General features: G+C 44.4%; 2 protein-coding genes across 5 annotated transcripts; both read left to right on the top strand.

Moving 5' to 3' along the window:
• Nucleotides 1-14,832: 14,832 nt before the first annotated feature.
• LOC130839716 (pleckstrin homology domain-containing family M member 1-like) lies at nucleotides 14,833-66,017 on the top strand. Of its 4 annotated transcripts, XM_057714016.1 has the most exons (12): nucleotides 14,833-14,969; nucleotides 17,674-17,817; nucleotides 21,809-22,055; nucleotides 23,631-24,257; nucleotides 29,492-29,897; nucleotides 35,494-35,755; nucleotides 42,739-42,884; nucleotides 46,249-46,442; nucleotides 54,304-54,375; nucleotides 61,616-61,687; nucleotides 63,375-63,499; nucleotides 65,941-66,017. In XM_057714016.1, exons 2-11 carry the CDS (start codon nucleotides 17,772-17,774, stop codon nucleotides 63,478-63,480), a joined length of 2,178 nt encoding a protein of 725 aa, XP_057569999.1. In that variant the 5' UTR covers nucleotides 14,833-14,969; nucleotides 17,674-17,771; the 3' UTR covers nucleotides 63,481-63,499; nucleotides 65,941-66,017. The 4 variants fall into 4 exon arrangements, with proteins under 4 accessions (XP_057569999.1, XP_057570000.1, XP_057570002.1 ...); XM_057714017.1 differs by lacking the exons at nucleotides 61,616-61,687; nucleotides 63,375-63,499; nucleotides 65,941-66,017 and adding an exon at nucleotides 57,861-58,763; XM_057714019.1 differs by lacking the exons at nucleotides 54,304-54,375; nucleotides 61,616-61,687; nucleotides 63,375-63,499; nucleotides 65,941-66,017 and adding an exon at nucleotides 48,734-49,190.
• Nucleotides 66,018-70,615: 4,598 nt separating this feature from the next.
• On the top strand, nucleotides 70,616-136,758 carry LOC130839591 (leucine-rich repeat-containing protein 37B-like). Its single transcript, XM_057713830.1, has 16 exons — nucleotides 70,616-70,984; nucleotides 85,522-86,144; nucleotides 87,699-88,561; nucleotides 90,928-90,999; nucleotides 100,190-100,261; nucleotides 104,030-104,101; nucleotides 104,724-104,804; nucleotides 114,356-114,427; nucleotides 114,941-115,015; nucleotides 125,657-125,775; nucleotides 127,853-129,654; nucleotides 130,031-130,135; nucleotides 135,822-135,901; nucleotides 136,157-136,211; nucleotides 136,292-136,434; nucleotides 136,544-136,758. Exons 1-16 carry the CDS (start codon nucleotides 70,915-70,917, stop codon nucleotides 136,575-136,577), a joined length of 4,338 nt encoding a protein of 1,445 aa, XP_057569813.1. The 5' UTR covers nucleotides 70,616-70,914; the 3' UTR covers nucleotides 136,578-136,758.
• Nucleotides 136,759-143,742: the final 6,984 nt, after the last annotated feature.

Here is a 143,742-nt window from a genome sequence, read left to right as displayed (position 1 = left end):
CTAGTTCCCTGACCAGGGATCGAACCTGGGCTCCCTGTGTTGGGAGCACAGAGTCTTAGCCACTGGATCACCTGGGAAGTCCCCGAATTAGGGATTCTTACCTGGGGATGTGCTCCAGCAAAGAGAGAATAAGGAAAGCAAGAAGAGAAGGGAGCCAGGAAATAGTCCAGCCCAGGAAGCAGGGAGGGGAAGTTGCAGGATAGCAGCTGTGTATCCAGCACTCACTGGAGGACAGAGCCTGGAAGAGAGGGCGCTGCAGGAGGTGGGCACCTACTGCTAAGCCAGAGCCTGGAGGAGAACAGTGGAGGTGAGAATGGCCGACGGAACAGGGAGAGCCCGAGAGGAAATTAAACCCCTGGGGTCACAGGAGGGGAAGCGAATGTAATGAGTACATGATTAAGCTCTACGGTGAATAATATTTACAGTCACAATTCTGTAAACAGTAATTTTTTTTGGCCATGCTGCGCAGCTGGCAGGATCTTTGTTCCCTTACCAGGGATTGAACCGGGGCTTGGCAGTGAAAGCGCTAAGTCCTAACCACTGGACCACCAGGGAATTCCGTGTAAACGCTATGAATTTTCTGGAAACAGTGACATAACTAAACCTCAAGAATGGACTGGGGGTAGTGGTGTAAGAGAACTAACTCCTCACTGATGTTACTAGGAATTCAATAGCCAGGGTCTAAAATGGATAAATCAAGAACTAGATGTGCAAAGAGATGTGGAGAAAAGCGCCAGAAGATTCAGCTACAACCTGCTCTGTAGAAGTAACCAGGCCCAGTGAGCTGGCTCAGGAAGGTGGGCAAGGAAGTGGCCTGGGGCAGGGAACTGCTGTGGGTCATTGTGTTTCATCACCATTTCATTTCACTTAGTACCATCTGAACTGTAAACTATGCATATGATACAATTTTATTGTTGTTTTTTAGTTCAGTATTTTGTGATTTTTTTTTTTTAAATTTATTTATTTATTATTTTACTAGCTGTGTTAGGTCTTCATTCTGCGTGCGGGCTTTCTCTAGTTTCAGCGAGTGGGGGCTACTCTTCGTTGCAGAGCACGGGCTCTAGGCACATGGGCTTCAGTAGTTGTGGCTCTCGGGCTCTAGAGCACAGGATCAGTAGTCGTGGCACATGGGCTTTGTTGCTCCGCAGCATGTGGGATCTTCCCTGACCAGGGCTCGAACCTGTGTCCCCTGCATTGGCAGGCGGGTTCTTAACCACTGAGCCACCAGGGAAGCCCTTTTGTGATTTTTTTTCCCAATAAGAGGTATAATTGACAAATAATTTAAAAATTTAAATCCATTTTTGTCGGGAGCCGTCTGGACAAGCCAATGCTGTGACAAGGTCACCAGGCTCCACGGAGGACCGCAAAGCGAGAACTCCTTGGAAGGGCATTTCGTGGCAGGTGGATCTCAAGGCGACCTCTCCCCAAGGACAGGCCCCAGACCATCTCCACCCATTTTACATTCTGCTCTTTGTTTCTTTGTAACACTATGCTTACCACCCACTTCCCCTCCCTGTTTCTCTGTCCCCAGGAAAGAGCCAGGGTTTGACACATTCTTTCTCTGTGTCTGCCCCACCAAGTCCCCTCCCACCACTCCCTGGTGGAAAAGGGAGGCACCTCAGGCTACTAAATGCTGGAGAAAAGGGAGGGGTGGCTCTTTTTGTAATGCTTATGATTGCAGCAGGCATAAGTATAGACATAGACATCAGGCCTAGGTATGGGTGCTAAGGGCTATAGTTTGCTTACATATAAGATTAAGAAGCTATTTACATATGCTTACCTCAGAGTCACAAGGTTTGCAAGCCAAACCTGAGGAAAGAAAGAAACTGGTAGATGCTGAGGGAAGATATGCTTTGCCACAAAAGATTTTTTCTGAGATATGTTTACTGTATAAACACACAAAGCTCTGACAATAGAGATCCTGCATCGCTGACACAGGCCTCCCCGTCTCCTCCTTGGGCCCACGCCACTCATCCCTTGGGTACTCCTGGACCCGCTGGAGCTGGACTTCAGCAGGTGGTGCCCGAACAGGGACCCAAAGGGTAAGTATTCTCTTGCAATTGTTGGGGTGGCTAGGACTCCACCTGGGTGCTGCAGACCCCCCTGCAGAGATACGCAGGGTAAGTGAAGGGTGGATAGTTTAAAGTATCAGAACTTGAGACGTTAAAAAGGACCCTATAAGGGAAACATATAAGGCATAATGGGAAAATCAGAATCTAAAGAGAGACAGCTCTTTGTAGATATTATGAAACATATGTTATCAAAAAGAGGAGTTAACGTCTCCAAATCTACTCTTTTATCCTTCTTTTCTTTCGTACAAGAGCAATGCCCCTGGTTTCAGGAAGAGGGCACTGCTAATTCGGAAACCTGGGCTAAGGTGGGAGAGCAACTGACAACTTATTATAAGTTTCATGGGCCGGAAAAGATCCCTGCTGAAACTTTTTCTTTATGGGGATTGATAAGAGACTCTTTCGATCCCATCCCAGGGCGGGAAGGTACCCACCAGTTAGAGGCCTTCCCAGAGCGGGGAGGCACTGTGACAAACTCTGGTGTGAATGTGTGTGTGAGGGAGCGCCCTGCTTCGTCCTCGTTCCAGGGCGATTGTGTGGCTCCATGGCCTTCGTGGCTACGGAGTCCGAGTGGGCCCTAACCTGCGGTTCCGTGGTGACCTCATATGGCTCAGGGCGGCATCTGTCTCTGGGGGACCCAGTCCCTCTCTACGAGTCAGGTTCAAGTGGGACTCTATAGCACCCGCCAAAGCTAAGAGGCACCTAAGCTCCCCACAGGGACACGGCCCGGTGGGCACCTGAGTGGCCTTCTCTTCGGAGGGGACACCCACCCTTGTTTGTCTTTGCATCACCGACACGGGGGGAATTGGTTACTGATTTGATTTAGCAATTGTGCAAGTCCAAACGGCCCCTTTGCCCTAGGGCCCTCCGCCAAAGTTTTCTTAAAATTTTAAGGCTCACTCTCCCCTTCCGTCAGCTCACTCTTTGAGCCGACTGATTGAGAAATTAGGTTTTTCCCAAAAGACTTGCCCCTTTTGCCAGACAGATCTGCACCTCTCTCTCTAGGTCCCCTGGGCCGGTCCGTGTGGAGCGGTACACTCTGACATATTCTTGTGTACTTTTGGATTCTCATTATGAGACTGCCTTCCTGTCAGCTTTCCTTCATAATCCCCTGATTCTCCAAGGATTTCAGGCTCTTCCCTTAGGCGAGGAGTACGCATACTGCTCCTCTGCCTGCTCAGTGCCCTCGAGAGGGTCCGTCACCCCAGACCCCCCTGGAGCCCCGCCTGAAGTTATTCCTCTGCGAACCCCATTACAAGGGATCGCCTCCTTGCAGCTCCATCTCCCTGAGACATTTAATGATCAGGGCCATCTTCAGGGAGGCACGTAATCCTGCTGTCTGGGAATACTGGGCTTTCTAGGCATGGCGACATCAGCGCTACCTAGGTTATAAGGCCCTAAGACAAGGTCCTTTACGTGTGCATCCCTCTCCTTCCTGGTCAAACAAATAAATTACCCTTGTCAACAAAGGGGAGACAAAGTCATCTTAGGAGGAACTTGCTTGTACCTTTGAGAGGTGAATGAATGTCTTATCTGGTCATCTAAAGAATACTTCTCTCTGCTATCCTTTTAAATGCAAATTAAAAAATTAAAATTAAAATAATTTAAAACGACTTGTCAAAGATAAATAGAAATGCTAAGTGTCTTTTCTGCAAATAGTAAAAGGGTTTATCCATCTAGATAGGTGACCTCGATTTCTTCCATCTGCTAGAAGCCAATTTAAATCCAACCCTTTGTGACTGATGGCTTTCATGTTGTACCTGACTCAGTACTGAAATTTTAGAATGAGAATTATGAGGCCTCTGTGTTTGTGTGTGTGTTCGTGTGTATCTATGTGTTTGTTGTAGGTGTATGGTATTGCCAAAAGAATTCATAAAAGAGCTCTAAATTGGCTTTAAGAAAAATTAAGTGCTTATGAATACTCAGAAATAGAAAATAGTCTGGCCAGAATGAATTTCAGGTTCATGACACCTGGAAATTTCAGTACTAAACTGATATATGATATTAAAGATGGCTTAAGCTAATTGGTTTGATTACTATAGACATGTTTTAGAGTCATCAACATTAAGCATAATTTTTATATACATTTTAATTGTGCCTAGTTGTAATATAGGCTAAATAAGGTCTTGTGTCTGTTACAAATTTGTCAGTGTGGAAAGTAGCCTGATGGAAAGAAACTTCTAAGGAAAGAAAATGTAAATGAGATAAGAGCTTTTAATAAACTCTGTCAAGAAGAGTTATGCTTTAGGAATATCTACCTAAAATAGTCTCTCCAGATCCTGGTAACTTGAAATTCTGGAATTGCCCTAAATTAAGTGATGAAAGCTTATTGACCAGCTTGATCATTCCCAAATAAAATAAGATACTGAAACATATATTACTGAACATCGGCTTCCTTTTACAGAGAGACAAAAAGATATTTAGGACTATTGATAAATATGCCTGGTGCCACGTTCTGTAAAGAAAGCCAATGTGTTTAGAAAATATCACTGGTATTTCTATTCACCAATGTACAGAATGCTGTCACAAGGGACAGTTCATGGTGGCTTAAGGAAAGCAGGATGTGTGTTTTCAGTAAAGAAAGCCTGAGGAATGGAATTACCTTTTATTAAGGGAAAAGAAAGTAGGTCTGACTTACAGGTGACTGAATGGGAAATAAAGTAATGATACGGAAAGTGATAAGAAGGTTTGTGGAAAGTGGACCCTGAGAAAAGAGTTTTGTTCATGATCAGGATTGACTAAGTTTAGACAAATTTAGTTGAGTAAATTAATTTGGAAAGTAAGCTGGTGCAAAACTTGAATTTGGTTTTTCTCTCTGTTACGAGGACAAGTTTTCTTAAAATGTTGAATTGCCCTTTGATAAAAGATTTTATGTTTCCTTACCTTTTAAGTAATCTGTTCTTGCTACTTTGGCTAAGTGACTGACTATTGTTTCACAGTTACCTGTGAGCCTATCCGATAGAGTGTTCTAAACTTTTTTTTCCGGTATTTTGGACAAAACTTCCTAAAACAAATTCTGATGAAATCCTTTTGACCTCTAGCTAACTTTGGGATGCTTCAAAGGGCCCCTGAAACATCCCAAAGAGAGATATGAACTAGGTTCATTTGGTACATTAAGTTACATAGGAAGTATTGTCAAATGAATAAATGTTAGATTTTAGTGCATGGTAACTGTTATTAATATAGATATTCTGGAAAGTATATGGAGTTCCTAAAATTCTGATATGTCCCGGTAAAATGTTATCAGTCATAATTCTAGTTATTTTCTTAAAATGTTGTATGACACAACAATAACCAAATTGATTGCCCTTGCAATCAGATTTTAAACACGCCTTCTTAAGCCTTATGTCTTAAGACGCTTCTGGTTTTATTCTGATGCCTTTGCAAAATGCTTCCTCTTCAAGAAGATTTATAAAAAGGACTTTTGGATAAATACAAGTTTCTGACTTTCAGACCATAATGCTGAACGGGGTTTTAAAAAAAAAAAAAATTGAAGAATCCTAATGAGAAACGTGATGGCTTCATAAGCTGTTAACAAAAGGATGTTACATAGGACTGAGTAAACTGGTGAATATGGTTATAAATTTTATGGTTTCTATCTAAAAATTACTGGTTGAAATCTGTTTTCCAGGTATAAGGAAAACCTTCCCTTCAAACTAATGATTTACAATAATTTGATAGTTTGTACATTTGTAAGCAGGATTGAAACATTTATCTTTTCTCTCTCTGTTCCCTCCAGACATTGAAAACTCTTAGGTTCCCAGCAGCTTTATCAGATAAATTAGAAAGGCTACCTCACTAACAGGTATAGAAAACTCAAGGTATTTTGGGAACCTTGAAAAGGGAGGAATTTACCTACATTTGTTAGGCAAAAATCTGTGATAAGCCCAAGCCCCTGGCATGGCTTTCTTAGCCCTGAAAGGTCTTTTAAAAGTCCAGCCTGAGGCTCCTTATAAAAGTTTCAACAAAGCCAAAAGCCTATATGATCAATTATAGTTGCATAAACTAAATGATGAGGCCAAGTTTCTTTTGAAACCAGACTTATTTTGCAAACAAATTAGCCTTAATCTGGTTATATCAGGTAAAAATGAGGGTAATTTTAGAGAGAAGAAGATTATGTTTCAATAAATATTAAAAGCCAGTTTTGCTGATGGAGGTCTGTATTTACTAAGATTCACTCCCTGGAAAGTTCCTTGCTGTTGCGCTATAGTAATGTAAAATCCAAGAAAGCTTTTAAAAGGACACTCTAAGTTTGTTTCTGAAGCTTATCTCAGTAATCTATCTTTGGGTGATTATGGATACTAAAAGGACATAATTTAAAGGACTAGCTGCAGCTTAGACGGAAGGACACTTATCTAAGGAGAAACTGCACTCACACTAGGACGAGAAGAAGCCGACATCAGAAGTAGACAGCTAGCCCAAGATGCTGGACCTGACTTGTATGAAAATTTATAATATTTTCTTGACTTCTTGGACCTTTCAAATGTTTTTCTATCGTGGGCACAATCCTATGCTAATTTTGAAAATCAACCCAGTTGTTGGGTTTGCGGCCAATTACCTATGACTAGTACTTTTGTGTTGCAAGGCTCTAATTGGATGCCCCTTAGGAAGTTTGCTCTAAAAAAAGAAAAAAGAGAGAAAGAAAAAATTATAGTCCTGTTCGGGGATCCCCTCGCCTGGCCAATTAGTAATACCTGTTCAGATTTCTGCGATTTTCACCCACTGTGAAGCCTTGACCTCTTCAAAACTGGTTTGGCGTGGGAAACTCGTGGCTTAAGTATTTACTTGTAACGCTATTGACGCTACTAGCTATATTATTTGTATTTTGCCTGCTTTTCAAGATTATTGCTTCTCGTATTACCGAATGTGTGACTGACTGCCAACAAAAATGATGATGACTAGGCTACTTGAAGCAGTTGATCAAATATATAGTTCTGTATGTGATCAATGATTGTAATAGTGTACCTCTGGATATGGGAAGATGCAATAAGAGGGAATTTTTCCTGGACCATAACAGATTAGGAATACTGGTGGTCCAGAGAGCTTTGACTTTTGTTACAAAGACCTAGCCCAGTACTGACACATTGCGTGGCCTATTGGCGAGATCTTCATCAGATCTAGGAATGAGCCTTCCTAGCACCGTGGGACAAAATGGTCATGAAATGCCTCCCAAAGCGTGGTCAAATTGATGACCATGAGGGGCCCCTGTCAACTACAAATTGGAACTTGCCATCTGCCTGTACAAGGACTAAATCACTTTGTGCTGCTGCAGCTACTGACCTTCCACATCCCCTGAAGGGAATTCAGGGTGGAGACCAGAAATGAGGCACTCTGTGCTCTGGAGGATGGGTGGAACAGGTCTTGAGATAGATGTTTTCAGGAGCTGATGTTATGAGCCCAACCCTTGCCTCTCCCCAGATCTAGAAAAGCACTAAATCCCTACTTGCTGACATCGGGTTGGGCAAAAGATGGGTCCTGGGGCTCCGAACCCCAGTTTCCATGCTTAGCAGAATTATTCGACTTATCTCACTCTCAACAAGTACATACAGCTGAACATGTTAATCAGTTATCAAAAAATGTATCTCTTGCCTTAGCTACTCAAGAAATTATTGATAGAAAGTTAAGAGGAAAAAGTTGCTGCGCTAGAAGAAGCTGTTCTGCATCTAGGTACTGAACTTACAGCCTTAAAAGTTAGATTGGCTTTGAGGTGTCATATCGAATATAGATGGATCTGTGTGACTCCCTTAAAAGTTAATGAATCGTCTTATGCTTGGGACTGGATTCAAAATCATATTCTAGGCATTTGGAATCAATCTGATATTAGTCTAGATTTGACCAGGCTTCATCAAGAAATCCAACATATAGGTAAGGCCCACTTAGATTATTCAACTGCAGAGGCTGCTAAGTCAGTTTTTGATAGTTTATCCGATTTTGTGTCTCATAAGGGATTCCTCTCCACAATTCTAGGCATAACAGTTGCAATTGTTGTAGTTGCCCTAATCTTGATTAACTCCACAAGGTTTTGTATGGGTGTTAAGGGCAATAGTGTGCTTAAAAGATTAAGAAGTTATTTACATATGTTTACCTTAGAGTCACAAGGTTTGCAAGCCAAACCTGACAAAAGAAAGAAACTGGTAGATGCTGAGGGAAGATATGCTCTGCCACAAAAGATTTTTTCTGAGCTATGTTTACTATATAAACACACAAAGTTCTGACAATAAAGAGAGATCCTGCATAGCTGACACAGGCCTCCCAGTCTCCTCCTTGCGCCCAGGCAACTCATCCCTTGGGTACTCCTGGACCTGCCGGAGCTGGACTTCGGCAGGTTTTTAAAGAGAGAGTGGGAAGGGGACTTCCCTGGCAGTCCAGGGGTTAGGACTGTACACTTCCACTGCGGGGGGCAAGGGCTTGATCCCTGATTCGGGATCTAAGATCCTATATGCCGCATGGTATAGCCAAAAAGAAAAGAGAGGGAGGGAGGAAGAGAGCGAGAGGAGAACCAGCTTCCTACTACAGAACCCAGGAGAACACTAGCTATTCCCATGTCGAGAGAGACGGTTGCATTAATACTAGTTTCACGATTTCAATCAAATGCCAAATAAGGATTTATCTGGAGTCCAAACAAGAAAATATTTCACTCCCGTGCTCAGAAGAGCAGTGAAAGGCAGGGACCTGACTGGATTGGAAAGGCGAGAGTTAGTCAGATCTATAATAATAATAGCTGGCCATCTTCCAGTACCTACTACAGACCAGAAACTCTTAATGATATCATCTTATTTAATCTGATGTTTTCCCCAATTTACAGATGAGGAACTGAGGCTGAGCGAGTCTGGGGAACTTCCCTGAAGTCAAACACTCTGGAGCCCTCTGCCTGAGGCCAAGAGGCCTCAGGATGTTGTGACTTCTCTTTTCTGAACATCAATAAAATTCAATTTAGAAGTTTCTATCTTCAACGCTGTCTTAAGGGACCAATGAAAAATAATGACACTGTGGCAGCTGTCCTCACTCCACACTTGCTGGGTTGTCCTGGACCCTGCACTGTTTTAGGGAAAGCCCAGCGAAGAGGATGGGATTCAGATCTAAGCATTCCTGGCTCCAAAGCTCACTTGCTCTGCCACTGAACTACGCTTCCTCTCCAACTGGAATGAGAAAGAGCTGGGTGAGAATCCTGCTTCTGCTGTTTATTAGTTGTGTGGCCTTGGGCCCCCAAGTCACTTAACCTCGCTTAAGCCTGTTTTCTTGTTTGTACAGCTGTTAGGGAACCCACTGACCGACACTGCCCACTGTGGCCAGGCCTGATGGTAACCACGTGCATGAGTTCTCTTAGGACAGGAGGTGCTGGTAAGGAACGTGGAACTAACAAGCTACCGCCACTGGGAAGAATTCGGGAAAGGTCAAAAGGAGAGAGGAGTCTCCGGTCCATGTGTCCTACCAACCTCCCAGAATCCTTCTCGCTGGAATCCATCTTGGCTGAGCGATGCGTGCGCCACCAGGAAGGACCCTGAGTCAGAATGATTGGCCAGAGACAACCTGGAAACCAATCCCATTATCATAAAACCCAAGACTGCGAGCCACGTGGCAGCGCAGTCCTCCTGGGTTCCCTTCCCCTGCTGCTCTCTGCCCGGGCGCCCCTTCCCAGTAAAGTCTCTTGCTTTGTCAGCAGGTGTGTCTCCTCGGACAATTCATTTCCGAGTGTTAGACAAGAGCCCGCTCTTGGACCCTGGAAGGGGCCTCCTTCCTCCAACACTATGGGGCTAGCAAGGGCACCTATCTTCCAGGTGCTTAGGAAGGGCAGATCACAGTTCCAACCTGGCATACAGTAGGAGCTTCTATTTTCCACAAATGTCAAACCCTTACCCCTCGTCTCCTAGGCTGGGGCAGAGATTCTCACATGTTATTATCTTCAGACCCTTCTGTGGCGAGGACAGGGGACAGGAGGGATGATAGGACCCCATCCTACGGGGACTCTTTAGGGTCGATGCGGGGTTCTGTATGTTGGACCTGTCCAGGGAATTCGGATGCCTGCAGTTCTTCTAGCTGGCTTCAAATAACTCTGGGTAGTTGTTAGATCCAGTGCTAGAAATGTAAGCTTTTCAGACCAGTAGGATGTGAATGGCCTTTACAAATGTTTTGAGCCTTCCCTGCCCTGGCCTCCAACTGTGTCTGTGTATCCTCCCTTTCTCTCCAGCCTAATCTATTTTTATCTTCCCTTTCATCCTGATACCCTCCCCTGACTCTTCCCTTTTCTTGCTTCCTGGCTTCCTCCCCACCTCTTGGTGCACCCTCCCGCGAGCTCAGCCTGCATTCCTAGCTGCCAGCCATTTCTCTGCCAGTCCTTTCCTCTGCAATGCCGTTTCCTCTACTTGACAGGAAGGCTCCGATCAAAAGTCACCTCCTCCAGGATGCCTGTCAAGCTCTCTTGTCTATTTCTTTTGTCTAGCACTTTGCAGGCGCCTTTCTTATTGTTCGAATTATGTAGTCATGTGAGATGCTTTTCCTGGCTGGAGTCTACCTGGTAGACTCATGGTCCATGTGTCAAATCTTTTGAGGAAATGCGCACTCTCCTTCACTCTCCAACCCTCCCATCCCCCCACCTCCCACCAGGATCCAAGGCTTTATTCAGCTTCGCAAAGGGTTGTAGAGCAAGATGAAGAGAGGAAGACAATCTCACAGACTTTGCACAGAGGCCGAGAAGCCTGTGAAGAGAAGATCAGGAGATGGGGGCACTCCTGAAAAGTCAGCCAATAGACTATTCTGAGGTTGGCGGGGGGTGGGGGGTGGGGTGGGGTGGATGGTTCCTACAGCTTTTGCAGACAGCAGCCCTGCAAAAACTCATTGGAAAGGAAACTGCTAGGTGGTGTTTTGGGGGGTCCTGAAGAGCTCCAGTTCTTTATGTCTCAGCACAGAAAGAATTCAGTGAGAGGCAAAGTGATAGATAAGAAGTGCTTTATTAGAATAGGACGCTTGTGAGGCTTACAAACGGGTGGGCAAGAGGGTGCCGTGCCCGGAGAACTTAGTGGGCTACATTTTTATAATCAAAGAAAAAGTAGGGAGGGGGAAAAGACCACCTTCTTCCTCATTCTTGAGTAGAGGTCACGCTTCCATCATTAGTTCCTCTTCTATGTCAGGTGGGGGAGTTTTCTTGTCCCTACGTGGTAAAGCCTGCACTGTCATGGCACTATGGAAAAATTATTTCAGGTCTCAGTACAATGAGGGTCTTTCACTTTGAAAAGTCATCTTTCCATAAAGTATTGTTTTTATGTGTGCAGAGAGCATGTCCTAGGAGTTATTAGCTTACTGAGCTCACTGGGCACAGTGTGGGTCTCATGCCACCATTGTTTTATTGTTTGGGGCATGCCATACTTCTGTGGCATGGTTTTGTTGCTAAGCAAGCCTGCTCGGTTATGTGGTTAAGCAAACCTGCTTTCTTGGGTAATTGTTAACCTTACAGGGGTCTCCCATACTTGTTTTTCTGCTTCTAATCCCTTAGTGGGATTAACTGTTTAATCAGCTACTTTGTCCCTTCACCCTGTCCCTATCAGAATAACTGAGGGATGTTACAAGCTGCATTAGCAGGGAGGGTGTGTTTGTGCCAAGCCGGTGAGGCTCTTGCTGTACCAATTATGACCAGAAACACTGTCCTTTTGCCAAGATAACTGGATTTCCCTAGTAGATCTCTTACTTTCCACTTTGTTTAAATTAAGTTTAACACTGAGAACACTTTGCCTCTATGTCATTAGTTCTAAATCTTCCTGCTCAACCATGAACCCTAGTGAAAGCATTCAGCAGTCAGACTCATCCAGCATAAAGCTGAAGATGGGGTGGTTCTTGTGGGGCCCTATTGAGGCAGGTCAATAACAAACACAGGAAAGGACAAGGCAAACATAGGAAAATGAAGCCCCAGGGAATAAATAACTTATGGCCTCTTTCACAAGATCCCGCCATGGGCAGCGCAAACATCTGGGTCAAAGAGATAAGGAAAAACTAAGGTATGCACTCTGGCTTCTGTACATTGCTTCTGCATAGATAAACATAGCTACAGGCTCCCAAAAGTGCGGGAACTGGTCTATAAAAGGAGAAGCTTTCCTTTGGTTTTGGGCTCAGTCTTTGGATGTGAATCCACTGGGCATGTACTGGTACAATAAACATTGCGTCCTGCATTATAAGCCTCGATGTCCTGCCTACCTCTACCGGTTCCTCCAACACTATACCAAAGTCACAAGACAAAATGCCGGAGTTATCTTGACCCCCCCCCCATAGCAATATGTGATTCACGACTTGGGCTAGCCAATAACCCAACCCCATATTAGAGAAGGTCTTCACCACGTAGGACCCTAGCCTGTCACCTAATGACACCTTTTGCCTTATGGTGCACTGACCAATTGATTAATGCCCTTTTCTTCGCAGGCATGTTCCTTGTCTTGGGCTTATAAAAGTTGGCTGTGAGACCATCAGAAGCGTGGCTCTCCCTGGTCTGCCAGGAAGTCGTCCTGCTGTCTTTACAGCGCCCCTCACTAAACCCTGCTCTCTGTTCTCGATAAACGCACTCTCTTGTGAAATGCTTCATGTCTGAAAATTCTTTTCCCAACCCCTGATGGGACCACAACAGTTCTCCCTCCTGGAGAATTACAGAAGGGGCAGACCACAACACCAACAGCCACTTCTATAAGTGGAAAGAGTCATTGGTGTTACCTGGGTTCGCCTCTTCTTTGGTGTGGAGCCAAAAGACAGCTATTACCAAGGTTGCTCCAGAATCATACATCTGCCCCTCCCTCAAATGGAAACAAATTGCTCTTATCTAAGTTTCAGGACGAAGCTGCAAAGAGAAAAAGAAGAACTGATTAGAACCACCTAGGTTCAAGAAGATTTGACTTTCAGTAGACCTTGAGCCTCATTGTATGCTCTTTGTAATGAATTATCATGCTAAATGACACACCCACCAGCGCCAGGACAGCTGACAATTGCCACGACAACTGGGTAACCCCATATAAGGAATGAAAACGAGTATTGCATCAGTTCTGGGTCCAAACCACACCCCTGTTCTTGGATAACTCATGAATATTCCTCCCTCTCTTTCCAATTCACGCCCTTTTACCTCGAGCCTCTTATATATATGGTGTCTCCACCTGAATTGGGTTGAGAATTTGATTTGAGAACTACCTTCCACTTCTGCATTTAGAAACCTTCCTGGTGGAGTCCAGGGGTCTCCGGTGGCTAGGACCCCAGAGCAGGTCCAGTCGACCAATTCAGTAACGCAACCAAGTCAAAGACCAAAAGCAAGGATTTATTACTTGCAGCAACTACAGAGAACACCGAGGATCTTTCCCAAAACGGCATCTCCCCAAACAGCAAAGTTGGGGCAGTTTTCAACTAAGGGTACATGCATATTTCGTGAAGGGGTTTGGGTGGTGTATGCCCCTTCATGAAGGGGCTTCAGCAGAGGGGAACCCAACATAGAATAGGGGCAGAGGTTGACAGAGTCCAGGCTTTAGTTGACGGAAGTCACGAGGGTCAGAAAAGGTCAACATCATCATTCCTTAATTTTCCACCAGTCTGCGGTCTGAGCATGTAGTTACAGCCCTCCGCCTGGGTGGGGGCCCTTAGCTCCTGTAGTACAACTCAAAGACATGTATCAGAGTATTATCTCTCTCCCTTAAGGAGGAACCAGGACTCCTGTTTTTATTGCCCAATTATTGTTTCTTGATTGCTTTTCCTGCATTCCTTTGTTGCTTTAAGGTCATCAATTACTGAGACTTGTTCAAGGGCAAGTATTGTGGCCAGGCTTAGGTCAGAAAATGGCTTCTGTATGTCAGAAAACTAGATAGGGTTCTCTTCCTCCTGGGACCCTTTCCCACCCCCCACCCCTCCAATCTGCTTACACTGGGACTTCAACCTTCCAGAGATAGGAGGGACACCTTCCCTGGAGAGGCAGACGGAGCACACAACCCCAGCAGAGATCATTGGAGCTTTTTCCCAAGAACGGGCCTGCCTTCCCCCCAGCCCTGTAAGCCACCCCAAGGTCTCCTGGACCAGCATGTAGGGGTACCTCTCTGCCCCTGGCCCACGCTCAGACCCCAGGCTGTGTGGATCAAAGCCTGCATGTGTTAAAAGTCTGAAGTATGGCAGGACACCCCTGCTACTTTTGACCTTTTGCTCTGATTCCATTTGAAAGAGAAATAGCACTTCTACGGTGGAAAGCAAACTACAAGCCGCTATGAGAATAACTGTTTGAGTATATGCTGCCCCGGAATGATGGCGCATTACAGGAGAATGCCCAGGGGACCTCAAGGCACTCCCTTGGCATAAGCTGTGCGCAAAACATGTACGTTTTTCCTCAGAGCCACCAGGCAGGAGGGAGGCTCTAAGCTGGGCCTGGGCTCTGCCCACCAGGATACGCTGATGCCCTGGGGGAAGCAAACACAGGGTAGGCGTTGGTCGCATCTTACAAGTGGGCAACCTTCAGCGAATTGGCAACCTTCAACCATCTTCTACGCAGATGGTGCTGAGGCCAGATAAGGTCAGGACCCCAAAAGCCAGGATCTCGTCTGACACAGACCCTGCGGAGGGCAGGCAGTGAGAACGCATTCCGTCTGGCGTCAGTGCCTCTGCCTCGCTGTGCCCGACCGGGCTGCGCGGATCGCGAGCCCCCTGGCCCAAGTCTCTGCTCCCGGGCTGGGAACCCTTGGGCTTGCCAGAGCGCTGGCCCCGCCCCGCGGCTCCTCCGCGGCTCGCGATTGGCTCCGCGCGGCAGGGCGGGGCCGGCCCCCGAGCGGCCGTGATGGCGTCGGGCGCCCCAGGAGTCGCTTCCTGTTGTCCGTGGCCGGGAGGCCGCAGCTTACCGTCGGAGGCTTAGGGGCTGCGGCGCGCGGCAGTGCCCCCACTCCCTCCCCGCTCCCTTTGGTGAGTTAGGGGTTGGGGGCGAGGCGGGCAGCAGCGGGGCGGCGAGGCCGGGACGCGAACGGCGAGGGGGCGGCAGCCCTCTCCGTGATCTCAAACCCCTGGGTGCCTTGAGCCTGTCCCGCTTCAGAGCCTTCACCCTTCCCAGCCCGAGCCCCGCGCCCCACTCCGACCCTAGCCTTCCGCCCGCACTGCCACTGCTGGCCTGTGCCCTCCATTTACCACTCGTGACCGGACCTCGGCTCTTCCTTACCCCCACCCCCTCACCACCGGTCTTGCGTAAGTGCAGCCTCCCCCTTGACCTCTCTGCAGCCCAGTTCCAGCCCCGACCTTGGCCACGTCCCTCCGCCTCCCTCTCACGTATCTCATCTTCCCTTCTCAGCCCCTTTGGCAATCCTCGTGCTGCACACAGGCCTCCTCGAGACCCCACATTCTGGTTTGCCCTTTTCGGGATCAGCTTTCTTATGGGAATCTCCCACACCCCCCTGGTCAGCTCCCCAAGGTCTGCCCATCCTGCACACCCCACTTCTGTCCCACTCTCATTTAAGACCTACCGCAAGAGCAGATGCCCTGCTGAGCACACCCTTTTCTTTTGATAACTCTGATCTCAGCCCTAGTCCCAGTTTAGGTGTATTTTGTCCTCACAGGCTCAGCCTCTAACTTCCTGGCCCACATGTACTTCCTTTCCATCTCCAACCATCAGAGGACACCCCCATCCCTAAGTCTTTGCTAAACTGCCCCCAACTCTTGGTGCCCCAGTTCCTACCACCCTCACCCAATGGTATAAAAACTGAGGTCTCCTGCCCCTTCACCTCCGCTGTCCCCCCCTCAACTCTGTACCCATTTCCCCCTTGGCCCCATCCCCATTCAGTGTGAGAGTTTCGTGCAGAATCCCCTGCTAACCCCACCGGCTGCCCCTCAACAACCAAATTTAGGTGCTTGCTGGGAGCCCAGCAATTAGAGACTGAGCCGAGCCTAAGGTGGTAATTAAGTGTGGAGAAGTAGAGACCCCGCCTTGGGTCAGGGTCAGGGGTTTTTCCATGGGTGTCTGGTCCCCTGTACCTTCTCCCAGGGACTGTGTGTCTCACATTCGTATGAAATGAGTTGTGCTGGCTTCTGGAATGTTAGGTATCACCCAGATACCGGAAGGTAAGGAATAGCCACTCACCTAGCTCACTCATAGCCTGGGCCATTGGAATCCATCACTTCCTTTTGGCTGGTTTTCTGGCGGGAGAGAAACTCAGCAGCACTGTGTGGCTGCGGCCACAGAACCGTGTCTACGTGTGTTGTCCTGGCACTTGTGAAGGACCCTCACCCGGTGTTCCTCCCAGCTAGAGCTGATAGCAGACCTGTCCCAACACTGAACACAGGGAGCCCAGCGGTCGCCAGAGATGATGGTCCACGTTGTGGAGAGTGTAGGGGAGAGGGTGCCCAGGAGGCTAAGGCTTCGGCGGGTGCAGAGGCTGTTGAATTGCTTCCTCTTTTTGCAGGGGCTGGATCTTTGGGTTTTGGCCATTTGGTTACCCGTGAACCTGGGGAGCCAAGATATCTGAGTCGCTGAGGCAGAGGGACATCCCTGAGGCACTCGGGCCCCATGCTCAGCATTTATCATCTCCTGGGCTTCTGGGCAACACCGTCTCTCCAAATTCCGGTGACCTGGCTTCCGAGGATTGGCCATTTGGCAGCAATTTTAAAGGGCCCCAAACAGGACCCGTTGCGTTTGCTTGCCATCTATAGTCTTGTTCCTCTGAAAGTTGATTGCCCTTCTCCTTCAGTATCCCCCCCATTAAGGTGCAATATATCGGAATGGTTTCAGCCTGCTGGCATTGTGGTTTAATGGAAGGAGTTGCATCATGGCTAAGAATTGTATACCTCAGAATTGTATCCCTGCCCTGAGCCTTGTGTTTGTTTTATTCTTCTGCTCATGCAGCAGGTGTTTTTTGAGCACCACTGTGTGCTCTGCGTTGTTCTAGGCACTAGACATGCAGTGGGGAATGTGTCGGGCACAGTTCCTGTTTTCAGTCATTCAGAGTTTGGTCCCTGCTGGAATCCTAAGGATGGGACAAGAGTATGGGGGTGATGGGTGTTATTGAATGGAAGGAAGGAGGGAGGAAAGAAAGATGCCCAGTGTTCACTGACTTTACCTTTGTGGCCTCACTAGCCTTTGGTTTGGGAGTCACAGGGTAGACGTTTCCCGCCCTCCCGCTGGTATCCAATTGCTTCCAAAGCCCAGTTCCCACAGCACAGTGTCTCCATCGCACCAACCCCCCCCCCACCCCGCCCCCAATCCAGGACAGTTGTCCAGAAACCCAGCTTTCTTCAGGAGGAAGGAGGTGCAGTTTACTCACTTAGCACTCACATGTCTGAAAGATCAGCTGCCTTTCTGAATCAGAAGATAACTTGGCCATTCTTTACCCACTGATAAGTTTGTCATTCTTTTCCAACTGAAAACCATGACTCATCAATTGGTACAGCAGCTGGATGGCTTAAACATCAGGCTGTTTGTTCTGAACAGCCCAGTACAGGATTGGATTCAGACCCTAGAGAGGAGGCTGTTGGGAATGGCTGAGAAGTCTCTAAGGAGAAGAGGTTTCTGTTTACTGGTGGCTGGAGCGTTTCAGAAGCAGGGAAGCCAAGCCATCCATTTCTTCTTTTAACGTCAGTGTCATATAAGCCATTCTTTTGTTTTCTTTCTTGATCTCTGAAGGAAGTGAAATTGGACGTATATAGAAGGCGAGCAACCAGAACAATTCCTTCTTGTGTGTTGGAACATTTAAGAAAGGACATCTGTGAAACCTGGGGACCATGGAAAGGACCTGGCCTCAGCTGGTTGGCACTGCAGACTTGATGGGTGAGATTGTTTCTTGTTGATTTTAGCCTTATTTGTTAAAAATGGAGCTTTTGAGGGTGAAGTTAATTATTACTGAGTCTATAAGTAATCAGTTTTGCCTGAAACTCTTGGAACCAAAGACCTGAGATTGTTTGAGCTGGTGAAAGACACAAGACTTAGAATAAGGAAACCAGAGAGTTCTGTCTCCTGAGCCTCAGTTTTCTTTGTGAAACCGGGATGATCAACCTTCTGTCACAGGATTGGTTTAAGAAGTAAATGAGATTAGAGAAGCTAGGAGAGCTGTGTCAGGATGAATCAGTACTTACGGGGAAGAGGTAGACTTCTCGGGGTTAGGAGTTGCCTAAAGGGCAGGCAGAAGTCACCTTTTCTTCTGAACTCCACTGGGGATGTTTGAAGAACCCTTTGGTAATGTTGCCCATGTTCTCTCCTTACTCTTTTTAGCCTAGGTCTCCTTGCAGCCCCCGCTCTCTTTGGTTTGGTTTGGTTTTTGGTGTCCGTGCAGAGTGTTCTGAGGACAGGAAGCAAAAGTAGTCCCATCGGAAGGTAGACGGGGGGTCTGGAGAGTGATGGAGTGCTGACCCAGCAGTCAGGAGGCCCAGAGCCCCAGTGTGGTTCCATCAGCAAGTTCTCGTGTCACAGACTGTCAGGCTTCTGCCTGTGAGCCGGGTTCCTGCCCCGTGAGGCATGATGGAGCAGACCCACGTAGGTGAGGTGCTTTGGCTTCTTGCAAAGAAAGGTGTGCCCTGAATTGTGGCCCAAACCCCAAAGCCTCAGTCCTCTTTGGTGAATTGTCACATGGCCGTTCTCCTCTGTGCTGTCGTCAGCCACGTTGTGGCTTTTCTGACACTTGGTTTTAGGGGACAGTTACGTATCTCACCCTGCTCTGACCTCAGCGTCAGCTTGCTTTGGGTTTTTTTTTTTTTTAATTTTTTAAATGTATTTATTTAATTTATTTATTGGCTGTGTTGGGTCTTCGTTGCTGCACACGGGCTTTCTCCAGTTGCTGCAAGCGGGCGCTATTCTTCATTGCGGTGCGCAGGCTCCCCATCACAGCAGCTTCTCTTGTTGTGGAGCACGGGCCCTAGGCGCGTGGGCTTCAGTAGCTGTGGCACCATGGGCTCAGTAGCTGTGGCTCACGGGCTCCAGAGCACAGGCTCAATAGTTGTGGCGCATGGGCCCAGCTGCTTCGCGGCATGTGGAATCCTCCCAGAGCAGGGCTCGAACTCAGAGCAGGAAACCCTGCATTGGCAGGCGGATTCTTCACCACTGCGCCACCTAGGAAGTCCCTGCTTTGGGTTTTTAGCAGACCTTTACTGGGCTGGAGTGCCCACTCACTGACAGGCCTCCCTCCCTCCCGTGAATGTGATTTTCAGTTAATTAGTTAGTGAGGCCTTCATGGACCCAGGCTGTTATTGAGATTGTTGAGACCTAAGCCCTTCCTGGCCTGGCCTGTGGCTGGCTGGGGGAAGAGCAGCTTTGGAGCTTGAGGCCTGTCTAGAAGAGGCAGGCCTGAGGGGAGGCCTTTGGCCTCTGGGATTGCTGAAGGGGATTGGAGGCCAGGGTCTTGGAGCCAGAGAACCTGGATTTGGTCTCCTGGGCTGCACAAGGTGGCCTGGAAGGAGCATTGTCCGGAGGGACTGTCTGCAGCACGTGTCCCCTTGCCTGGGGCGCTGGTGGCCGGAGTGTGGAGGAGGGCCCTGAGAGTCCCTGGCAGGTGGGAGGGGGAATGAGGTGAGGGTGAGGCAGTGAGACAGGGCCTGCGGCCAGGGGCCCATGTTCTGGGGTGTGTCACGCCATGACCACAGTTGGCTCTGCAGGGGCCACCCTCCACACCCCTCCCTCCCTCTGCATGTCCTTACTTCGGGAGGTTGGCTCTGGATCCTGGTCACCCTCTGCCCACTCCAGAGGCCAGGGATTGAATCAGAGCATCTCCCACCGTTGAGGGCCACGCTGCCCCTCTCATTTCCAAATGTCACGCTCACATCCTCCTGTAAACCTTTCCTGCCAGACTGGCCTCCGTGTTCCACTGCCACCTCTCACCTGGGCGCCCACCTGCAAAGCCCTCCTCCCAGGCCGCCCCTGCCCCCTTGCCCCTCCCTGCCTTCGTCCTAACCCACCCCCCCCTCTTCGGGAAGGGGGGGTGATCACACTCCTTCTGGAGTCTGGGGCGTTCCTTTGAGCTGGGGTTGCCGCTGTGCTGGCAACAGGTGGTGGAGTCGGCCACTGAACAGCCCTGGGATCTTGGGAATTTCATTGACCTGGGTCAGCTTCTGTTTCTTATCTGTCAGACAGAGATCATGAAACACTCCCAGGGTGGTTATGAGGAATGAATGAGGCAATCCTGTGAAGGGCACGGAACTCATTTCGTGTCTTGGTTTTATTAACTTCTTTGGGCCATGAGTGTTTGAGAGCAGTAACTTTTTGTTTTTGGTGTTTGGTGTCCGCTCATGCTTCGCTATGTGGCCACTAGAGATCTGTTTCGGTGTGAGTGTGCCTGTCCAGTCCTGGTCTACACAGGGGCTGGGGTGGGGCCAGACCAGGCCGCAGCCCTCCCAGGCTCAGGCCCACCCCCACCCGCTCTGCGCCTCAGCCACCCCAGGAGAAGGGCAGCTGCCCCGAGAGCTTTCTCCGTGTGCTGACGTCAGCTGCGGGCGCACCCTCATTTAGGCAGTGGCATTCTTTGTCTGTAGATGTGGGTGGCCACATCCACGAGGGCTAGAGAGACCATTTATCCGTGGGAAATATCAGGCTCTGTGCTCAGCGTTTTGTACGGTCATAGTCTCCATTTGAGATGTCCGACACGTGCTCCAGTGCGCCTCGCTGGTTCGTGGCAAATGGAGATCAGAACCCATGTTGTTCCCCTTTAGAGATGACCCTGTGCTGCTCAAGCTAGACCCTTGCAGCCCAAAGGAGAAGCAGCTGTGTGGCAAGAGAGCCCTTCCTTTTGAAGGCGTTTCAGTTGTACGTTTTCCCACTGAGCGGGCCGACCCTGGGCTGGGACAGGAGTCAGGGGACAGTTGCAGGGCCCAGGCCCTGAATGTGAATTGTGAGCCCCTGCTTCCCGGCCCCTGTGGGTTCTTGGCAGCTTCAGCTGCAGCATCCCCCTGGCAGCCTCAGCTCTGTATCTAAAGTAGCGTTTCATTCCCTGCTTTTCGTGCCAGCGTTTGGTGTGGAGTCAGGAGCCCTTTCTACCCACCCTTTGGGACAGACCCGCGCCTGCCCTCAAAGAGTAATCCCCCCAGTGCTGTAAATCACGAAGTATTATTTCCATTTAACAGATGAGGAAATTGAGGCTCAGAGAGATTAAGTGAAATATCTCAAGTGACCCAGCTGGTGACTGACAGCTGAGACGAAACCCAGGCTCTGACTGCCAGGTCTGGGATCTTTCTTCATGTGGATCAGGCTCCTGTTTCTGGGGGGTTTTTATTGCTCTAAAGCAGCACTTTTGACTCGTCACTTATTGACTCTCTGTGGAATGTTGGTCATGTGATTAAGGTGGACTGCCTTACCCCTGCCTTAGGTGGATTACCCAAGCTCGAATAGCTGTAACTGATGGAGCCAGTATTGAAACACAGGTTTATATGGCTATCCGTTCACTGAAGTTTGGTTTAAAAAACAAACACACAGGGAATTCCCTGGCGGTCCAGTGGTTAGGACTCCATGCTTTCACTGCCAGGGCCCGCGTTCAGTCCCTGGTTGGGGAACTAAGATCCCGCAAGCTGCACGGCCAATAAATAAATAAACAAATAAACAAACAAACACTTAAAAAACACAAGTATCTTTGCAAAAAATAACACTTCTCGGTGCAGTTTTCCTCCTCTTCTCTCTACTTTCTCTTTATCTTCTACCGTTAGCCTGTAGTAGTTTTGCTGCATAGATACGTAGACATGTGCACGCATGTGAACCCTTGTGTTTGGCGACAAGCAGAGTTACATTGCAGGGGTCGCCACAGGAGCCTCTAAAGGCCTGTGTTGTGTCTGGCGCCACCCAGGTCATCAAGAAGAAGCTAGTGGGCTCCGTGAAGGCGCTGCAGAAGCAGTACGTGTCCTTGGACACGGTGGTCACGAGCGAAGACGGAGATGCCAACAGCACGTGCAGCGCCCTGGAGGCCGTCTTCCTCCACGGCCTGCACGCCAAGCACATCCGAGCCGAGGCCGGAGGGAAAGGAAGAAAAGCGCCCACCAGAAGCCTCTGCCTCAGCCTGTCTTCTGGCCCCTCCTGAAAGCCATCACCCGCAAGTGAGAGCCGCTTGAGCGGGGGATGGGCAGGGGGTTCACATCAGGGAGGAGCTTCAGAGTGTGGGACGCTGAACGGGAGCCTTCTTTTTACCCCCCTCTGGCAAATTCAGCAGTTGCAGCAGAGGTTGTGTGGCCTGCAAAGCCTAAAATCTTTACTGTCTGGGCCTTTGCAGAAGTCTGTTGCCCCTGCCTTAGGATGCTTGCACATCTGTGTGCTAAGTATCATACTTGTAACAAGGTAGGGTTTGGGGGGTTTTTTTGTTTTTGTTTTTTTTTAAGAAGAGTGGCATCCAGCTGGAGCATCTGAATATGCGCCCTGACACACTTGTCTTGCCAGCCCTGCCCTGAACCGCCTGGGCTTTGGAGCGAGCAGCTGGCACTGTGCTTCTCGAGGCTATTAAATGCCACCTCCTGCCCAAAGGTGCCTTGTCAGTCTCTGATCTTCCTTCCCATTCCTACTGCCACTGCCCTGTCTCAGGCTCTTACCTCATTCCGGGGTGGCAGTGCCTTTCTAATTGTCCCCCTTATCTCATTCCATCTTCCTTTGGTGAGTCAGCCAACGTTTACTGAGCTTCCGCTGACCGGAGCTCCATCACTGGGTTCTGCAAGAGTCCAGTCCGCACTCCCGTGGAGGAGAGGTGCACAGGGATGGTGGTAGTGAGACGAGGGGCACTTACATCAGAGCAAGGCATTCGGGGGCTGAGTTTTGTACAGGTGGGGTCGGCTTGGGTTGGAGCACCCCACCCTGAAGTCCGTGTGGATGCGGGCACGTCGATTTCCTGAGCAAAGCCCTGTAGCCCACAGGCTCCCACATGCCAGCCTGGGGTCTGATTCACTTGGCTGGAGCCCCAGAACCTGTATCCTGGCCTAGTTCCCCAGGTGATCCCGATGCACAGCCAGGTGTGGGGGCCATCACCCCACTTTGCCTCCCCTGTTTGATACTCAAGACCCTGCGTCACCTGGCTTTGCAACCCAGTCGCCCACTCTTCCTCCGCGTGCTGTAATTGGAGCACTCCCCACTCCGGTTACAGTCTGTTGCTTTCCTACCCTTTATGCTTTTTTCTCCATCAGTCCCTTGTGCCTCGAAGGCTCTCCTTCCATCTTTGCCTCTTCCAATCCCTCAAGGCCCAGCTCAGATACTACCCTTTCTATGGCATTTTTCTTACTCCAACCCAGAGGTGATTGCCTGGTCCCCACCCCAGCTCTGCTACAACAGGGCTCACCTCAGCATGTCCTTGAAAGGCGGTTTCCTGGACCAAGGGTGGGGACCATGTCTTTACCCTGTGTCTTCACAGCTCCGAGGACCTTGCCCTCAGGGGCTCAGCAGACATGTCCTGGATGAGCAGATGATGTCAGGGGCCCGATGGGTAGTTGTCATGAAAATAGCAACCATCCTTCAGGACACTCACCTACAAAAGTTGGGGGTTAGAGCTGAATCTTTCTAAATTCCCCTTGGAACACAAGAATTTTTCATGCCGGTGTATATTTTCAGTCACCATTATTGGCTCTTGCTAACCAGTGGATAAAATGACCTCTCAGTGACTTGCAGACATTTTTTGTTCTCCACCTTCCCAGACACATCATCTCGGAATTGGAGCACCTGATCTTCGTGAGCACGGATGTGGGCCGCTGCCGGGCCTGGCTGCGGCTGGCCCTCAACGACGGCCTGATGGAGTGCTACCTGAAGCTGCTGTTGCAGGAGCAGGCCCGCCTGTGCGAGTACTACCAGCCCACGGCCCTGCTCCGTGACGCCGAGGAGAGCGAGTTCCTCCTGAGCTTCCTGCAGGGCCTGACATCCCTGTCCTTCGAGCTCTCCTACAAGTCTGCCATCCTAAATGAGTGGACCCTGACCCCGCTGGCCCTCTCTGGGCTCTGCCCGCTCTTGGAGCTCGATGTCCTCACTACCTCTGGCACAGGACTACAGCGGAAGGGGTCTCTGGATTCCATCTCCCATTCCTCAGGCTCGGAGGACATCGAGGTGCAGCACTCGGGCCATAAGATCCGGCGGAACAGGCAGCTCACGGCCTCCTCCCTCAGCCTGGACACGGCCCGTTCATCCCAGCTCTCCTGCAGCCTCAACTCTGACAGCTGCCTCCTCCAAGAGAATGGCTCCAAGAGTCCAGACCGTTCCGAGGAGCCCATGTCCTGCGACTCAGACCTGGGGACAGCAAATGCCGAAGATTCGGACCTGTCTCTGCAAGAGTGAGTGCCCCTCCCCCACCCCTTCCCGCTCGCTCCTTCCTTCCTTCTTCTCTTCCTCTTGCCCTCTCTCCCTGGAGCTCAGTGTGATTGCCTGTCACTGAGCACAGAACTCTGTTAGGGCATAAGTCAGACCAAGGGGCCAGGGGCTGGAGTTTCTGGGAGCTGTACCTGGAGGCCAACGGGGGCCAGTGGGGAGAAGGTATAAAATGTGTTTAGACTGGGCTCAGTGGTGGTTCCAGTCCCAGCTCTGTTCTGAGTGTGCCGTGTGACAAGTTATTTAATCTGTCTGAGATTTAGTGTCAAATATTATTCTTGTCTTCGTCTAGAGAGAAGGAAGCTTATAGCTCAGAGCTCTACGTGCAGCTTCCAAAAAGCACAGTGCAGCAGAGTGCAGAAGGGCGCTCTTCTGGGGACACAGAACCTGAGTGATGCCCGGATAGGGCAGGCAAGTGGGGACACAGAGTGTATGGAGGAGGAGGACATGCAGTGACGAACTTGACTGGAGAAGGGAGCCTGGGTAGAGCCTTCCTTCCTTCAGGCTTTTTAACGTTAATTTTTGAATAATCTATTTTTATGGTTGAAAAAATCTAAAATGTATACAGTGAAAAGTCTTTCCCACCCCTGTAACCGTAATTATTAATTTCTTGCATATTTTCCCAGGGTTTCTAAATGCATCTGTAACAAATGTAAATATGCAGATTTAAATTTTTCTCTTATTTCTTTGTTTTTAATCAACGTATAGTTGATTTACAGTGTTGTGTTAATTTCAGGTGTATAGCACGGTGATTCAATTATTTATATATATATAATATGTTATATATATAATATATATAGATGAGTATATATAACATATATATAAAATGTTTTCAGAATCTTTTCCCTTAGAGGTTTTTATCTTTCTTATTTCTTAGTCTCCCACTTCTTTCCACAAAAGCTAGCGTAAATTATAAATACACCATTCTATACCTTGTTTAGGAGATCTTTTCATATCAGAGCTTCCTCTTTTTTTTTTTTTCTATTACAGGTTTTTCCATTGTATAAATGTACCTTAGTTTATTGAATCAGCCCTGAGTTTAATGGACACTGGAGTTCAGGGTTTCCATAAATAACCTATGTATGTGGTCCTTTAGGTCCACACAAGCTATCCCTGTTCAGTAAATTCCCAGAAGCAAAATTGCTGAGCCAAGGGATCAATTAATTTGTGATTTCCACAGATATTGCCTATTTTCACTCCATTAGGGGTGTGCCTGTGTCCTCTCAGCCTCATCGACAGAAGGTATTATCAAACTTTTGGATATGTGTTCATCTCATAGGTAAAAAATGGTAGCCGTTTAGGAAGCATCTCCTCCAGGAGGACCCGTGTTCCATCAGCTGTGTTTAGGACCTTCTTTCCTCTCCTGCTGTTTCCCGCCCTTCCCCCCACCTTGGTTCAGGTCTTTATAGGGCTCCCGCCTCGTGTGGGAGTCACACCAGGATTGGGTGTCATGGACGGGCCCTGGAGCAGATCTGGTTTCCAGCCCCATTCCGCCACCTGCAAGCCCAGTAATGTCCTGTACATTGCTAACTCTTTTTGAGGTTCTGTTTCTTCATCTTTTTTTTTTTTAATTTTTATTGAAGTATAGCTGGTTTCCAATGTTGTTTTAGTTTCTGCTAAGTGATTCAGTTATACATATACATATAGCCACTGAATTTTACATTCTTTTCTCGTATAGGTCATTGCAGAGTATTGAGTAGAGTTCCCTGTGCCTACAGTAGGCCCTTATTAGTTATCTATTTTTTTGTTTCTTCGTCTTTACGATGGAAATCCCCTTGTAGGGCTATTTGAGAATCAAATGAGATGCCCATGAGTGAGCTGCACACATAAGCATGTCTGGTAGGCCCCAGAAACGGCTTCTGAACATCGAGCACATCAGGTAGAATTTTCACATGTCAAATGGAAAGATTAGATATAACGTGCTGGGAAGGAGCAGCCCTTCCCCAGAGATGGCTGGGCCCGTGGCGTGACTGAGGCTCAGTCACCTGTCTTAGCCCTTGGTTGTCTCTCCCTCCTCCTGCAGACCAGCCAGCCTTCTCTTTGTCATGTGCCTTGCCTTTATCTTTCCTGCGTCTTGTGATTGGAAAATCCCAGCTTAAGGTGGTTGCATCAGTGACCATCCACCCTGTGTGGGAAGTGTTGTCCTGGGTGTTCCAGGGGAACTCAAGGGAAGAGATCAGGATGTACAAACCAATACTGGACAGTGACATGAGGAATCAGCAGACACCACACCACACCACACACACACACACACACGCACACACACACACACAAGCACACAGCCAGCACTATCATTCTTAGAGCTGGGCTGGAAGTTCATCTTCGTCTTAGAGCATCCACAGAGACCAGCGTTTCTTAGACTGTCTTAAATACTCTACCCTTAAGGTAAAGATTCTCAAACACTTGAGTTCGCTTAAGTTATTATGTTACTTAAATGTATATAACTTAAAATTAGGCATAAACACGTTGTGCTTAAAGTTCTTGATTGTGAAATCAAAACATCTGCCAATTGGGAGTTCCCGGGCCATCCAGTGGTTAGGACTTGGCTCTTTCACTGCCAGGGCCCAGGTTCAATCCCCGGTCTGGGAACTGAGATTCCGCAAGCGGTGTGGTGCAGCCCAAAAATAAAAAGCTACAAATCAGATATGAAGTGCAAAACCCATAACATTCCAAATGAAACTTATTCATGTTTTGCAGAAACCAAATTACAGTTTTGCCTTGTGAAGAGAGGATTAACTGCCCCGCACAGCTTCTTCTGTGTTCGTTGGGTCTGAATTACACTGATCACTGGGAAGCATAGGTACAGTCTAGTGGTAGAGAGTGTGGACTCAGGAGCCAGACTGCCTGAGTCCTCCATCAACCAGCTTTGCCATCTCGGGCAAGTCACTCAACCTTTCTGACCTTGATGTGCTCATCTGTAAAGTGGGGATAAAATGCTTCCAAGGAGGGCGTTTCAGAGGAAGGCCAGGGGGATGAAATGAGCTTAGACCTGTCAGGTGCTTAGAGCAGCGTCTGACACAGCATGCACGTTCACCAGGCGGTGGTGTCATTTTACTGCTGGGTACCTGTGTCACCTGTTCTCCTACTGCTTGTCCCCCTGTGCACTGCTGCAAAACCTTGCTTAGTAATATTTGTCGGAGGTCATTGTCGTGAGGCCTTCCCTCGGGGGAAAGGATTCTTAGCACGTGCAGCCCACCTCTGTGCTTGTATTCGTGGCTGTTGCTGGCGAATAGTCCTGTGTCTCACCAGCACAATAGTCCACGTGTTCAGGAGAACCCCAGGCTCAGGCTCACTTGTCGGGAGGACTTTATAAGGCGGCCATTCAGATTCTCCAGGCCATGCTTTTTATTTACTTACACATAAATATTTATAATACATGTATTTTCCCCGTTGTTCTCTAAATGAAAGCACAGGTTTGTTTTTGTAATTAATTCATTAATTTTATTTATTGGCTGTGCTGGGTCTCTGTTGCTGTGCGTGGGCTTTTCTCTAGTTGCAGCAAGTGGAGGCTACTCTTTGTTGTGGTGCACAGGCTTCTCATTGCGGTGGCTTCGCTTGCTGTGGAGCACGGGTTCTAGGCGTGCGAGCTTCAGTAGTTGTGGCACGTGGGCTCAATAGTTGTGGCTCGCAGGCTCAAGAGCACAGGCTCAGTAGTTGCCGCACACGGGCTTAGTAGCTCCAAGGCATGTGGGATCTTACTGGACCAGGGCTTGAACCTGTGTCCCCTGTATTGGCAGGTGGATTCTTAACCACTGAGCCACCAGGGAAGTTCTTGTATATCTTCTTTGGAGTCATGTCTATTCAAATCCTTTGCCTATTTTTAAATTGGGTTATTTATTTATTATTGCATTGTAAGAGCTCTGTATATTCTGGGTACTAGACTCTTATCAGATATATGATAATATTTGTATATTTTATATGCAAATATTTTTATTAGTTATATTTTTTATTAGTGGCTTATACATTAGATGTCATATCTAAGAAATGATTGCCTGATCCAAAGACATGAAGCTTTACACCTGTTTCCTTCTAAGAGTTTTATAGTTTTAGCTCTTACCTTTAGGTCTCTGATCCATTTGGGGTTAATTTTTTTCTATGATGTGAGATAGGAGTCCAACTTCATTCTTTTGCATGAAACTATTCACTGATCCCAGCACCATCTGTTGAAAAGACTATTCTTTCCCCATTGAAATGTCTCGGCACCTGTGTTGAAAATCAGTTGCCCAGAAATGCATGGGTTGGTCACCTCTTCTTGTCTAGAATGTCTTAAAATGTTGTTTGAGGTTATGATGGTGTAAATAAGAGCACCTAGAAGATGAAAACTTGAGTTCTAAAATCCTTGTTTCCATTCAACCACATTAAGGGGAGTTTGGTGTGTCTTCTACACCCAGTCTAAGCCATTAGGGCAGATGTGTGTGATCTCTTGGGCTCCAGACAGCTTTCTTGCCACCAGAACCTGCATTTGTCCCTGACGTCCTCACTGGATTCATAAGCAGAGGTGGAGGCAGCAGATAGGTTTAATTCAGAAGCACAACTTGGAAGCCTCGGGAGAGGGAGGGAGGAGCAGCCACTAGCCAGTGCACATTCCAGAAGACCCAGAAGTATGTTTGTGTGTGTGTGTAAGAGTGTGTGTGTGTGTGTGTGTGTGTGTGTGTGTGTACAAAGGCAGTGACACTGGCTCCCTGGGCCCAGACGCACCACTGAGGGGCAGGAAGTGCCAGTCCCGTCAGGAACACATCCTGTTCTGGGAACAAAGCGGGTCCTCCCTTCGCCCAAGCCTGTGTCCCAAGGAGCGGAGTCTTGGAGCCCAGCTCTGAGACATGCGTTCACCAAGGCGCTGCCGAGGTCGGCTTGGGGCAGGGACGGGTTTGTTTGGCTGCGCAGACTCCCCAGGCCCGGCGAGCCTGTTCAGAGGGTAAAAGGCAATCCGTTCGAGTCCTTTCCTCTGCTTTGTGAGCTTAGTCACCTGAGATCCTGGGCTGCACAACTCACCTGTCCACCCAGCCTGCCCGAGTCCCCGCTGGGGAGCCACGTTGGTGGGCGTGTGTGTGCGTGGGAGCTGGGAGCGCAGTGATGATTAAGGGGGTGGGGGTTGTTTTGTTTTGTTTTATTCAATCATAAAACAGCAGTTTTCCACTTAGCCTTGGGCACTCCAGCTGACAACCCTGTCACACAGGTTTCTTTGTTTAAAAACGTCCAGGGTGTTGTCGGAATTCAGCAAAGCCCAGGTGAACTCTGTGCCCACCGAGGGACTGAGCCCAGAAACGGAGGTTCCCGTGCTGCAGGCCTCACTCACCCTCCACGGCCTGGACACCAGCACACCCCCGCCCTTTGAGGTACCTGCGGAGCCCCACCCTGCCCAAGCATCCCCTGGGACCCGAGATGGGGCCCACACGGGGGAGCCTCTTTCCCAGGCACCTGGCCCTGGGGGCTGGCTGAAGCTGGGCATGGCCCAGGCTGTCCTTTCGGGGAGCACTTCAGGCCAGCAGCCTCCTAGTCCTGTGAGAGAGGCAACCAGAGCAGTTGGCCAAGGAAGTGGCCAGCGGAAGCCCCTGGAGGATGACAAACCTCGGCTGAGCCTTGTGGTTCCCTCACCCACCAGTCCGGTGAGTGGTCCAAGCTGGGTTGTTTTGGCGGCGGATGGTGGTGGTGGGGGCGGAGTGTTGGTGAATGTCTCAGAGCCAGTGCAGGGTTTCCCCAGCTAGTGACCCCGAGTGGTCCCTGCCTTCTCCCACTGAGCCCCGCGCCCTGCAGCGTTTGGTATTAATAGCATCGTGGTGAGGGAGCTAATGTTCCTTGGGGTGTGAGTGGTGGATGTGAGCCAGGCTCTACGCCCTCACTTCCCACGGGTGTCTCCTTTTATTTGCACATCGACCCCTGTTATTTGCACATCGACCCTGTGGTGAAGATAATTCTCACCCAACCTCAGAGTCTCTGCTCTTAACCACTGCCACTTACCAGCTTACGCCCGTGGGCGAGGCACTTCACCTCACTGAGCTTTGGTTTCCTCCTCAGTACTTGTTATTATTAAATAAACGTTGTCCTAAAACACCAGGCTTTGAAAATACTCATTCTGCAACACGAACAAGATTTCGAACCGCACCGTCCACTTGGGCAGCCACTAGCCACACGTGGCTCTTGAGCACTTAAAACGTGGCTCGTCCAAATTGAGATAAGCTGTGTAAAATAAACACTGGATTTTGAAGACTTAGTAGGAAAAACAGAATGTAAAATGTCTCATTCATAATTTGTTTATTTATTTATTTTTTCTATTTATTTATTTATTTATTTTTTTTTTTGGGGGGGGTACACCAGGTTCAATCATCTGTTTTTACACACATATCCCCGTATTCCCTCCCTTCCTTGACTCCCCCCCCTTCGAGTCCCCCCCACCCTCCCCGCCCCAGTCCTCTAAGGTATCTTCCATCCTCGAGTTGGACTCCCTTTATTATACAACTTCCCACTGACTCATAATTTGTTTATTGATCACATTAAAATGAAAACATTTTAAATATGTATTTTATTTATTTTTTACAAAAAATATTTATTTATTTGGTTGCGCCAGGTCTTAGTTGCGGCAGGTGGGCTCCTTAGTTGCGACTCCAGGGCTCCTTATTTGTGGCATGCAAACTCTTAGCTGTGTATGCACGTGGGATCTAGTTCCCTGACCAGGGATCGAGTCCAGGCCCCCTGCATTGGGAGCACAGAGACTTATCCACTGCACCACCAAAGAAGTCCCTAAATAGGTATTTTAAATAAAAATATACTATTAAAATTAATATCACCTGTTTTTGAAACTTTTTTTAATGTGGCTACTAGAACATTTAAGATGACCTGTGAGGCCCGCATTGTATTTCTGTGGGACAGTGCTGTTCTAGAATAAGCCAGTCCAGTGTGTTGATGACCCAAGAAAGCCAGCCCTGGGACTGTCCTGGAGAGAGACCCCGAGGGTAGAGGCTGGAACTGTGGGCCCAGGGAAGCAGTAGTCAAGCTGTGAACGCAAGCTCTTGTGCCATTTCACAGTTGTTGGTGGATCTCGAAAAGCAGAAGTAGGAATTGGAGTGCATGTGCACACAGGACACGCAAAACCCAGAGTTCATCCCAGCTACTGTCTGGGGCTTGTGTTGGGGATGTAGTCTTGCTCTTTCAGCTCCATCCACACGTGTCTATCCTTCCAGATCCTGTAACTCAGGATGGGCCAGACTAGAAGAGGCACACCCACCCACTCTCTTAACAGCTTTATTGTGGATTCACATAGCATACTATCCACCTAATTAAAGTGTATAATTCGGTTTTTTTAGTATGTGTTCATAGAGTTGTGCAACCATCACCACAGTCTGATTTGAAAACATTTTCATCTCCCATGAAAGAAACTCCCCACCCATTAGCAACCACTCCTGTCCCTTTCCCCTCCTGCCTCACCCCCCTCAACCCCTAGCAACCACTAATCTACTTTGTCTATAGATTTGCCTGCTCTGGACATTGTACATAAATGGAATCGTATAATATGTGACATTTGTGATAGGCTTCTTTCAATTAGCAAAATGTTTTTAAGGTTCATCCATGTTGTGGCCCCTATCAGTACTTCATTCATTCTTTTTTTTTTTTGCTGAGTATATGGATGTATCACAATTTATTTATCCATTCATGAGTGAATGAACATTGGCATTTTTCCTGCTTTTTGACTGTTACGAATAATGCTACTGTGAACATTCATGTGTAATTTTTTGCTTGGACATATGTTTTAACTTCTTCAGATGCATACCTTGAAGTAGAATTTTGGGATCATATGGTTAACTCTGTATTTAACCTTTTGAGGAACTGCCAAACTGTTTTCCAAAAGCAGCTGCCTTGTTTTATATTTCAGCCAGCAGCGTATTCCTCTGTATCCTTGCCAGCAGTTCTTACTGTCTGTTTTGTTTTTGTTTTTATTGTAGCCATCCTAGTGGGGGACAAGAGGTATCTCATTATGGTTTTGATTTGCATTTCCCTGGTGACTAATAACGTTGAGCATCTTTTCGTGTGCTTATTGCCATTTGTGTATTTTCTTTGGAGAAATGTCTATTCAAAACATTTCCCCATTCTTAAATTGGGTTATTTAATAAGTTGAGTTATAGGGGCATGCGCAGATGTATGGCAGGAGGGAGCCTGTAGGTGGAGGGAGGAGGCGGAGCCATGGGGGCGTTGCCGTGGAAACCGGAGGAGGCTGGGGGCTCCCGGCCCTCAGCGGCCAGGGGGCGAGGAGGAGGGGCCCGGGCCAGAGTTCTACGCCAGTGAGGGCCTGCGGGGTGCGTCTCCTTGACAACGGGTCGCGTTTCACCCCTTCCCCCAACCGGGCAGCAGCCGTGATGTGGGAGGTTGATGCGGGATCCGGACGTGAGCTGGCCTCCGGCCTCAGGGGAGCGTGCTCCCGGGGCCGACCCAGGCGCCCTCCTCTGCCGTGTGAGCCTGGCACGCGGATTCTGGCCTCAGTTTACCCCACTTTGAGTCAGGGACGGAGCTGCCTGTATGTCCTTGACGTGCCCCTGTCAGACGGGACCTCAGTCTCCCCACCTCAGCAAAGGAAGAGGATGAGTTAGAGCTCCGTGCACAGACGGTTCCAGGCCCGAGGACGGCCCAGGAGCCGCGTGGACCCAGGGCTAGTCACTGCCCGCTCTACACCTCGTTTCCTCGGTGCAGTAAGGGTGAGAAGGCCACTCCCCCCATCCCCACCTCCACCTTCCTGACCGGTGGGCAGACAGGGTGTGACAGTGGCTGGCACGTAGCCAGCATTCATTAGATGGACAATCACTTTTCCCTGGTTTCACAAGCGGTCAGTGGCTGAGTCAGAACCTCCTGTCAGAGACTGGATGAAAACCAACCTCGTCATTGTGGCCTAACCTGCCCTGGCCCACCTCTCTGCCCACCTCTCCCCTCTTGCCCAATGTGTTCCAGCCACAGCAGAATCTTCTTCTGCTCCAGGAACACACTGATCTTTGTTCCCACTCACTTCCGATGGCCCACTTGACTTCTCCACTTGGATTTTTTAACGGTATCTTCAACCTGATGGTGGGCCCTCCCCCAGCAAAGAAACTTGCTTTCCCCCCAGTTTTCTACCGTTACACAAAATGAATCCATGGCACTTCCCTGGTGGTGCAGTTGTTAAGACTCCACGCTTCCACTGCAGGGGACCCGGGTTTGATCCTTGGTCAGGGAACTGAGATCCCACAAACTGCACTGCACAGCCGAAAAAACAAAAAGGAATAAAGGACTACATGGCATTTGGTAAAAAAAAAAAAAAAAAAAGTTGAGTTATAGTTCTGTATATATTCTGGACACTAGACCCTTATTAGAGAAATGATTTGCCGATTTTTCTCCCATTCTGTGGGTTGTCTTTTCACTTTCTTGATGGCATCATTTGAAACATAAAAGTTTTAAAATTTGAGGTAGTCTGTTTTTTCTGTTGTTGCTTGTACCTTTGGTGTCAAATCTAAGTACTCATTCCTAACCTAAGGTCTTGAAGATTTACTCCCATGTGTTCTAAAAAGTTTATAGTTTCATCCCTTACATTTAAATCTATGATCCAACTTCCCTTTTTTGCATGTGGTTATACAGTCAGACGAGCACCATTTGTTGGAAAGACTATTATTTCCCCACTGAATTGTCCCACTTTCTCCTTTAACATTTTTTTTGAGGAATGATGTGTTTAAAGTACCCAGGTCCTCGGTGTATACCTCAGTGAGTAATTGTATATCACATACACTCCGTAACCACCATCCAGATCAAGATATAGAACATCTCCAGCCACCAGAAGGCTCCCTCGTGCCTTCTCCCACTCACTGCCTCCCTCCAGAGGAAACCACTAATCTGACTTCCAGTCCTTAAAGTTTTTCCTGTTGTTGAACTTCATATAGATGGAATCATAGAGTGTGTACTCTTTTACTTCTTTCACTGACCATTATGTCTGTGAGATAGCCTGAGGCTCTAGTTTGTTGTTTTCCATTGTTCTGTAGTATTCCAGTGTAAGAAGATATCACAGCGTAATTATCCATTCTCCTGTAAACAGACATTTGGGTTGTTTTCCGGTTTGGGCTGTTATGTAGAAAGCAGCTATGAGCATTCTTGTACTTGCCTTTCGGTGAACCTGTGTACTCCTCTCTGGGTGTACATCTAAGAATGGAATTGCTAGGTCACTGAGTCGGCGCACGTTTAGCTCTAGTAGATACTGCCAAAGGGCTTGTGCTGCCTTATACTCACAGTAGCAGTATATGAGCATTTCCATCGCTCTTCTGGGATGAAGAATACCATTGTCAATGGTATTGTCAATCTTTTACATTTTGGCCACTCTAGTAGGTGTGTAGTGCTATCTCACTGTGGTTTTCATTTGCATTTCTCTGATGACTAATGATATTGATACCTTTGCATTTGCTTTTTGGAAGCATCCTTTAAAGTCACTGTCTCATTCTTAAATTGAGTGGTATGTGTTTTCCTTGTTGATTTGCTAGGGGCTCTTTGTATACTGTACATGTGTCTTTTATTGGAGAAAAATATATGCATATAGCAAATATATTCTTACAGGCCATGCTGGCCTTTTAAATCTCTTAATGGTATCTTTTGTTGAACAGAAGTTCTTAATTTTAAAAAAATAGTTATTTATTTATTTACTTAGGCTGCGCCAGGTCTTAGTTGCAGCATGCGGGATCTTCATTGTGGCACACAGGATTTTTAGTTGCAGCATGCGGGCATCTTAGTTGTGGCATGTGGGCTTGGGTGTCCACTGATGAATGGGTATACAAAAGGCGGTACATCCGCGGTACATCCACACATTGGCATATCATTTGGTAATAAAAAGGAACAAAGTACTGATACTTACCACAACCTCGAAAACATTATGCTAAGGGAAAGTAGCCCGTTTCAAAAGACCACATAAGCCTTCATTTATACGTGTCCAAAATAGGCAAATCTGTAGAAACAGAAAGTAGATTATTGGTTGCCTAGACCTGGGGCGGCTGAGGGGAAACAGGGAGTGACTGCTGATGGGTACGAGGTTTCCTTATGGAACAATGAAAATGTTCTAAACCATGTGGTGGTGGTCATACAGGTCTGTAAATATGCGGAAACGATTGAATTACACACTTTAAATGAGTTGGTTTTATGGTATGTGAATCATGTCTCAATAAAGATGTTTTTAAAAACAACCTGCCCTTACTTCTTTCCCAATAGATAAACACAAACTGGATCTCAGAAGATGACTTCTACCAGCCTCCCCGGGAACAGCCCGTGGAGAGTCCTTCCGATGCCTCTGTAGGTTCTCCCAGAGGGACTCCAGAGTCAAGGCCTGGTCTCCTCACGCAAGGACCAAGAAGAAGCTGTTCCTTGGAGGCCTTGGACAAAGCTTGCGTGCCTTCCCCAGGAAGCAGGAGAGGCGAGGCCACCCCGGCACCAGAGCATAATGACTTCAGGGTGGTGCATCGCAGGCAGATGGGTAGGTGACTGCGGGCTTCCGGGTGCCACAGTACCTGTGGGCAGTGCCTTTCAGAAAGCAGTTCAGAAGTCCTCTTTATCATTACCAGTTGGGCGGTGTCTTCTCCCAAGAAAAACCTCATCCCCTAAATGTAATAAGGAGCACCCTTGCTGAGTAATTCAGGAAAGCATTTTAGGAAAAGTAGTATATTTTCTCGTAAAAAAAAATTTTTTTTCTAATTATTTATTTAGGCTGGGCTGGGTCTTAGTTGCAGCACGTGAACTCTTAGTTGCGGCATGTGAACTCTTAGTTGCAGCAGGCAAGCAGGATCTAGTTCCCCAACGAGGGATGGGACCTGGGCGCCCTGCATTGGGAGCGTGGCGTCGTACCCACTGGACCACCAGGGAAGTCCCTCTCATAAAAATCTTAATAAAGTACTGGTCAAAACTCCCTACAGAGTACACAAATGCTGTTTCATATATTGAAATGGAAACTCTCTTCCCTGAAACTCTCCTATAAATCTTGTGGTTATACATGAGATTATATATAAGATACATAAGATAACCTTATAAGTGTACAGACATCTTGATTCTGTCCGTCTGTAGCCCAGGGCACACCCCCTGCCTCTTGAAGACCCAGGTGTTTCAACTGCTCCCTCCCAAGGACTCTCTCTTAGATGGTTTATTTAACAGCTCTGGTGGGGTTTATCAGATCTGCTATTTGTTCAGTGTCCTTTGTGTGCAGTTTACAATGAGGCCAGGTTGATCTCCGCACCCTGTGAAATTCCAGACAGCATTAAATAACCATAACCTAATTTTTCTGTAACCCTCAGAAACAAACAAACAAAGTGTGCCGTAGAATCAGTCTCTTTCTCTCCTCATTTTCCATTTGCAATGACCCAGCAGAGAACTCTGGCCAGGTTGCTGGGGCCCTGGCTCGGGGAGTCTGGGCAGAGCCCTGGTCTCCATGCTGCCTCCTTTTAGGTTTTTCTTTCAGCCCATGTGCTGACTGCAGCCATGGCAGAGAAGGTGTGTTTTATGCCCCTACATCATCATGCCCCGAAGAGTAGGAAGACCCTACACAGTGATTTGAAATCTCTAAGCTTAGTCCAGGCTGGGAGAGAGAAGTGTGTGTCCTTTGGACCGCAGGGAGCAGGAAGCATTGGGCTGTGTGTGGTACATAGGCACTCACTCACTCACTCCACAGATGCTTATTGAGATCTGTGATGAGCCAGGCACTGTTTTCGGTGCTGGGGACACTGCAGGAAACAAGGCGAAGTCCTTATCTTCATGGGAAGTATATTCTAGTGTAAGAGGCAGGAAATACGCATATAAACAAGTAAACATGCAGTGTGGACAAGTGATAATAATTTCTGTGGGGAGTAGTAAATCAGGGAGGTGGGCAGGGTACTATTTCATGAAGGATGGCCAAGGAAGCCCTCACAAATATGGTGATATTTGAGGAGAAGTGGAGGGAGGGAGGAAGGCACGACGTGATCTTTGTGCTTCAAGCAGGGAGAATACGTGTAAAGGCCCTGCGACAGGAACACACTTGACATGTGCAGGAAATGACAGAGACCTGAGTAGCTGGAGCAGAGGAGATGGGGAGGGAGTGGTTAGAGATGAGGTCAGAGTGACGGAGGGTCTCATGGGCCACAGAAAGGACATTGGCTTTTGCTCTGAGGGAGATGGCAGCCTTGCAGGGTTTGGGGCGGAGAGATGTAATCTTTTAAAAGGGGGAGTCATCGTGGCTCATTTGCTGAAGGGCTAAAGAGACCAGTTAGGAGACCGCGGCCATAAGCCAGGCCGGGAATGGTGGTGGATAGTGGTGGAGGCGGTGAGAAGTGGAGGAAGATTCTGGACATGCCAAGAGGGTTTGCTAATGGCTTAGATGTGGGGTGTGAAAGAAAGTCAAGGATAACTGTGAGATTTTTAGTCCAAGCAGCTGGAAGGATGAAGTTTGCCATTTAATGAGAGGAGGAACATCCGGAGAGAAGCAGGTTTGGAGTGGGAGAATCAGGAATTCATTTTTGGACATGTCGACTCTGAGAAGCCTATTAGACATACATGGAGCAGATGGAGATGGGAATCGAAAGTTGAAGGGCGAGGCCCAGGCTGGAGATAAAAACTAGGGAGTCGTTGGCATAAAGCTCCGAGACCAGGGAAATTCAGCTAGGAAGCTGGTGTCTGTAGAGAAGAGAATCCAGGGCTGAGCCCAGGGCCTCCAGCACTGAGAGGCCAGCGAGAGGAGGGGGAGCCTGGGAGACAGGAGGGGGGCCAGTGACAGCAGAGAAGAACCAAGGAAAGGGGGCTCAGCTGTATCCAGGGATGCTGATGGGCCAGGGCAGATGGGGACCAATGATTGGCCTTTGGACTTGGCAGCAAGGAGGTCCTGGTAGCCTTCCCAAGGGCAGCTTCTGTGGAATGAGGGGACAGAAGGCTGCTTGGAGCAGGTTCAAGAAGGAATGGGAGCAGGGGGAGTAAAGACAGTTCCCACACCTCCTCAGGGGGGTTTCTGTAAAGGGAACAGAGACACGGGGTGGTAATTAGAGATGCGAGTGGAGTCAAGAGATATTTTTAAAGCTGGGAGAAATAACAGCGTGTTGGTGGGCTGGTGGGAATGAGCCAGTAGAGAAGGGAGAAAAGGGCGACACAGGCAAGGGAGGATTCCAGGAGGACGTCCTTGTCCTTGAGCACACATGGGAGGGTTGGCCTCAGACAGAAGCACAGCCAGCTCTTCCCCGGCCACGGGGGGCAGTCAGAGTGTGGGTGCAGATGCTGGAAGTGGGGGGTCCGTGAGGGGCATGTAGAGGTGATCGTTTGAGTGCTTTTATTCTCTCAGTGAAATTCAGGAACAAGGTTAACAGCTGGGATGAGGATGGGATGGAGGCTCTCAAAAAACGCTCCCATCCAACCAGTGGCGGGCGCGTGTTCTCCTAGTGGTCTCATCCACACCCGGGACAGGACTCTGGCCCCGGAGGTTATCCAGGCTGTTGAAGGGTCAGGCCCGTCATCTAGAGCACCTCTTTCTGCCTCCAGGGCTGTCCAACCCATTCCGGGGGCTCCTGAAGCTGGGCACGGTGGAGCGGCAGGGGGCCATGGGCATCTGGAAAGAGCTCTTCTGCGAGCTCTCCCCGCTGGAGCTGCGCCTCTGCCTGAGCGGCGAGGAGGGCACCTGCGTGGAGAACTGCTCGCTGCTGCGCTGCAAATCTGTGGGGCCGGCCCACAGCGACGGCCGCTTCGAGCTGGTCTTCTCGGGCAAGAAGCTGACCCTGCGTGCCTCGTGCCGGGATGAAGCCGAGGACTGGCTGGACCGGGTGCGGGAGGCGCTGCAGAAGTGCCGGCCCCAGCAGGAAGAGGAGTGGGTGACCATCCAGTACCCGGACCAACCCGAGGACCCCCCAGAGGCCCCCCAGGGTGGCCACCCCTCCCATTCGGACCTGCTCTCAGAGCCTGAAACCCCCCAGGGCCTGCAGTTGGACTGGTCCTCTTCCCAAGTTCCCGAGCCCGATGCTATTAAAGAATCCCTTCTGTACCTGTACACGGACCGCACCTGGATGCCCTATATCTTCTCCCTGTCCTTGGAGTCTCTGAGGTGCTTCTGCATGAGAAACAACGAGACGATGTTAAGTGACAGCCATGGAGTCGAGACCATCTGAGACATCCTGCCGGACACAAGCCTCAGGGGCCCATCCTTCTTCAAAATCATCACAGCCAACGCCGTCCTGAAGCTGCAGGCCGGGAATGCCGAGGAGGCTGCCCTGTGGAGGGACCTGGTGCACAGGGTCCTGGCGTCCTACCTGGAGACGGCCGAGGAGGCAGTGACGCTCGGCGGGAGTCTGGATGAAAACTGTCAGGAGGTGCTGAGGTTCACTACGTGGGAGAATGGCTACCTGCTGCAGTATCTGGTGGCCATCCCCACGGAGAAAGGCCTCGACTCCCAGGGCTGCTTCTGTGCAGGTGCCAACTCTCTGTCCCGCCGCCCCCAGCCTCCCTGCCAGCCTCGCTCTGCCCGCAGTGGGGTTCCTGCTCTAGGCTCTGCACCCCTTCCTGGTCCCCACCAGTGCCCCATCCTGCCCCAGGGGAAGTTGCAGCAACTGAGGCTGTTTGATGATCAGATTATATCCTTTTGGAGCAGGGGCATGGTACCCTTCCAAATATTTTGGCATGCTTTTGTGAGTGTACAAGATCTGTTTTTATTTTTACTTTTTAAATTATTTTTTTATAAATTTATTTTATTTTTATTTATCAGCTGCATTGGGTCTTGGTTACTGCGCATGGGCTTTCTCTACTTGCGGCGAGCAGGGGCTGCTCTTCATTGTGGTGCACGGGCTCCTCATTGTGGTGGCTTCTCTTGTTGTGGAGCACGGGCTCTAGGCGCACGGGCTTCAGTAGTTGCAGCACGTGGGCTCAGTAGGTGTGGCTTGCAGGCTCTAGAGCGTAGGCTTGGTAGTTGTGGTGCTCAGGCTTAGTTGCTCCACCGCATGCGGGATCTTCCCAGACCAGGGCTTGAACCCGTGTCCCCTGCATTGGCCGGCGGATTCTTAACCACTGTGCCACCAGGGAAGCCCCCACAATTTGTTTTTAATTACAAAAATGGGCTCGTACTACTCAGAGCTGTCCACCAAAACTCTGTGGTAATGAGAATGTTCTAGATCTGTGCTGTCCAGGACGATCGCCGCAAGCCACATGTGCCTACCAAGTACTTAAAATGTGACTTCCTAGCGTGAGAGGAACTGGATCTTTAGTTTCCTTTAATGTAAATATATTGAAATGTAAATGAGCACTTGTGGCGCATTGCCGCTGTTTTAGTCGGCACAGCTATACCTCTTGTTCCGCAACTTGGGCTTTTCCTCCTTAGGGGGGTATATTATACATATTCTTCTAGGTCAGCGCATCTGCTCTGTGGTTAGCATCGTCCAATCCTGTGCTGGGCCCTGGGCCAGATGCTTTCGTTGGACTGTCTGCTTTAATCCTCATGACAGCCCTGTAGGGGTTTGTCTCTATTTATGGCTGAGGAAACTGAGTCCCAGGGCTGGTAAGTACCTGTCCCAGGTTCACACAGCGCATGATGGCAGAGCCGGAAGAGGACTTGATGGTCCCAGAACCTGTTCTCTTAGCCGGGCCCCCACAGGGCCTCTCCACTCCCTTGCTTTCAAGGCTGCATGACATTCCGCTGCTCACATTCCCTTCCTAGCTCTCCTCGCCAACCCAGACACCTGTTTCCATCACCCTGGGCCCTCCGGGAGGAGGAGGCGGCCTTGCTGCAGAGCGTGCCGCAGGGAGACGGGTGGCTGCACGCGGTCTAGGAGCTGTCCTGTCGGGGAGGAGCCTGTGGGACTAGAGGGGAAAGCCTGCTTCAGGCATCTGGAAGGAAGTGGTCTGCGGTCGATGCCCCCTGAGGATGGAGAAGCTAAGCAGAGCAGAGCTTCCTGCAGAAGATATTTTCAAGCCCCTGTTCACCCGTCGTCCCCCACCTGCCAGCCGCTAACGCTGACATTTTGCCCATCAACCCCATGGGTGCCAGGCTCAGGGAGGAGGCCAGGCCCCCGGGGCTGGCAGGAGGGCTCCCCCGCTGGGGATATGGATGCTGGCAGGCGGCTCTGTTTGCCACCCGCCAGCCTGCCAGCCACACTGAAACTGGAAAGCTCAGGCCTCCTTTCTGCCTGTGGGCACAGCTTGTTGACCAGGCAGACACCAATCTCTGACATCTGGCTTGTATTTCATAGTCTACGGGGCACTTTCAAAACCTCTTTTAAACTTCGTGATAACAAGTAGTAGCTGAATTGGAACCTTGCAAAAATTTGGTGATGGTCAGGATGAGACAGCTGGTACATCAAAGAGCCAGCCTTTCTAGTCCCCAGGAGGCAGAGGGGACCCTTCCGGTACTGTAGGAGGCAGGGCCCGTGCTGGGGATTTGAGCCAGGGCTTGGTGTTGCCCTGGGCACACCCCACGCCCGTGCCCCCACCCTCCCCCTGCCCTGCTGTGGAGGGGCCCCCAGCAGAGGGTCTGAAGCTGGCCCTGAACCGCTGTCTCGAGGCGTCAGGCAGGTCTGGCTTCAGGCTGGCACCAGGCCATGTCCAGACGGCCCTGCCTCTGGCTGGCTTCCCCACCCACTCCCCGCGGCCAGCCCCATGTGCCCAGCCTTTGCCCTGCTTGCCGAGACCCTGACTCTGTGGCTTCCGTTTCTGGGCCCCCGTGGAGGGGTGGACCCAGAGGAGGCTGGCATTGGTGTGCAAACAGTGGGAACATTGAGCAGAGGCAGCAAGGGAAAAGAGAATGTGGGCTCTACACCAACCCAACCCAAATCTGGCTCCAGCTGTGCCACTCAATCAGTGCGCGACTGGGCAGGTTTCCAAACCTCACTGTGTATCCGTTTCTTCAGCTGTGAAATGCTGATGATAATTCTTACGGTGTTTTGCCATAAAGATTAGTCAGTAGGGTTGATTCCGAGTGGTGGGAATATGAATGGTGGTTGTTTTTATCTTTGTACTCCTTTTTTTTTTAAAGATGTATTTCATTATTTCTTTATTTATTTCTGGCTGCGTTGGGTCTTTGTTGCTGGGCACGGGCTTTCTCTAGCTGCAGAGAGTAGGGGCTCCTCTTCATTGCAGCGCGTGGGCTTCTCATTGTGGTGGCTTCTCTTGTGGAGCACAGGCTCCAGGCGTGCGGGCTTCAGTAGTTGCAGCACGCAGGCTCAGTAGTTGGGACACATGGGCTCAGTAGTTGTGGTGCACGGGCTCAGTAGTTGTGGCACATGGGCTTAGTTGCTCCACTGCCTGTGGGATCTTCCCGGACCAGGGGTCGAACCCGAGTCCCCTGCATTGGCTGGAGGATTCTTAACCACTGCGCCACCAGGGAATTCCTTCGTACTCTTCCTTTTTAAACTTTCTATTGATTCTTTCCGTCGATAGTGGGCCCTTTCTGCCTTGGCAGTTTCTGTGTTGCTCAGAAGCTGACTCTGGCCCCACCGCTGCTCACCCCCCCACTGTTCTTCTCCCCAGGCTGCTCCCGGCAGATTGGCTTCTCATTTGTACGACCCAAGCTCTGTGCCTTCTCTGGCCTCTATTACTGTGACATCTGCCATCAAGACGATGCCTCAGTGATCCCAGCCAGGGTCATCCACAACTGGGACCTCTCCAAGCGCCCGGTAAGCCTCGAGCCCAGCCTTCTGTGGCCTCCCGGGGCCTCTGAGTGACAGAGGAGGGCTTGCTCCTCTTTGTGGCTTCTGTTCATATGTGTGGGGGAGTTTGGCTCTAGGGAAGCCCGGGTCACTAGTTCAGGCCCCATGATGTGGGGGAGCTGACCAGGAAAGTAATTGGGTGCTGGTCTCCAGCCCCTAGGCAGAGTTCTTTCAGTGCCTGCCTTGGTCCTCAGGTGGCAATCTAAGGATGGTTCACTGCAGCCCCCCATGGATACAGATAAAACTATTTAAAGTACCAGCAACTAGATATGTAGATAAAAATGATGGGATAGATTATATAGATGGATGGGTGGATGGGTTAGGTGGGTAGGTGCATGCATGGGTGGATGGGTAGATAGGTGGATAGATGCGGATGGAAGGATGAGTGGGTGGATGAGCAGGTGGATGGGTGGGTGGGTAGGTGGATGAGTATCGACGGATGGATGGGTGGATGGTGGGGTGGGTGGGTGGATGGATGGATGGATGGATGGGTTAGTTGGGTAGATGCATACATGGGTGAATGGGTGGGTTGGTGGCTGGATGTCTGGATGGATGGGCAGATGGATGGGTGGACTGGCCAGCTGGCTGCACTTCTGCTGGGAGCAGTCAGCCTTTTCTGTGCATTTTTTTTGCTTTTTTACATAGGCATCTACTTTTTTTTCTTTTCACTGTTCAAAATCATCTTTATTCAGTTGTTTAGCCTTTCTTCCCACCCCCAAGAATACAAACTCCTGCATGTACTTTTTTGTAAAGTTTGGGATCATACTGGACTCATACTGCTTTATAACATGCTCTGTTCAGTTCGTATTACATCTTGGGCACTTTTTTAAGTTCGCCAAATGCTTCTGCCTCAGATGTATTCTGCAGTCTTTCAGATTTTCCTCCTCTTCAACTTGAGCTTACCCCCTTACATAGCTGTGTTACCATGAGCAAACTGTTGAACTTCAGTTTCCTCATCTGTAAAGGAAATTAACAACAGTGTCTTTCCCCGGGCTGTGTGAGGACTAAAGGAGACAGTACCCACCAGTCACTTAGATGGTGCCTTTTCTCTATCCTGAGGCCTCCCCTTCTGCCCCTAATTCACTTGGTCAGAGTCTGCCTCAAGGGGCACAAACTTGGCTTTCTCCCAAAGGCACAGATTTCTGCTACAGCAAGACAGAGCACCAGGAAGACGCTGTTTGCTTCTCCTGAGACCCAGGCCTCCGGCAGTGCTGTCTCTCCACGTGGAGGTGTCCGCACGTGTCCCCATCAGAGTCCAGGGAACGAGATTCTCAGAGCCTGCACCACCCCGCCCTCCCCCCCACCGCCCCCGGGGATGGGAACCCCCAGAGACATTAGCTTCACTTTGGCTCTTTTATTGGTTCCCTCATCCCCAGCCCTGCCCTCAGTGTTAGCTATTTAACTAACTACACGGAGAAAATGAAACCTCAAGATGACCACAAATGCAAAGAGCCCTCCGGCCATAAAACACCCTCACTGTTTACAACTTCCGGGTGCGTCTGTTGAGCCGTCTCCTTATTCACTGCTGTAATTTTGTGCCGCTTCCTTTTTCCAACTAGAAGATTATACCATTCCCCTCAGCATGCCTGAAGTCAGGAAATATCCAGCTCTCTCAAAGATGCCAGACCTGGGGAAGCCAGCAAAATTCAAACGAGGAAGTGGCTGGCTGGCAGGTTAGGGGCCCTTTGTCCACTGTTACCACTCTGGCTGACCCACTCCTGCGAGGCCTGGCTGGCACTTGGCAGAAGGTCAGCCCAGGCCTGGGGCTTCTCTCTTTGTCTGTCTCCTGCATGGGGAGGAATAGTCCCTGGGGAGCTCGAAGGCCAAGCCCATGCCTCTCTGCCGCACTTGGCAGTTCTCAGCGCCCGCCTTCCTGTGTGTCAGTTCATCTGAGCCTCACCCAAAGCCTGGGGCAGAGTCGTGGGAAGGGCTGGGGAACAGCAGTTTGACTGAGTCTCGAGTCACCGGGCCTTTGTCAGTGGGCTGCGCGTTGGCTGGGGGCTGGTTCCTCAGGGCTCTGGGAAATGGGGAAAGATGGAGTTGTCAGCTGCTGGGGCAAGTGAGAGGTTCTGGTGGAGCAGCCCCCGGCCTAACAGTCTTCCGAGGGCCCTGTTGCATCCCCTTGGGCCAAGGGACAGACACCGGGGCCACATAGGCACCCACAGATTCTGATGGCAGCTCCCATTTACTGAGGATACACTTACATGGATTTCCTTTTAATCTAAACTCAAAATAACCCCATGAGTTAGGTGCTTTTATTTCCCCCATTTTACAGATGAGGAAACTGAGTCACAGAGAGGTTAAGTAAGTTTCATCAGGTCATACAGCTGGGAAGGGGTGGAGGCGGGAGCCAAAGCCCGACTCCTAAGCACTGCAGGGCGGTTGACAGCGGAGAACATCTCAGCTCCTCCATCCTTATCACGGCAAGGAGGAAACTGCAGGGGAGAGGGGCTTCTCTTTAGCAAGTGAGGCAGCCAGGTGCGCAGAGACAACACCTCAGTTTAGACCTGGCCTCTGCTTTCTTCTGGTGGCTCGGATAAGCCACTTTAGCTTCTCTGAGTCTCAGTTTCCTCATCTGTAAAATGGGAATGATGACACCTTCCTTTCTGAGTTGTTGTGAGGATGAAGAAAGGATGTGGTCGAAGTCCTTAGCCCAGTGTCTGGTAAACAGTAGGTGCTCAGTAGTTGGCTTTGGCATCAGGGTCAGGGCTGAGGGTAGAACCTTCAAAGTCCTATCACGTGGGAGAGGCCCAGATTGATCACTGAGCTCCACGTGGAGACTTGGGGGGCCCTGGTGGTGCTGCTGGCAGGGGTGGAGGGAGCTCAGGAAACCTCTAGTTAAACTGTGTCTGATCCGTGGCTTCCTGTGGTTGGAGCCTGACTCAGACCCGTCACCTGGTTCCTGAGCCTGGGGTAGTGCCTGTTTCCTTTCGGCAGGAACACGGGGGCGGGGGGGGGGGGGACAGGAAATAGTGGGGAGGATCTGTGAGGCCCAGGGGGAGAGGCGTGTTGACTGGAGCAGCCCCTCCTCCATCCCAGTATGGTCGGTCAGTCGGTCGGGAGGGGCAGGAGCTGGTGCCAAGGGGGGAGAGTGGGTTTGGACGTCAGATAAACTGGGTTCAAACCATGGCTTGTATGAGCTGTGGACCTTGGCCAAGTCACTTCCTCTCTCCGAACCTCCGTTTCCTCATCTGTAAAATGAAGACGGTACCGCTTCCCTCGGCAGGTGGATGGAGGGGTGAGCGAGTGAGTCGGTACCACAGTGCCAGGCCGTCGGGTGCTCACCAAACGGCCCTCCTGTCTCACCCTCGCTGCCCGCTGGTGTCCGCAGGTCTGCAGGCAGGCCCTGACGTTCCTGACGCAGATCCGGGCCCAGCCCCTCATCAACCTGCAGCTGGTGAACGCGTCCCTGTATGAGCACGTAGAGCGGATGCATCTCATCGGGAGGAGCCGGGAACAGCTGAAGCTCCTGGGAGATGACCTGGGGCTGTGCCAAAGCGGAGCCCTGAAGGAGCTGAGCAAGAGGTGAGCACCCTGGGCGTGGACACACGCACACACACAGATACACACACACACAGAGACACACATGGGGTCCATGCGCCAGCAGGTTCTCAGGAGAAATGCCAGGGCTGGGTGGAGAAGGCCTTCCCTTTGTGTTTAGGAGTGGCTTTTATTTGTGCACATATCTGTCCATTCATTCATTTGACAAATATTTATTGAGAACACGCTCAGAGCCCATCACTGGGCCAGGGGCGTGGGCCGCAGCGCTGAGCGAGGTGGACCTGGGTCCCGCCCTCTGGAAGGCACGCAGGTGAGTAAGGCCGCCGCTACCACGAGGGGCGAGGGCCGGAGGAGAGAGAAGGACGCCCTGGGAGTACAGCGGGGCGGCGGGTCTAACCCAGATTGGAGGAGGGCAGAGGGGGGAAGGCTCCCTGGAGGAACTGACATCCAGGGTGAGGCCTGAAGAACGCGTGGGAAAGTGAGGAGACACAGGAAAGAGTGTTCCAGACAGAAGGAGTGATGTGCACGGGCCGTGAACGAAGGCCCCACGCGTGCAAAGAACAGGGAGAACTTTGAGGGGAGCGAGGACGAAGGTAGGGATGTGGTGAGAGGAGGCCGGAGAGGTAAGAAGGGCTGTGGCACCCTGGCTCCTCTGGTCCCCGCCAGCCCTCCACCCCATGGCAGCTTTGCTGTGCTGCTCGGGCAGCATCTGTCTCTTGATAGCCTCTTGTAATCTGGCAATAAATTCAGTATAGGGCTCTCTCGCCCCCTGCATGATCTTTTGAAAAGAGACAGGAGCTTGCCCTTTAGCTTCTATTTTCTCCCAGGCTCTTAGGCAACAACGTCTCACCCGTTCTATGGCCTGATCTTCCATCAGAATCTGATCTTGAACTCTGCCCCAATTCCCACTACCTATGCGTTGATCCAAGGAGATAGGAATCTGCCTTGCTTGGTTCTGGTTTGCCATAGTTTCAGCACGATCACACCACCAGGTTTTGAATTGTAAAAATTCTCCTGGGGCTAACACTGCACGAGCCAACGTTGCCCAATCGGCTGGAATTAAACGAGAGCCTTCGGCTACTCCGTGTATGATACCTATGGTGAATGGGGAATTTACTCCATAATTCTGTACTGCGTGCTTTAATTCTTTCAACAATTTGAAAGGGATTGGCTCCTGTACTGCCTCATAAATTCCATTGGGATTGTTAGGATCCACTCCAGGTGCCACCCTTTCATGAATCCTTACTGGAAATGCCATTTGCATAGCTTCCAGATCTCCCTCTTGTCTAGCCTGCAAAGTGCCCTTCTGTAAGGGTGATAAAACTGAGTGTCCTTTAGACACAGGAAAGGCATGAGCTCCTCCAGGCGGCGTTAAGGAGGGTGGAGGAGGGGGCAGTAGAGGAAGTTCACTGATTCAGGGGTAACCGATAATAAAAGAGTGGTGAATTAATAATCCGACATAGGTACTGAGAGTTTCGAGGAAATGGCAACATTTCAGTCACTAACTGTAAGGTATCTTGCCCTCCCGCCACCCTAACTGGTGCTCATTTTGCAGGTCAGCTACTCTTCTTGTCAGCGGTGTGGCCAAGGGGAGGCAGAATGTCTTTCAGGCTGGAGCTTTGAGGAGGAAGCGTTCAAATTGCCAGAACTGGACTAGCACTTTTGAATTTCCCAGCATGCCAGGCCCTGTGGCTTCCTTGAGAAGCTCCACATCCTTCCCAACCCCTCCCCCCACCCCTGGGCTGCCCAAATCTTGCCTCATGGTGCAGGGCCGGTGAGGGGGGTTGGGGAGATGGCCCAGCGGGAAGGAATTGTTGCCTTTGCTAGAGGAAGGATGGTTTGCACCCTGGTGACTCTGGGAAAAAGGCTTCCTCTGGTTGCTCAGATTGGATCTCTGCTGGAACCTAAAGAAGGTGGTGGAACTAAGGGTGTCATAAATAAAGGGTGGGTCGTGAGACGGGAGAGGGGCGCCTGTGTGTCTCGGGACTCTCATAATGCTTTCGCTTCTGCTCAGGGTGCAGCGCCTGTGCCCCATTGGCCTGGGTCGCTGTGCCCGGGAGCCTCCGCATAGCATGTCCCCACTGCGCCTCTGGTTCCCATGGCTTGTCTTCACGGGGCAACCATTGTGGCTTCTGGCCCAGGCAGCTCAGCCTCTGGAGTGGACCCTCGACCTTGTTCAGTGGACCCCCGACCCCCCGGGGCTAACAGAGCCTTGGTCTTCACATTCCTCACACCTCCCACCCAAATCGCCCTATGCGATTACACCCCGCACAGAGTCGGGGGGCTTTAATTACTTGTCCTCCTCTCCAGAGCAGATGTTGGTGCTGCCTCGTCAGGAATTGACTGAGACTTTGGTTCCACACCCAGACACGGATTCAGCTGGAGAGCTGCCCACAGGGCCAGATTAGTTTGCTGTTCCACATCAGGATGTGAATGACAAGCTAACCCAGCAGCAAAAGCTCACAGCAGCGGTTCCAGTGCTGGACTGGGAACAGAATCAGGGCTTGGTTCTGCCTTTTTGGCACAAAAGTAAGACTAAAACCATAGGTCTAGATCAGGCTGAAGGTCACCAATCATTTGCAATACTTGTTCAAGAGCTCAAAACCAACGAAGTTTATTGTTTCAGCCCCAAACCTGAAGAAGGATCTCGTTCAGCATCAACAGCTTGCTAAAGCTATTGTTGGAACTATAGTTGTGTTAGAAAATAAAACTCAGGGTCTAGAACAACAGTTGCAGGGTGATTGTGTAGCTTCCGGTATGGATACCATTTATCCTGAGGAGACCCTGCCTATGGATTTTCTGGGGAACTCAGAGCAACCTCCGGAGCCCCCTGAGGAGGCTGAAATTTCTGCATCCCAGCAAGAGGCCCAGCTTCATCATCCAGAGACCCCTGAGGAGGTTGAATCTTTTTCACCCCAGGCAGAGGTCCAGGATGAAACTGCAGAGCCCACTGAAGAGGTAGAACCACCTCCACTCCAGCAGGAGCCTCCATCTCAGTCTCTAGAGCTCCCTCAGGAGTTTCAACCTTCCCTACTCCATCAAGAGGCCCCGACTCAAGCTCCAGGGTACCCTACCGAGTATGTACTTGAAAGTCCAGTGAGTGATGAGGTAGCATCCCTAGCTGGCATTCAGCATCACGCTCATTCAAACGTTCCCAGTGTCACACTTAAACCTCTGGATTTGGAACTGACCATCACTCCAGAGCCCACTACGGAAGCTGAGTTTCCTACAGCTCAGCAGGAGGCACTGGCTCTACCTCCTGAGCCTCCTGAGGAATCTTCTGCAACCCAGCAGGAAAGCCCAGGTCAGCCTCTAGAGCCTCTTGCAGAAGCTGAGCCTTTTCCAAGTAAACAGGGGCAAACAACTAAGCCTTCTGAGCTTAGTGAGGAAGCTGAACCCTTTCCAACCCAGCATGAGACCCCAGCTCAGCCTGCAGAGTCTGTTGGAGAAGCTGAAACTTCTCCAACTCAGGAGGAAGCCTCAGCTCCGTTTCCAGCAGCGACAGAACCTTTTGCAACGCTGCAGGAGCAACAAGCTCAGCCTCCAGAACCGTCTGCAGGGGAGGTGGAACCTTCTCCAACTCAACAGGTACAGCCAGCTCAGCCTTCAGAGCCTTATGAAATGACCGTTTCACCTCCAAGTCACCATCAGGTTCCGCATTCAAACGTATCCAATATCACCATCAAACCTGCAGATGTGGAGCTTAGCATAACAGCAGAACCCACTCCAGAGGTGGGACCTTCTCCAACTCAGCACAAGCCTTCAGCTCAGCCCTCAGTGCCCCTTAGCAGTGCAGAATTTCCTACAGCCCAGCACGAGGCCCGCACGCTGCCTCCACAGCCACCTGAGGAGGTTGAACCTTTGCCAGCCCAATCTGTAGAAGTTTTACACAGAATAAACCTTCAATACCAAAGGAGACCGCAGCTCAGACTCCGGAGCTCTCTAATGTGATTGTAGTTCTCTCTCCAGAGCATCATGTAACAACGGTTTCTCCTCTAGGTCAGGATCAAGCTCAGCCTCTGCAGCGGCCCACTGTCACTGTTAAACCTGTGGATCTTGCACTTGCCTTAACTCCAGCATTCACTAATGAGGTTGAAAGTTCTCCATCCCAACAAGAAGCCTCAACCCAGTTCACAGTGTCCCCTGAGCAGGTGAAACCTTTGTCAGTGCAGCAAGAGGTTTCAGATCCGCATCCAACCGCCTCTGAAAGTGTTGAACCTTCTCCAGTCCAGCAGGAGCCCCCAGCTCAACCTCCAGAGGCCCCTACAGATGTTGCAGCTCCACCTTCACTACCTAATGAAGTGACAGGCTCACCTCTAAGTCCAGGTGAAGCTCAACATCCAGTGTTGCCTGATAGCACAGTTAAACCCTTGGATTCTCTTAACTGTAGAGCCCACTGAAGAGGTGGAACATCCTGCAGTGCAGCAGGAGGCCCCAGCTCAGTCTCCGGTTCCCCAGGGGGGCTCAGATATATCTCCTGAGCCCCCTAAGGAGGTGGTACCTTCTGCCACACAACAGGAGCTTCAGGCTCAGGCATCAGAGCGCCCTACAGAGGTGGAACCATTGCCAGTCCAGCCTACCACAGAGGCTGAACGTTCCACAGTCCTGCAGCAGAGTGCAGTTCCAGCAGCATCCCCCGAAGTGACAGTTGCAAGTCCAGAGCAGGTTCAGCTTCCACATCCAACCTTGACTGAGGTCACAGTTCAACCTTTGGAGCTGGAAATTACGTTAACTCCGGAATCCAGTATGGAGGCTGAACTTTCTCCAACCACGCGGCAGCCCCAAGCTCCGCCTCCAGAGGCAGTTGTAGCTCAGTCTCCATCGCATCCCGAGGTGCTGGTTCCAGCACCAGATCAGGCTCATGCTGAGCCTCCAACATCACCCAGGGTCACAGCGAAACCTTTGGACCTGGAGCTTACCATAAGTCCAGAGCCTGCTATGAAGTCTGCATATTCTACAGCCCTGCCGCACTTAACGTTACTGCAGGATCCTATGTGGAGACTGAACTTTCTCCAACCATGCAGGAGACCGCAACACAACCTCCAGAGCTACCAGTTCAACCTCCATTCCAGCAGGAGGTGACAGTTCCAACTCCAAGTAAGGATCAAGGGCAGCAGCCAACATCACCCAGCGTCACAGCTCATCATATGGACCCAGAGCAGACGACAGCTCCAGAACCTACTACGGAGGCTGGACCTTCTACAGCCCTGCAGCCGACTGAGGTGGCACTTGCACAGCCAAATCTGACTCAAGTCACAGTTCCACCTGTGGACCTGGGAGGTACCATTTCTCAGCAACCAAGTCCATCTGAGACAGTTCTTTTATTTTCACCTCAGGATTCAGTATCCACAGGTCTTCCTGGTGTAAACTATACCCCAAAAAAGAAGCAAGCAGAACAGAATGCCACCATGAACATCAACATGTGTGAGCTCTGTACCTGCAAAGATGAGACGCTGTCCTGCGTGGGTCTCAGCCCCAAGCAGAAGCTCCACAGAGTGCCTGAGCCACAGCCCAACACCTACAAGGGCATCTTCACCATCATGTAAGAATCCCTATCCTCATTTGTTCTCTGCATCCTGCCTGACATGGCAGCCTTTCTTCGAGGTCTTGTTGGGTCTTCCTCATCTCCCCATCCCATGTTGACTGACTTTCCGTTTCTACCTTTTGTTTGTCAATGTTGCTTATCTTCATTCTCCTTCTTGCTATTGTTCCCTCTTCTCCAGGTTTCTACTTATCATTGCCCTTTCCTTCTCCATTTTTTACTCCAGTATTTAACTCCTTAACATCGACTCTTCTCCCATCTTTGCTGCATCCTCTTTACAGCAACATGTGCCTCTCCCCACCTCGTTGGTGGTAATACCACAGAGTGGTTAAGAGTGAGATTCCGGAGCCAGGCCGCCTGGGTTTGAACCCAGGTCTGTCGTTGATTAGCTTTGTGACTCCATGTCCTCATCTGTAAAGTGGGGACTGTGGCGGTCATCATCTCATAGCATTGCCGTGAGATTTAGATGCTTTAATACAGGTGAAGCTCTTATATCAGTTCCTTCCATGTATTTTAGTGTTAGCTATTCTTACTGACTCTCTCCGTTATATCTCGAAGTCATCTTTGTCCCCTAGCTTTCTTTTTATAGCACCCAGTTTGTGCCCACCCCAGGGCCAAGTACTGTGGGAGCCACAGAAGTCCAGCATTGTCTCCAGAACATGACAATGCCAAGTGGGAAGAAAGGGGATATGTCTTAAAGGGAGGTAATATATACTAAAGTATTAAAAGAGATACAGATAGGGGCTGTAATTCACCAGAACCTGTAATCACTGAGGTACGGTGGTCACAGAAATCTGCATGGATAGGCTAAAACTTTAGCTGGGACGTGAAGATTGGGTATGATTTTTTAGAGAAAAAACAGGGAGTACAGTGTAGGCAAAGGTGTGAGTGCAGGGATGATCAGGATTCAGTAGATCCGTCTGGCTGTAAAGAATCGGGTGAGGCAGTGAAAGATTTGATTATGAAAAACGTTGGCTCTCCGCAATGGGGGTTTGAAAGTTATGCTCTAAGATATGGGGGGCCACTGAAAGTTTTCAAGCCAGAGAGACAAATGATTAGAATGAGAGGATGATTTTAGATTCCGTATGTAGAGTAATCTAGAGGGGAAAGCTTGATTCAGGGAGACCAAATAATATGTTCTAGCAAAATCTAGGAGTAAAGTGAGAAGGGGCTGAATTAGAATGGTTGAGATGGGAGTGGAAAAAAAATTCTGAGAGCACTACAGAGGAAGAACTGACAAGATGTAGTAACTGACTGGAGTTGGAGGATTGGGTATACAGGAAAGAGGAAAATCACATGTGTTGATGGGCAGAAAGATGGTGGTGTAACAGTGAAAATACAGCAGTGGGGAAAGGAGAGTCAGTGTGAGGGAGAGGAGTTCAGTTTTAGGCATCTATTACTGGTGAGCAGAAAGCACCCAGAAGGCTCTGTTTGAGTGGAAATGTCCCTTAGGCCGATGGGCAGAGAGGTATCTGTTTTGACTTCTTTCTGAGCCCCCTGAAGAATGTGCATATAAACTGAATAGTTTCACTGTTGCTGAGGGAAGAGGACAAAGCTAAAGGTAAAGATTCAAAGCCATCCACTGAATGAGTGGTTGAAACTGAACCTCCGACATTTTAACAGCTTCTCTTGAACATGTCTAATTCTCAGGTACATTCTCATTTAAAAAAAAAAAGTCACAGAAGTATATAGGATGAGATGTGCAAATTGTACCCCATCTTCCCACCACCAATAAGGTAACTCCTGTTACTATTTTGATGGTGTCCTTCCTTCCAACCTCTTTCCTTTGCGTTTGTTCCCCTGATGAGGTGATAATTTTACTCCTTGCTCAGTGCTTTGTGCTTTTCCAAATGCAGTATGTCTAAGAGATGTTTTCATATTAGTCCTTCTAAGTTCTAACTGCCCTTATCCTTCCAACATGTGGAGTGAGTTTGAGGGCACTAAGCAAATCTTTGCTATTGCCTGGCATAGGATTTCTTTATATTTATTTGCTGATATTGAGCAATGTTTGCCATTTTTCTCATTGATTGGTAGGAGTCATTTTAGACACATAAGTGATTTTGGGGAAAAAAAGACTTACATTCAAAGCAACTGGCATTATGTATCCAAGAAATTGGACAGAGAGGAAGTTCAGGTTCTGAGGAGAGGCCGCGTTGTTTGTGCCAGTGGCCTCACGTTATGTCTTTATTAATTGTGCACACTGGGCAGCTGAGAAGCTGTGGGAATGAGAAAACTGGTCTCTTCTGCACTTGAATATTCCCCACAAGGTGGCCATGATTCTTTTACTTATTCTCCTCATTCTTTTCATGCCAATTCAAGGATGTGAACTGTGTTTCTTCACAGAAATTTCCAAGGAAACTCTATGTCTTACATTGATGAAAATGTGTGGAAGGCATACCGTTGGACTGAGACACTGTGAGTATATTCTGTCCAGATATGAATACAAAGAGCTAACTGCATTGTAAGATCCTTCTTGGTCCAGAATTTTGAGGTCAATAGCTGTGAGAAAAGGTATTTCCCCCTCCATATCCCAAAGCAACCTACTGACTGGAATTCTGTGTTTATTTTAAAAATTAAATGTGGCAGGCCCTCTTTAAAATCAGTAAGAGCCAATTTAAACTTCGTTTCCATTATACAAGTAATACATGATTTTATACTCAATATGGAAAAGTGAAATAACAGATATAGTGAAAACCTTCCTTGTGCCCTAATCCCCCACCCATGCTACTTTGAGTTTAGTATATATCCTTGCAGACTCTTCCATATATTTGAGTAAATGCATATTTAAGGTAACAACAGGTTTGCCACATGATTTTATCATTTTTTACATAAATCATAATCTCCTGCAACTTGATTTTTCCACTTCATGCTATGTCTTAGGAGGGTGAGTCAACAATTATCCATTCTCTGGCTATAGAATTTCTGCAGCCAAAGTGCAAATAATTTTTGGCTCACCTTGGTAGATTTCTTTCCTTCCCGGTAAATAGATGGTTACCCCATTCATTTAAACTCCTGCATGGTATTCTGTAGTGTGAATGTATCACAGTTTAATAATGCCCCTCTTGAAGGATGTTTTGATTATGTCCAGTTTTCTTGTTACTGCATCACTGCAGTGACCGTCCTTGTACATGCTTCTTTGTGAACCTGGTCAAATATTTCTGTAGAATTGTTATCTGGAAGTCGGGTTGCTGGGGGGAAGACTGTGTAGTTATAAAATTTTCATTGCCCTCAAAAAAGTTGTGCCACCTTAAACTCCAGTCAGCATGCTGTGATGACATTCATTTCCCCACACCCTTCCATCACTGATATTTTCCCCTTTCTTTCTGTTTTTTTTCTGCTGATCGGATGGGTGAATATAAAGGGTCCCATCTGAATTTGAATTTTTCTGATTGCTTGTGAGTTTAAATATCTTTCTATGATTTACTGAACATTTGTATTTCATCTCTGAATTGTCTGTCCTTTGCCCTTTCTTCTGTTACTATTTTCTTTGTCGATTTGTAGAAAAAAATCAGTTTAGATACATAAGTGATTTTGGAAACACACATTCAAAGTAATTTTTCATGACAGTTTGTGGTCCTATCATTAGTTCAGCTTGAATAGACAAGTCATACATGACTTCTGAGTTAGTAATAAAAGACATAACAGTCAATCTAAAAATAGGGATTATGACAACCCTTAAGGAGTTGCCCCCTTAGTCTGATATCTTACTGGTAAGGAAAAAAATGCTAGAAGCAGGCAATTTTTTCAATTTACAGATTTCCTAAATACTGTACGTAGTTTATATTTCCCATGATGGAATCTAACTTGGAGGTTTTATTTCCCAAACTTGTAAGAAAAATGAAAGTCATTTGGCACAAGAAGTAGATAACTTAATTTCCTCTGGGGAGAGGAGGAGGGGTGATAGACTGAGGAACAGAGGTAAGAGCAAAAGTTTGGATTGTGTGCTATATGTTTTTGGAATTTTGAGCCATGGGAATATATATTACATATTTTTTTTAAATAAATTGAAATTTAAAATTAATTTTTAAAAAGCATGTGTTTGGGAGGTGATACACTATAACATGAGTCTGGTAAGATGTGAAGATTTCTAAGTCAGTTTGAGGTTTATACCTTGTAAGTAAAGGTTCCTAACTTGGGGTCAGTGGTTCCCCAGGGCAGAATTTCTTAACCTTCCCTCCTGCTCCCCCATGTCTATTTCTTTGGCAATCTGAAGAAGCTTATGTTCTTGGGATCCTGTTTTGAAATGTATAATAAATTAAAATATATAGAAAAACAAAGCAAATTAATTATATTGCAATAGTTTTCAGGATATTTTTAAAATTAGTGATGTAGTAATAAATATGCTTCTCTTAACACATTAAATAACAAGATATAGTGGTAGGTCTAATAAATATTATGGCTCCAAGGTAGCGATGAGAGTAAATGATGTTTCAAGATATCTGCGACATATGCATGATATAAAATAATCTGTGATTTCTTTTGGGGACCAAATTAAATATACTGCTGATCTAGTGTGGTTTGTTGCCTACATTCAAAATGGAAGGAAATGCTGACTTTAGATAGAGATTTGTGAAAACTGAGATGTAATTCTATTTCTCATCCACGTTTGGCCCTCTGGATTCAGTCCACTCTGTTCACAGACTTCTGCCCTAAAAGGATGATCCACGGATGGAAATTGCATGCACTTTTTCCTGTACTTATTCTCATAATTGATGCTAAGTGGATGACTTGTTTTAAATAAAAGTATCTGATAGTTAAATAAAAGTACCTGTCACTTTCTGAATTCATTCAATAATTTTTGGAGTATCTAGTACATGCCAGCAACTGTTTTACATGCTAACGATACAGGCCCAAGAATAAATCAGCCCAAGTATCCCAGTTCTCAGGGGGTTTACAAACATATGAACATAAGTACATAAGTATAATAAATAGGTAGTTATAATTTCAAGTATTGGTAAGTGCTCTGGGGAGAAAGAAAGCAGGGGAAGGAGAGGAAATCAATTCCAGAATGGCTTGCTGTTTGTCTTATATATATAGTTAAGTCAAACAAACCAGCCAACCAGCAGACCAACCCTGAGGCCTCTCAGTTTCCTAGAAGTTACTGAGGTGGAGAAAAGGATAATTGTGAATAATACAGAATCAAGAATGAATGTGAAATTCAGAAGATTGCCTTAGACCAGAACCCTGGTGAGAAATTAAACATGGTTGTTTCTTTACTGTTACTTATGCCTGGTTTTGATATTTTCATGGTCTGAGAAAATTTTAGATCTGGCTTTAACTCTGATTCCCCATAGTTTTAAAATTTTTGCTTCAGTCATAATGAATATTTGGAGTTCTACAGATCAATGTATTTGATTTCAGTTATTCAATTATTGCATATTTGAAGCTCCTTTTTTTGGTAATTTTTTTGGTGACCGACTCATTCTAAGTCTCAACTTCTAGGTTGAATTTATTATTGTTATTTAAAAATGTTTTACTGTCCTGTCATGCAAACAACGTCACCGAAAGAAACCTCATTAATTGAAAATGTATAGTCTTTGTTTACTCCCTGTCCCACATGATATTCAGACTCTAACCAGTGTGATGTGGGCCTCAGCCAGTCAGCGAGCACAGTGCCATGAAGAGCTGAGGATCAGCCCCATCTCTTCGCCGTCCTTATTGACTCCTTGTCAGCATTCAGAGTTATAATTAGCATATATGTTTCACTTCTGTCTTGAGTTTTTTCATATATCATCATTTCCTGTGACCTTTGTGTGTCATTCATGGTATACACATACAATTTTGTTACATGACATGGGGAGGGAGAGTTTTTTCCAACTTTTGAAGTTATGAAGAGGGTTAGTATAAACGTGGTTGGACATAGTGATTTGGTTTTTCCTTTTTGGATCATTTCCATGGAGATATGAAGCCACTGCTTGGCAGAGGTGAGAAGACAATCCATCTTAGCACCAGCTGTTGACCATCCCCCCTAACATGGATTCTGACCATCACTGCTGCTCCTTCTAACGTGAATTTCAAATGGAGGTCAGGGTCTTTGAAGCATTGTCAGGGCTCCAAGTGTTCTTTGTGGGAATTAAAGTCTTCTGTGTTTTTGTTTTACTGATCTTTTAAAAATGTGTGTGACTGACTCGAGGATGGAAGATGCCTTAGAGGACTGGGGTGGGGAGGGTGTGGGGGACTCGAAGGGGGGGAGTCAAGGAAGGGAGGGAATACGGGGATATGTGTAAAAAAACAGATGATTGAACTTGGTGTACCCCCAAAAACATAATAAAAAAAAAAGAGAGAAAAAAATGTGTGTGACTGTATTCTGTATAATAGGAACCACCTTAGTAACTGAGAGTTGCAGAGTTTCCAGGTAGTAATATTTTAATTTTCATAACCTATGAGTAAAGAATTAATTTATGAGATGGGATTAAGCTATGAGATGGAATTAATATAAATACGTGACCAAGAGACACTGTGAGTGAAAAGCAGAACATTTTAATGCAGAACTCAATGGAAATAGTTTCACAAGGCAATAGAGCATGTGCTCAGATTCCCAAGGCTCCTGAAGGATGTACCACTGTTAAATACTGTATGCTAACTCATATGTATGGAATCTAAAAGAACGGTACTGATGAACCCAGTGACAGGGCAAGAATAAAGATGCAGTTGTAGAGAACGGACTTGAGGACACGGGGTGGGGGGCGAAGGGGATGCTGGGATGAAGCGAGAGAATAGTGTTGACATATATACTCTACCAAATGTAAAAGACACAGCTAGTGGGAAACTGCTGCATAAAACAGGGAGAGCAACTTGATGATGGGCGGGATAGGGAGGGCGGGATAGGGAGAGTGGGAGGGAGTCGCGGGAGGGAAGGGATATGGGAATACCGGTATAAATACAGCTGATCCACTTTGTTATACCGCAGAAACTGGCACAACAATGTAAAGCAATTATATTCCAATAAAGAGCTTTAAAAAAAATATCACCTGCAAGGAAGGCGATTCTTTGACATCTTATATAGTTTCTTCTGTGCTGGCTCTCCACCAGTCCCTCACTCCACTCTTGGAATACTGGTTATGTGCCTTCCTGTTTATTAGGTATAAGAAACACATGCAGAACAGCACCCCCTCCTCCCCGAAGCATGTTACTAGTCTTTATTGTGAGACCAGCAGAAGCAATGGCATCACATTCCTCGGGCAGATCCAGGTGTCAGGCTTGACTGTGAGTCATCCCTGAGCCCTTCATTCTGCACTCTGGACAGGTCATTGGCTGGATCTCTCAGTTTTCTAATTTACTCTTTAACTGTCATTTCTGCTGCTCATATACTGAGTTTATTTATTACTGCTAGCACTTGTAATTCGTATATTCTTGAGTTGATTCTTTTTCATGGATATACTATGTGCTTCCCTCTGTCTGAGGATAATAATTATGCTATGCTAAGGTCCTCTTGTGCTGTGTTAACTCTCATTCACTGGCATTGGCTATAAGCTCTTATGTTTGTTTTTGTTTTCTGTCCTTAATGGAATTGGCTTTCTCACATTGTTTGGTCATTCCTGAGTGCAGTTCATCCTTGCAGTTGAGATGCTACTGCTTTTGTTTCCCAGCTTTAGGGGAGAAGTGAAATGAGCTGCTGGGGCTTGTTACTCCCAATGGGTTCCCCTGAGAATAAGGCAGAGGTGGTAGGTGCCTTCTGGTGGCTAGTCAGGGAGTGCATACCTTTCTTCCAGGGTCCTGGGACCTTGCCTCCTTCCTGACACCAGTTGCTCCTATCTGGAGGAAGACACCTTTGCTGCCTGGATCAAGGTGGAAGGATGTGGGGTTGACGTATGCTGTAGGCTGCTGTTGCAACCGATGAGGCTGTAGGTAGCTCTAGGACGTTTCTGGTAGGGGAGCATTTGTGGAGCTGTTTCCACGCATTGAGCTAAGGTTATAATTTTTAAGTTAAATCTTTTCTAGCATTCCTGGGGATTTTGGTGGAAGTTGAAGGGGTGCAGACTTGACATGTTTCAATCTGCCAACTTGAAGTAGCACAACTTAGGAAAACAATTTTGTATCCCTATTACATCCTAGAGAAACTCAGGCAAACATGTATCTGGATACAAATACAAGCATGTTCAAAGCAGTATTGTTTTTAATAACTAAAAACTAGAAAAGTCTCAATATGCACCAAGAGTTGAATGAAATAAAGTGTGGTATAGTCATAGACTTAGAAGTCATACACTTCATCATAATGCAAACCACACAGGTAATCTTAAATTTTCTGGTAGCCACTTAAAAATAAAAGAAAAAGGAACATAAAATAAATATCTTTTACTTAACCCTTATATCCAAAATATCATTTTAACATGTAATCATTATATACATTATTAATAAGATATTCTACATTTTTTCTATGACGTGTTTGCAGGCCACAACCAAGAAGTTCGCGTGCCGCAACAGAAAGTTCCCACATACCGCAACTAAGACCTGGCACAGGCAAAATACATACATACGTACATACATGCATACATACATATTTTTAAAAACTTTAGGGAAAAAAACTTAGAGTTAACAAAAAGTTAATGAGTCTCTACATTTTTTTTCCGTGCTGACTCTATGAAATCACAATTTAGTTGCAAAATTGTATCACAAATACTTGATGTGTATTTAGATTTCATAAAATTTGCAGTTGAAAAAGTAGTATCACATACACAAATTGTTGTAAATATACTTAGTTTCCAGTAATTACATTATCAGTTTTTTTAATTTAAATTTTGGAATAATTGAAATGAATTAAATTAAAAATTCAGTCTTTAGTCACATTAGCCGCTTTCACGTACCCAGAAGCCTCATATAGCTGGACATGCAACACTACATGCTACAGGCAAAAATAACATTATTTTACAAAATAATGTTGAATGAAAGAAGCAATGTAGGAAATAATGCATATAGTAGCATTCCACTTACATGAAGAAGAAGCAAGAGTAAAGTGTGTTGTTTATGGCTGATACAGAAAAGACAAAACTACATTTAAAAAGCAAGGAAATTCTTATGAAAGTCAGGATAGTGGTTCCCTCTAGAAAGTCAGAGAGGGTTGTGATTGGAAAGGGGCACACGGGCGGCTTCTGGGAAGCTGGCAGGATTCTTTCTTGACATGAATGGTGTTACCTGGGGATTTGTTTTATAATTATTAACCTGAACAATTACATTATGTATCTTTATAGACATTTTAGCTTTCGAAAACTTTTTAATGGGGGAAGAATCAGATGGCTTCATTTGCAGCGTTGACAGAGTTGTGTATGGGACTTCCCGATAAGGTTTGGGGAAAGATGGGAGGGAAGGACAGCTCTGCAACACTGGGTTAAAACCCAGAGCTGGGTTCTAACAGAGACTTGGTGATCTAGAGAGTAGGCATTAACTATATGATTTGGTGGAAGAATGGATGGGGTGTGTGTGTGTGTGTGTGTGAGAGAGAGAGAGAGGTAGAGAGAGGTGGACACAAAGGAGGATGTGAGAAGAAAGGTTTAAATGAAAATAGAGCAGAAATCACCATCCCTAAATTAAATAAGAATTAGGATGTTTAGGTGGCACCATTACCCAGCTTTCTTCCACATATAGGAGTTAGTCCTATGTAGTAAATAGTTGTACTTCTTTTGCATTTTGATCCAGAAATTACCTTTTCATTTTTCAGGATTCTCAGTGACAATCATTTGACTGAATTACATAAGGACTCATCTGAAGGCTTGCTATCCCTCCAGTATTTGTAAGTTAATTAGTTTATCGTATTTATTTATGAGTTCTTATCTATAAGTGGATTACCTATAAAGTAATTAAGGGGGTTCAAGTTAGATAATCTCTTCAAGTTTTTTCAAGAGCAGTAAAATTCTACAATTCTGTAAGTCTGTGTAGGACCCCAGCCCATCTCTAGCATTAAATACCTCCTATTCCTGAGATGGAGCTATATGTAATGAGGTGGGTAGACCTAGAGTCTGTCATACAGAGTGAAGTAAGTCAGAAAGAGAGAGACAAATACTGTATGCTAACTCATATATACGGAACAAGGACGCAGATACAGAGAATGGACTGGAGAACTCGAGGTTTGGGGGGGTGGGGGGGGTGAAGGGGAAGCTGAGACAGAGAGAGTAGCATAGACATTTATATACTACCAACTGTAAAACAGATAGCCAGTGGGCAGTTGCTGTATAACAAAGGGAGTTCAATTCCATGATGGATGATGCCTTAGAGGACTGGGATGGGGAGGGTGGGGGGGAGCTGAGGGAGGGAGGGAATATGGGAATGTGTATAAATACAGATGATTGAACTTGGTGTACCTCAAAAAAATAATAAATAAATACCTCCTATTCCTTTTTAATTTTTACATTATGTAGACAAGATATTGATAGAAAAACCCCCTTTAGTTGTAGGGGAAAAGTGGTGATGAGGCTTGAACAGTTATAGACTCCCGTATGAACCTTATTATATGTGTTCCTATGCTCCTCGTTTATATTTCGTTTATGACCTACAACCAAATCTGACCCATGGTCCATTTCTATACAGGCTATACATAATAAAATGATATTTAAAAGGCAGTAAATGAAAAAAAAAGAGAAACAAAGAAAAATATGCGACGGAGATTGTGTGTGGCCTGCAAAAGCTAAAATATTTACTATCTGGCCTTTACAGAAAAGGTTTGAAAAAGTTGCTTAGTAAAATGAGGGGAGTTAAAATTAACCTCAGGACTTCCCTGGTGGCACAGTGGTTAAGAATCCGCCTGCCAATGCACGAGTCATGGGTTCGATCCCTGGTCCAGGAAGATCCGACATGTCACGGATCAACTCAGCCCACGTGCCACAACTACTGAGCCTGAGCTCTAGAGCCTTCAGCCCACAAGTACTGAAGCCCATGAGCCTGGAGCCCAGGCTCCGCAACAAGGGAAGCCTCTGCAATGAGAACCCCTTGCACCACAATGAAGAGTAACCCCCACTTGCCATAACTAGAGAAAGCCTGGGCGCAGCAACAAAGCCTCAATGCAGCCAATAAGTGAGTTAAAAAAAAAAGTTAACCTCAGGTTGCAACCTACAGGACAAGAAAATACAGAACACTTACATTAATATGAATGCCATTAACTCATAATTTTGATAATTTAAGTTAAATTAATATTTAAATATTAAATATTTAAGCAGATGAATTATGTAAACAGTATTGTCCAGAACACATTAAGTTACCAAAAAAACAGACTGTTATTAAGGATTGCAGTGCAGAATCATTATATCAATATTAAAAATATGTAAGATGATGATTAACTGGTATATTTAGAAATGTTTACACTAAATAAGTATATCAGAAATGCACCTCACAAATATCTCTCCAGCCTCTATTTTTTTCTGTTTTTTTGTTTGTTTGCTTGTTTGTTTTGTTTTGTTCTTTGGGCTGCACCGCCCTGCTTGCAGGATCTTAGTTTCCCGACCATGGATTGAACCCAGGCCCTCGGAGTCCACTGGGCTGCCAAGGAATTCCATCTCCAGCTCCTTTATCAAAGAGGAAATGCTTGCATAGTATTTCTGTTTATTTAGGGGTAAGTAGATACTGTGTTCTTTGCTCCAAAAGCTCAATTTTTGTCCTTTGTTCATGGCATCCAAAGCTGTGTATGTCATTAATCCTTATTAAGCCAAGTAATGATTCTGTTTAGCAATCAGATTCTTCTTGCAAATATAAAAGGCTTAGGGAAGTGAGTATAAGGAGCCTGACATGCCACTAAAAATAGTTATTTTAATTATCAAACTTTCAAAGCCTTAAGGGGCAACCACTTTTGTTTAGATTTATTATTTATTTATTTATTGGCTACATTGGGTCTTCATTGCTACTCGCGGGCTTTCTCTAGCTGTGGCAAGCAGGGGCTTTTCATTTCAGTGTGCAGGCTTCTCATTGAGGTGGCTTCTCTTGTTGCAGAGCACTTGCTCTAGGTGCGCGGGCTTCGTTAGTTGCGGCACATGGGCTCAGTAATTGTGGTGCATGGAGTCTAGGTCGCATGCACCATAACTACTGAGCCTGCATGCTGCAACTACTGAAGCCAGTGGATTAGGCCTGTCATTACTTCTACTATGAAATACTTTATAAGCTAATTATTTCATGTTAGCATAGGTATTCTCATTCTTTAAAAAAATAGTCAATCAATAAAAAAGCTTAAAAAGAATATGCTAATAAGCACTATGCCTAGTGTTGTGAACACAAAGATGGGTAAGACAGGATTCCTTTTAGCAACTCACGATCCCACAGGGAAAATAAACATATAAGCTCAAACCATAATGACATAGTGCTGTAGAGACACAGAAGAGGGAACCATGAAGTAATAAAACTGTTTCTTTTAGAACAGTCATTTTCCTCCTTCTGTTCCCTCCTCAGATATTTGTTGATTTTATAAATATTTGAGTTTGCTTTATGTCCAAGCGTTGGCTTTAACCATGATAGACAATGTGCGTGATCTAGTCCATCCTTTAAGGAGTTTATGCACAGAAGAAGTGGGATAAATGGGATGCAAAAATAGCTATATTTAAAAAAGGAAATGGATATGGGCAATGAGAGCTGTAGGTTGGTGTTGGAGCACAGAAGAGGGGAAGAAAAAGACTTCAAACTGGATCAGGGAAGATGTTACTAGAGCAGTGGTGTTTAAACAAGACCTTGAAGGGCCATTGGGTATCATCAGACAGACATCTTGGGAAGATTACGCTTGCAAAAGCAAAGTGGGAGAAAGGCAAAACACAGGAAAAAATACTTTGAGAACCTGTAGAGTACAAGCAGGGAGAGTAGGAGATTAGAGGCAGATTATCTAGGCCTTTGGAGGCCAAGCCGAGGCTAAGATGCCAAGCCACCATGTTACCACAGCAGTGCTCTGAAACAGTCACTTGGAAGACTTGTTAAAACATAAGCTCCGGGCTTCCTAGGTGGCTCAGTGGTTAAGAATCCGCCTGCCAATGCAGAGGTCATGGGTTTGATCCCAGCTCCAGGAAAGTCCCACATGCCACGGAGCAACTAAGCCCGTGTGCCAAAAAAAAAAAAAAAAAACCATAAGCTCCACCCCCATAGTTACTGATTCAGTCGGTCCAGAGTAGGGCTGAGTATTTGTGTCCTCGGTAAGTTCACAAGTGATGCTGGTGTTTGGAACCACCTTTGGAGAGTTAATTGGTAGATTGCGTGGAGGGTGGCTTAGAAAGGGAGAGAGTGGAGGTGGAAACAGCAGTCAGAAGACAGTTCTACCCATCCAGGAGAAATGAGAGACTAAGCTGGAATCAGTGGCAATAAGATAGCTATAGTCAAGAGTGAATATTTTCGGACTTCCTAGGTGGCGCAGTGGTAAAGAATCTGCCTGCCAATGCAGGGGACACGGGTTCGAGCCCTGCCCTGGGAAGATTCCATATGCCATGGAGCAACTAAGCCTGTGCGCCTAAAAAAAAAAAAAAAAAAAAAAGAGTGAATATTTTCAAATAAAAGTCAATGTGATAGAAGGTATAATATTGAATTAATTAAAATTGCATATTAATGAGAGGAGTAACTTCCTTTCAGGTTGTATGGAAAGATATCTTTTCTTTCTTCTGGTATTGAATTGGCCTAGGAAAAGCAGAATTAAATGGGAAGCATGTAAATATAAGCATATTCCTTTTAATATTAGAAATTACAATGACACTTGGAGATAAAAGCTTTGAGTTCATAACCTAGTCTATGATGAGACCACAAAAGGTGGAATCTAATCAATTCTTCTGCTCTCAGGAAAGATTACCTCCAAAGTCTATCTAGACCTAAACTTGTATATTTAATTTATGAGGGTCATGAGGGTGAGACTCTTAAGAGAGGTGAAGGCAGAGTTAGGGGCTCTGGAAGGTTCAAATAACATTCCTCAAGATTTGGAGTTTAGACCAGAGCTACTTATTTATTATTATCATTCTAACCTCTACTAGTGATTGCTACTAATTAGATACCTAGTAGCTACTTGAGGCAATATATTCCTTTTCCTTTTCCTAGAGATTTATCCTGCAATAAAATACAGTCTATTGAAAGACGTACATTTGAACCGCTACCTTTTTTGCAGTTTATGTAAGTAACAAATGTAACTTCATTATACTTGGAATTTTTATACAAGTTTTTATAAAATTAGTTACTCATTTTGAAATACGATTACAATTACTACTAAAATTATGTAGCAAATCCTTTTTGTCCCTAGCAAAGATTAGTGTGAGAAGTATTACACAGATCAGAGTGAATCGTTACAGAGCAGTGGTTCTCAAGCAGGGTGATTTTGCATGCAGGTGACATTCGGCAATGTCTGGAGGTGGTTTTGCCAGTCAGGCCTCTATATGCTGCTGCCACCTAGTGGACAGAGGCCAGAGATGCTGCGAAACATCCAACAGTGTACAGGAGAGCCCCCCACAACAAAGAATTATCCAGCCCAAGACGTCAATAGTGCTGCTTTTCTAGAGAAATAAAGATGACGTCACACAAGTATTTATTGAGCACTTACTATTTTCTCTCTAATGTATGACATATATAGTCATGAAAGTATAAATCATGATATCTTCCACAGCGAGATTTCTTTAAGTATATGGAAGGAGTAGTGCTGTTATGTTTCATCATATATAAATTAGAATGATTGCCAAAGGATAAATGTTCTGAAAGAACATATATTTGTCTTCTTTTGCTTGTGTCTTTTTTTTTTTTTTTTTTCTAGAAATCTAGGTTGCAATTTACTCACAGACCTGAGCTTTGGAAAGTTTCAGGCCTGGCATGGAATGCAGTTTTTACATAAGTTGTAAGTGACATAGAAGATGAATACATGTAAAAAAATTATATGTGAAAACATCATACAGTTATTGGTTAGCTGGGTGTAAGCCCAGTATGAATTCTGGAAAGTATGTCTTGAGATCCATTTTTTGTTTTTCAAATGAGGAAACTAAGATACAAAGAGGACAAGAGACTTTTCTAACTCATGTACCTCAAATGCTCTGCTTTCCATAGTACTGATCTTTGGCGCGGGCAATCGAAGGCACCAAGTGAAAACACTCAAATTAGCATTGTCATGGAATCCCAGTGCTGCTGCTTCAATATGCGAATGGTCCGTGAAATGCCATGTTTGAATTTACACTGATTTCCTGGTCAAGTGCAGAGTTCCACACTGCTTCAAGTGTATGCAACACAGAGCTGCAAAGAACTAAGTTTAGCACAGAATTCTTCAGGGAGCAAGAGGTGTGGGTGCTTCCTCAACCATTATTCACTTCTTTTAAATGATGAAGCAGAAAGAATTTGTCAACACCCACCACAGGGCTCTCCCCAGTCTCCCAGAACATTATTTTTCAAAAAGCATGTACCTCTGAAGTGAATTATCTGTGGCCAATAAGAACTTTTGAGGTATGGAAAAAGTTGTTTGTGTTCAGCTGTAGTGTGAAAAGTATAAAGAAAATACATTACTGTAGCCTGATTCTATATGCAGTACTTTCTTTCCTGACTAGTCTTCAATAAGAAATGTGGGTTTTAGACCCCTTCAGCTGAAAAATTCTGTGATTTCTCTGTGACACAAGCAAATCATAGTGGGTATGTTCAATGGCCTGAAGAGGATTTTAGAGATTCAAGGTAAAGAGCCTCCTCTCCACCTGGCTTTGGAAAAGACTCTCTTACCTGTGTTGACTTAAAAAAAATGCACAACGTGAGAGTTTCGAGTTTAATTTTATTTGGGGCAAAATGAGGACTGGGATGCAAAAGAAGAGCCTGGAGACAGCATCCCAGATAGCTCTGAGAAACTGTTCCAGTGAGGTGGGGGGAAGCTCAGTATATATGTGGTTTTGGTTAAAGAAAAACATGCAATCAAGCACATAGTGTTTACAGAAGTCACTGCTAGTCTCGTGCGGGTTACAGCTAGTCACAAGGAGCAGTCGTCACCATGAAGGATTTTAGTGTTTTTCTAGATATGAGGAGATACAAGAATTGGGCCCGTAAAGTTGGCTCCTGAAAATATCTAACTATCTAAAGAGGGGTCCTGGCAGTTTTCACAGAGCACAGAGGGCCTCATTTCAGCTCTCCACTCTGAACACCTTTCAGGGAGCTGTTGGCAGTCAGAAGCTGCAGCAGCACATGATTGAATCTTTGTAGCGATAGATGGGAAATGCCAATGGCGAGTGCCAGTTGTAGTTGACAGCTCTCTTGTGGTTCAGAAATCCGATGTCACACCATTCACTTCAGGTTAATGAAGGTGCTGAGGGCGTGTCTGGAGCTCAGGTAAACAGTTCCCTCAGATGCCAATCTGTGGCGGCCTCCTTCTTCCCCTCATTAGCAACCAGCAGTGGTTGCTAATCCTCAATGTGAAGTATACTTTTTTTCCTGACTTTTAAGTGCTTCTCCTTCATTCACCTACACAGGTCCAGACTGATGGCTTATTTTTGTAAATTCTTTTCATCGCTTCGTCGGTTTTAACAATACAATTTCCATGACTTTAGAAAACTAAAGGAATCTACAGTGTCCAAAGAGTACAGAGTACATTCACCTGCTGGCTTGTCTATGGTACATCGATATTTTGATATTTTGAGGTGATGAACATTTTGACTTTGGTGATGCCTTCATGGTATGTGTGTATGTGTGTGTGTGTGAACACAGATTACTGTATGTCAATTACACCTCAAAGAGCTGTTAAAATAAATATTATATAATAGAGACAATTGGGGAAATCTGCATAGCAACTCTTTATGAGGTAATATTATTGTGTAGGAATTTAATTTCTTCAGTACTGTGTATTAACAGTAGTGTAGCTATATAGGGAAATACTTTTGAATACCCAGAGAGGAAGGCATCGAGCTGACAAGAGAGGGATCGAGATTGTGGCAGGTGCTGTGGGAGGCTGAGGAAGATGAGGCTAGAGCAGTGACCAACAGATTTGACAGTGTGGTGACGACAGTCACTTGTCAGCTGACCTGACAAAGATGATTGGAACAGACTGCTAAATGCAGGGCCCTTTCCCCATACTAATCTCATGCAATCCCCTCAACTAGTCTTGCCATAACGGGAAGTTTCTATTAGCTTGCCATATTGCAGGGGGGATGGCACAATTTAAGGTGCTGTCGGTTGTGTAATAAATTGTCACAATAGGGCCCTACAAAAATAGATTTTTAAAATGTAAAAAAATGAAATTTGACCCTTCCCACACACCACATATGAAAATTAACTCCAAATGAATCATAGGCCTAAATGTAACTATACAACTTCTGGAAGAAAACAGGAGAAAATCTTTGTGATTCTAGATTAGACAATGGGTCTCAGACACAGGTTTCTTAGATAAGACACAAAAAAGCACAAACCATATAATAAAAATTGCTAAGGGACTTCCCTGGTAGTGCAGTGTGTGGCAGGAAACAATATACACTATTCTTCCCTTCCTGGTGGCTCTGAGGAAAAACGTACATGTTTTGCGCACAGCTTATGCCAAGGGAGTGCCTTGAGGTCCCCTGGGCATTCTCCTGTAATGCGCCATCATTCCGGGGCAGCATATACTCAAACAGTTATTCTCATAGCGGCTTGTAGTTTGCTTTCCACCGTAGAAGTGCTATTTCTCTTTCAAATGGAATCAGAGCAAAAGGTCAAAAGTAGCAGGGGTGTCCTGCCATACTTCAGACATTTAACACATGCAGGCTTTGATCCACAGCCTAGGGTCTGAGCATGGGCCAGGGGCGGAGAGGTACCCCTACATGCTGGTCCAGGAGACCTTGGGGTGGCTTACAGGGCTTGGGGGAGGGCAGGCCCATTCTTGGGAAAAAGCTCCACTGATCTCTGCTGGGGTTGTGTGCTCCGTCTGCCTCTCCAGGGAAGGTGTCCGTCCTGTCTCTGGAAGGTTGAAGTCCCAGTGTAAGCAGATTGGAGGGGTGGGGGGTGGGAAGGGGTCCCAGGAGGAAGAGAACCCTATCTAGTTTTCTGACATACAGAAGCCATTTTCTGATCTAAGCCTGGCCACAATACTTGCCCTTGAACAAGTCTCAGTAATTAGTGACCTTAAAGCAACAAAGGAATGCAGGAAAAGCAATCAAGAAACAATAATTGGGCAATAAAAACAGGAGTCCTGGTTCCTCCTTAAGGGAGAGAGATAATACTCTGATACATGTCTTTGAGTTGTACTACAGGAGCTAAGGGCCCCCACCCAGGCGGAGGGCTGTAACTACATGCTCAGACCGCAGACTGGTGGAAAATTAAGGAATGATGATGTTGACCTTTTCTGACCCTCGTGACTTCCGTCAACTAAAGCCTGGACTCTGTCAACCTCTGCCCCTATTCTATGTTGGGTTCCCCTCTGCTGAAGCCCCTTCATGAAGGGGCATACACCACCCAAACCCCTTCACGAAATATGCATGTACCCTTAGTTGAAAACTGCCCCAACGTTGCTGTTTGGGGAGATGCCGTTTTGGGAAAGATCCTCAGTGTTCTCTGTAGTTGCTGCAAGTAATAAATCCTTGCATTTGGTCTTTGACTTGGTTGCGTTACTGAATTGGTCGACTGGACCTGCTCTGGGGTCCTAGCCACCGGAGACCCCTGGTCTCCACCAGGAAGGTTTCTAAATGCAGAAGTGGAAGGTAGTTCTCAAATCAAATTCTCAACCCAATTCAGGTGGAGACACCATATATATAAGAGGCTCGAGGTAAAAGGGCGTGAATTGGAAAGAGAGGAATATTCATGAGTTATCCAAGAACAGGGGTGTGGTTTGGACCCAGAACTGATGCAATACTCGTTTTCATTCCTTATATGGGGTTATCCAGTTGTTGTGGCAATTGTCAGCTGTCCTGGCGCTGGTGGGTGTGTCATTTAGCATGATAATTCATTACAAAGAGCATATAATGAGGCTCAAGGTCTATTGGAAGTCAAATCTTCTTGAACCTAGGTGGTTCTAATCAGTTCTTGTTTTTCTCTTTACAGCTTCCTCCTGAAACTTAGATAAGAGCAATTTGTTTCCATTTGAGGGAGGGGCAGATGTATGATTCTGGAGCAACCTTGGTAATAGCTGTCTTTTGGCTCCACACCAAAGAAGAGGCGAACCCAGGTAACACCAATGACTCTTCCCACTTATAGAAGTGGCTGTTGGCGTTGTGGTCTGCCCCTTCTGTAATTCTCCAGGAGGGAGAACTGTTGTGGTCCCATCAGGGGTTGGGAAAAGAATTTCCAGACATGAAGCATTTCAGAAGAGAGTGCGTTTATCGAGAACAGAGAGCAGGGTTTAGTGAGGGGCGCTGTAAAGACGGCGGGACGACTTCCTGGCAGACCAGGGAGAGCCACGCTTCTGATGGTCTCACAGCCAACTTTTATAAGCCCAAGACAAGGAACATGCCTGCGAAGAAAAGGGCATTAATCAATTGGTCAGTGCACCATAAGGCAAAAGGTGTCATTAGGTGACAGGCTAGGGTCCTACGTGGTGAAGACCTTCTCTAATATGGGGTTGGGTTATTGGCTAGCCCAAGTCGTGAATCACATATTGCTATGGGGGGGGGTCAAGATAACTCCGGCATTTTGTCTTGTGACTTTGGTATAGTGTTGGAGGAACCGGTAGAGGTAGGCAGGACATCGAGGCTTATAATGCAGGACGCAATGTTTATTGTACCAGTACATGCCCAGTGGATTCACATCCAAAGACTGAGCCCAAAACCAAAGGAAAGCTTCTCCTTTTATAGACCAGTTCCCGCACTTTTGGGAGCCTGTAGCTATGTTTATCTATGCAGAAGCAATGTACAGAAGCCAGAGTGCATACCTTAGTTTTTCCTTATCTCTTTGACCCAGATGTTTGCGCTGCCCATGGCGGGATCTTGTGAAAGAGGCCATAAGTTATTTATTCCCTGGGGCTTCATTTTCCTATGTTTGCCTTGTCCTTTCCTGTGTTTGTTATTGACCTGCCTCAATAGGGCCCCACAAGAACCACCCCATCCTCAGCTTTATGCTGGATGAGTCTGACTGCTGAATGCTTTCACTAGGGTTCATGGTTGAGCAGGAAGATTTAGAACTAAGGACATAGAGGCAAAGTGTTCTCAGTGTTAAACTTAATTTAAACAAAGTGGAAAGTAAGAGATCTACTAGGGAAATCCAGTTATCTTGGCAAAAGGACAGTGTTTCTGGTCATAATTGGTACAGCAAGAGCCTCACCCGCTTGGCAGAAACACACCCTCCCTGCTAATGGAGCTTGTAACATCCCTCAGTTATTCTGATAGGGACAGGGTGAAGGGACAAAGTAGCTGATTAAACAGTTAATCCCACTAAGGGATTAGAAGCAGAAAAACAAGTATGGGAGACCCCTGTAAGTTTAACAATTACCCAAGAAAGCAGGTTTGCTTAACCACAAAACCGAGCAGGCTTGCTTAGCAACAACACCATGCCACAGAAGCATGGCATGCCCCCAAACAATAAAACAGTGGTGGAATGAGACCCACACTGTGCCCAGTGAGCTCAGTAAGCTAATAACTGCTAGGACATGCTCTCTGCACACATAAGAACAATACTTTATGGAAAGATGACTTTTCATAGTGAAAGACCTTCATTGTACTGAGACCTGAAATAATTTTTCCATAGTGCCATGACAGTGCAGGCTTTACCACGTAGGGACAAGAAAACTCCACCTGACATAGAAGAGGAACTAATGATGGAAGCGTGACCTCTACTCAAGAATGAGGAAGAAGGTGGTCTTTTCCCCCTCCCTACTTTTTCTTTGATTATAAAAATGTAGCCCACTAAGTTCTCAGGGCACGGCACCCTCTTACCCACCCGTTTGTAAGCCTCACAAGCGTCCTATTCTAATCAAGCACTTCTTATCTATCACTTTGCCTCTCACTGAATTCTTTCTGTGCTGAGACATAAAGAACAGGAGTTCTTCAGGACCCCCCAAAACACCACCTAGCAGTTTCATTTCCAATGAATTTTTGCAGGGCTGCTGTCTGCAAAAGCTGTAGGAACCATCCACCCCCCCCCCCCACCCCGCCAACCTCAGAATAGTCTATTGTTTGACTTTTCAGGAGTGCCCCCATCTCCTGGTCTTCTCTTACATCCCAGGCTTCTCAGCCTCTGTGCAAAGTCTGTGAGATTGTCTTCCTCTCTTCATCTTGCTCTACAACCCTTTGCGAAGCTGAATAAAGCCTTGGATCCTGGCGGGAGGTGGGGGGATGGGAGGGTTGGAGAGTGAAGGAGAGTGCGCATTTCCTCAAAAGATTTGACACATGGACCATGAGTCTACCAGGTAGACTCCAGCCAGGAAAAGCATCTCACACGACTACATAATTTGAACAATAAGAAAGGCACCTGCAAAGTGCTAGACAAAAGAAATAGACAAGAGAGCTTGACAGGCATCCTGGAGGAGGTGATTTTTGATCTGAGCCTTCCTGTCAAGTAGAGGAAAGGGCAAGGACTGGCAGAGAAATGGCTGGCAGCTAGGAATGCAGACTGAGCTCAGGGGAGGGTGCACCAAGAGGTGGGGAGGAAGCCAGGAAGCAAGAAAAGGGAAGAGTCAGGGGAGGGTATTAGGAAGAAAGGGAAGATAAAGATAGATTAGGCTAGAGAGAAAGGGAGGATACACAGACACAGTTGGAGGCCAGGGCAGGGAAGGCTCAAAACATTTGTAAAGGCCATTCACATCCTACTTGTCTTGAAAAGCTTACATTTCTAGCACTGGATCTAACAACTACCCAGAGTTATTTGAAGCCAGCTAGAAGAACTGCAGGCATCCGAATTCCCTGGACAGGTCCAACATACAGAACCCCGCATCGACCCTAAAGAGTCCCCGTAGGATGGGGTCCTATCATCCCTCCTGTCCCCTGTCCTCGCCACAGAAGGGTCTGAAGATAATAACATGTGAGAATCTCTGCCCCAGCCTAGGAGACGAGGGGTAAGGGTTTGACATTTGTGGAAAATAGAAGCTCCTACTGTATGCCAGGTTGGAACTGTGATCTGCCCTTCCTAAGCACCTGGAAGATAGGTGCCCTTGCTAGCCCCATAGTGTTGGAGGAAGGAGGCCCCTTCCAGGGTCCAAGAGCGGGCTCTTGTCTAACACTCGGAAATGAATTGTCTGAGGAGACACACCTGCTGACAAAGCAAGAGACTTTACTGGGAAGGGGCGCCCGGGCAGAGAGCAGCAGGGGAAGGGAACCCAGGAGGACTGCGCTGCCACGTGGCTCGCAGTCTTGGGTTTTATGATAATGGGATTGGTTTCCAGGTTGTCTCTGGCCAATCATTCTGACTCAGGGTCCTTCCTGGTGGCGCACGCATCGCTCAGCCAAGATGGATTCCAGCGAGAAGGATTCTGGGAGGTTGGTAGGACACGTGGACTGGAAACTCCTCTCTCCTTTTGACCTTTCCCGAATTCTTCCCAGTGGTGGTAGCTTGTTAGTTCCATGTTCCTTACCAGCACCTCCTGTCCTAAGAGAACTCATGCACATGGTTACTATCAGGCCTGGCCACAGTGGGCAGTGTCGGTCAGTGGGTTCCCTAACAGCTGTACAAACAAGAAAACAGGCTTAAGCGAGGTTAAGTGACTTGGGGGCCCAAGGCCACACAACTAATAAACAGCAGAAGCAGGATTCTCACCCAGCTCTTTCTCATTCCAGTTGGAGAGGAAGCGTAGTTCAGTGGCAGAGCAAGTGAGCTTTGGAGCCAGGAATGCTTAGATCTGAATCCCATCCTCTTCGCTGGGCTTTCCCTAAAACAGTGCAGGGTCCAGGACAACCCAGCAAGTGTGGAGTGAGGACAGCTGCCACAGTGTCATTATTTTTCATTGGTCCCTTAAGACAGCGTTGAAGATAGAAACTTCTAAATTGAATTTTATTGATGTTCAGAAAAGAGAAGTCACAACATCCTGAGGCCTCTTGGCCTCAGGCAGAGGGCTCCAGAGTGTTTGACTTCAGGGAAGTTCCCCAGACTCACTCAGCCTCAGTTCCTCATCTGTAAATTGGGGAAAACATCAGATTATATAAGATGATATCGTTAGGACAGTTTCTGGTCTGTAGTAGGTACTGGAAGATGGCCAGCTATTACTATTATAGTTCTGGCTAACTCTCGCCTTTCCAATCCAGTCAGGTCCCTGCCTTTCACTGCTCTTCTGAGCACAGGAGTGAAATATTTTCTTGTTTGGACTCCAGATAAATCCTTATTTGGCATTTGATTGAAATCGTGAAGCTAGTATTAATGCAACCGTCTCTCTCGACATGGGAATAGCTAGTGTTCTCCTGGGTTCTGTAGTAGGAAGCTGGTTCTCCTCTCTCTCTCTCTTCCTCCCTCCCTCTCTTTTCTTTTTGGCTATACCATGCGGCATATAGGATCTTAGATCCCGAATCAGGGATCAAGCCCTTGCCCCCTGCTGTGGAAGTGTACAGTCCTAACCCCTGGACTGCCAGGGAAGTCCCCTTCCCACTCTCTTTTTAAAAATGTGCTGAAGTCCAGCTCCGGCAGGTCCAGGAGTACCCAAGGGATGAGTTGCCTGGGCGCAAGGAGGAGATGGGGAGGCCTGTGTCAGCTATGCAGGATCTCTCTTTATTGTCAGAGCTTTGTGTGTTTATATAGTAAACATAGCTCAGAAAAAATCTTTTGTGGCAGAGCATATCTTCCCTCAGCATCTACCAGTTTCTTTCCTTTGTCAGTTTTGGCTGGCAAACCTTGTGACTCTAAGGTAAACATATGTAAATAACTTCTTAATCTTTTATCTAAGCACACTATTGCCCTTAACACCCATACAAAACCTTGTGGAGTTAATCAAGATTAGGGCAACTACAACAATTGCAACTGTTATGCCTAGAATTGTGGAGAGGAATCCCTTATGAGACACAAAATCGGATAAACTATCAAAAACTGACTTAGCAGCTTCTGCAGTTGAATAATCTAAGTGGGCCTTACCTATATCTTGGATTTCTTGATGAAGCCTGGTCAAATCTAGACTAATATCAGATTGATTCCAAATGCCTAGAATATGATTTTGAATGCAGTCCCAAGAATAAGACGATTCATTAGCTTTTAAGGGAGTCACACAGATCCATCTATATTCGATATGACACCTCAAAGCCAATCTAACTTTTAAGGCTGTAGTTCAGTACCTAGATGCAGAACAGCTTCTTCTAGCGCAGCAACTTTTGCCTCTAACTTTCTATCAATAATTTCTTGAGTAGCTAAGGCAAGAGGTACATTTCTTGATAATTGATTAACATGTTCAGCTGTATGTACTTGTTGAGAGTGAGATAAGTCAAATAATTCTGCTAAGCATGGAAACTGGGGTTTGGAGCCCCAGGACCCATCTTTTGCCCAACCCGATGTCAGCAAGTAGGGATTTAGTGCTTTTCTAGATCTGGGGAGAGGCAAGGGTTGGGCTCATAACATCAGCTCCTGAAAACATCTAACTATCTCAAGACCTGTTCCACCCATCCTCCAGAGCACAGAGTGCCTCATTTGTGGTCTCCACCCTGAATTCCCTTCAGGGGATGTGGAAGGTCAGTAGCTGCAGCCGCACAAAGTGATTTAGTCCTTGTACAGGCAGATGGCAAGTTCCAATTTGTAGTTGACAGGGGCCCCTCATGGTCATCAATTTGACCACGCTTTGGGAGGCATTTCATGACCATTTTGTCCCACGGTGCTAGGAAGGCTCATTCCTAGGTCTGATGAAGATCTCGCCAATAGGCCACTCAATGTGCCAGTACTGGGCTAGGTCTTTGTAACAAAAGTCAAAGCTCTCTGGACTGCCTGTATTCCTAATCTGTTAGGGTCCAGGAAAAATTCCCTCTTATTGCATCTTCCCATATCCAGAGGTACACTATTACAATCATTGATCACATACAGAACTATATATTTGATCAACTGCTTCAGGTAGCCTAGTCATCATCATTTTTGTTGGCAGTCAGTCACACATTTGGTAATACGAGAAGCAATAATCTTGAAAAGCAGGCAAAATACAAATAATATAGCTAGTAGCGTCAATAGCGTTACAAGTAAATACTTAAGCCACGAGTTTCCCACGCCAAACCAGTTTTGAAGAGGTCAAGGCTTCACAGTGGGTGAAAATCGCAGAAATCTGAACAGGTATTACTAATTGGCCAGGCGAGGGGATCCCCGAACAGGACTATAATTTTTTCTTTCTCTCTCTCTTTTTTCTTTTTTTAGAGCAAACTTCCTAAGGGGCATCCAATTAGAGCCTTGCAACACAAAAGTACTAGTCATAGGTAATTGGCCGCAAACCCAACAACTGGGTTGATTTTCAAAATTAGCATAGGATTGTGCCCACGATAGAAAAACATTTGAAAGGTCCAAGAAGTCAAGAAAATATTATAAATGTTCATACAAGTCAGGTCCAGCATCTTGGGCTAGCTGTCTACTTCTGATGTCGGCTTCTTCTCGTCCTAGTGTGAGTGCAGTTTCTCCTTAGATAAGTGTCCTTCCGTCTAAGCTGCAGCTAGTCCTTTAAATTATGTCCTTTTAGTATCCATAATCACCCAAAGATAGATTACTGAGATAAGCTTCAGAAACAAACTTAGAGTGTCCTTTTAAAAGCTTTCTTGGATTTTACATTACTCTAGCGCAACAGCAAGGAACTTTCCAGGGAGTGAATCTTAGTAAATACAGACCTCCATCAGCAAAACTGGCATTTAATATTTATTGAAACATAATCTTCTTCTCTCTAAAATTACCCTCATTTTTACCTGATATAACCAGATTAAGGCTAATTTGTTTGCAAAATAAGTCTGGTTTCAAAAGAAACTTGGCCTCATCATTTAATTTATGGAACTATAATTGATCATATAGGCTTTTGGCTTTGTTGAAACTTTTATAAGGAGCCTCAGGCTGGACTTTTAAAAGACCTTTCAGGGCTAAGAAAGCCGTGCCAGGGGCTTGGGCTTATCACAGATTTTTGCCTAACAAATGTAGGTAAATTCCTCCCTTTTCAAGGTTCCCAAAATACCTTGAGTTTTCTATACCTGTTAGTGAGGTAGCCTTTCTAATTTATCTGATAAAGCTGCTGGGAACCTAAGAGTTTTCAATGTCTGGAGGGAACAGAGAGAGAAAAGATAAATGTTTCAATCCTGCTTACAAATGTACAAACTATCAAATTATTGTAAATCATTAGTTTGAAGGGAAGGTTTTCCTTATACCTGGAAAACAGATTTCAACCAGTAATTTTTAGATAGAAACCATAAAATTTATAACCATATTCACCAGTTTACTCAGTCCTATGTAACATCCTTTTGTTAACAGCTTATGAAGCCATCACGTTTCTCATTAGGATTCTTCAATTTTTTTTTTTTAAAACCCCATTCAGCATTATGGTCTGAAAGTCAGAAACTTGTATTTATCCAAAAGTCCTTTTTATAAATCTTCTTGAAGAGGAAGCATTTTGCAAAGGCATCAGAATAAAACCAGAAGCGTCTTAAGACATAAGGCTTAAGAAGGCGTGTTTAAAATCTGATTGCAAGGGCAATCAATTTGGTTATTGTTGTGTCATACAACATTTTAAGAAAATAACTAGAATTATGACTGATAACATTTTACCGGGACATATCAGAATTTTAGGAACTCCATATACTTTCCAGAATATCTATATTAATAACAGTTACCATGCACTAAAATCTAACATTTATTCATTTGACAATACTTCCTATGTAACTTAATGTACCAAATGAACCTAGTTTATATCTCTCTTTGGGATGTTTCAGGGGCCCTTTGAAGCATCCCAAAGTTAGCTAGAGGTCAAAAGGATTTCATCAGAATTTGTTTTAGGAAGTTTTGTCCAAAATACCGGAAAAAAAAGGTTTAGAACACTCTATCGGATAGGCTCACAGGTAACTGTGAAACAATAGTCAGTCACTTAGCCAAAGTAGCAAGAACAGATTACTTAAAAGGTAAGGAAACATAAAATCTTTTATCAAAGGGCAATTCAACATTTTAAGAAAACTTGTCCTCGTAACAGAGAGAAAAACCAAATTCAAGTTTTGCACCAGCTTACTTTCCAAATTAATTTACTCAACTAAATTTATCTAAACTTAGTCAATCCTGATCATGCACAAAACTCTTTTCCCAGGGTCCACTTTCCACAAACCTTCTTATCACTTTCTGTATCATTACTTTATTTCTCATTCAGTCACCTGTAAGTCAGACCTACTTTCTTTTCCCTTAATAAAAGGTAATTCCATTCCTCAGGCTTTCTTTACTGAAAACACACATCCTGCTTTCCTTAAGCCACCATGAACTGTCCCTTGTGACAGCATTCTGTACATTGGTGAATAGAAATACCAGTGATATTTTCTAAACACATTGGCTTTCTTTACAGAACGTGGCACCAGGCATACTTATCAATAGTCCTAAATATCTTTTTGTCTCTCTGTAAAAGGAAGCCGATGTTCAGTAATATATGTTTCAGTATCTTATTTTATTTGGGAATGATCCAGCTGGTCAATAAGCTTTCATCACTCAATTTAGGGCAACTCCAGAATTTCAAGTTACCAGGATCTGGAGAGACTATTTTAGGTAGATATTCCTAAAGCATAACTCTTCTTGACAGAGTTTATTAAAAGCTCTATCTCATTTACATTTTCTTTCCTTAGAAGTTTCTTTCCATCAGGCTACTTTCCACACTGACAAATTTGTAACAGGCACAAGACCTTATTTAGCCTATATTACAACTAGGCACAATTAAAATTTATATAAAAATTATGCTTAATGTTGATGACTCTAAAACATGTCTATAGTAATCAAACCAATTAGCTTAAGCCATCTTTAATATCATATATCAGTTTAGTACTGAAATTTCCAGGTGTCATGAACCTGAAATTCATTCTGGCCAGACTATTTTCTATTTCTGAGTATTCATAAGCACTTAATTTTTCTTAAAGCCAATTTAGAGCTCTTTTATGAATTCTTTTGGCAATACCATACACCTACAACAAACACATAGATACACACGAACACACACACAAACACAGAGGCCTCATAATTCTCATTCTAAAATTTCAGTACTGAGTCAGGTACAACATGAAAGCCATCAGTCACAAAGGGTTGGATTTAAATTGGCTTCTAGCAGATGGAACAAATCGAGGTCACCTATCTAGATGGCTAAACCCTTTTACTATTTGCAGAAAAGACACTTAGCATTTCTATTTATCTTTGACAAGTCGTTTTAAATTATTTTAATTTTAATTTTTTAATTTGCATTTAAAAGGATAGCAGAGAGAAGTATTCTTTAGATGACCAGATAAGACATTCATTCACCTCTCAAAGGTACAAGCAAGTTCCTCCTAAGATGACTTTGTCTCCCCTTTGTTGACAAGGGTAATTTATTTCTTTGACCAGGAAGGAGAGGGGTGCACACGTAAAGGGCCTTGTCTTAGGGCCTTACAACCTAAGTAGTGCTGATGTCACCACGCCTAGAAAGCCCAGTATTCCCAGACAGCACGATTTACGTGCCTCCCTGAAGATGGCCCTAATCATTAAATGTCTCAGGGAGATGGAGCTGCAAGGAGGCGATCCCTTGTAATGGGGTTCGCAGAGGAATAACTTCAGGCGGGGCTCCAGGGGGGTCTGGGGTGACAGACCCTCTCGAGGGCACCGAGCAGGCGGAGGAGCAGTATGCGTACTCCTCGCCTAAGGGAAGAGCCTGAAATCCTTGGAGAATCAGGGGATTATGAAGGAAAGCTGACAGAGGAAGGCGGCCTCATAATGAGAATCCAAAAGTATACAAGAACATGTCAGAGTGTACCGCTCTACACGGACCGGCCCAGGGGACCTAGAGAGAGAGGTGCAGATCTGTCTGGCAAAAGGGGCAAGTCTTTTGGGGAAAACCTAATTTCTCAATCAGTCGGCTCAAAGAGTCAGCTGACGGAAGGGGAGAGTGAGCCTTAAAATTTTAAGAAAACTTTGGTGGAGGGCCCTAGGGCAAAAGGGCCGTTTGGACTTGCACAATTGCTAAATCAAATCAGTAACCAATTCCCCCCCGTGTCGGTGACGCAAAGACAAACAAGGGTGGGTGTCCCCTCCGAAGAGAAGGCCACTCAGGTGCCCACCTGGCTGTGTGCCCGTGGGGAGCTTAGGTGCCTCTTAGCTTTGGCGGGTGCTATAGAGTCCCACTTGAACCTGACTCGTAGAGAGGGACTGGTCCCCCAGAGACAGATACCACCCTGAGCCATATGAGGTCACCACGGAACCGCAGGTTAGGGCCCACTCGGACTCCGTAGCCACGAAGGCCGTGGAGCCACACAATCGCCCTGGAACGAGGACGAAGCAGGGCGCTCCCTCACACACACATTCACACCAGAGTTTGTCACAGGGCCTCCGCCCTCTGGGAAGGCCTCTAACTGGTGGGTACCTTCCCGCCCTGGGAAGGCCCCTGCCTGATGGGCACCTTCCCCCTCTGGGATGGGATCGAAAGAGTCTCTTATCAATCCCCATAAAGAAAAAGTTTCAGCAGGGATCTTTTCCGGCCCATGAAACTTATAATAAGTTGTCAGTTGCTCTCCCACCTTAGCCCAGGTTTCTGAATTAGCAGTGCCCTCTTCCGGAAACCAGAGGCATTGCTCTTGTACGAAAGAAAAGAAGGATAAAAGAGTAGATTTGGAGACGTTAACTCTTTTTGATAACATATGTTTGATAATATCTACAAGGAGCTGTCTCTCTTTAGATTCTGATTTTCCCATTATGCCTTATATGTTTCCCTTATAGGGTCCTTTTTAACGTCTCAAGTTCTGATACTTTAAACTATCCACCCTTCACTTACCCTGCGTATCTCTGCAGGGGGGTCTGCAGCACCCAGGTGGAGTCCTAGCCACCCCAACAATTGCAAGAGAATACTTACCCTTTGGGTCCCTGTTCGGGCACCACCTGCTGAAGTCCAGCTCCAGCGGGTCCAGGAGTACCCAAGGGATGAGTGGCGTGGGCCCAAGGAGGAGACGGGGAGGCCTGTGTCAGCGATGCAGGATCTCTCTTTATTGTCAGAGCTTTGTGTGTTTATACAGTAAACATATCTCAGAAAAAATCTTTTGTGGCAAAGCATATCTTCCCTCAGCATCTACCAGTTTCTTTCTTTCCTCAGGTTTGGCTTGCAAACCTTGTGACTCTGAGGTAAGCATATGTAAATAGCTTCTTAATCTTATATGTAAGCAAACTATAGCCCTTAGCACCCATACCTAGGCCTGATGTCTATGTCTATACTTATGCCTGCTGCAATCATAAGCATTGCAAAAAGAGCCACCCCACCCTTTTCTCCAGCATTTAGTAGCCTGAGGTGCCTCCCTTTTCCACCAGGGAGTGGTGGGAGGGGACTTGGTGGGGCAGACACAGAGAAAGAATGTGTCAAACCCTGGTTCTTTCCTGGGGACAGAGAAACAGGGAGGGGAAGTGGGTGGTAAGCATAGTGTTACAAAGAAACAAAGAGCAGAATGTAAAATGGGTGGAGATGGTCTGGGGCCTGTCCTTGGGGAGAGGTCGCCTTGAGATCCTCCTGCCACGAAATGCCCTTCCAAGGAGTTCTCGCTTTGCAGTCCTCCTTGGAGCCTGGTGACCTTGTCACAGCATTGGCTTGTCCAGACGGCTCCCGACAAAAATGGATTTAAATTTTTAAATTATTTGTCAATTATACCTCTTATTGGGAAAAAAATCACAAAATACTGAACTAAAAAACAACAATAAAATTGTATCATATGCATAGTTTACAGTTCAGATGGTACCAAGTGAAATGAAATGGTGATGAAACACAATGACCCACAGCAGTTCCCTGCCCCAGGCCACTTCCTTGCCCACCTTCCTGAGCCAGCTCACTGGGCCTGGTTACTTCTACGGAGCAGGTTGTAGCTGAATCTTCTGGTGCTTTTCTCCACATCTCTTTGCACATCTAGTTCTTGATTTATCCATTTTAGACCCTGGCTATTGAATTCCTAGTAACATCAGTGAGGAGTTAGTTCTCTTACACCGCTACCCCCAGTCCATTCTTGAGGTTTAGTTATGTCGCTGTTTCCAGATAATTCATAGTGTTTACACGGAATTCCCTGGTGGTCCAGTGGTTAGGACTTAGCGCTTTCACTGCCAAGCCCCGGTTCAATCCCTGGTAAGGGAACAAAGATCCTGCCAGCTGCGCAGCATGGCCAAAAAAAAATACTGTTTACAGAATTGTGACTGTAAATATTATTCACCGTAGAGCTTAATCATGTACTCATTACATTCGCTTCCCCTCCTGTGACCCCAGGGGTTTAATTTCCTCTCGGGCTCTCCCTGTTCTGTCGGCCATTCTCACCTCCTCTGTTCTCCTCCAGGCTCTGGCTTAGCAGTAGGTGCCCACCTCCTGCAGCGCCCTCTCTTCCAGGCTCTGTCCTCCAGTGAGTGCTGGATACACAGCTGCTATCCTGGAACTTCCCCTCCCTGCTTCCTGGGCTGGACTATTTCCTGGCTCTCTTCTCTTCTTGCTTTCCTTACTCTCTCTTTGCTGGAGCACATCCCCAGGTAAGAATCCCTAATTCGGGGACTTCCCAGGTGATCCAGTGGCTAAGACTCTGTGCTCCCAACACAGGGAGCCCAGGTTCGATCCCTGGTCAGGGAACTAGATCCCACCTACATGCCACAACGGAGAGCTCACATGCCACTGATGAGGAAACTGAAACTCCCATACTTGTAGTTGCTTCCTCTCCTCTATCTTGCAAAGGCCTGCTGGCCCCTTTCAGTGAAACAGTAAAGTGAATTACTAAGAGTGATCAGAGAAAGGAAGACTGTCTCGCTCTCAGGCACCCACCCCAAGCCTTTGTTTGAGACCCTTTGCACATAGACTTGTTAAGTGACCATTAACGTCAACCTGCAACCAATGTGACAATGCAAATTGTGACCTTAGTCCTGATAGGAATGGAATGTCCTGCTCCTACAAGTTCCTGTTAGGACCCCCTGCTATGTGTGTAACCCATGGCAACTCCCGCGCTCTGTAACTGCCCCTGACCTATAGTAATTTGTAGCCAATCGGTTTGTACCAATTATAGCTGTATGTTTTAACCTATATAAGGAGAAGACTCCCCTGAAACGGGGCCCCAGAATTTTGGAGCGTTCGCTCTTCTGGGTCCGCGGGCTCAATAAACCTGAGTTCTCCAACTCTCCGCGTGTTGTGCTTGGTTTCTCGTGGGATCAGTTTTTTCTGCAACACCACAACTAAAGATCCCACACGTGGCAACGAAGATCCTGTGTGCCAAAACAAAGACCCAGCGGAGCCAAATAAGCAAATTTAAAAAAAAAACAATCCCTAACTCACATTCAAAAACAACAGACCCGTTCTTACATGAGGCCCATGTTGGAATCAATTCCACTTAAAAACCATCATGTGCTAGACACTGGGAATAAGATGAAGCTCTTTGTGTCTTGGAGTGTAGATGTTAGAGGTTGTGACAGACAGTTAAAAAGGACTAAAATTAAATAGATTCTTAAAAGGATGGAAGAAAATCAACTGGGTGCTAGGAATTTTCTCGAAATTTTTTAACATGCTAACTTTAACATCCTCAGTGTCGTCTCCATGTGTGCACACAGCGCAGACCTCTGAAAAGTGACACTGCCAGGTTTTCTCGACTAATGGCTGTGTTGAGACAAGGTGGGATGGGGGGAGTCCATGCTAATGCAAAGGGCCCTTCACTTGGTTTTCAACTATCTTTCCCAGGATGAATTGTTCACTTGCTCCAAACCCTGCTACAGAAATTCTGGAGTCATCACTGATTCACGGGTAACTGATAACAATAGAGTGGTGAATTAATAATCCGACGTAGATACTGAGAGTTTCAAGGAAATGGCAACATTTTAGAGTCACTAACTGTAAGGTATGTTGCCCTCCCGCCACCCTAACTGGTGCTCACTTTGCAGGTCAGCTACTCTTCTTGTCAGTGGTGTGGCCAAGGGGAGGAAGAATGTCTTTCAGGCTGGAGCTTTGAGGAGGAAGCGTTCAAATTGCCAGAACTGGACTAGCACTTTTGAATTTCCCAGCATGCCAGGCCCTGTGGCTTCCTTGAGAAGCTCCACATCCTTCCCAACCCCTCCCCCCACCCCTGGGCTGCCCAAATCCTGCCTCATGGTGCAGGGCTGGTCAGGGGGGACTGGGGAGAGGCCCCAGCAGGAGGCAATTGTTGCCTTTGCTAGAGGAAGGATGGTTTGCACCCTGGTGACTCTGGGAAAAAGGCTTCCTCTGGTTGCTCAGATTGGATCTCCGCTGGAACCTAAGGAAGGTGGTGGAACTAAGGGTGTCATAAATAAAGGGTGGGTCGTGAGGCAGGGGAGGGGCGCCTCTGTGTCTCGGAACTCTCATAATGCTTTGGCTTCTGCTCAGAGTGCAGCGCCCGTGCCCCACTGGCCTGGGTCGCTGTGCCTGGGAGCCTCCGCATAGCATGTCCCCAATGTGCCTCTGGTTCCCATGGCTTGTCTTCATGTGGCAACCATTGTGGCTTCTGGCCCAGGCAGCTCAGCCTCTGGAGTGGGCCCTGGACCCTGTCCAGTGGACCTCCGACCCCCCGGGGCTGACTGAACCTTGGTCTCCACGCTCCTCAGACCCCCCTCCTGAATCGCCCTATGCGATTACACCCCCGGCAGAGTCCGGGGGCTTTAATGACTTGTCCTCCTCTCCAGACCAGATGCTGGCGCTGCCTCATCACGAGTTGACTGAGACTTTGGTTCCACACCCAAACCCGGATTCAGCTGCAGAGCTGCTCGCAGGGCCAGATCAGTTTGCTGTTCCACATCAGGATCTGAATGACAAGCTAACCCAGCAGCAAAAGCTCCCAGCAGCGGCTCCAGTGCTGGACTGGGAACAGAATCAGGCCTTGGTTCTGCCTTTTCGACGCAAAAGTAAGACTAAAACCATAGGTCCAGATCAGGCTGAAGGTCACCAGTTATTTGAAATATTTGTTCCTCCTCTAGGTAGTAAGAGCTCAAAACCAACGAAGTTCATTGATTCAGCCCCAAACCTGAAGAAGGATTTCATTCACCATCGACAGCTTGCTAAAATTGTTGTTGGAAGTACAGGCCAGTTAGAAAATGAAACTCAGGGTCTAGAACAACAGTTGCAGGGTGATTATGTAGCTTCCGGTATGGATACCATTTATCCTGAGGAGAGCCTGCCTACAGATTTTCTGGGGAACTCAGAGCAACCCCTGGAGCCCCCTAAGGAGGCTGAAATTTCTGCATCCCAGCAAGAGGCCCAACTTCGTCATCCAGAGACCCCCGAGGAGGTTGAATCTTTTTCACCCCAGGCAGAGGTCCAGGATGAAACTGCAGAGCCCACTGAAGAGGTAGAATCACCGCCACTCCAGCAGGAGCCTCCGTCTCAGCCTCTAGAGCTCCCTCAGGCGTTTGAACCTTCCCTACTCCATCAAGAGGCCACGACTCAAGCTCTAGGATACCCCACCGAGTATGTACTTGAAAGTCCAGTGAGTGATGAGGCAGCATCCCTAGCTGGCATTCAGCATCACGCTCATTCAAACGTTCCCAGTGTCACACTTAAACCTCTGGATTTGGAACTGACCATCACTCCAGAGCCCACTACGGAAGCTGAGTTTCCTATAGCTCAGCAGGAGTCCCTGACTTCACCTCCTGAGCATCCTGAGGAGACAGAATCTTCTGCAACCCAGCAGGAGAGCCCAGGTCAGCCTCTAGAGCCTCTTGCAGAAGCTGAGCCTTCTCCAAGTGAACAGGGGCAACCAACGCAGCCTTCTGAGCTTAGTGAGGAAGCTGAACCCTTTCCAACCCAGCATGAGACCCCAGCTCAGCCTGCAGAGTCTGTTGGAGAAGCTGAAACTTCTCCAACTCAGGAGGAAGCCTCAGCTCCGTTTCCAGCAGAGACAGAACCTTTTGCAATGCTGCAGGAGCAACCAGCTCAGCCTCCAGAGCCTTCTGCAGGGGAGGTGGAACCTTCTCCAACTCAACAGGTACAGCCAGCTCAGTCTCCAGAGCCTTATGAAATGACCGTTTCACCTCCAAGTCACCATCAGGCTCAGCATTCAAACATATCCACTATCACCATCAAACCTGCAGATGTGGAGCTTAGCATAACAGCAGAACCCACTCCAGAGGTGGGACCTTCTCCAACTCAGCACAAGCCTTCAGCTCAGCCCTCAGTGCCCCTTATTAGTGCAGAATTGTCTACAGCCCAGCACGAGGCCCCCACGCTGCCTCCACAGCCACCTGAGGAGGTTGAACCTTTGCCAGCCCAATCTATAGACGCTGTTACACCTAATAAACTTTCAGCACAAGAGGAGACCCCAGCTCAGACTCCAGAGCTCTCTAATGAGATGGTAGTTCTCTCTCCAGAGCATCACGTAACAACAGTTTCTCCTCTAGGTCAGGATGAAGCTCAGCTTCTGCAGCGGCCCACTGTCACTGTTAAACCTGTGGATCTTGCACTTGCCATAACTCCAGCATTCACTAATGAGGTTGAAAGTTCTCCATCCCAACAAGAAGCCTCAGCCCAGTTCACAGTGTCCCCTGAGCAGGTGAAACCTTTGTCAGTGCAGGAAGAGGTTTCAGATCCGCATCCAACCGCCTCTGAAAATGTTGAACCTTCTCCAGTCCAGCAGGAGCCCCCAACTCAACCTCCAGAGGCCTCTACAGATGTTGCAGCTCCACCTTCACTACCTAATGAAGTGACAGTCTCACCTCTAAGTCCAGGTGAAGCTCAACATCCAGTGCTGCCTAATATCACAGTTAAACCCTTGGATCTGGCAGTTGTCTTAAGTGTAGAGCCCACTGAAGAGGTGGAACATCCCGCAGTGCAGCAGGAGGCCCCTGCTGAGTCTCCGGTTCCCCAGGGGGGCTCAGATATATCTCCTGAGCCCCCTAAGGAGGTGGTACCTTCTGCCACACAACAGGAGCTTCAGGCTCAGGCATCAGAGCCCCCTACAGAGGTGGAACCATTGCGAGTCCAGCCTACCACAGAGGCTGAACGTTCCACAGTCCTGCAGCAGAGTGCAGTTCCAGCAGCATCTCCCGAAGTGACAATTGCAAGTCCAGAGCAGGTTCAGCTTCCACATCCAACCTTGACTGAGGTCACAGTTCAACCTTTGGACCTGGAAATTACGTTAACACCTGAATCCAGTATGGAGGCTGAACCTTCTCCAACCACGCGGCAGCCCCAAGCTCAGCCTCCAGAGGCAGTTGTAGCTCAGTCTCCATCGCATCCCGAGGTGCTGGTTCCAGCACCAGATCAGGCTCATGCTGAGCCTCCAACATCACCCAGGGTCACAGTGAAACCTTTGGACCTGGGACTTACCATAACTTCAGAGCCTGCTATGGAGTCTGGATATTCTACAGCTGTGCTGCAAACTCCAGCCCCACCTCCCAAACACCCTGAGGTGACGCTTGCACAGCCAACCCTGCCTGAAGTCACAGTTCCACCTGTGGACCTGGGAGGTACCATTTCTCAGCAACCAAGTCCATCTGAGACAGTTCTTTTTCCTTCATCTCAGCTTTCAGTATCCACAGGTCTTCCTGATGTAAACTATACCCCAAAAAAGAAGCAAGCAGAACAGAATGCCATCACGAACATCAATGTATGTGAGCTCTGTACCTGCAAAGATGAGACGCTGTCCTGCGTGGGTCTCAGCCCCAAGCAGAAGCTCCACAGAGTGCCTGAGCCACAGCCCAACACCTACAAGGGCATCTTCACCACCGTGTAAGAATCCCTTTCCTCATTTGTTCTCTGCATCCTGCCTGACATGGCAGCCTTTCTTCGAGGTCTTCCTGGGCCTTCCTCATCTTCCCAACCCATGTTGACTGACTTTCCGTTTCTACCTTTTGTTTGTCAATGTTGCTTATCTTCATTCTCCTTCTTGCTATTGTTCCCTCTTCTCCAGGTTTCTACTTATCATTGCCCTTATTCTTTTTCCTTCTCCATTTTTTACTCCAGTATTTAACTCCTTAACATCGACTCTTCTCCCATCTTTGCTACATCCTCTTTACAGCAACATGTGCCTCTCCCCACCTCGTTGGTGGTAATACCACAGAGTGGTTAAGAGTGAGATTCCGGAGCCAGGCCGCCTGGGTTTGAACCCAGGTCTGTCGTTGATTAGCTTTGTGACTCCATGTCCTCATCTGTAAAGTGGGGACTGTGGCGGTCATCATCTCATAGCATTGTCGTGAGATTTAGATGCGTTAATACAGGTAAAGCTCTTATATCAGTGCCTAGCATATATTTTAGTGTTAGCTATTCTTCTTATTGACTCTCTCCATTATATCTCGAAGTCATATTCGTTTCCTAGCTTTCTATTTATAGCACCCATTCTGTGCCCACCCATTCTTGCCCAGGGCCAAGTACTGTTGGAGCCACAGAAGTCCAGCATTGTCTCCAGAACATGACAATGCCAAGTGGGAAGAAAGGGGATGTGCCTTAAAAGGGAGGTAATATATACTAAAGTATTAAAAGAGATACAGATAGGGGCTGTAATTCACCAGAACCTGTAATCACTGAGGTGTGGGGGTCACAGAAATCTGCATGGATAGGCTAAAACTTTAGCTGGGACGTGAAGATTGGGTATGATTTTTTAGAGAAAAAACAGGGAGTACAGTGTAGGCAAAGGTGTGAGTGCAGGGATGATCAGGGTTTAGTAGATCCGTCTGTCTGTAAAGAATGGGGTTAGGCAGCAGTGAAAGATATGATTTTGAAAAACCTTGGCTCTCTGCAATGGGGGTTTGAAAGTTATGCTCTAAGATATGGGGGGTCACTGAAAGTTTTCAAGCCAGAGAGACAAATGTTTAGAATGAGAGAAGGATTTTAGATTCCATATGTAGAGTGATCTAGAGGGGAAAGCTTGATTCAGGGAGACCAAATAACATGCTCTAGCAAAATCTACGAGTAAAGTGAGAAGGGGCTGAATTAGAATGGTTGAGATGGGAGTGGAAAAAAAATTCTGAGAGCACTACAGAGGAAGAACTGACAAGATGTAGTAACTGACTAGAGTTGGAGGATTGGGTATACAGGAAAGAGGAAAATCACGTGTGTTGAAGGGCAGAAGGATGGTGGTGTAACAGCTGGAAATACAGCAGTGGGGAAGGAGAGTCAGTGTGAGGGAGAGGAGTTCAGTTTTAGGCATCTATTACTGGTGAGCAGAAAGCACCTAGAAGGCTCTGTTTGTGTGGAAATATCCCTTAGGCAGATGGGCAGAGAGGTATCTGTTTTGACTTCTTTCTGAGCCCCCTGAAGAATGTGCATATAAACTGAATAGTTTCATTGTTGCTGAGGGAAGAGGACAAAGCTAAAGGTAAAGATTCAAAGCCATCCACTGAATGAGTGGTTGAAACTGAACCTCCGACATTTTAACAGCTTCTCTTGAACATGTCTAATTCTCAGATACAGTCTCATTAAAAAAAAAAAGTCACAGAAGTATATAGGATGAGATGTGCAAATTGTACCCCATCTTCCCACCACCAATAAGGTAACTCCTGTTACTATTTTGATGGTGTCCTTCCTTCCAACCTCTTTCCTTTGCATTTGTTCCCCTAATGAGGTGATAACTTCACTCCTTGCTCAGTGCTTTGTGCTTTTCCCTATGCAATATGTCTAAGAGATGTTTTCATATTAGTCCTTCTAAGTTCTAACTGCCCTTATCCTTCCAACATGTGGAGAGATTTTGAGGGCACTAACCAAACCTTTGGTATTGCCTGGCATAGGATTTCTTTATATTTATCTGCTGATATTGAGCAGTGCTTGCCATTTTTCTCATTGATTGGTAGGAGTCATTTTAGACACATAAGTGATTTTGGGGAAAAAAAGACTTACATTCAAAGCAACTGGCATTACGTATCCAAGAAATTGGACAGAGAGGAAGTTCAGGTTCTGAGGAGAGGCCGCGTTGTTTGTGCCAGTGGCCTCACGTTATGTCTTTATTAACTGTGCACACTGGGCAGCTGAGAAGCTGTGGGAATGAGAAAACTGGTCTCTTCTGCACTTGAATATTCCCCACAAGGTGGCCATGATTCTTTTACTTATTCTCTTCATTCTTTTCCTGCCGACTCAAGGATGTGAACTGTGTTTCTTCACAGAAATTTCCAAGGAAACTCTATTTCTCACATTGATGAAAATGTATGGAAGGCATACCGTTGGACTGAGACACTGTGAGTATATTCTGTCCAGATATGAATACAAAGAGCTAACTGCATTGTAAGATCCTTCTTGGTCCAGAATTTTGAGGTCAATAGCTGTGAGAAAAGGTATTTCCCCCTCCGTATCCCAAAGCAACCTACTGATTGAAATTCTGTGTTTATTTTGAAATTAAATTTGGCAGGCCTTCTTTAAAATCAGTAAAAGCCAATTTAACGTCCTTTTCCATTATACACGTAATACATTATATTCTCAATATGTAAAAATGAAATAACAGGTATAGTGAAAACCCTCCTTGTGCCCTAATCCCCCACCCATGCTACTTTGAGTTTAGTATATATCCTTGCAGACTCTTCCATATATTTGAGTAAATGCATATTTAAAGTAAGAACATAGGTTTGCCGTGTGATTTTATTTTATTTTTTACATAAATGATAATCTTCTGCAACTTGACTTTCACTTCATGCTATGTCTTAGGAGGGTGAGTCAGCAATTATCCATTCTCTGGCGATAGAATTTCTACAGCCAGAGTGCAGATAATTTTTGACTCACCTTGGTAGATTTCTTTCCTTCCCGGTACATAGGTGGTTATCGCATTCATTTAACCTCCTGCATGGTATTCCATAGTGTGAATGTATCACAGTTTAATACTGCCCCCCTTGAAGGATGTTTAGATCATGTCGTTTTCTTGTTACTGCATCGATGCAGTTACTGTCCTTGTACCTGCATCTTTGTGAACCTGGTCAAATATTTCTGTAGAATCATTATCTAAAACTGGGATGGTTGGTGTGAAGACTCTGTAGATATAAAATTTTCATTGCCCTCAAAAAGGTTGAGTCAGCTTAAGCGCCAGTCAACATTCTGTGATGACTTTCATTTCCCCACACCCTTTCACCACTGATAGTCTCTCCTTTTTTTCTTTCTTTCTTTTTTTTTCTTGCTGATCTGATGGGTGACTAAAAGGGGTCCCATCTGAATTTGAATTTTTCTGGTTACTTGTGAATTTAAATATTTTATATGTTTACCGAACATTTGTATTTTATCCCTGAATTGTCTGTCCTTTGCCCTTTTTTCTGTTACTATTTTTTATATCCATTTGTAGAAAAAGCCAGTTTAGATACACAAGTGAATTTGGAAAAACACATTCAAAGTAATTTTTCATGATAGTTTGTGGTCCTATCATTAGTTCAACTTGAATAGACAAGTCATACATGACTTCCAAATTAATAATAAAAGACGTAACAGTCAACCTAAAAATAGGGTTTATGACAGCTCTTAAAGAGGTGTCCCCTTAGTCTGATATCTTATTGGATATTAGAGGAAAAAAAAATGACACTAGCAGACAATTTTTTTAATTTACAGATTTCCTAAATACTATCTGTAGTTTATATTTCCCATGATAGCATCTAAGTTGGAGATTTTATTTCCCAAAGTTGTAAGAAAAATGAAAGTCATCTGGCACAAGAAATAGATAACTTAGTTTCCTCTGGGGAGTGGAGGTGGGGTGGTAGACTGAGGGACAGAGGTAAGAGAAAAAGTTTGGATCGTGTGCTATATATTTTTGGAATTTTGAGCCATGTGAATATATATTACATATTTTTAAAAATAAATTGAAATTAAAAATTAATTTTCTAAAAAGCATGTGTTTGGGAGGTGATACACTATAACATGAGTCTGGTAAGGTTTGAAGATTTCTAAGTCAGTTTGAGGTTTATACCTTGTAAGCAGAGGTTCCTAACTTGGGTTCAATGATTCCCCAAGGCAGAATTTCTTAACCTTCCCTCCTGCTCCCCCATGTACATCTCTCTGGTGATCTGAAGAAGCTTATGTTCTTGGGATCTTGTTTTGAAATGTATAATAAGTTAAAATATATAGAAAAACAAGGCAAACTAATTATATTGAAATAGTTTTCAGAATATTTTTAAAGTTCGTGATATACTAATAAATATGCTCTTAACACATTAAATAACAGGATATGGTGGTAGGTCTTATAAATATCATAGCTCCAAGGTAGTGATGAGAATAAATGGTGTTTCGAGATATCTGTAACATATACATGGTAGCAGATGATCTGTGATTTCCATTGGGGACCAAATTAACTATAGTGCTGATCTGGTGTGATGTGTTGCCTACATTCAAAATGGAAGGAAATGCTGATTTTAGATAGAGATTTGTGAAAATTGAGATGTAATTTTGTTTCTCATCCAAGTTCTGCCCTCTGGATTCAGTCCACTCTGTTCATAGACTTCTGCCCTAAAAGGATGATCCACGGATGGAAATTGCATGCACACTTTTGCATGCGTTCAAGAGAGTGCAGTTTTCTAGGGACAAGAACCATTGCTTTTATGAAATTCTCAAAGGATTCTTGTCTCAGAAGATTGAGTCACACATGTAGGGGAGAAGAAAGACATTTCTTTTCCTGTACTTATCTTCATGAGTGATGCTAAGTGGATGACTGCTTTAAATAAAAGTATCTGATAGTTAAATAAAAGTACCTGTCACTTTCTGAATTCATTCAATAAATATTTTTGGAGTATTTAGTACATGCCAGCAACTGTTTTACATGCTAGGGATACAGGCCCAAGAGTAAACCAGCCTAAGTATCCCAGTTCTCAGGGGGTTTACAAATACATAAAAATAAGTATATAAGTATAATAAATAGATATAATTTCAAGTATTGGTAAGTACTTTGGAGAGAAAGAAAGTAGGGGAAGGAGAGGAAATCAATTCCAGAATGGCCTACTGTTTGTATTATACACATACTTAAGTCAAACCAACCAGCAGACCAACCCTGAGGCCTCTCAGTTTCCTAGAAGTTACTGAGGTGGAGAGAAGGATAATTGTCAATAATATAGAATCAAGAATGAATGTGAAATTCGGAAGATTGTCTTAGACCAGAACCCTGGTCAGAAGTTAAACGTGGATGTTTCTTAACTGTTACTTCATGCCTGGTTTTGATATTTGCATGGTTGAGAAAGTTTTAGATCTGGCTTTAACTCTGATTCCCCATAGTCTTAAAATTTTTGCTTTAGTCATAATGAATATTTGGAGTTCTACACAGCAGTGTATTTGAGTTCAGTTATTCAGTTATTGCGTATTTGAAGCTCCTTTTTTGGAAATTTTTTGTGACTGACTCATTCTCAGTTTCCACTTTACTGCTAGGTTGAATTTGTTATTGTTATTTAAAACTGTTTTACTGTCCTGTCATGCAGACAACTTCACCGAAAGAAACCGCATTAATTGAAAATGTATAGTCTTTGTTTACTCCCTGTCCCACATGATATTCAGACTCTAACCAGGGTGATGTGGGCCTCAGCCAGTCAGAGAGATCAGCCCCATCTCTTCGCCGTCCTTGCTGAATCCTTGTCAGCGTTCAAAGTTATAATTAGCATATATGAGTTTCTCTTTTCTCTTGAGTTTTTTCATATATCTTCATTTCCTGTGACCTTTGTGTGTCATTCATGGCATACACATACAATTTTGTTACATGACATGGGGAGGGAGAGTTTTTTCCAACTTTTGAAATTATGAGAAGGGTTAGTGTAAACATTGTTGGACACATTGATTGGTTTTGTGTTTTTGGATCATTTCCATGGTGATATGAAGCCACCACTTAACAGAGGTGAGAAGACAATCCATCTTAGCACCAGCTGTTGACCATCCCCCCTAACATGGATTCTGACCATCACTGCTGCTCCTTCTAACGTGGTGAATTTCAAATGCAGGTCAGGGTCCTTGAAGCGTTGTCAGGGCTCCAAGTGTTCTTTGTGGGAATTAAAGTCTTTTGTGTTTTTGTTTTAGTGATCTTTTAAACATGTGTGTGATTGTATTCTCTATAATAGGAACCACTTTAATAGCTGAGAGTTGCAGAGTTTTCAGGTAGTAATATTTTAACTCTCATAAGCTATTAGTAAAGAATTAATTTATGAGATGGAATTAAGCTATGAGATGGAATTAATATAAATATGTGAGCAAGAGATCCTGAGTGAAAACCAGAATGTTTTAAATGCAGGACTCAATGGAAATAGTTTCACAGGGCAACACAGCATGTGCTCAGATCCCCAAGGCTCCTGAAGGACGCACCACCGTTAATAGTACGTGCAAGGAAGGGGATTCTTTGACATCTTACAGAGTTTCTCCTGTGCTGGCTCTCTACCGAACCGTCACTCCACTCTTGGGGTGCTGGTTATGTGCCTTCCTGCTCATTAGGTATAAGAAACAGGTGCAAAGTAGCACCCCATCCTCCCCCCAGCATGCTCCTAGTCTTTATTGTGAGAGCAGACCTTACAGTCCTCGGGCAGACCCAGGTGTCAGGCCTGACTGTGAGTCATCCCGGAGCCCTTCATTCTGCACTCTGGACAGGTCATTGGCTGGATCTCTGAGTTTTCTAATTGACTCTTTAACTGTCATTTCTGCTGCTCATATACTGAGTTTTTATGACTGCTAACACTTTTGATTCGTATATTCTTGAGTTGATTCTTTTTCATGGATATGCTATGTGCTTCCCTCTGTCTGAGGGTAATAATTATGCTATGCTAAGGTCCTCTTGTGCTTTGTTAACTCTGATTCATTGGCTATAAGCTCTTTTTTTTTTTAAGAACTTTTATTGAGGTACAGTTAACAGACAATAAACAGCCTATATTTAGAGTGTACAATTTGGTATCCCAATCTCCCAATTCATTCCCCCCCCCCCCAACCCTCCCCGCTTTCCCCACTTGGTGTCCATGTGTTTGTTCTCTACACCTGTGTCTCTATTTCTGCCTTGCATTTCCTCTTTCATAGTTGTTAGCATTTGCCTTATGGATTGAGGTGCTCCTATATTGAGTGCATATATATTTATAATTGTTATCTCCTCTGCTTGGATGGATCCCTTGATCTTTATGTAATGTCCTTTCTTGTCTCTTGTAACATTTTTTATTTTAAAGTCTATTTTCTCTGATGTGACTCTTGCTACTCCAGCTTTCTTTTGATTTTCATTTGCATGGAATATCTTTTTCCATCCCCTCACTTTCAGTCTGTATGCGTCCCTAGGTCTGAAGTGGGTCTCTTGTAGACAGCATATATACGGATCTTGTTTTTGTATCCATTCAGCTAGCCTGTGTCTTTTGGTTGGTGCATTTAGTCCATTTACATTCAAGGTAATTGTTGAGATGTATGTTCCTATTACCATTTTCTTAATTGCTTTGTTTGTGTTTTTGTAGGTCCTTTTCTTCTCTTATGTTTCCCACTTACAGAACTTCCTTTAGCATTTGTTGTCGGGCTGGTTTGGTGGTGCTGAATTCTCTTAGCTGTTGCTTGTCTGTAAAGCTTTTGATTTCTCCATCGAATCTGAATTCGATGGAGATCCTTGCTGGGTAGAGTATTCTTGGTTGTAGGTTCTTCTCTTTCATCACTTGAAATATATCATGCCACTCCCTTCTGACTTGCAGAGTTTCTGCTGAGAAATCAGCTGTTAACCTTATGGGAGTTCCCTTGTATGTTATTTGTTGTTTTTCCCTTGTTGCTTTTAATAACATTTCTCTGTCTTTACTGTTTGTCAGTTTGACTTCTGTATGTCTCGGCATGTTTCTCCTTGGATTTATCCTGCTTGGGACTCTCTGCGCTTCCTGGACTTGGGTAGCTGTTAGGGAAGTTTTCAACTGGAATCTCTTCCAGTATTTTCTCGGGTCCTTTCTCTCTCTCTTCTCCTCCTGGGACCCCTACAATGAGAATGTTGGTGCGTTTAACATTGTCCCAGAGGTCTCTTAGGCTGTCTTCAGCTCTTTTCATTCCTTTTTCCTTATTCTTTTCCGCAACAGTGATTTTTACCATTCTGTCTTGCAGGTCACTTATTTGCCGTTCTGCCTCAGTTAATCTGCTGTTGGTTCCTTCTAGTGTATTTTTCATTTCAGTTATTGTGTTGCATGTGTCTGTTTGTTCTTTAATTCTTCTAGGTCTTTGGTAAACTTTTCGATCTTTGCATCCAGTTTTTTTTCAAAGTCCTGAATCATCTTCACCATCATTATTCTGAATCTTTTTCTGTAAGGGTGCCTATCTCCTCTTCATTTAGTTGTTTTCCTGGGTTTTTATCCTGTCCCTTCATCTGGTACAAAGTCCTCTGCTTTTTCATTTTCTCTCTCTTTCTGTGCCTGTGGTTTTCAGTTCCACAAGACAAAATACTGCTGATACTGCTTGATACTGCTGTCTGCCCTCTTGTGAAGGAAGCTATCTAGGAGGCTTGTGGGTGCTTCCTGATGGGAGGGACTGATGGTGGATAGGGCTAGGTGGGCAGAGCTCAGTAAGACTTCAATCTGATTTGGTGGGCAGAGCTCAGTAAAACTTTAATCTGCTTGTCTGCTAATGGGTGTGGCTGTGTTCACACCTTGTTGGTTGTTTGGCCTGAGGCTACTTAGCACTGGAGCTTACAGGCTCTTTGGTGGGGCTAATGGTGGACTCTGGGAGGGTTCATGCCAATGAGCACTTCCCAGAACCCCTGCTGCCAGTGCCCCTGTCTCCTTGGTGAGCCACAGCTACCCCCCACCTCTGCAGGCAACCCTCGAACACCAGCAGGTAGGTCTGGTTCAATCTCCTATGGGGTCACTACCCCTTCCCCCTAGGTCCTGGTGAGCACACTTTCTTGTGTGTCCTCCAAGAGTGGCATCTCTGTTTTCCCCAGTCCTGTGGAGGTCCTGCAATCAAATCCCGCTGGCTTTCAAAGTCTGGTTGTATGGGGTTCCTCCTCCCGTTGCTGGACTCCCATGTGGGGAAGCCTGACATGGGGCTCAGAACCCTCACTTTCGTGGGTGGACTTGTGCAGTATAACTGTCCTCCAGTTTGTGGGACACCCACCCAGCATTTGTGGGATTTGATTTCAAGGCGATTGCGCCCCCTCCTACTGTCTCATTGCAGCTTCTCCTTTGTCTCTGGATGTGGGGTGTCTTTTTTGGTGAGTTCCAGTGTCTTTCTGTTGATGATTGGTCAGCATTTAGTTGTAATTCTGGTGCTCTTGCAAGAGGGAGTGGCTATGAGCTCTTATGTTTGCTTTTGTTTTCTGTGCTTGATGGGGTTGGCTCTCTCACATTGTTTGGTCATTCCTGAGTGCAGTTCATCTTTGTAGTTGAGATGCTACTGCTTTTGTTTCCCAGCTTTAGGGGAGAAGTGAAATGAGCTGCTGGGGCTTGTTACTCCCAATGGGTTCCCCTGAGAATAAGGCAGAGGTGGAAGGTGCCTTCTGGTGGCTAGTCAGGGAGTGCAAAGCTTTCTTCCAGGGTCCTGGGACCTTGCCTCCTTCCTGACAGCAATTGCTGCTACCTGGAAGAGGACACTTTTGCCACCTGGATCAAGGAGGAAAGATGTGGGGTTGATGTGTGCTGTAGGCTGCTCCTACCACACGGTTACAATGGTTCACCCTGTAGGCAGTTCCAGGACATTTCTGGTAGGGGAGCATTTGTGGAGCTGTTCCCATGCATTGAGCTAAGGTGGTAATTTTTAAGTTATATCTTTTCTAGCATTCCTGGAGATTTTGGTGGAAGTTGAATGGGTGGAGACTAGACATGTTTCAATCTGCCAACTTGAAACAGCACACCTTAGGAAAACAATTTTATATCCCTGTTACATCCTAGAGAAACTCAGGCAAATATGTATCAGGACACAAACACAAGCATGTTCAAAGCAGTATTGTTTTTAATAACTAAAAACTAGAAAAGTCTCAGTGTGCACCAAGAGTTGAATGAAAAAATAAAGTGTGGTATAGTGATAGAGTTAGAAGGCATACACTTCATCAGAAACATAATGCAGACCACACAGGTAATCTTAAATTTTCTGCTAGCCACTTTAAAATAAAAGTAAAAAGAAACAGAAAAAATAAATAACTTTTACTTAACCCTTATATCCAAAATATCATTTTAATATGTAATCATTGTATACATTATTAGTAAGATACTCTACATTTTTTCAACAAAGTGCGTGTCGTAACTAAGAAGCTCACATGCCGCTGCAAAAAGATCTTGCATGCTGCAATAAAGACCCAGCACAGCCTAAATAAATAAATATTTTTTAAAAATGTAGAGAAAAAAAGTTAGAATTAAAAAAATGTTAATGAGAGACTCTACATTTTTTTCCACGCTAATTCTTTGTAATTACAATTTAGTTGCAAAGTTTTATCACAAATGCTTGAGGTGTATTTAGATTTCATAAAATTTATAGTTGAAAAAGTAGTATCACATACACAAATTGTTGCAAACATAAACATTTTGCAGTAATTACATTGTCGGTTTTTTAAATTTCAATTTTAAAATAATTGAAATGAATTAAATTAAAAATTCAACTCTGTCACATTAGCCACTTTCACATACCCAGAAGCCTCATATACTTGGACATGCAACACTACATGCTACAGGCAAAAATAACATTATTTTACAAAATAATGTTGAGTGAAAGAAGCAATGTAGGAAATAATACATGTAGTAGGATTCCACTTAGCTAAAGTTGAAGAAGCAGCAAGAGTAAAGTGTGTTGTTTATGGCTGATACAGAAAAGACAAAACTACACTTAAAAAGCAAGGAAATTCTTATGAAAGTCAGGATAGTGGTTCCCCCTAGAAAGTCAGAGAGGGTTGTGATTGGAAAGGGGTACACGGGGGGCTTCTGGGATGTTGGCAGGATTCTTTCTTGACATGAATGGTGTTACCTGGGGATTTGTTTTATAATTATTAACCTGAACAATTACATTATGTATCTTTATAGACATTTTAGCTTTCAAAAACTTTTTAATGGGGGAAGAATCAGATGGCTTCATTTGCAGCGTTGACAGAGTTGTGTATGGGACTTCCCGATAAGGTTTGGGGAAAGATGGGAGGGAAGGACAGCTCTGCAACACTGGGTTAAAACCCAGAGCTGGGTTCTAACAGAGACTTGGTGATCTAGAGAGTAGGCATTAATTATATGATTTGGTGGAAGAATGGATGGGGTGTGTGTGTGTGTGTGTGAGAAAGAGAGAGAGAGAGAGGGGGAGAGAGAGAGAGAGAGGTGGACACAAAGGAGGACGTGAGAAGAAAGGTTTAAATGAAAACAGAGCAGAAATCACCATCCCTAAATTAAATAAGAAATAGGATGTTTGGGTGGCACCATTACCCAGCTTTCCTCCACATATAGGAGTTAGTCCTATGTAGTAAATAGTTGTACTTCTTTTGCATTTTGATCCAGAAATAACCTTTTCATTTTTCAGGATCCTCAGTGACAATCATTTGACTGAATTACATAAGGACTCCTTTAAAGGCTTGCTATCCCTCCGGTATTTGTAAGTTAATTAATCATATTTGTTTATGAGTTCTTATCTATAAAGTGGATTATCTATAAAGTACTTAAGGGATTCAGGTTAGATAATCTCTTCAATTTTCTTCCAGCAATAAAATCCTGCAATTCTGTAAGTCTGTGTAGGACCCCAGCCCATCTCTAGCATTAAATACCTCCTATTCTTTTTCAATTTTTTAATTATGTAGACAAGATATACATTAAAAAAAAAAACCTTTATTTGTAGAGGAAAAGTGGTGATGAGGTTTGAGCAATAATAGACTCCCCTATGAACCTTACTGTATGTGTTCATATACTCTCTGTTTATATTTTGTGTATGACCTACAATCAAATCTGGCCCACAGTCTGTTTCTATACAGCGTATAAGTTAAAAATGGTTTTTAAAGGACTGTCAAAGAAAAAAAAAAGAAAGAAAAATATGCGACAGAGACTGTATGTGGCCAGCAAAACCTAAAATATTTACTATCTGCCCTTTACAGAATAGGTTTGAAAAAGTTCCTGAGTAAAATGAAAGGAATTAAAATTAACCTCAGGACTTCCCTAGTGACACAATGGTTAAGAATCCGCCTGCCATGAACGGGTCATGGGTTCATTCCCTGGTCCAGGAAGATCTCACATACCACGGATCAACTCAGCCCGTTGCCACAACTACTGAGCCTGTGTGCCGCAAGTACTGAAGCCTCCGTGCCTGGAGCCCGTACTCCAAAACAAGAGAAGCCACCTGAATGAGAAGCCTGTGCACCACAATGAACAGTAGCCCCCGCTCGCCACAACTAGAGAAAGCCCACATGTAGCAACAAAGCCCCAGTGCGGCCAATTAAAAAAAAAAAAAGTTAACCTCAAATTGTCACCTACAGGACAAGAAAATATAGAACACTAACGTTCATATGAATGCCATTAACTCATAATTTTCATCATTTAATCGAAATTAAATTAATATTTCAATGTGAAATAAGCAGATGAATTATATAAACAGTATTGTCCAGAATACATTGTTACTAAAATAAACAGACTATTGTTAAGAATTGTGATGCAGGAATCATTATACCAATATTAAAAATGTTTAAGATGATGGTTAAGTGGTATATTTAGAAATGTTGACACTAAACAAGCATATCAGAAATGTACCTAACAAAAATCTCTCCAGCCTCTTCTTTTGTTCCTGTTTTTTTGTTTCTTCGTTTGTTTTGGTTTGGTTTTTTAGGTTGCGCTCCACAGCTTTCAGGATCTTAGTTCCCCCAAGCAGGAATTTGACCTAGGCCCCCAGAAGTAGAAGGGCTGAGTCCACTGGGCCTCCAGGGAATTCGCTCTCCAGCTTCTTTATCAAGGAAGAAATGCTTGCATAGTAGTTCTTTTTTTTAGGGATAAGTAGATACTGTGTCCATTGCTATAAAAGCTCAGTTTTTGTCCTTTGTTCATGGCATCCAAAGCTGTGTATGTCATTAATCCTTTTCAAGCCAAGTAATGATCCTCTAGGGAAACAGATTCTTCTTGCAAATTTAAAAGGCTTAGGGAAGTGAGTATAAAGAGCCTCACATGCCACCTTTTAAAAATAGTTATTTTAATTATCAAACTTTCAAAGCCTTAAGGGGCAACCACTTTTGTTTAGATAGATGTATTTATTTATTTATTTATTTATTTACTTACTTACTTATTTACTGGCAGCATTGGGTCTTCGTTGCTGCTCTAGGGCTTTCTCTAGTTGTGGTGAGTGGGGGCTTTTCATTGCGGTGGCTTCTGTTGTTGCAGAGCACTTGCTATAGGCATGTGGGCTTCAGTAGTTGTGGCATGTGGGCTCTGTAGTTGTGTCCTGCAGGCTTTACAGCACATATGCTGTAACTACTGAGCCCACATGCTGCGACTACTGAAGCCACTGCCCCTAGAGTGCAGGCTTAGTAGTTGTGTCACACGGGCTTAGTTGCTCCATGGCATGTGGGGTCTTCCCAGACCAGGGATCAAACCTGTGTGCCCTGCATTGGCAGGCAGATTCTTAAGCACTGTGGCCACCCAGGACGTCCCACAACCACTTTTGTATTAGCCTCCTTCTCTGCTATCTGGGCTGCAAACCTTACAAACACAGTTTGGAGAAAAACAAGATAACTGCTCAGTGGATTAGGCCCGTCATTCCTTCTACTATAAAATACTTTATAAGCTGATTATTTCATGTTAGCATAGGTATTCTCATTCTTTAAAAAGCAATGCCAATCAATAAAAAAGCTTAAAAAGAATATGCGAATATGTACTATGCCAAGTGTTGTGAACACAAAGATGGGTAAGACAGGATTCCTTTTAGCAACTCCTGATCCCACACGGAAAAGAAACACATAAGCTCAAACCATAATGACAAAGTGCTGTAGAGACACAGAAGAGGGAACCATGAAGTAATAAAACTGCGTTTCTTTTCAAACATTTTCCTCCTTCTGTTCCCTCCTCAGATATTTGTTGATTTTATAAATATTTGAGTTTGCTTTATGTCCATGCATTGGCTTTAACCATGATAGACAATGTGCATGAGCAAGACCTAGTCCATACTTCCAAGGAGCTTATGCTCAGAGGAAATGGGATAAATGGGATACAAAAGGAGCTACATTTTAGAAAAGAAATGGATATGGGCAATGAGAGCTGTAAGTTGGTGTTGCGGCACAGAAGAGGGAAAGAAAGACTTCAAATTGGATCAGGGAAGATGTTACCAGCACAACGCTGTTTAGATGGGACCTGGAAGGGCCGTTGGGTATCATCAGACAGACATCTGAGGAAGAATAAGCTTGCAAAAGGAAGGTGGGAGAAAGGCAAAACACAGGAAGAACGCTTTGAGAACCTGTAGAGTACAAGCAGGGAGAGCAGGAGATTAGAGCCAGATTATCTAGGGCTTTGCAGGCCAAGCCGAGGCTAAGATGCCAAGCCACCATGTTACCACAGCAGTGCTCTGAAACAGTCACTTGGAGGACTTGTTAAAACACAAGCTCCACCCCCATAGTTACTGATTCAGTCGGTCCAGAGTAGGGCTGAGTATTTGTGTCCTCGGTAAGTTCACAAGTGATGCTGGTGTTTGGAATCACCTTTGGAGAGTTAATTGGTAGATTGTGTGGAGGGTGGCTTAGAAAGGGAGAGAGTGGAGGTGGCAACAGCAGTCAGAAGACAGTTCTACCCATCCAGGTGAAATGAGAGACTAAGCTGGAATCAATGGCAGTAAGATAGCTATAGTCAAGAGTGGATATTTTCAAATAAAAGTCAATATGATAGAAGGTATGATACGGAATTAAAGTTGCATATTGATGAGAGGAGTAACTTCCTTTCAAGTTGAATGAAAGGATATCTTTTATTTCTTCTGGTACTGAAGTGGCCTAGAAAAATAGAACTAAGTGGGAAGTGTGGAAATATAAGAATATTCACTTTACGATTAGAAATTATAATGATAGTTGGAGATAAAAACTTTGAGCTCATAATCTAGACTATGATGAGACCACAAAAGGTGGAATCTAATCAATTCTTCTGCTCTCAGGAAAGATTACCTCCAAAGTCTATCTAGACCTAAACTTGTATATTTAATTTATGAAGGTCATGAGGGTGAGACTCTTAAGAGAGGTGAAGGCAGGGTTAGGGGCTCTGGAAGGTTCAAATAACATTCCTCAAGATTTGGAGTTTAGACCAGAGCTACTTATTTATTATTATCATTCTAACCTCTACTAGTGATTGCTACTAATTAGATACCTAGTAGCTAATTGAGGCAATATATTCCTTTTCCTTTTCCTAGAGATTTATCCTGCAATAAAATACAGTCTATTGAAAGACGTACATTTGAACCGCTACCTTTTTTGCAGTTTATGTAAGTAACAAATGTAACTTCATTATATTTGGAAGTTTTATACCACAAGTTTTTATAAAATTAGTTACTCATTTTGAAATACGATTACAATTACTACTAAAATTATGTAGCAAATCCTTTTTGTCCCTAGCAAAGATTAGTGTGAGAAGTATTACACAGATCAGAGTGAATCGTTACAGAGCAGTGGTTCTCAAGCAGGGTGATTTTGCATGCAGGTGACATTTGGCAATGTCTGGAGGTGGTTTTGCCTGTCAGGCCTCTATATGCTGCTGCCACCTAGTGGACAGAGGCCAGAGATGCTGCGAAACATCCAACAGTGTACAGGAGAGCCCCCCACAACAAAGAATTATCCAGCCCAAGACGTCAATAGTGCTGCTTTTCTAGAGAAATAAAGATCACATCACGCAGTATTTACTGAGCATTTACTGTTTTGTATCTAGTGCACCACATATATAATCATGAAAGGATAAAGCATGATATCTTCCACAGTGAGATTTCTTTAAGTGTATGGAGGGAGTAGTGATGTTATGTTTCCTCACATAGAAATTAGAATTATTACCAAAGGATAAATTCTGAAAGAATGTATATTTTTCTTCTTCTGCTGCTTGTCTTTTCTTTGTAGAAATCTAGGTTGCAATCTACTCACAGAACTGAGCTTTGGAACGTTTCAGGCCTGGCATGGAATGCAGTTTTTACATAAGTTGTAAGTAAAGTAGAAGATGAATACATATAAAAATTTCTGTGTGAGAACATCATACAGTTATTGGTTAGCTGGGTGTAAGCCCAGTAGGAATTCTGGAAAGTATGTCTTCAGATCCATTTGGTTTTTTTCGAATGAGGAAACGAAGGTACAAAGAGGGCAAGAGACTTGTCTAACTCATATGTATGAAATGCTCTGCTTTCCATAGTACTGATCTTTCGCACAGGCAATCAAAAGCACCAAGCGAAAACACTCAAATTAGCATTGTCACGGAATCCCAGTGCTGCTGCTCCAATATGCGAATGGTCCGTGAAATGCCACGTTTGAATTTACACTGATTTCCTGGTCATGTGCAGAGTTCCACACTGCTTGAAGTGTATGCAACACAGAGCTGCAAAGAACTAAGTTTAGCACAGAATTCTTCAGGGAGCAAAAGGTGTGGCTGCTTCCTCAACCATTATTAGCTTCTTTTAAATGGTGAAGCAGAAAGAATTCCTGAACACCCACCACAGGGCTCTCCCCAGCCTCCCAGAACATTATTTTTCAAAAAGCATGTACCTCTGAAGTGAATCATCTGTAGCCAATAGGAAGCTTTGAGGTATGGAATAAGTTGTTGTTTGTGTTCAGCTGTAGTGTGAAAAGTATACAGAAAATACATTGCTGTAGCCTGATTCTATATGCAGTACTTTCTTTCCTGACTAGTCTTCAATAAGAAATGTGGGTTTTAGACCCCTTCAGCTGAAAAATTCTGTGATTTCTCTGTGACACAAGCAAATCATAGTGGGTACGTTCAATGGCCAGAAGAGGTAAAGAGCCTCCTCTCCACCTGGCTTTGGAAAAGACTCTTACCTGTCTTGTGGTTCAGAAACCCACTGTCACACAGTTCATTTTAGGTTAATGGAGGTGCTGAGGGTGTCTCTGGAGCTGGAGTAACAGTTCCTGCAGATGCCAATCTGTGGCGGCCTCCTTCTTCCCCTCATTAGTTTGCTGATGCCTACCTTGGGGAGAGAGCACCCAGCGCACCAGAGAGCAGGCTCCTGAGGTCCCTCCACCAGGAGGTTTCAGTAGCGTCAGTACAATGTCTTACACTCACCGCCTTTTCTGAACATTTTATGAGACCAGGCATCTCTTATAAGAATCGGAGTTTCACTATGGTTATGTAGGCAACACAGGAAAATAAACAGTGGGAAATAAATAAGTAAATAAATAAATAAAGGCATCACAGTTGATAAAAATGAATGAATTCATTCAAAAACATTCACCAAGTGCCATGCCCACTGTGTATCAGCACTGTACTAAGTGCTGGGCACACAAACAAGACTAGGACAGGGACTTTGTCCCCAGGAAACTGGAAGGAGGAAGATGGACGTTGATGGGAAAACATATGAGAGCCATTCTAGCACCTGTGCAGCAGGGTAACAAGACCGACAACAAAGTAGAAAATGGGTGGTGGGTTAGAAGAGATTCCTAATGGAAGAGGCAGCAATGTCTTCCTTTGGAATGTCTGTGTTCATCTTAAAAGACAGAAAAAGGTAACGCAAGAAGCAGAGCTATCTGGTGTTGGAAAGAAATTAACACTATACTCCTAAAACTCACTCACTGTTACTTTCAAAAGATTGTCACAATATAGTAAGTGTGTATTGGGGGTAGACCTCTTTCTTTGTTTTGGGTCAGGTCTTTCTAATAGACAAACTAATTTGCTTCAGGAAACATTTGCCATGCTGAGATATGAACGTTATCGCATCTCTTCCAAAGGCAAGCTGCCAAGGGAAGATGCCACCCTCGCGTTGTCATTTTATTACCTATAATGACACATTACTGGGATGTTTATAAGTTGAAGCAGTGTTTTCCTCTGCTTAAATAAGTTTGGAAAAGGGCCCCAGCTGAGATGGATTTATCATGAATTGAATGAAGCTTCCACTTCAGGGCTCCTCACTGTCCTGGGAGGGGGTCCTAGCGATTTTCATATTCATCACTTTGCATGTCTTTCTTTATTAGATAGGATTTCCCAAAGTAGATGAGGTGTAGGCCTCACAAAACCTTGATTCCTCGCCAGGTTTCCAGTGATTATAACGCAGTAGGTTTCTTGAATGAAGCCTCTAGGTTATTGACAAACACCGGGGGAACTAGTTAGCAGTGTGGCAGTCCTGTTTGAATCTGAAATCTACCTCACAGATGAGCCAAGAGCTTATTAATTAATAAGGTACCACTCTTTGAATGGTGGTAATAATCACATCTCTTTCAGATGAAATCAGGAATGAAATGTATTTTGGAGAACCAGCAGTGGTTGGTAATCCTAAATGTTAAGTATACTTTCTTTTCTGAGATTAAAGTGCTTCTCCTTCATTCACCTACACAGGTCCAGACTGATGGCTTATTTTTAAACATTTTTTTAGTCACATCATTGGTTCTAACAACACAAACTCCATGAGTTTTAGAAACTGAAGGACTCTACAGTGTCAAAAGGCAATATAGGGATCGTTGCCCACATCCTCCACCAAAAAAAAATTAATTAATTAAAAAAAAAGAAAAAAAGAAAAAAAAAAAAGGCAATATAACTCATCCAGACAGAGCACATTCACATGCTGGCTTGTCTGTGGTACATCGATATTGTACCAAGGACATGAGCACTGAGAGAGATTAAGAGGAAACTCCAAGCCTTATCCCTATTATTTACCCCTCGGTTGAGAATATCAATGAGATAGGTGTGGCCACACTGTGAAGGCAAATTGAGCTGGGGTCCCAGAGCCGCCCTCATGCTCCCCCAGTCAGCCAGCATTGGTTTCCTTTAGAAGCTGTGTGCACACAAAAGTTTACACTGTTCAGGGTGTTGTTATCACTGTTTAGTATGTACTGGCATCCTGGCAGCTTCTCAGATTCAAAAAGGCATACACATTAAAAATGAAAATAACTTGGGTCTGGCCTTTGGGGTGATTTAAGGTGGCTGTTTTATTTGTAAGGGTTCCAAATGTTGAGACTGTCACACCCAGCAACTACTATACTTTTCTTCTCCCAACTACATCTTGTTCTTCCCACCTGTATAACAAGGTATCTTCTTTTTCTCAGAAGCATGGTAATTCTCCCGTGCCCTGTAACGTTTCTTTAATACCTACACTTCTTAGGTGCTTATTATGTTCCAGGCAGTATACTAAGTACTCGTACTTATTACACAGGTAAGATAGTGTGCCTAAGGCTTTTAGCATAGTGCTTGGTACGTGGTAAGTGCTGAATACATATGACCTCACAATTCTATTTTCCCAGCAGCGCTTATTATCCCCATTTTGGGGATGAGGAAACTGAAACTCAGAGATGTTGGATAACTTGCTAGATTCACACTGTTGATAAGTGGCAGAACCACTTCTGAGCTTTGCAAGCAATTGTCTACGCGGCTCTTCATTTCCTTGTAATAGGAGCTAAATAATGACCACTTGGCTTTTTCTGCATTGTATCTTGCAGTTGGCTTCTAACTTGAATAGGCCCTTTAGAGCAGAGAGCTTTTTCCCTGTGAGAATTTAACGGCTCTGGAGCTCCTGGCTGTGTGACCTCTGGGCATCCCCAGAATTTCTGCCAGTGGCCAGTGGAGATATGACATCATTACTTCTGTTTGGTTTTTTTCATAAATTTATTTATTTATTTATGTATTGGCTGTGTTGTGTCTTTGTTGCTGCGCGAGGGCTTTCTCTAGTTGTGGTGGGCAGGGGCTATTCTTTGTTGTGGTGCACGGGCTCTAGGTGCACGGGCTTCATTAGTTGTGGGACATGGGCTTAGTAGTTCTGGCTTGCGAGCTCTAGGTGCAGGCTCAGTAGTTCTTGTGGATGGGCTTAGTTGCTCTGCATCATGTGGGATATTCCAGGACCAGAGATCAAACTGGTTTCCCCTGCACTGGCAGGCAGATTCTCAACCCCTGCACCACCTGGGGAGTCCCAACATCATTACTTCTGAGCACCTACTCTGTGCCCAGCCTATGCTAGGTGCTTTGCATACACTCTTTTCATTTCATCCTCAAATTGCCTTATGAGGTAAATGGTACTAAGTAAGACTCAGAGATGTTCATTGCTCAAGTCACTGTACCAGACAGTGACAGCCAGAATTCAGACCCAGGTCTGCCTGATTCCACAGCCCTTGCATCTTCCTCTGTTCCTCACTGCCAGGGACTCTACGTCAAGGCTATTCTCAGAACTTGACTTAAGATACAGATTCACCATTTCAGATTCTTTCGGAATTTCCTCCTGAGAAAGGGTTTACATGATGCAGTTGGACATCCTGTATTGCAGAGCCTCTCATGGGGAGTCGTGTTCTCATGGACCTATGTAGATGAATAACAGAAGAGGGTTACTCCATCCCAAAATACTTCACACATATTGGAACAGGGTCTAGGTCACTCTGCTTATTTCTTTGACTACCTGCCCCCTGCCTTGGGATTCTAGCATAGAGATTTTAGAGTTGTCTTATTTTAAATTTATTTTCACGGCCTGCTTTGGATATTTTTTTCAGTTAAAGCTCTTAGGATTTCCGTACATTCAGGACAGTGATGACATGCTTCAGTCCTCAGTTCTTCTGTGTCTCCTCAGTTAATAAAAAGGAAATGTAGTCCATCTGTCTGGACCTGTATAGAAGAATGTGGAGAAAAAAAAATAGCAGGGAAGAAGTGTTCCCTTATTTTGTGAGCTTCCTTTAATCTGTCCCATTGTTCTACAGCAAAAGGCTCATGCAGAAACATCTGAATTTTCTTCTTCAAATAAGATATATTTTTAAGAACCATTGAGAAGAACATTTTTTAAACTTTGACTCTGAGATGGTCTTTTGAGGCTGATAAACACTGTTGCCACGTTTTACTTCTGTAAAGATAAGCTCATGAATATCAAAAAGGCAATGGACTAGGAGTCAGCATACCTGTTATCTGTAAAATGAGGAAGTTGAACCAAAATGGAAATAAGCTCTAGTGCAGTGTCCACTGTGAATCTAAAGCCATCTGTGCTGTGGTTTGTGGGAAATCAGTTGCTGTAGGGTCCCCAAATTGAGCTGTTGACTCCGTTCTCACTCATTCTCCCCGTTGCCCAGGCACAAACTTAGTGAATAAAAGATGGCACTAAAGACAGGAGGAAATAGGATAATTTGGCCCCATAGTTTGATTTCATTAGGGATAAACACAAGGATGTTACTCTGTTAGAGAAGGGCTGCTTGGTTGAGAAGAAACACTGAGCTTATGGGACCAAGGCCGTGGACCTCTAAAGAAAAGTGAAGGGTTAGAGGACTGCGATAATTTTGGAGGAAGGAGAACACACTGCTAAATTGTTTTGACTCATATTGCTTTATAGTCATTCTTGATGACTGGGGAAAAGTGGGCAAAGGAAGATGCAGAGGTGAAGGAATTTACTTGCACAGGAGCGCACCAGTGATCTGGCAGGATTTAATGCCAATTTTTTTTCTCATAGCCTCAAAGTTTGAGGAACTGTGCTTAACCAGACATGTGACACTCACATTCTTTCTAACGTTATCATACTGGCTGTTAACTGAGTGTTACAAATCAAACAAGTTTAATTGTACTAAGAAAATCTAGAAGAATGGGCTACAGTAGGAAGCATAGGGGACTTGCCAAGGCAAGAACAAGCTGCATGGCTCCCAGCCTCACCACTGACCGCCTCTGACCTTGGTCATGGAGCAGTCTGAACCTTCACTCCTGCTTTCTCCATCTGCCAACATGTTTGGTCTGCAGCCAACTGGTGTCCTGTATTTTACAAGATACTTTCTTTTTCTTGAGATACAATCCACATAATGTGAAATGGGACATTTTAAAGTCAATGATTCAATAGACAGACAGTTTCATCAGTTCCACAAAGAGATACTGCACCCATGAGCTATCACTCTCCATTTCTCCCTCCTCCCAGGCCCTGGCAACTACGAATTTGCTTTCTGTTTCTACAGATTTGCCAATCCTGCACACTTCATACAAACAAAATATGTGGCTTTTTTGTGTATCTGGCTTCTTTGACGTAGCGTTATTTCCAAGGTTCATCCATGTTGTAGCATATAGCAGTACTTCACTCCTTTTTAAGGCTGAATAATATTCCATTGTGTAGATATGCCACGGTTATTCTTCCATCCATCAGTTCATAGACATTTGTGTTGTTTCCACTTTTTGGCTGTTATGAAGAATGCTGCTTTGAACATTCACAAGTGTTTGTTTGGACATAGTTTTTAAAATCTTTCTTGGGTGTATAGCTAGGAGTGGAATTACTGGGTCACAGGATAAGTGTTAGCTGAACTTTCTCAAGGACCTGCCAGACTGTTTCTTGCAGTGGCTGCACTATTCCCACCAGCAAGGTATGAGGTTTCCAGTTTCTCCATATACTCGCCAGCATTTGTTATTGTCTGTTTGATTATAGCCATGTTAGTATTAAGTATCAATAGTATCTCATTGTGGCTTTGATTTGTACTTCCGTAATGATTTAAGACATTGAGCATCTTTTCATATGCTTATTGGCCATCTGTATATCTTCTCTGGAGCAATTTAAAAATTACTTATCTTTTTATTGAGTTGTAAGAGTTCTTTATATTTTCTGGTTGTTCTGAATACTAGACCTTTATCAGATATATGAGTGGCAAATATTTTCTCCCATTCTATGTGTTTTTTCACTTTCTTGATAGTGTCCTTGGAAGCAGAAGCATTTTTAATTTTTATAAAGTCCATTTCATCTATGTTTCCTTTGGTTGTTTGTGCTTTGGTATCATATCTAAGAAACTGCTGCCTAATGCAAGGTCATAAAGATTTATTCTTGTGTTTTCTTCTAAGAGTTTTACAGCTTTAGCTCTTACATTTGGATATTTGATCCATTTGGAGTTAATTTTCATATATGGTGGGACGTGGAGGAGTCCAGCTTGCTTATTTTGTGTGTGGATGTACACTTGTCCCAGCATCATTTGAAAAGACTGTTGTTTCCACATTGAGTTGTTTTGGCCCCCTTGTTGAAAATCAATAGACTATAAATGTGAGGGTTGACTTCTGTACCGTCAATTCTGTTCCATCGATTTACATGTCTATTCTTATGCCAGTACCACACTCTGACTGCAGTAGCTTTGAACTGAGTTTTGAAAGCAGGATGTGTGAGTCCTCCCACTTTGTTCTTTACCAACATTGTTTGGGTTATGCGGTTTCCTTGAACGGCCATATGAATTTTAGAATTCGCTTGGCAATTTCTGGAAAGAAGTCAGCTGGGATTTTGATAGGAATTGCACTGAAACCATACGCCAATGGGAAGTAGTGAAATTTTAATAATATTCTCTTCCGATCCGTGAACACAGTGTGTCTTTACATTGATTTAGATCTTCTTCAATTCTTTCAACAGCTTTGTACTTTTCAGTGTGACTCTTGCACTTATTTGGTTAAATGTTTTCCTGAGTACTTTATTTTTTTGATGCTGTTACACATGGAATTGTTTTCTTAATTTCATTTTTGGATTCCTCATTGCTGGTGTATAAAAATACAGCTCGTTTTTGCATATTGATCTTCTATCCTGCAACCTTGCTGAACTCCTTTATTAATGCTAGCAGTTATTTCCGTAGATTCCCAGGAATCTGTCTTGTGGTCGTCCAGCTTCCCAGCAATATGTGGGGACATTTCAAAGTCTCTGGGGACATCTCATTCCTCAGCTCTTCTTTTTAAGCGTTTTGGTTAGGCTGTTTTTTGCCCCAAAGTGTCATCCATTGCCTCATGCAACTGCCATGTTAAAGTATTTACTTGAAAATGTGTTCCAAAACTGCCACCTGAGGAGAGGCTTTTCGTTCTAGGCAGCTCTCAGTCAGGTCAAAGGCAAGGCTTTCAAGTGAGGTCTTCCAGGGAACCACCAGACATGTAAAACAATGGCAGTTCTTTGGGAATGAGGCTTTGAAGGGCCTCCCAGTCCATTCTGCCCCCTCTGGTACCAGGGATGTGGGCTATTTTTCAAGGTTACCGCTGGCATGGAGAGCAAAGGTCAAGGACAAATTAAAGCAACACAGATCTCATTGTTCTTATAGAAATTCATTCATTTTCCTTGAATAAGTTGTCCCCCTTGCCGTTTGCTGCAAGCCCATTGGTTAAATTGCCCGAGTTCAGAAAAAGTTGATTCTGACCTATTTTTGCCAGTTTTGTTGTTGTCGTTGCTTTTAGGGAGGGATGAATTTTCAGATGTCCTTACTCCATCATTTTTACTGATTTGCCTGCAACATTTTAAAAAATCTCTAAAGTCTCAGTGAGCATAGGCTAATTAATATTTATCATGGGAGATGATTCAGGAAAAGAAATAAAAAGAGAAAATAGAATTCTCATAGATGCTCTCCCACATGGGCAGATGAAGTTTGAAAATGTATTTCTGTATTTATTGCTCTCAAAATTAAGGTTAAAATAACAGATATTTTATCCCCCTGCCTTTTTTTTTTTTCGCCCCTTTTTTTAAATACAGGTTAAACACAGGCTTTAGAGTCAGAACTGAGTTCAAATTCCAGCTCTGCTTCTTAGCTTGATGACTTAGGACAAGTTATATAATTTCTCAGTCCCTCAGTTTCCTTAACTGTTAAATGGGGTAATATATCTATCACATAAGGTTACTGTGAAGATTAAATGTGAAATGCTGATCACACATGCCTGGCAACCCAAAAGATATTAGTTGTGATAATTATCTTTATAATAGTCTACCAAAATATGCTAATATTTCTTGAGTAGAATTAGCCTAAAGGCAGATTTTGTTTTCTTTCTTCCTGTTTCTTTTGGTTCTTTTTTTTTCCCCCTATGTGTCTTAGAAAATCGATTGCAGCATTTTGGAATAAAAATTTGTTCCCCAAAATGAATTTGTTCATTTATTGATGTATAAACAAAATGTTATTTATTTATTCAACAACCATTTATTAAATACCTAGTAAAGAATAGGCACTATGTCAGGCACAGGGATAACAATGAAAATGAAGTGTGGTCCCTGCTCTCAAGATGCTGATAACCTAGGAGACTGACAAGTAAGCAGGTGATTACATACACAGGAACAAAGGCTCTGATACAAGGATACACATGGGACTCCATGATGGCAGTATGGCTTTCACCAGTTCCTTTTGGATTTATGTCTTCTTTGGCTTCAGAATGAAGGAATTGGTCCTCTTTTTGTCTTTAACTGGGTAGTTTAAACCATGAAATTTAAAAAAATTTCTAGATATGAAAAAAAAAACCACCTTGAATTATAAAAGACACTAGAAATAGTATTTCTTACAGAGCAAGGGCTTCCTAGCAGCATAGTCACTTCTAGGATTTTTGACCTGAAAAGTTCCTTGGCATATTTGTTCTTTGCTATCCACTTTTTTCCTATTGTGTTTTTCTGTTTCTCTTCTCCACTTTATCATCTAGAGACCTGGGTAGTTCCCAAAGCAAGGATGCTTTACGGATTCTAAGGGTGATTCATAGGTAAAGACAGAAAATGATTTTTTTTTTTACCTTCAAGTTCCATACCAAAAAAAAAAAAAAAAAGAATGCAAACTTTCATGGAAGTAATTGAAAATGCCAATAATTTTAATTCCATCCCATTTTCCAGAATTCTCAATCGTAATCCTTTGACAACAGTTGAAGATTCTTACCTTTTTAAATTGCCAGCGTTAAAATATTTGTAAGTATTGCAGTTTCATGGCTCATGAGGTAATTTCTGTTCTTTTTTACTTTCGTCAGATTGAGTATTTTGGCTAAAAAGCCATAATTTAAATTTTAACTGGGTTATTGAAAGAAGAGTTATTGGCAAAGAAAAGGATTAAGAAAGAATATATATGCGTCAGACAGCCAGCAGAGGAAGCGAACAGTGTTGAAGAGCACATATAGATATGGAACATGTAGATGCATGCAGGACTATTGTTTATCCCAGAAAGCAAAAAAAAAAGAGTGATCAAAAGAGGTAGATGCAATTGAAAACAAAAAATTAGGATAATAAAACAAAATTGTACTATTCAGCACCAAGGTCATTAATATGATGATGCAAACTTAAATTTCTTCCCTAAGAGCTGTTTGGAATTATCAGCTATGGCAAATAAGAAGCCAGAATTGAAGGAATCACATGTTAAGTATCTTTTTGAGTTTAGAATTTTTGTCTTTCGGTTTATATCATTGCATGTTTGGGCTTCTCCTTCAGAGACATGGGAAGAACACACGTGTCACTTACAACAGTTGAAAGCATCCTGATGATGAACCTTGAATTGGAGAAACTGTAAGTTGGTTTTCTTACATTTATTTTCATTCAATTGTTTTTATAGGCTTTTTTTCATTATTTTCTTAAGTCAGATTTCTTTACGTACGAGGGTGAGTCAAAAATTATCTGTACTCTGGCTGTAGAATTTATAGAAGTTTTAACATAACTGGAGGAGTGTGGATAAATTTTGACTCACCCTCGTATAATTTTCATTGAATGAAATTCACTGTTTCTAAATATACAGTTTGATGTGTTTTGACAAACGTATAGTTCTGTAGCCACCACCACATCTGAGATATAGAAAACTTGTGCACTCCCAAAGACCCCTCATGTCCCTTTGCAGTCAAGCCAACCTCCTCCCACTACCAGCCCCTGGCAACCACCCGTCTGATTTCTGTCCATGTAGCTTTGTCTTTTCCAGAATATCTTATTAATGAAATCATTTGGTATGTGGCCTTTTCTTTTTGGCTCCTTTCACGTAGCCAGTCTCTTTGGAGAGTCATCTATGTTGTTGCAGCTGTCAGTAGTTCATTCCTTTCTACTGCTGAGTAGTAGTCTAGTTGTGTGGATATACAGGTTGTTTACACATTCATCATTTCATGAACATTTGAGTTTTTCTCGTTTTTTTGGCTGTTATGAACAAAGCCTCTAAAAACACTCATGTGTGTGAACATGTTTTCATTTCTTTGGTGTAAAATCCCTAAGGGTGGGTTGCTTCATCACATGCTAAGTGCATATTTAACTTCTTTAGAAACGGCTACACTGTTTTCTCAAGTGGCTGTGCCATTTTGCTTTCCCACCAGCCCTCTGTGAGAGTTGCAGCTGCTCCATGTCTTCATCTGATCCTTGTATTTGTTTTTTTTTTTTTTTATTTTATTTATTTATTTTTATTTTTTAATTTTTTTTGGGGGGATACACCAGGTTCAATCAACTGTTTTTATACACATATCCCCATATTCCCTCCCTTCCTTGACACCCCCCCTCGAGTCCCCCCCACCCTCCCTGCCCCAGTCCTCTAAGGCATCTTCCATCCTCGAGTTGGACTCCCTTTGTTATACAACAACTTCCCACTGACTATTTTACAGTTGGTAGTATATATATATATATATATATATCTTGTATTTGTTTTTAAACAAAGTTTAGCCTTTCTCGGAGGTGTGTAGTTGCATCTCATTGTGGTTTTCACTTGCTTTTCTCTAATAGCTGATGATGTTGAATGTCTATTCATGTGCAAATATCTTTTTAAGTGAAGTGTCTATTCAACTCCATTTTTAATTGGCTATTTATATTGTTTTAAGTGTGCTTTATATATAAAGCAATGGAAAAAGTCCTTTAAGATACGTGTTTAATAAATTTCTTCTCCCAGATTGTAACTTACCTTCATTGTATTAATGTGTCTCAGAAGACCAGAAGTTTTACAATTTTGATGAATTCTAAGTTAGCAATTTTTCTTTTTTTTTTTAATATTTATTTATTTATTTGGTTTTACTGGGTCTTAGTGGTGGCAGGTGGACTCCTTAGTCGCAGCTCGGGGGATCCTAGTTGTGGGTCACGGGCTTCTTAGTTGGGGCCTGTGAACTCTTAGTTGCTACATGTATGTGGGATCTAGTTCCATGATCAGGGATCAAATCCGGGCCCCCTGCATTGGGAGGTTAGAGTCTTAACCACTGCACCACCAGGGAAGTCCCTTAGCAATTTTTCTTATACGGTTTGTGCTTTTTTGTGTCTTATCTAAGAAACCTTTGTCTGAGACCCATTGTCTAATCCAGAATCACAAAGATTTTCTCCTGTTTTCTTCCAGAAGTTGTATAGTTACATTTAGGCCTATGATTCATTTGGAGTTAATTTTCATATATGGTGTGTGGGAAGGGTCAAATTTCATTTTTTTACATTTTAAAAAACTATTTTTGTAGGGCCCTGTCGTGACAATTTATTACACAACTGACAGCACCTTAAATTGTGCCATGCCCCCTCCAATATGGCAAGCTAATAGAAACCTCCTGTTATGACAAGACTAGTTGAGGGGATTGCATGAGATTAGTATGGGGAAAGGGCCCTACGTTTAGCAGTCTGTTCCAACCATCTTTGTCAGGTCAGTGGACAAGTGACTGTCGTCACCACACTGTCAAATCTGTTGGTCACTGCTCTAGCCTCATCTTCCTCAGCGTCCCACAGCACCTGCCACAATCTCGATCCCTCTCTTGTCAGCTCGATGCCTTCCTCTCTGGGTGTTCAAAATTATTTCCCTATATAGCTACACTACTGTTAATACACAGTAGTGAAGAAATTAAATTCCTACACAATAATATGACCTCATAAAGAGTTGCTATGCAGATTTCCCCAATTGTCTCTATTATATAATATTTTAACAGCTCTTTGAGGTGTAATTGACATACAGTAATCTGTGTTGACACACACACAGACACACACACACACACACACAGACACACACACACACACACACCATGAAGGCATCACCAAAGTCAAAATGTTCATCACCTCAAAATGTTGCTTGATATCTCTTTGGAATTCTTCTTTCCCATCATTCCTTGCCCTTCCCAACCCCCATGCAACCATTGATCTGCTTTCTGTTTGCATTTTCTAGAATTCTATATAAATGGAATCATACAGTGTATACTCTTTCTAACTGGCTTCTAACTCAGCATGATTATTTTAAGGTTCATCCCTATTGTTGCATATGTCAATATTCATTTCTTTTTCTTGCTGAATAGTATTCCATTATAGGGATATACCACTGTTTATCTATTCACCATGGATGGACATTTGAGTTGTTTCAGTTTTTGCCTGTTACAGATAAAGTTGCTATGAATGTTTGTGTACAAGTCTTTGTATGGATGTACACTTCCATTTCTCTAGGGTAAATACCTGCCAGTAGAATGGCTGGATCATTGGTAGGAGTATGCTTAAGTCTTTTTGTTTGTTTGTTTTGTTCTTTAATTTATGTTTTGTTTTTTTTTTGGCTGTGTTGGGTCTTTGTTCCTGTGCATGGGCTTTCCCTAGTTGCGGTGAATGGGGGTTACTCGTCTTTGCAGTGCGAGGACTTCTCAGTGCGGTGGCTTCTCTTGTTGTGCAGCCCAGGCTGTAGGTGCGTGGGCTTCAGTAGTTGTGGCATGCAGGCTCAGTCGTTGTAGTGCATGGGCTTAGTTGCTGTGCGGCATGTGGGATCTTCCTGGCCCAGGGATGTATCCTGTGTCCCCTGCACAGGATTCTTAACCATTGTGGCACTGGGAAGCCCTATGCTTAAGCTTTTAAAGAAACTTTTAAAGGAACCTATTTTCCACAGTGGTTTGATCATTTTACACCTCTACCAGCAGTATATGAGAGTGTATGCATTTTCTTTACATTTTGGCCAGTTCTTGCTATGCTCAGTATTTTTGATTTTAGGCAGTTTAATAGGTGTGTAGTGGTATCTCACTGTTGCATCCCTGATGATTCATCATGTCAGACATTTTCCCATATGCTTATTTTCCATCTGTATATCTTTAAATCTTTTGTCTATATTTTTTCTGGAGTTTTGAGGGGTCTTTATATATTCTTGAAACTAGTTCTTTATCCAGTATGTCAGTTGGTATTTTCTCCCATTCTGGGACTCATCTTTTCTTTGTCTCAGGAGAGTCTTTTGCAGGGCAGAAATTCTCTATTTTGATGATGTCTAATTTATCCATTTTTTTCATTTATTGATTATGCATTTGGCCTTATATCTAAGAAATCTTGCCTAACTCAAAGTCATAAAATTTTTCTCCTGTTTTCTTCTAGAAATTTTATAGTTTTAGGCTTTACATTTAGATCTTGAGTTCATTTCTGTACATGGTGTGGATTGAAGTTCATTTTTTTCCCCCTTGTGGATATTCAGTTGTTCCACCATCATGTGTTGAAAAGACTGTCGTTTCTATACTTAAATGCCTTTGAACCTGAAAGTTAGTTGTCCACATTGCTCTACTTCGGATCTTTCTATGTGTCCCTTTCATCTTTTTGTCTATCTTTACACTAATATCACAGTGTCTTCAAAGTGTAGCTTCATAAGCCTTGAAATCAGGTAGTATTAGTTCTTCAAGTTTGTTCTGTTTCAAAGTTGTTTTCATTATTCTAAATTTTATTTCCATATGAATTTTAGAATTAGCTTTTCAATTTCTGTAGAAAAGCCTACTGGAATTTTGGTCTATAAATCAATTTGGGGAGAACTGACGTTTTAACAATATTGAATCTTCAGGTCCATAAATACATCATATCTCCATTTAATTAGGCCTTCCTTAATTGCCCCCAGCACTATTTTCCAGTTTCCAGTGTGCAAGTCTTTTACATCTTTTGTCAGATTTATCCTAAATATTATGTATGTTTGGTGCTATTATAAGTGGTATTTTAAAACTTTAATCTCTGATTGTTTGTTGAGACAAATTAATCTTTTTGTATGTTGATCTTGTACCCTGCAGACTTGATAAAGTTCCAGTAGCATTTTTGTAGATTCTGTCAGGTTTTCTACATAATCATGTTATCTGCAAATAAAGATAGTTTTACTTCTTCCTTTCCATTCTGAATATCTCTTTTCTTTTTGTTGCCCTGTTGCAGTGGCTAGAACCTTCAGTGCAATATCAAATCGAAGTAATGAGAGCAGTCATCCTTGCCTTTGTCCTGGTCTTGGAGAGAAAGCACTTTGCCTTTCACCATTAAATATGATGTTAGGTTTTCTGTAGAAGTCATTTATCAAGTTGAGGTAGTCTCCTTCCATTGCCAGTCTACTGAGGGCTGTTTTTTGCTTTAATCAGGAATGGATGTTAGATTTTGTCATATTTTCCCTATACCTGTTGCAACGATTATGTGATTTTTCTTGTTTAGTGTATTAACTTGGGTAAATTGATTTTCAAATATTAAACCAACCTTACATTCTTGAGATAAACCCCACTTGGTCATGATATATTATCTTTGTGTATATTATGGGATTTGATATGCTAAAATTTTGTTAAGAATGTTCACCTCTGTGTTCATGAGAGATATTGGTGTATACTTTTGTGTTCTTATAATGTCATTGTCTAATTTTGATATGGTGAAAGTTGGCCTTATAAATGAGTTGGGAAGTATTCTCTTCTCTTCAACTTTCTGGTAGAGGTTGTGTAGAATTGGCATTATTTTATTCCTTAAATGTCTGGTAGAATTCATCAGTTAAGCCACATGGACTTGAAGCTTTCTTTGTCCGAAGGTTTTAAACTGCACATCCAATTTCATTAACAGTGCTGTTTAAGTCACATCTTTATTTTTGAGGAAACTTCAGCAGTGCATGTCTTTCAAAGAATTTGTCCATTTCATCTTGAATTTATTGGTATAAGGAATCCTGTGATATTCTCTTATTATCCTCTTAATATCTGTAGTATTTTTTTCTTTGCCATTTTACTCATTTCTACTTTGATGTTTATTGTGTTCTTTCTTCTCTTACTCTGTGATTAATTCGCTCTCCTTTTTCTAGTTGAAGGTGGAAGGTGAGGAAGCTGAGGTTGGCATTAGCAACATCCCACATGTTGACATATTATGTTTTCAGTTTCAATCAGTTCAAAATAGTTTCTGATTTCCATCTTGATTTCTTCTTTGACCATAAAGTTACTTAGAAGTGTGTTGTTTAGTTTCCAAATATTTGGAGATTTTTTGGATTTGTTAATTTCTAATTTTATTCCTTTGTGGTCAGGGACATATACTGAATGACTAAAATCCTTTTAAATTCATTGAGACTTGTTTTATAGCCAATAAATTCTGGGAATAGACAAGAATATGATCTATTTTGGTAAATGTTATGTGTTCACTTAATACAAAATATGTATACTGCTGATTTGGGTGGAGTGTTCTATAAATGTCAATTAGGTCAAGTGGGTTGATAGTGTTGTTCAAGTCTTCTCATCCTTACTGATATTTTACCTACTTGTTCTATCAGTTGTGAGAGAGGAACATTGAACTCCCTAACTATAATTGTAGATTTTTTTTGTTTCTCCATGCCACTCTCACTTTTCCTTCATAAATTTTGAAGCTGCATTATCAGGTGGACAATTTTTTAGATTATGTCTTCTTCATTAATTGACCTTTCTATCATCATGAAATAACACTCGCTATCCTTGGTAATATTCTTTGCTTTGACATTGATTTCTCTTAAACTAATATATCCCACTCCAGCTTTCTTTTGATTAGTATTAGCATAGAATAGTTTTTTCTATCCTGTTAACCTGTTATTTTCCTATTGAAGATATATATTTGGCTTTTGCTTTTTTATCTAGTGTGACAGCTCTTCTAATTAGGGTGATTAGATCATTTACATTTACTGCAATTTTTGATATGATTACATTTAAATCTACTGTCTTGCCATTTGTTTTCTATTTGTCTCATCTATGCCTTATTCCTTTTTCCCTTTTCTTCCTGCTTTTGGATTGAGTACATTTTATTATTTTATTTTATTTCCTTTGCTAATTGGTTATAACTCAGATTTTGTTATTTTAGTGGCTGCTTTATGGTTTATAGTGTCCATCTTTAACTTATCACAGTCTATCCTCAAATGATATACAGTTTCTGAGTAATATAGGAGCCTTACAATAGTGTACTTCCATTTCTCCCCTCCGGGACTTTGTGCTATTTTTTTCATATCTTTTGCTTTTACTTATGTCATAAACAGCACACTATATTATGGTTTTTTGTTTAAATGATGAATTATCTTTTAAAGAGATTTAAATAATAAGAAAAAACTTATAGGGACTTCCCTGGTGATGCAATGGTTAAGAATTTGGCTGCCAATGCAGGGCACACAGGTTCCATCCCTGGTCCAGGAGGATCCCTGTGGAGCATAGATGCTGTGGAGGAACTATGCCCATGTGCCACAACTACTGAGTCTGTGCTCTAGAGCCCGTGGGCCGCAACTACTGAGGCCCATGCCCTAGAGCCTGTGCTCTGCAACAAGAGAAGGCACCACACTGAGAAGGCCTCGCACTGCCAACAAAGATCCAATACAGCCAAAAAATAATAAAGTTCTCTTTAAGAAAAAGAAAAGACAATGGGTTCAAGTCTCAAAAGAAAAAAAAAGATAAAAGAAAAGACATATATTTACCTATGTCATTACCAATTCCAGGGTTCTTTTTTAAAATTTTTTATTTAGTTAGTTTATTTTTTATTTTTATTTGCTGCAGTGGGTCTTCATTGCTGCACATGGACTTTCTCTAGTTGTGGCCAGGGGAGAATGCTCTTCATTGCAGTGGGCAGGTTTCTAACTGCAGTGGTTTCTCTTGTTGTGCAGCACAGGCTCCAGGTGCACAGGCTTCAGTAGTTGTGGTATGCAGGCTCATTAATTGTGCCCTGCAGGCTTTAGAGAGCAGGCTTAGTAGTTATGGCACATGGGCTTAGTTGCTCCACAGCATGTGGCATCTTCCTGGACCATGGATCAAACTCGTGTCCTCTGCATTGGCAGGTGGATTCTTAAGGACTGTGCCACCAGGGAAATCCCAATTCCAGTGCTTTTATTCTTTTGTACATCCATATTTCAATGTTATTATTTTTCCTTCTGCTTAAAAATACTTCTTTGAGCATTTCTTAGAGTGGAAGTCTACCAGTGATTAATTCTTTCAGCTTTTGTATGTCTGAGATAGTCTTTATTTCGCTTTTGTTTTGAAAGATCTGGGTATAGCATTCCAGCTTGATAGAATTCAATTCACTGCTTTAAAGATGTTATCCCACTGAGTTCTCGTTTACATTGTTTCCAACAAGAAGTCTGCTGTCATTGTTATCTTTGTTCCTCTGTATGTAGTGTATAGTTTTTTCCTCTGTCTGCTTTTACATTTGTTTGTTTCTTGCTGGTTTTCAGTAATTTGAGTATTATTTGTACCTTCGTGTAGTTTTGTCCATGTTTCTTATGCTTAAAGTCCATTGATCTTCTTGATTTTGTGGGTTTATACTGTTTACCAATATGGGAAATTTTTGCCTATTATTTCTTCAAATTTTTGTATTTCTCCTCTCCTTCATGGACTCTAAGTACACATATATTAGACCACTTGAAATCGTTGCACAACTCACTGATGCTCTATTCATTTTTGTTGTTCTGTTTCATTACTCTCTGTGCATCATTTTGGATACTTCCTATTGCTATGCCTTAATGTTCACTAACCCTGTCTTCTGCAGTGTCTAATCTGTCATTAACCTCATCCAGTGTCTTTTGCATTTAGACATTGTTTTCAATCTCTAGAAGCTCAATTTCGGTCTGCTTTACATCTTCCATGTCTCTTTAGTCTGGGTTTTTTAACATATGAAGTACAGTTATAGTAACTGTTTTTCATAGATAATAACTTTTTAAATGTTCTGTTTTGTGAAATGTAACATCTGTAGAGATTATGGGTTCGTTTTGATTGATTGCCTTTTCTCCTCAATAGGGGTCATATTTTCCTGCTTCTTTGCGTGCTTGGTAATTTTTCATATGATCCCAGATATTGTGAATTTTAGTTGATTGTGTGCTATATATTTTTATATCCCTATAAAATGCTTGGGCTTTGTTTTGGGTGAAATTAGGTTATTCAAAACAATTTTATTCTTTGAGGTCTAGCTTTTAAGATCTGTTGGGCAGGACTCCAAGTAGCCTTTAGTGTAGCGCTCATTATTTGCAGCTACTGAGGCAAGTGCTTTCTGAGTATCATGAGGTTTTCCAGTCTGACTTGTAGGAACAGGTACTATTCCCAACCTGGTGTGAGATCCAGTTATTCTTATTATTAATCCTTTCATATGGTTCTTCTCCTGGCATCAAGGAATTCCTCACATGGATGCACTGACCAATACTTTGTTGAGTACTCAAGAGATCCCTCTGCATATCTCGAGAGTTCTTTGTCTGTGCACTTCTTTTGTCTCCAGTACTTTGCTTTGTGAACTCTAGTCACCTTGGTTCTCCCAGACTCTCAGCTCCATTTCCTCGGTCAGGGAGTCCGTCAGTCTTTGCCTGGGCTTCTTTCCCCTGTACCATGACCTGGAAACTCTCCTAAAGAAGGAAGCTAAGCTGGACTTCCCCGATGGCACAGTGGTTAAGAATCCGCCTGCCAGTGCAGGGGACACAGGTTTGAGCCCTGATCAGGGAAGATCCTACTTGCCGCGGAGCAACTGAACCTGTGCTCCACAACTACTGAAGCCCGTGCACCTAGAACCCATGTTCCACAACAAGAAAAGCCACCATAATGAGAAGCCCCGCACTTCAACAACGAGTAGCCCGTCCTTGCCACAACTAGAGAATAGCCCGCACAGCGACAAAGACCTAAACGCAGCCCCAAATAAAAAGTAAATAAAAATAAATAAAAGTATAAGAAGTAAGCCAGGGCAGTCTTAGGGATCACTTTATTTCCCATCTCTTGGAGATCATGGAACTTTATTGCCTGAGGTCCAGGTTCTTGAAAACTTGTTTCCTATATTTTGTGCCATATTTTCACACTTTCAGGCGGGAGGTTAAACTGGTGCTTGTTACTTCATCTTGGCCAGAAGCCAATAACATTCTTTAAGTCTGTTTTGTTTTGATACAGGGTCCAATCAAAGATTAGGCATTGCAGGTCATGTCTCTGATTCCATTAATCTAGATATTTCCCTGCTATTTCTTCTTTTTGGTCTTTTATGACATTGGCATTTTTGAAGAGCCTAAGCCACTTGTCTTATAAATTGCCCCACAGTCTGGATTTGTGTTTCCTCAATAGATCCAAAGGAAACATTGTGGGAAAGAATACTACATAGGCGATGTGTCCTTCCTACTTCAACACTTCAGGTGGCCCACTGCTAAGTTTGATCACTTGGTTCAGGTGGTATCTTCCATATCTCTCCATTGTAAAGTTATTTTTCCTCTTGGTAATTGATAAATAATATGTGGGGTGATACTTTGGGATCAGTGAAGATCCTACTTTCAAACAACTTCACCCAGCTGGGCATCAGTGATAATCCTTCTCTGAATCAATTATTACACTGGTAGTTGCAAAATGACACTTTCTTAATTCTGTCATTCCTTCTGCATTTATTAGCTGACATTCTTCTATAAAGAAGAGCTCCCCTTCTTTTCCTTTTGAGTGTTATTATGGACTCGTGCTCTTCTTTAAATTAATTGCATTATACCTTATTGTAATGATAATGTTATTCTTTAGAATGTTCCAGTTGTCCAGATTTGGCCAGTGTGATCTCTGTTATTGTTTCACCACACAATGATTTTTTGTTCCTAGAATACTTTCTGATATATTTACTACTCACAAATAGGAATTGAGAAAGGGACTCCAGAAGGTGGGGACTCATTCAGACTCTTCTTAGAAGTCTGCCTTCTTCCTGTGTACTCTCAACCCAAAGTGAGGCTTTCAGGATGGAAGGAGATACTTCTGAATTAAACTACGGATCAATGTCACCCAATTCTAATCCCTGTTCCCTTTTTTCTAGGCATACCATACCTACTGCCATCCTAATCCTTCTGTTGGGCACCTCTCTCCTCCTCTATATTTCTTTGCACTAGTCAAGAGCAGCAATTGGACAACCGGTCCCTCTCCAATTCTCCAGTCCAGATGCCCCAAGAACTCCTTTTGGCACTGGTCTGTGGTGGCCTTGGCCTGCCTCTCCTACCTACTCAAGTAACTGCTTTACCACAAATTTAATTATCTGTGTTTCCATGTATAGGATCTTACCCAGCCGCATGGCCTGCTGCCTCTGCCAATTTAAAAATACAGTTGAAGTTGTCTGTAAGACAGTCAAGCTGCGTTGCGATGGTGAATGCCTGACAAATGCCGCACCTTGTGGTGAGCCTCAATTGCCTGATGATAATTTTTCTATGTTTAATTTAATTTAATTTTTAAAATTTTATTTTTACTAAATGAGGATACATTTTAAAATTAATGATGTAATTACATTATTTTTCTTCAGTAATTCAGAGTTCCAGCTCCCTAAGATTCTAAGAACTACTCCCTTGCTAAAAATTGTATTCTTGGTTACATTATTAAGCTAATAATAGCTCAGTTACGGTGTTAGTTTAAGAATGTAAGTGATTTGTGTACATACAGGAACAAGAAAAAGGAATGGAAGGGGGAAGGGAATTAACATTAATGGCCACATATCCTAAACTGTGCTCTCTGCAAATGAGAACTCATTCATATATAGTGCATCACAGTTTGTAAACTGATTTTATATACATTAGGTCTCGAGTACCCTTTGTCTTATAAGCCAGGTGTAAATATATTTTTGTTTATTTGGTTTGTTTTTGCAATTTCATGAAAGAGTATAAGTGATGCTGTTTTATGTCCTATTTGGGGCCTGAGAGTTTCTGGTTCCATAAGCAGAAGCAGCTACCTAGCCCTCCTAATGGATGGGAGAGCTGTCCAGCTCTGAACTTATGCTTACACTGTCCAGCTCTCGACTAGCTCTGAATCTCAAGCTTTTCTATCCACAAAACACTCAGGTGCTTTCAGCTATTTTTCTATGTATTAGATTTATTGGCACTAACTTGATGACTTCCAAAATGTGCTTTCATGCCCAGATACCTTGAATACAGCTCTCTTTCAATGATCTAGAGCACATCATAAGTAACAACACTTTGCTACTTAGTAAAGACTATATTGCAGATTTTTCAAGACAGGTGTTTTGGGGGCGGCCACACTACACAGCTTGCAGGATGTTAGTTCCCCTACCAGGGATTGAACCCGGGCCACAGCAGTGAAAGTGCCAGGTCCTAACCATTAGACAGCCATGGAATTCCCCCAAACAACTTTTTTTTTTACCAATTATATTACTCCTTTCTCGCCCAAAGTGGGCAGAAAAGGCATTTTTAATCTCCTTTTACAGGTGAGGAACAACGAGAGCAGAGGTGTTAAGTGCTATGACCCGTGTTCCCAGATCTCCTGTCCCCAGTGTGGGGCTCTCTGCAAGCCCATGTTCCTCCTTTCTCATGACTCTCCACTGCTTCTTTGACCCTCACCATCACCACCAAATATATTTTTAATCCTTTTGGATGAGAAGCCCAGCTACACAATGGTACACATTACCTTCACACAGTCAGAAGCTTTGCATGGTTCCCAAGTAAAGCTGGCAATATTAGAAGTGAAATGAAATGAAAGCAAAGTAGGCATCTGACTGAAGTTGCTTTTTCCCTTCTGCATTTTAGGATCTCAAGTTTTACTGCATTGATTTGTTGACCATTCCACATTGGCATAGACTCTGGGAAATCTCTTAAGTTATACCTCAGGTCCCTGCCCACATTTTAGCAAAGAGCCAGGGTAGACATAGTGTGTTTTTCTATATAGAGCCTTCTGTTATGGGGGCTGGGACATACAGAAGCAGGGACTGAGCAAAGGCTTCAGTGGGTGGGTGGAAAAGGGCTTGTCATGATGAAGACCTGTTAGCAGCAGCTGTTGTCACAGTCATCTGTGAAAGCAGCAGGAACACAAGCACACTGAAGAGGTGGAGAGAGGAACCTCACACTCCTCTGCATCTGAGGCAGGACAGGATGGGGTATGTGAACGTGGAGAGTCACAGCAGATCTGCAGAGCACCCAGCTGAGTAGGGGAATATTTGTCTTCCAGTCTTGGCTTTTCTTGAGTCCTGGGCAGTTGGCCTCTGTCCACCAGTGGAGTAATCCTAAATACAGTTACTATATTTCATGCTTTGGAATTTTCCCAGTAGATAGCCACTTCTTCAAAAGATACTTTTTTCACCTTTTGTGGTTGCCAATCATAGTCTTAAGTTTGGGTTTCCTTTTCTCCTAAGTGGCCCTCAGATGTTGACTGATTCCTAATCTATTGGATGGGATACATGTCTGTGAACTGACAAAAAGCTGTCCCAACCGTCTTCAGTTATCAAAACCAGTCTCTTCTTTTTTGACAGATGAAGAAGCATCTCTAGGGAATGCAGAAGGATCGTTCATGAAGGTGTTACAAGCCCGGAAGAAGAACAACAGCACCGAGCTGACTATTGAGCCAGAGAGGGCATCCTCAGACCAAAGTGCTGTCAGCTTGTCAACCTTCATGAATGAGCAGCTGGACTCGAATGCTGAAAGTGATGTTATCGGTGCACTAAACTACATACTGCCTTATTTCTCAGAGGGAAATCTACGAGATGTGGAATCAACATTATTACCAGTCATTCAGCTTCTTTTTCCAAATGTACAAGATGCAGATACGCTGCTGGGCCATTTGAAAAACAATATAAGGAACCCTTCCATCAACCCTATACCCAACAATTCACCTGATAAAAATAAATTGAGGAAACTCTATTTTCTGGAAAATTTGTTAGATGCAGAAATTCAAGAACAAAGTGATGAGATTAAAAAGAAAGAAAAAACTGCCATGCTCATACATTCCAAACCTTTAGGTCCCAAATTGAAGCACCAAATCTTTCAAAAGAAATTGGAAACTGCTGAACCACAGGAAAACAGCCTAGCAAAGACTGAGAGTGTAGGGGAAAGGCTGCTGAGAGGGAACAGCATCCTCAAGGACCCAAGGGGCATAAAGAAAAGGCACTTCAAAGCAGTGGGAGATGAGAGCGTCAGGAGGAAACAGAATGCCCAGCCATTTGTGGAGAACACTGCCAGAGAAAGAAGTCTCACGAGCCCATCCCCAGTAGAGCTGGAACAGCTTCACATGGTGCAGAGGCCCCAGGAGTTAGTGGGAAACTCCTTCACCACAGAGCCTGCATTCATAAAGGAAGATAAGGCAGCAGCCTCTTCTTTCCTGAAACAGTATTCAAGGGGCAGGCTTTCTGGCTCCATCCCTCCAAACTCCCCATCTCAGGTTAAAAAGAAATCAAAAGACTTACCCTCCACTATTGCTGTTTTAGAAGATGCATATGCTAGAGTTATAAATCTGAAGACTTCTCAACTAATCTCACATTCCGGGAAAAAATACATCTTCCATAAAATTCAGTCTGGTCTGGTCCAGAGAAGACCCAAAGCCGAATTGCGTGGAAAGTTCACAGAGAAAGGTTCTCCCAGTAGAATGATGCTTGTGAGGCGTCCTTTCTCAGCAGTGAGAAGCCTCATAAATTCCCCTCCAAGAGAGGCTTTTTCATCTTCAGGAGAACTGACTTCTCAAGAAAATCCTTTTCCAGAATTATTTTCTCTTGCAGACCCTTCTACAGAGAAGCCTACTCCAGAAAGCAATACTGCACAAAATGTCTTTGAAGAAATTACAAACTCTATTCTGCCAGGAGGAACCGGCCCTGGAATCACTGCCCATAAGAGTGTCCCCACGGCACATTCTGCTGTTGCTGCAGACAACTTTATCCCAACTGTTCAACACACCAACGAAGCACAGTGGGAGGACCACAGCGTGGGCACTGAATTATCCTCTAAGCCCCCAGGCTCCACGTTCCCAGCACTCACATCCCCGGGTGATCAATTTGAAGCTCAGCTAAACCAGCAGCTATCATCCCTCATCCCCAACAATAATGTGAGAGGGCTCATTTCTCATGTTACCCGGACTTTGAAAATGGACTGCTTGGAGACCCACGTGCAGCTGGCCTGTGCCAAGCTCATCTCCAGCACAGGCCTCCTGATGAAGCTCCTCAGTGAGCAGCAACAAGTAAAGGCATCGAAGGCAGAATGGGATACGGACCCGTGGAAAACCGAGAACTATATCAGTGAGAGCGCAGGAGCCCAGGGTGAACAGAAGGAGCAGGAGCCCAGTGAGGTGAGGATGAGCCCTGAAACACGGGAGCTGCACGTGTACTCAGTGTAGGACGTGCCATTAAAGTGCCCAAGCAGGAATCCCAGGGGCTCCTAGTCTGTATCTTGTTTCAGCCATGAACCTGGCTAAGACAGTGATCTCCCCCTTGGCTCATGTAGAGAATGTGCCACTACTCCTAGGGTAGACGAGAAGAGGACATAACACACAGATAAATAAATGGTAGAAGAAAATGCTAATGAGAAGATGAATACCATTAAATTTGGCTTGTTCTTCTAGAAGCGTCTGGCCTGAAAGGATTGAGTTTTATAGTAATTTAAGGATAGTTCGCTTTCATCTTTTCAATCTTCTTGTTTTAAAAAAATGTTATTTATTATTTTAGCTCACAAAAGAAGTCCCAGGATACAACTATAACAAGAAACTCATCCTGGCAATATGTGTAACTGGAGCAGTGATGACTTTCATTATCATTTTCTGTCTCATTCAGGTAAGGACAATAATTAATTCAGATTCAGATTCCTGCATATCCTTTGCGCAGACTCACCAATTTTTTCATTTATTTATTTATATTTATTTATTTATTATTTATTTATTGCCTGTGTTAGGTATTCGTTGCTGCACACAGGCTTTCTCTAGTTGTGGCGAGTGTGGACTACTCTTCATTGTGGTACGCAGGCTGCTCGTTGTGGTCGTTTCTCTTGTTACATAGCACAGGCTCTAGGCATGTGGGCTTCAGCAGTTGTGGCACATGGGCTCAATCATTGTGGAGCATGGGCTTAGTTGCTCCATAGCACATGGTATCTTCCTGGGGTAGGCATCAAACCCGTGTCTCCTGCATTGGCAGGTGGATTCTTAACCATTGCGCCACCTAGGAAGTCCCCAATTTTTAATATTTTGTCCATGTTCTTTATATCCTCTCTGTTTCCCTCTATATCTCTATGTAGGTATGTAGAAGCAGTAAATCGTTTTCCTAAACCATTTCAGAAAGTTACAAAAAAAAAATTTCATATTCAGAACCCACAAACTGAAAATCAAAGCCGCCTTTCCACCTGATTCTCACTTGATCGTTCTCTTCAGTCGCTAGGACTGAGATACAGTTTGTTGTTTTACTTAAAAGTATATTCCCAGGATTTATTTTTTCTTGCAGGGGGTGGGGCATCTGCGTTGCATCTTCACTGCGGTGCGCAGGCTTCTCGTTGCACAGGCTTCTCTTGTTGCAGAGCACGGGCTCTAGGCGCACCGGCTCATTAGTTGTGGCACACGTGCATAGTTGCTCCGCAGCATGTGGGATCTTCCTGGAGCAGGGAACGAGGGATTGAACCCGTGTCCCCTGCAGTATCAGGCGGGTTCTTCTTCACTGGGCCACCAGGGAAGCTCCCCCAGGATCTTTAAAGGAACTCCTCTCCTGGGAGATCTTTCTGGAATTGGATCCTAATACCAAGCCATTAGACTATTTTGACAAGTTGAGTTGATAAGAAGGCCAGAGTTGACATGATAGTAAAATTCCTTCAACTCAAAAAGCTATGTTGATTTGATGTCCTCCCCAGTCACTCTCATTCTACCATTGCTTTCTTTCCTTGTTGGCTGAAGTGATGAGAGGTATATAATCTCCACCCTCAGGGAGCTATCGGTCCCCCTGGCAGGGCTGAAAGCACATGGTTAAAAGATAAAAGTGTGGTCTTGTCAACTCTTTAGATTCACTTAGCAGTTTTCTTCTCTGGTGTGTTAGGCTTGTGTAGCTGGGTTCCATTACAACATTGCAAGGAACATCCAGCAGCAGGCTCCCCAAAGTATGTCCTATTTACGGTAGCCTGTCCCTGGAGCCAGCCTGCTTACCTTCTGTTCACTTACATAATGAGTTATTACTTTTCCCAACAGGCACTTGCTAACCGCATCAAAAGAGTGATTTTCAACAGCTGCCAATCTTGATTCTGCCCTACCAATCCAACCTACTTTATTTGCCTTTTCTACTGTCGTGGCTGCCCTCCATTCCAGCCTAAGCAGCTCACTATATGCTAGTTACACCATACCCATTCCTACGTTTGTCTGTGCCTCTGCCCATCGAAAATCCTTTATTTTGCTTTGCCTGTGGAAGTCCTATGAACCTCTCAAAAGCCAACTCAAGTTCATCTTTCTTTGTACAGCCTTCCCTGAATACTCCAGCTCTCCTGACCCTAGTCCTGTGAGGTTTGTCACCATTTCTTAGGGGCCATAGCAAAGCAGTCCCCTCCCCTCAGAACTCACAAAAGTGGTAAACAGGTTTTTAAGAGGTGGTTCCCCAAGAGAGAAACACCAGGGTCAGCACAGCATGGACAGAGCAGAGATGTGTGAGGACCAATGGCTCCCTGGCCTATCAGACTTGAATAAAACCTGACATGACGTATGAACTGCTAAAGAGAAACGTGTCTGTCTGCAGGAGGGCTGGTCAGCAGTGAAAGCATAGAAAAGGTGAGGCGAGCCCAACACGGGTGGTGCCCATCCTCACATTGCCCGAGAGTAGAGATGGCACCTTAGGCAGCGTAACTGGAGGGTCCGGCCCAGTCGCCAGGCTGTGCCAGTTGAGGAGATGGACGGATCCAGCTACCCCAGGCCTTTCCAGTATACGCAGGATTCAGCTGATTCCTTTCATTCTAATCCTGTTCTCACCAAGTAGCCTTCCGATTGTGTGATTGTGCTTTCGTATGCCACAGAGGCCTTGTCTGTCTCTAGAGAAGGTAATTCTCTGATTGTGTAGACACACATGCCCTGTCTGTAGAACATGTACTTCTCATTATGAAGTGAGAATTCGGCATTCTGATTTTTGATCAGTCCTGTGATATTGATAAGGGGAGACTGCCACACTAGGAAGAGGTGCGTTCTCTCTTGGTGAGAAGAGCATGATTCCTGAGCCCAGGAGGCTGGGGACTAGCATGGGGTCAGCTTGCTAGTCATTGGCCATGGCCCAGACTACCCTCTACATCTCCAGGTGGCATATGGACTTTTGCTTTTTTAGAATTTGTATAAAGTCCCCTTTTTATTCTTTTTAGCTTCTGTGTAGTTTAACCTTGCATTTGTTTTGGGTTTTTTTTGGCTTGTGGAATCTCAGTTCCCCAACTAAGGATTGAACCTGCACTCTCAGCAGTGAAAGCAAGGAGTCCTAACCATGATTTCCTCTCCCCACATACACAATAAACTTTTTGAGGACAGGGGCCATGCAGTGTTTTTCCTATGGAAGTTCCATGGAAGAGATTTGAGGCGTTATGTCAGTTCCACAGTGAGGAACAATGCAACCAAATATTTATTTGAAGTAGCACAGAGAGTCCAGCAATAGACCCATGTGTTGTGAAGACTTCTGAAATGTCATGTTTCAATACTCAAATGAGTGGAAGAAAACGAACAAATGGTAATAGAGTAGCTGCCTACCTCGTTGGGGGGTGGGGGGGTGGGAAATAATAGCAGATCCCTATTTCTCACCTAAAATTAACCTATTTCCATAAATGTGAGAGAAGACCACATAACAGTATTAGAAGAGTGCCACAGGGTTCATGGCAGCACTATTTACAATAGCCCAGGACATGGAAGCAACATAAATGCCCTTCAACAAGATGAATGGATAAAGAAGATGTGGCACATATATGCAATAGAATACGACTCAGCCATAAAAAGGAATGAGATTGAGTTATTTGTAGTGAGGTGGATGGACCTAGACTCTGTCATACAGAGTGAAGTAAGCCAGAAAGAAAAATAAATACCGTATGCTAACTCATATATATGGAATCTTAAAAAATGGTACTGGTGAACCCAGTGGCAGGGCAGGAATAAAGATGCAGATGTAGGAAAAACAAAAGTATTAAAAGAGGGACTTCCCTGGTGCCGCAGTGGATAGGAATCCACCTGCCAATGCAGGGGACATGGGTTGGATCCCTGGGCCAGGAAGATTCCGCATGCCGCAGAGCAGGTAACCCCGTGTGCCACAACTACTGAGCCTGCGCTCTAGAGCCTGTGAGCCACAACTACTGAGCCCACACAATGCAACAACTGAAGCCTGAAAGGTCTAAGGCCCGCATTCCGCAACTACTGAGCCCATGTGCTGCAGCTACTGAAGCTGACATGCCTAGAGCCTGTGCTCCACAAAAAGAGAGAAGCCTCCACAATGAGAAGCCAGCGCAAAGTAGCAAAGAGTAGCCCCTGCTCGCTGCAACTAGAGAAAGTCTGCTCACATCAGTGAAGACCCAAAGTAGCAAAAAAAAAAAGTATTAGAAGAAAATAAACACAATATTTTTATAATATTATGGTGGGGAAAAGCCTTCAGAGCCTGATGGCAGGAGCAGAACCTTTGATAGATTGACCACCTTGTCTGTGACACCAACTTAGCACTGATTCATGTCAAGAGTAAGATGGAGAATTTTGCATATACTGTCTGATTTAATCCCCACAGTCCTGTGAGGATGGTGTTACTTTCCCTCTTTCATAGATGAAGGAGATCAATGTAAGGCCCCAGTGGCCAAACCAAGAGCAGAAGCCAGTTTCACCTGACTGCAAAGCCTGTGCTCCCTACTCTGCTCTTCTGTCTCCTTAGAGACAAAAGCACTGGAAGGATTTGAAACATTGAAATTCAGTGAAAGCCAATATTTATTTACTATAAAGAGATTTTTTGGGTTTTGTTGCTTTGTTCATGAGGGGATTTGGGGCCACACTGAACAGATTGTGGGATCTTAGTTCCCTGATCAGGGACTGAACCCGGGCCACAGCAGTGAAAACGCTGAGTTCTAGCCACTGGACCGCCAGGGAACTCCTACGAGTTTCAAAAATCAACAGGAAGAGGACACACAGTCCAGGGGAGACGGGGGCAAGGGCTGTGAAGAAGAGGAGGAGCTGTGTTGAGTCTGCCACCATAGCTGCCCGTCCTCTCCTCATGGCTCACGTGGCGCAGGTTTTGTCAGCCAGGCCGGTGACACCTCATGACATAAACATAATCTCTATTATATTCTTCAAGATCTTTTGTAATCTGTCTAGCATTCATTGTATTTGATTTTTAGTGTGGTTGAGAGAGGGGATCTCTCTTCCTCTACAGGAAGATCCAGTTGTTTTCAAATCTTTCACTGAATGGTTCATTCCTTCTTCCCTGGTCTAAACTACTGTCTTTATCTGGACTCTATTCTGTTGATGCAGTTATCTTTTCCTGGACCAGTACCAATATCGCACTGCTTAACTCCAGTTGCTTTGTAACATATTTTGTATCCGGTGGGGAAAGGTCCTGCTCTTTGGTCTTCTCTCTCATCCGTATCATAACTGGGCTTGCATATATACTCTACCAAATGTCAGCTGGCCAGGTTTTGTTTTAAAATTATCCTGGATATAAATGGATTGCATTGAATTTGTAGGTTAATTGGAGGAGAACTGACCTCTTTATAACATTCTAGGAAGATGGTGTCTCATGCCATGTATGTATTTCTTCTTAATGTCCTTCAGAAAGGTTTGAATGTTTCATCACATAGGCCTTACACATTAAAACAGAAAAGTTTTAATGTTGTCATCACATAGTGCTTAACATAGGTTAAGTTTCTTCCTCGGCACTTTATGCATTTTTATTCATATAGTAAATGGGATCGTCCTTCTACTTTTTAGTTACTTATCTGTGTTATATGGGAAAGCTGTTGAGGCTTATATGTTGATCTCTTGATTTTGTATGCAGCCATCTTACTGAACTCTCATATTACTCCCCATAAAACTTCACTTGATTCTTTTGGTCTTTTCAGATCCATCATTTCATATGCAAATCTGTTTGTCTCTTCCTTTCCAATACTTCAATTTTCTTATGCTACTGATTAGGGCCTCCTCCACAGTGATGAGTAAGAGCAGGAATGATAGGCATCCTACTCTTGTTCTTGACTTTAAAACAAAGCTTGGGTTTCTGGTACATACTTTTCTTTTCTTTTCCTGCTTCTAAGAGTTTTTCTTAGGAATTATCTGTTGAACATTATCTAAAACAGTCCATAAAATGTATTGGCATCTGCATGCAAGACCCGGAGTAAAGTACTGTGGGAGAGTCAAAGGATTACTAAACAGGATAGAATTCCTGTGCTTACAGAAGTTATCTCACTGGGTCGACAGGACTTAAAATAAAAAGGAGTGAATGAGGCTGTGGAAACAGTGGTAATGGACAATCATGGTCATGTTTTCTTTCACAACAGATTCATGCTCACAGGGCAGCAGCAGCAGCAGCAGCACAGGGAGAGGAAGAAACAGGGCAACTGCCCAAGGGCCACAAAAGGTGAGTGGGGCTGAACATCCTGCCTGTCCTCCACGCTAAGCCACATGCAAAGGTCCCCCGAGACCCTGGGGGCCAGACACTGAGAACGTCTGTGAGGCCAGCACGCAGGGGATGCTTTTCAAGCTCCCAGGTCTGTGGTGATTCTGCTCGTTGTGATTCTGGACTCAGGCGCCCATTTAGTCCTGAGAAGCCCAGAGGTAACACAGGTGAGAGAGGTGGGAAATGTAACACTGACTGTGTGTGTTTTCCTCCAAGGGGCTTTTTTCCCTTTCTTCTGCGAAAGAGAAGCTCAAGGGAAGGCGAGAGTCAGGTAACTTTGAGGAGGGTAACGTACTGTGGCCGGAGAAAGCAGGGGGATGCAGAGTTAATATTTCCCTTTCTGTGTTCTAGGAGGGCTTTCACTGGAGAAGGCGGCCACTTTGGCTTAGGGATACGTATAGACCGCTCAATGCCACACGCAAGAAAAACATGGCACAGAAGCTACACGACCAGGAGTCTTCTGATGAGGATGAGATTTTCCAGAAGGATGCGGGGTAGATGAGAGGGGACAAGTTAAAATTCTCGTCTAAAATGGGGAAATAATGAAAAGTGTAATTGTTCCTTTTGAGAGTAAAAGCCTTGGCATTATTCTTCTTATCTCAGGGAAGGCAGCAGAACCCCAGCAGAGGACGTTTAGGCTGCAGATTCGGCTGCTGGGGAGACGGGTGTGGAAAGTGAGGCCGCACACGAGACCGCGGCAGTGTGAGCCCCGTCCTGCCTCAGGCCACCTGCACATTTCATTTTCCAGGATTGGCTTCTCAGCATCACTTGTCAAATGCTTCTTTTTCTCATTTAAAAAAAAATACATTTATTTATTTATTGGCTGTGTTGGGTCTTCATTGCTGCATGCGGGCTTTCTCTAGTTGTATTGAGCAGGGGCTAGTCTTCATTTCAGTGCACGGGCTTCTCATCGCGGTGGCTTCTCTTGTTGTGGAGCATGGGCTCTAGGCGGGTCGGCTTCAGTAGTTGTGACACATGGGCTCAGTAGTTGTGGCTCATGGACTCTAGAGCACAGGCTCAGTAGTTGTCGCACACAGGTTTAGCTGCTTCACGGCATGTAGGAAGCTCCATGACCAGGGCTCAAACATGTGTCCCCTGCATTGGCAGGTGGATTCTTAACCACTGCTCCACCAGGGAAGTCCCTTCACTGAATTTTAGATTCTTTTCCTGTATAGGTCATTACAGAGTATTGAGTACAGTTCCCTGTGCCTACACTAGGTCCTTATTAGTTACCTATTTTTTTGTTTCTTCATCTTTACAATGGAAATTCCCTTGTAGGGCTATTTGAGAATCAAATGAGATGCCCATGAGTGAGTTGCACACATAAGCTCTTCCAGTAGGCCCCAGAAACGGCTTCTGAACATCGAGCACATCAGGTAGAATTTTCACGTGTCAAATGGAAGGATTAGATATAACGTGCTGGGAAGGAGCAGCCCCTCCCCAGAGATGGCTGGGCCCGTGGCGTGACTGAGGCTCAGTCACCTGTCTCAGCCCATTGACCAAGGGCCCCGGGCACTGCTTTGAAATTCATCCCTGTTTTTGTGCTAAGGCAATGCCTCCCACAGGCTTCTCCTGACCAGTGATTGAGTGCAATGGAAATACTGCACTCAGGGGGGCCTGTTCCTAGGGGATAGGGGTTGGCTGACTTTGACCACAGGATTCCTGGAAGGCCTTGCTAGACCTTCTTTAGATTGCATGGCAGTATAGGATGCTTCCACCCAACCTTTTCTTCCTCTCTCCTTCACTTGGTGTCGGATTTGCATTGCAGCCTGACAGCCTCTCGGGTTTCCTCCCTATTTCTCTTACACAGGCATTTCTCCTAACAGTGTCTATGCATGTTTCATCCTGCTTCAGCGTCTGCTTTCTTGGAGGGCCTGGACTAACACATTCAGAGTGACAATGACAAGAAATGGGTATTATATCCCTCTTGCCAATTAGCAAACTGTATATGGCTTATCCTAATAATTCTATCAACATGTATAACCTATCATCTTTCCTTTGGAAAATTCCCAGGGCCTTTTCCAAAGATTAACTTCACCTTTTACTGTAGATTGTGGCTGCCTCAAAGTAAGAGAAATGAAATATATTAGTGGAAAACACATATCAGAAAATATTCCGGGATATAAGAACATTAAATAGGAGGTCAAATGATAGAATTATCATACAATTAAGGCATGAAGAAAAATACAATTACTATAAAAAGTAGGCTCCTAGGCTTATACTAACTTCTCACTCACCTGTAACAGCTTTCACTCCATCCATCACCTTATTCAGATCAACTTTTCCATTAGCGCTGAGGAAAAGCGCCAGTTCAGACGTGTAATCAATGTCAAGAGCTCAAACATACAAAGGATGTATACTGATGGGAAATTCCAGGGAAATTCCATTGATGTCATAATTTTACCCAGACTTATATTAAACCTCTGGATTTCAAGGATTTAGCTGATCTCTATATTTTAAAAAAGATGTCTTGTATATTAGAGTTTGCACAGGGGAAAAGTACTTTTTCCAGTGTTTTTCGATCATTGGTGTTGGTCAGCTGTCTGGTAACACTTACTTCAGGTACTGCTGTCAGCTATTTGTGCCCTAGCTCGAACAGGAGCCACTGGTTCAGACTAGGTTGTTAAATGAATGCATCCTGGAGCGTGTAGTGCCTGAGAGAGTTAAAATATCAGAATTCAACTAAGGGAAAGGGAGATAGAAAGAGTCTTCTACACCGAAGAGAGGCTGAGAAATGTGAAGAAAAAAATCTAGGTACAATGTATGCAGAACTAGAGGCAGTTTAGCACCAAAGAAGAATGAAGTACAGATTAGGGAGAGGAGTTCAAGAGAGGCAGGCTGAGCTCAGATCATTGAGGAATTTGCAAGCTACTGTAGGAAGCTTAGATTTATCTAAATACTAGGTTATGTGACGTCTTTGACAGGTTATAAGTTCAGGAATGATATGGACCAATTTGTATTTTATTTCATTTTTCTTTAACTTGAATTTATAACTACTTTACTATGAATTGCATTTATATTAGAATAGATAAGTGATGGCATCAAAATGGTGACCAAGATAGGTCAGCCCCAACTTCCGTTCCCCTCACAAGTCCCACTTGCAAGTATACACAGACAAGACACCTTTGTGAAAATCCCAGAATACGGTGGTGAGGCTGAAGCACCTCGCTGGACCACAGACACCAAGAAGGACTGCATTAGAAGGGTAAGAGTATCAGCTGCATTCTGACCACACTGCTCCTCTTCCAGACCGGCACAGTACTGCACCGAGAGGGCCTCCAGGCTTGTGGTTTCTCCAGGGGGAAAAAGAGTGCCCGAGGTAGAAATCTAGCTCCCCGATAGTTGTGGGTTGCTTCCTGGGAGGCCCACTGGGTCTTGTCTCATGGGTATTGTGGGGAGAATCCGTGGTGCTTGACCACTGGAGATCAGCTCAAGATGGGGAAGGGGAGCAGGGCTTACAGCAACCAGAACTCAGATTTTGGCAGACTGTGTTTCCCCTAGCAGCGGTGCCTGAGGAGATATCCCAGCCAGAGGCTTTGCGCATCTGCGGAGCAGGCTGCTTGGACCGTCTGGCCGGGGAACTCAGTGTAAAATCCTGGCAAGCTGGGCTGGCCTTGGAGCCTGTTCTGCCATTCTGCCCAGGCGGGGGAGCTAATTAGAAGCCTACCTACTGCTGAATATAGCCCCCGGCTTGGCCCAACCAAGATGCCTAATCAGAGCACACAGGAAGCTGTGTACCCATCCTAAACTCCCACGTAAAGCAGCTCTTGAGCAGAGAACCCAGCCAGCGCCTCTACCCATTTTCAGAGCCCGGTTAGTAGCCCCATGTAGCCAGGGAGCTCAGGGCAAGTTCTGCCTTTTATTGTTCCCCAGCCAATAAGCCATGCTGACCTTGGAGTCTCTTCTGCAACCCCACCCAGGCAGGGAAGCAAATTAATGGCCCCTGCCTACTGCTGAGTACATCCCTCAGTCCTGCCCAATCAAAAAGCCGACTGAGAGTTCCTGGGAAACTGTGTAGACCACCTTGCAGCCCCACTTGTAGAAGCACCCAAGCAGAGAACCCAACAGTGGCTCTGCCATCTGCAGAGCTGAGCTGGTGGCACTGTCTGCCCAGGGAGACTGGTGGACAGCCTTGCCTGATTTGAGTACCCCAATGAGTTGTACCAGTGATGGAGTCTGTCCTACAGCCCCACCCAGGCTGGGAAGCAAATTCAAAGCCCTGACTAGGGATGTATATAGCTTCTGGACACATCCGGCCAAGAAGCATAACAAGAACACCTGGGAAATTGCACAGCCCATCTAATAGACTGGTTTAAAATGATGCCTGAGTGTAGCCAAAAAAAAAATTGACAACCTAAGAGAAATGGATAAGTTCCTAGAAGCAGACAACCTACCAAGACAGAATCATAAAAAAATAGAAAAATCTGAACAGACGAAAACAAGTAAGGATATTGAGTCAGTAATTAAAATCCTCGCAAGAAAAGCCCTGGACCAGTGGTTTCCCTGGTGAACCTTACCAAACACTTAAAAAAGAATTAACACCAATCCTTCTCAAAATCTTCTAAAAAAATGGAGAATTGAACACTTCAAAGCTCATTTTATGTGGTTAACATTACCCTGATACCAAAGCTAGATAAGGACACCGCAAGAAGAGAAAACGATAAGCCAATATACTTGATGAACACAGATGCAAAAAATTTCAACCAAATTCTAGCAAACCAAATTCAACATTAAAAGAATTATACACCATGATCAAGCGGGATTCAGCCCTCATATGCAATGACGGTTCAACATACGCAAATCAATAAATGTGGTACACCACAGTAACAGAATGAAAGATACAAATCATACAATCATCTCAATGGATGCAGAAAAAGTATTTCACAAAACTCAGCACCCATTCATGATAAAAACTATCAATAAACTGGGTAGAGAAGGAATGTACCTCAATATAATAAAGGTTATACATATGACAAGCGCACAGTTAATATCATACTCAATGGTGAAAGACTGAAACCTTTTCCTCTAAGAGCAGGAATAAGACAAGGGTGCCCACTCTTATCAGTTCTATTCAATATAGTACTGAAAGTCTTAGAGCAATTAGGCAAGAAAAAGAAAAGGCATCAGAATCAGAAAGGAAGATGTAAAATTGTCTCTATTTGCATATTTTATATATAGAAAATCCTGAAGACTCCACTAAAAAAAAAGTTAGATTTTATTAACAAATTCAGTAAAGATGCAGGAATACAAAATCAACATACAAAAAGCAGCAGTGTCTCCAGACACAGAGAACAAACGTATGGCTACCAAGGGGGAAGGGGGTGTGTGTGTAGGATAAATTGGGAGATTGGGAATGACATATGCATACTATTGATATTATGTCTAAAATATATAACTAGTGAGAACATACTGTATAGCACAGGGAACTCTACTTAATGCTCTTTGGTGACCTAAATGGGAAGAAAATCCAAACAAGAGGAGATATATGTATATGTATAGCTGATTCACTTCGCTGTACAGCAGAAACTAACATAACATTGTAAGGCAACTATACTCCAATAAAAATTAATAGAAAAAAAAGCAGTAGTGTTTTTATACACTAACAATGAATTACTGGAAAAAGAAATAAAACAATCCCATTGATAACAGTATCACAAACAGTAAAATACTTAGGAATAAATTTGCAAGAGACAGAAATAAATGAAGAGATTGCCTGCCTTCACTGACTGGAAGAATTAAGGATGTTAAAATTTCCATACTACCCAAAGCCATCTAGAGATTCAATGTAATCTCTACCAAAGTTCCAATGGCATTTTACCAAATAGAAAACACAATTCTAAAATTCATTAGGAACCACGAAAGATCCTTAATAGCCAAAGCATCCTTAGAAAGAAGAACAAAGCTGGAGGCATCACACGTCCTGATTTCAAACTATATTACAAAGCTATAGTAATCAAACAGTATGGTACTGGCATAGAAACACACACACTTAGGCCAATCAAAGAGCCCAGATATAAATCCATGCATATATGGACAACTAATATTTGACAAGGGAACCAAGAGTACTCAAGGGAGAGAAAACAATCCCTTTATTAAATGGTGCTGGGAAAACTGGATATTCACGAGGAAAAGAACAAAACTAGACGTCGTCTTATACCACTCATAAAAATTAGCTCAAAATGGAATACAGACATAAATGTAAGACCTGAAACCATAAAACTCCCAAGGAAAACATAGAGAAAAAGCTCTCTGACATTGGTCTTGGCAATAATTTTTCAGATATGACACAAAGCATGAGAAACAACATAAAAAATAAGCAAGTGGGACTATATCAAACTAAAGAGCTTCTGTACCACAAAAGAAGCAATCAACAAAATGAAAAGGCAACCTACAAAATGGAAGAAAATATTTACAAACCATATATACGATAAAAGCTTAATAACCAAAATATATAAGAAACACATAAGCCTCAAGAGCAAAGAAACCAAATAATACAAATTAAAAATGGGTGAAGGGACCAAACAGACATTTTTTCCAAAGAAGATATTCAGAAGGCTAACAGGTACATGAAAAGGTGCTCAAGATCACTGATCATCAGGGAAATGCATATCAAAACCATAATGAAGTGTCACCTCACACCTGTTAGAGTGGCTATCATCAAAAGGAGATAATAAATAGTGATGAGGATGTGAAGAAAAGGGAACATTTGTACATCATTGGTGAAAGTGTAAATTGGTGCAGCCACTATGGAAAAGAATATGGATGTTCCTCCAAAAAATGAAAAATAGAGCTATATGATCCAGCAATTACACTTCTGGGTATATATCTGAAGGAAACAAAATCACTATCTTAAAGAGATATCTGTATCCCCATGTTCTCTGTAGCATAATTTACAATAGCAAGGTATGGAAACAATCGAAGCATCCATTGAGAAATGAATGGATAAAGAAAAAGTAATGGACTATTATTCAGCCATAAAAAAGAAAAAAATTTTCCATTTGCAACAACTTGGATGGACTTTGAGGGCATCATGTTAACTGAAGTAGGTCAGACATAGAAAGGTAAATACTTATGATCTCACTTGTATGTGGAGTCTAAAAAAACATTTCATGGGAACAGAGAATAGATTGGTGGTTACCTGAGGTAGGGGTTGGGGAAATGGGTGAAGGTGGTCAAAAGGTACAAACTTCAAGTTATATGATAAACAATTTCTGGGGACACAATGTACAGCATGATGATTATACTTAACAGTACTGTGTCGTATACTTGAAAGTTCATAAGTAAGTAGATCTTAAGAGTTGCTATTGTAACAAAGAAAAATTTGTAACCGTGTGAAGTGATGTATGTTAACTAAGCTTGTTGTGGCAATCATTTTGTAATATATATGTACATAAAATCATTTCACAAACTTATAGAATATTATATGTCAACTATATCTCAATAGAACTGGAAATAAGAAATACAGATAAAAATCAATACACAGATACAAAACACACAGAACATCTACATTCCATCCTTCCCCAATCTCTTACCCTTGGGTTCTACTTCTCAACAGTAATTACTTTTTGCTCTTTTGTTTTTAGTTTTGGCTTGCTCCATAATTCTAAATGATATGCTTGTTCCTAGATTTCTTGAATAATCAATGTGATAGAATGTCTATTAGTTGTTATAAAAGATAAACATTGTTTTTCATTTCCAATACTATGTAATCCCCTTTTCATATTTTGGGGGACTATTTTAATTTAAAATTTTATACATTGCTTTTCGGGTTTCCTAGGTGGCGCAGTGGTTGAGAATCTGCC

The sequence above is a fragment of the Hippopotamus amphibius genome, chromosome 17 (assembly GCF_030028045.1).
Source record: "Hippopotamus amphibius kiboko isolate mHipAmp2 chromosome 17, mHipAmp2.hap2, whole genome shotgun sequence".
NCBI classification, from domain to species: Eukaryota; Metazoa; Chordata; class Mammalia; order Artiodactyla; family Hippopotamidae; genus Hippopotamus; species Hippopotamus amphibius.
Note: the sequence above shows the minus strand (reverse complement) of the source record. Positions and strands in the feature narration are given on the sequence as shown.

Bases quoted from the DNA above. Each gene is read 5' to 3' on its own strand.
- LOC130839716 (XM_057714016.1), top strand. From the start codon at position 17,772: ATGGAAAGGACCTGGCCTCAGCTGGTTGGCACTGCAGACTTGATGG. The intron at 46,443-54,303 runs GTGAGCACCCTG...GTTTCTTCACAG, and splicing joins CTGAAGGAGCTGAGCAAGAG to AAATTTCCAAGGAAACTCTA. The intron at 54,376-61,615 runs GTGAGTATATTC...TTCATTTTTCAG, and splicing joins TACCGTTGGACTGAGACACT to GATTCTCAGTGACAATCATT.
- LOC130839591 (XM_057713830.1), top strand. From the start codon at position 70,915: ATGTATGATTCTGGAGCAACCTTGGTAATAGCTGTCTTTTGGCTCCAC. The intron at 129,655-130,030 runs GTGAGGATGAGC...TTATTATTTTAG, and splicing joins AGGAGCAGGAGCCCAGTGAG to CTCACAAAAGAAGTCCCAGG. The intron at 136,212-136,291 runs GTAACTTTGAGG...TCTGTGTTCTAG, and splicing joins CAAGGGAAGGCGAGAGTCAG to GAGGGCTTTCACTGGAGAAG.